This window comes from Neopsephotus bourkii, unplaced genomic scaffold (assembly GCF_033783945.1).
Source record: "Neopsephotus bourkii isolate Nb327-2 ecotype Australia unplaced genomic scaffold, CSIRO-AGI_Nbou_v1 NB_1187, whole genome shotgun sequence".
In the NCBI taxonomy this organism is placed as follows: Eukaryota; Metazoa; Chordata; class Aves; order Psittaciformes; family Psittacidae; genus Neopsephotus; species Neopsephotus bourkii.
Window position 1 is genome coordinate 87,390 of NW_026901672.1, and position 144,179 is coordinate 231,568.

At 40.0% G+C, this 144,179-nt stretch overlaps 1 protein-coding gene across 4 annotated transcripts; it reads left to right on the forward strand.

Annotated features, from left to right (window-relative positions):
• The first annotated feature begins 39,806 nt into the window (after positions 1-39,806).
• Positions 39,807-118,204, forward strand: PIK3C3 (phosphatidylinositol 3-kinase catalytic subunit type 3). 4 transcript variants are annotated; one of them, XM_061364079.1, is made up of 26 exons: positions 39,807-39,920; positions 41,975-42,163; positions 42,635-42,778; positions 46,817-46,946; positions 52,710-52,796; positions 54,112-54,207; positions 60,262-60,333; positions 60,736-60,825; positions 61,411-61,515; positions 61,988-62,080; positions 62,741-62,926; positions 64,062-64,216; positions 65,428-65,515; positions 66,556-66,623; positions 69,629-69,734; positions 70,580-70,696; positions 72,288-72,419; positions 73,631-73,759; positions 74,140-74,209; positions 74,413-74,477; positions 75,521-75,605; positions 76,524-76,598; positions 87,223-87,391; positions 92,914-93,004; positions 113,039-113,164; positions 113,560-114,417. In XM_061364079.1, exons 2-26 carry the CDS (start codon positions 42,033-42,035, stop codon positions 114,004-114,006), a joined length of 3,057 nt encoding a protein of 1,018 aa, XP_061220063.1. In that variant the 5' UTR covers positions 39,807-39,920; positions 41,975-42,032; the 3' UTR covers positions 114,007-114,417. The 4 variants fall into 4 exon arrangements, with proteins under 4 accessions (XP_061220063.1, XP_061220064.1, XP_061220061.1 ...); XM_061364080.1 differs by lacking the exons at positions 39,807-39,920; positions 113,560-114,417 and adding exons at positions 39,990-40,117; positions 117,452-118,204; XM_061364077.1 differs by lacking the exon at positions 39,807-39,920 and adding an exon at positions 39,990-40,117.
• Positions 118,205-144,179: the final 25,975 nt, after the last annotated feature.

The window sequence follows — 144,179 nt, forward strand, 5'->3', positions numbered from 1 at the left end:
CCATTAAACATGAGAGCCAGTATCCAAATTAGGTGCATCAGATCAGAAGACTAGCCTGGAAAGAATCCAGTCCAGTTCCCCATTTTCTCAGGAAAGCTTATGATTTAGTCCCACATAAAAATGTACTGAACATTGTTTAAAGCCTTGTTGAGTCTAGTTGACTCCAACAGGAGGCAAGTTCCAAAGCCATATTTCTCTAATAGGTACAATCCTTATCACTTTTTCAGGCTAAATACAGTAATTTCTAATTTACCCCCATAAAAAAAAAAAATATCCTGGTAATAGCAGTAATGCCAATGACATCTGAACCCACAGAGGTTTAGACATCCTCTAGAAGATGTTCCTGCTCACTGCAGCAGGCCTGGATGGACTCACTGCTAAGAAGCAGGTTTGTGGGAAGTTACAATTTCCCAAACAACTTCTTCCTTCTTGAAACTCCTAGGACTTGAATACACAAATCCTTTCTTTTTCTCAGGCTATTTATCATTTTTAGAGGCTATAAATTATACACACCAAGCACCAATTTTATACACCAACAACCACAACAATGCAGTTGCAGAACAGAACACTCTGAAGGGTATGTTCCCCTTTCTAAAAGGAAAAGAAAGAATACTAATGGAATGCCTAGGCCTGCAGTAAAATTTTCCATTCAAAGATCTCAAACTGGTTATAAAGGGCCCATTAACCTCATTAAACACCTGGGAGACAGGAATCTAGCCATTACTTTCATTGCTTTCCACGCAAAGGGGAGGGAGGAGAGTATTCTGAGTTTGTGTACCTAAGGGGAAATTTTGCAATTGTTTTCCACTCTTGCTATGACTGGTTCAGCTCCAACAGTTTTAAGCAAATTCAAGAGCAATGTATTGATTGTTCCAAGCCAATATAGATTACATGATATATAACATGCTGACAACAATACTGGATAGATCAGCTCCTAACACTGACCATCTGACTTGTTAGTATTGCCATTAAGTTAATTCATAGGTTGGAGAGGTTGCCCCACAGAAATTAGAAGTCTAGGTCACTAGCTTCCCTAAAGCCAAGGATTCACTTGTGGAGTTCAGGGCCTTCTACTGGCTGGAAAGAAGTACACTTGTCTCTTGGGAGAGCTTGACACCAATTGGAAGTGTGAAGTCACCCTCAGCTTCCTGCTAAGAAGGATATTCTGAGTAAAGAGGGGCAACCCACAAACCCAAGGCCAGCAGTATGAGACCTTATACTCTGCACCTCTGCCTTCCTTCTGGCTAGCTCCTGATGACTGCCACATAGCTGACTTCTGGATCACAGATGAGAGATTGGTCCCCCTAGTTATTGAGAAGTTACTATGACCTTGGTTACATGTCAGGCCAGATTTAGGCTTTCATGCTTGGAATCTATCTGGAAATGCCTACAGCTGAGCCTAGGAGCCCAAGTTTTCATTACATGCAGTAGTGATTCAGTCAGCAGCATATGGAGTGCTGTTGAACCCACCCTGAGGTCTATACTGGCATTTGCCTAGCAGTAGCTCATCACCAACAGTATCAGCTAGTTAAAATATCTCTTAAGACTATTGACTGTACTGTGCTGACTACAGCAGACCTACAGCTCATATGGAAACATTTACACCTAGGGGTCTGAATCTAGAGCTGAATTGGATTTCACTGCTGCTACCAGGCTTCTACTTTTCGAGACACTGTGATACTCAAGTTAGCTTAGTCTTTCTCTGTGTGTTTATAGGCTGCATGACATTTTGTCTACTGCTTTTCCATTATTAACTGTAGTCACTGCATCTTCTGTCCCCAGATCACTAGGGAATTACTGACCAGTCATTCTCACCTCTGTGTTTTGCAAGATCATGGAGCAGATCCTCCTGGAAACTACAGTAAGGCACATGGAAGATAAGGAGGTGACTGACGACACCCAACATGGCTTCACTAAGGGCAAATTGTGGTGACAGAATTACAGCACTGGTGGATAAAAAAAAAGAGCAACTGATGTCACCTACCTGGAACTGTGCAAGGCATTTGACATTCTCACACGACATCCTTGTCTCTAAACCAGAGAGGCACAGATTTGACATATGGACCACCAGTGGGTGGAGAACTGACTGGATGGTTGCATTCAAAGAGTTGTGATTAATGGCTTAATCTCTAAGCAGAGACCAGTGACAAGTAATGTTCCTCAGGGGTTGGAGTGGGTACCAACACTGTTCAATTACTTTGTCAAGACTAAGTGAGATCGAGTGTGCCCTCAGCAAGTTTGCAATAACACCAAGCTGTGTGGTGTGGTTGACGTACTGGAGGGAATGGCTGGGATCCAGAGGGATCCAGGCAGGCTCAAGAGGCTGGTACCATGTGAACCTCATGAATTTCAACCAAGCCAAGTGTAAGATGCTGCACCAAGATCGGGGCAATCCCAAGCACAAACACAGGCTGGGTGGAGCATGGATGAGGCAGCCCTGAGGAGAAGGACATGGGGGTGCTGGTCAGTGAGAAGCTCTCCAAGATCAGGCTTCAGTGTGCACTTGAGCTCAGACCCTCCCGCTGTGTGCTGGGCTGCACCCCCACAGCATGAGCAACAACTCAGGGAGGGGATTCTCTCTCTCTGCTTCACTCTGGGGAGGCCCCCCACAGTCCTGTGTCCAACTCAGGAAGACAAGAAATCTGGAAAGGGGTTTTTGACAAGGGCAGGTAGTGACAGGACAAGAGGGTGTGACAGGGTTTAGGGCTGGATGATCTTTAAGGTCCCTTCCATCCCAAAGCATTCTGTCATTCTATGATTCTATTATTAATTCATCTAGCTTTTCAATTTTAGTACCTATCACTAGATGAGTTTCTCCTGCCCTTTGTCCAGGATAATGATACAGTTTTGAAGTTCTTGAGGTTTCTTCTGGCCTTTCAGAAGTCAGAATGAAATGGAAAACAAAATGAACTAGGAGTAGGAAAATCCATTTGCTTTGCACTTACTGCAGAAGTGTTCACAGATGACGTATGTGTCATCTGCTGATTCTCCCCAGGGAAGGCTACATCTTATTTCTGCACTGTGCTCTTAGACAAAAAATGAACCTGCAGCCTACACTCTCTGCTTTTCTCCCTCCCTCCTCCCCAGTGAGTGTAAAACCATGAAGTGTGTGGTCTTTGCTTTCTGTACATACACTTAGCTGGGACATGATTTCCAGTCTGAGCTGTGCTTTGCTTGATCTGGAACTCACTTTGCCAAGAGGATGCAAACAAGAACATATAAGTGCTGACAGCTCTCCAATGCCGTTTCCACAAATCCTCCTCCAGGGACAGATAAATAATGAAACAACTCAATGGGAAATAGCACTAAGGCATCTCAGCTCACGGAACCACAGGATATGCACCAGACGCACATGGGTGAATACAGAAATGCTGAGAACATTTAATAACATGGGTAGGACTTTGGGAATCCTCATGCTTGCCTATGCTAACTGAAGCATAAACCTGGAATAAATGGAGCAACAATGATGTAAACTATCATAACAGATTCAGAACTCCTACCATCTACCTACATGATAGGAAAAATCTTCATCATCTCTATATCAAGGCAGATTTATCAACACTTCTCTTTTGAATGCCAACTCTCCTGTTTTTATGGTGCCAAAAGGCAAAATATGCATCTTACATATTCCACACCTGACCCCCATTCTGCTATTTTAGTTGTGTAAGACTTGACCCAAATGATTCCTGTCTCTTGACTGTTTTTTACTACCTTGCTGATATTCATAGGCAGTCTTTATGTCCAAGACTGTCAGCGAACTGAGTTTGATCAGGCAGATTTTTACTTCCGAAACTGTGCTGCTGAACTAGAATGGTAGAGTGAGCTCTCTGCTAAGTGCATTAAGTAAAACAGCATAACAGCATGTAGCATTTTAGACTCGTAGCCTACCGTTTTCCCTCCTGCCCAGAATTTATCAGGGAGATCTATTAACATCCTGCAAGCACAGGATTTTTCCATTCAGTTACCATTTCCTCTCCTGTTCATTACTAACACGCTATTAACTATTTCAACTACTGCTGAGTGCTGAGCCAATGTTTTCAGAGAAGTATCTACAGTGATTTGAAGGCTGCCTTTCTGATTGTGAAGAATTTCCTTAATGATCTTTACATCTACTATAAGAACACTGTTTTTTCCCTTATTTAGTACACAGCTTGGATCCCTCTAATTATAGGGGGACCATACATATCACCATAGACCCAGATTATGATCTGTGGGACTTCTCAGGCACATTCGAGTCTCCAAAATTGATGACTTAATGCTTGTTATTGACACGATTGACTTCAGTTTTCTTTAAGCAAAAGTCAAATGGAGGACCCCCAGTCTTGCACTGCAGTCATTAAGCTGTGTGTCACCCTCCTCTCCCCATTCAAGAACTATCTATCTCTTGACTCCTCTCTTCTCAGCCAGGGAGATGGCTCTGATTTGAGACAATGTCACAGGTGGCCCCATTTTCTACCACTGACTTTAGCTGTAACGCATTTCTTTTAGTTATCCAATTTGTGCTGTCAGAATGGCTATGCAGCAAGCTGTAGGTTCCTTTCTAATAGGATACCTGTTGTTCTTTGGGAGGTTTTCTGATTCTTATGCAAAGCTGCAGTGTCCCACTCAGATCTACCTTTAACAACAAGAGGCAGGAGAGGGTCTTAAACTTCTTAAAACCACTTCTTAAAACCAACTTAAAAGGGAAAAGCTTTTCATATAGCAGCTCTTCAGTTCTCATATGGCACTTGCTCATTGTACTTTGATCCTATTGACGCCGAATGCTCTCTTCCTATACCTCAGTGTGATATAATGGAAGGAACACCATGTGGTAGTCTGCAGAAAAGTCGATTAAACTAGCAGACATAAAACTGCAAACAGCTTTAACGCGTCACTAATGGACTGGGACCGCTTGGCTTTTATGATAGCTCAGAAAACCTTACACACCTGAGGTGCTGTAAAAATGAATAACAGTTAAAAACAGGAAGAAATGTAAAGGACAAGGTGCAAAGCTAGATGGCTTTTGGCATTAGTTGTTCAACAATGTCAGACCATGGTCTGTTTGCAGGTACAAACAAAATGAGCTCTCCTTCTCATGGGAGAGCTGCCTTTATCCCAGATGTACCCTGGAAACTTGGTGATCAAAATTTTTATTGTTAACAGAGTCCCTTTCCATCTGTTAAAAAGAAGGAATGGTCAACTGGGACATGTAAATTGTAGGTCCAGTGTCTGGTCAATGATGTGGGTCATCTGGTCTGATGTGATTTGGCACTTTCCTCCGAGTTAGCAGAAATACTGGTCATTAAATATCTCCCCACATTGTGTTTAGCTCTGGTTAGTGCTGCCTGCCCTTTGTTTTCACACCCTCAAGGCTCTTTTGCCTTATCACCATGTTGCCACACGAGAGTTCCGCATTGGTGCTGCTCTCCCTTTTGGAGTCCAGGACTCAGAAGGACAAAAGTTCTGCAAAATCTTTTTCTCCCGTCCTCATCTGGCAGACACCTGGACTAATTTCTCCAAGACAAGCTTAACAAAGCAGTATCAGAGAAATGACAAATTTCTGTAAATAATGCTGACTACTGCAAATGATATGCCTGAAAAATCACTTGATCATTAAACAATAGGAGATGCCTTCTGTAAAACAAATAAGCCGTGAAAGGAGAAGGCAAATCTGCAATTTAAGATTAATATGGTCTGAACAGTTTAGGAAGATGTTGGCCAAATGTGGAAATACTCTGTCACACACCTTTGAAAGATTCTGTCCCCAAAGCAAAGCTTAAGTGAAGTCTGACACCTGACTCATTCTAACCAGGGAGACAGAGAAACCTCCAGTGCTGGCTCAAGAAGACAGGAGACAGCAGGGTTTTTTATGGCAAAATCTTTTGACCATCATAAATTTTCATGCTCTGTAGCTGGATACCACAGTGAATGGCAATAGATTAGATCCATTTGTCATTATTAATATTCCTGCACATAGCTGTATGGAAAAACAGGTAACTTGCAGATAGTATAGCTCAATTAAGTGGAAAACACACAACCTAAAGAAAACCCAACCCTAAATGAGTAGCTTTGACCAAAAATGAATCAGGTCTGATATTAACCGGCTGTGCACAAGAATATATATACTATTATATTTTATGTTGCTGTGGCAATTAATATACCGAATGTTTCATGCCAGGTTAGTTTTGCCTGTAGTGTCCTCAGATTAAAGGAAAATGGAAATAGCATCTCTGTCAGAATGGTTGCACAGTGTTCTCATCCCCTGAAGGAAACCCAAGCTCTGCTGACTAAGAAGACTTCAGGTTTTGATCATGAGTTATTGGATATCGACCCGTCATTCAGTCAGGGTTGCAGACTAACTGTCCTGAACTGAAAGGGTTGGAATCAGATCACATCCAGGGGGAACAGCTCTCCCAGCAAAACTTCCTTCCCATCTAAATCAAGCCTACAAATAGCAACTCACGTTTGTCAGACATTTATCAAATGTGACACGCTTCATGGACCCAGGCCACAAAAACACAGGAACCTGTCATAATAACCTCATGCAAGACAGTAGACAATCCTGATGCTGTATGACATGCTGGGTAGCAGTTTCGTGCTTCCCAAACAGGTGAATGTAAAACTCGATCTCGTAGAAAGAGAAATTGTCACTCATAAATGGAAAAAAAAAAAGAAGACTATCTGATCCAATTAAAATGTACATTGATTACTGTCAGGCTGTGGAAACGCTGACATGCAGGGATTGATCCTGCTTGAGGTTGCTGCATAAAGCAGCAAGACCCAAAACTGGAGGTTATCGGTCTTACCAAACCCACAAGGAGCAGCTGCTAAACCCAGGCAAAAAAGTTCTCCAAAGCTAGATATCTCAGCCTATCACTCAAAAGCATGACTGTTTGGACAGTGATCACTATTTTCAGTTATTTTTCAGCACAGAATGCTGCGATTTAGACACTTTGGTACAGTATCAGCCATAGTCACTGAACTTCAAGTAGTAAAGAACAGTTTGCAAGACCTGGGGCTATGCAATGACCAACTCAATAAAAACACAGAAGACAAGATATCATCAGCAAGGGTGGTCAGTGTGCATCCAAGCCCAGCTTCCACAAATCAGCAGGTAACACAAGGGGAAGGTTTTTAGATGTAGCCAAAATCAACAGTGAAAGAAAAGTAAAATAAGACAGAAGTTTTCAAACAAAAGATGCTTTTAATAAAACTGTCTCCTTTTCAAAACTAGGAAAGGACTTTGGAGAAAACTATTTTGCCTCATAATAATTTGCCTCTCCTCAAATTTTTCCCTTTTTCAAGTGGACATTTCATCCCTCCACCCGTTTTTTTTTATATCCTTTTTTTCTACATTTTGTCTGCCCCATGCCCCAGTTTTCAATGGGGAAAAGGAGAAATAAAATGAGGAAAATGAAATTACAGCTGAACATTCTTAATAAACTTTTATGACAGAAATCTCAAGCAAACAAAAAATAATCTGATTTGGGGGGGTCAGAAATTTAAATGAAAATATATTTTTTCTTCAGCAGATTTATTAGAAAACTCCCGTGTCCAGTAACACATTCATTTATTTTCCTGTCCTAAAAGAAAAGAAAGATGAATAGTTGTTGGCTGGGTTTTAAAGCTTGTTTTCCTATATGCCCATGTGCCAACCTGGTTATGTGTTGGGAGGAAAAGACAAATAAGAATCTAAGTATAGATAAATCCATAGTACACGTACTGCTGAGGTGAAAATAGAAGAGGGGCGGGCTCCCAGTGAGTGATTCAGGTGCTGGTTATATGCGTATTTTTCAATTTCAAAGTATAAAAAATTATACCTACAGGTACCTGAGTGGCCTCACTGGGTACTGCTCAGACTGTATCCCCCTGGGTAAAATCATATTGATTTTCCTTGTATCAGTTCATTCACCTTCAAAAAACCAAAACTGATATGTCTTGTGCATCACTTGGAAAAATCCACTCAATCCACTGACAAAATTATAGACACTAAATATTAAAATACATTGACCTATTTATCTAATGTATTGATAGATTTTAGATCAGTAGACGAAGTGATGCTATATGCCGGGAAAAATATTCCAATTGACTGGCCAGAAAGATCATCAAAGTTTTCCCCTGGAAGAAGTCATGACTGCTCAACTTTGTCTTGTGTCCTTTAGCGAAACAGATAATTGCTATACTGGGTAATAGCTTATAGTTGGTTTTTCAGATAAAACTATAGATGCCAGTTGTTTGTTGATAGAAATTTTTGCCCTTTTGTTGGTCAAGTTCTAAATTACTGTGACAGACATTTCACTGACAGCCTGTGACAGGACTGCATGGTCAGAGATGTGTAACAGCACCCATCAAGTTCATGTACACCTAAACCATCTGTGAGCTACAACTTACAAACCTCACACAACAGCAAGTCACCTTGGAAAAAAGCTCTGCATATAACCTCACAGAAGGCACATCCTTCTTCTTAACACAAGACGTAAGAGATCTCTTATAGCATGACAAAAATGAGCAAAAAACCCCATGGATTATTCACAATTTGCAACTGGAATGAGGTGCCTTATGATTAATGCTCTGTGAGGAGGATGCTGTAAACAAAACATTATTTTGTATTGCAAATAAATGGGTCTGCTAAGTACTGTGTAAATCCCCCCAGGTACCAATGGTCCATAGCTCTGACAAAAATGCATTTGCAGAGCACTTAGTGTCAAGAAATCCCATCTCTTTGTGCCAAAGGGTTAAGAGCCTCTCCAAATCAGAGGATAAACTCACTAAAATGGGCCATTACTGGAGGAAGAAGAAGCCCCAAGACTCCTTCCCCATTTCTTTGCCAGGTTAGCAGGAGGAACCAAAGAGCATAATACAGGTTTGAGTGCACATAAAACAATAGTAAGCTCCACAAGGAGTGAGGAATCCAGAGTAAATAGAATACTGAAAGTCAGCAGAGGCAAAAGTTAACTTAATATAAAATACTTGACCCTCAGGTAAGGCATTAAGATGCTGTTTTGGCAGCTAGAACGGATAGCAGACTTGCTGAAAGGGTATTGGCTTCAGAAAGAAGACAAATACAATCCTAATCCCTTTTTCCTGCCACACGCTGGAGATGAGTGAAACCCAAGGGGGAAATTCTTATTACAGCAAATAGGTGCAAGTCCAGAGGAAAAATCAAGTCAACTTGACAATTTACGAATTTCCTTTCAACCATGAAAGGTGGATGGAAACAGAAGGTTATTTTTAATCTAAACCACAGTATTCTGTATCTGTTAATATCACTGCCAAAGAGTAAGGGACACAGGAAAAGAGTTCATAATGAACCCAAGCTTCACCTCACTGGAACGGAGCCAGGTCAAAATAACTTTTGTGAGACAAGCAATATTAGATAATCTAACATAAGGAAGAGACATTTTTCTTTCTTCCCATCGGGGCAGTGAGACTTGGCACTTTATCTACAGCTTTCTGGGTGAAGATGCAAACCAAGGTAATACCTGCTTATCCCTGACTTTGCTGGGGTAAGGAATATACAGCACAATGCTCCTCAGGAAAGGAAAAAAAAGTTATTCCTTTGCTGTTTGCTTCACGTTCCTCCTGAATTATTCCCCTGCAGACAAAAGAGGATTAGGTATAATCAAAGTTTGCCATCAGCATACCTGTACTGTTCCACAAATGAAAGACCTTGAGCTTTGCAGAAAATACCCATCCTGTTAGGGGGGCATCTGCTCAACTCTTATGGACCTTTAACACGTGTTTTGAAATGCTCACGCATACTGGGACCTAGCAGTATTAAATCTTGCTTTTGTAGGTGGAAAAATTGCAATCCATGCTATGTTACAGTGAATCGACCATACAGATCAAATTATATCCTACCCACTACATACAGCCAGATATCCTCTGATCCTGCATCCTGGGTTTAAGTGCTCCTACTTCCCCTCTGAAATCCAGCAAACTCCACTTCCACTGTTCATTGTGGGGGTGGAAAATACACCCTCCCCTGTAAATGTACTCTGGTTTTGGTTTATAGCAAAGCAATCATGACAGTGAAGATGTTGCTTGGGGTCAAAATAGCTAGTTACTGGATGAAACACAAACTGCTGATATCACATCTTTCCTTAATGTTCCCAAAAGGTGGTTTCTTGACTCCTCCCCCGGCTTGTAAAGCCAGGTGTCTTTTAACGTTGAGTGTGGAAATCAAAGCAGACTACTCAGTTCAAGGAGCCACATGAGCTGCACACATGGCTGCCATGAAAGCATGCTCTACAATAAGAAAAGATCTGATGCTGGGGAGCAGACAACTGCTGGAAAAAAAGAAACTGCATCTCAGGGACTGGGAGAAGGAGTTCTGCCTTTCCTTTGTAGATCATAGAGGAGATGAAGTGAGGTGGCATGTGAGAGGACAGAACTGGCTTGGAAATCTGCTGTGTTGCTTCTCGCAGAGGTTACCCAGGTGGAGAAACACATCAATTCCTAGGGGAAGTGTGTGAACTTAAGGCTGAAGATGTGGAGAGTTTTGCAGAGATAATTGCCTGGAGAAAAGAACATCAATTAAAATTCTGGAGTGGAAAACATCACAGAGGCTCATAAATAGCCAACATTTAAACGTCTCTGTCAGCAGATACACTGGATTATCATTTGCTGCCTCAGATAGCAAAAGGATGACCAGCCAATAAGTACAACAAAAATATCATGCCAACCACAACAAAATGCTACTGCAAATATCCACACCAAGAGAGGAGTCCATCTAGTGGTATCTGTTATGATTTTCCTCAATATGACTTTCAGTTGACTTATAGCTGAATATGATATAAAGGGACCTTAGTACCATGATGAGTCTAGTGCTATATAGATAATCACATAATTGCTGCCATGAGTTGTATTCTATTGCTATTAATACATAGATTTTTTTTTTTGCAGGATTGGGACCTAAAGTTCAACCTCATGCAAACTTTCCCAAATCTCAAACTATTCTTTTAGAAATACTTCTCTTCGACAGCATCTAATTAGAGAATGGCTTAGTGAAGAGATCTATATGGCTATCTATACAAGTATATAAATATACATATAAATAAACATATAAATATCTACAGATGAATATATAAATATCTTTACATAAGGAGATGTGAATAAGCATTAAAATATGTCTTGGTTCCAGCAGTATCAACAGAATTACAACTAGGATGCACAACAAATTTCAGTTGGTTTGGTTTTCAAGATTTGTCAGAACAGATTCATCCCCTCTAATCTTATATATTTAGTTAATGGCTGTACATTAGGACTTGGTCACCCTTGAATTTCTCTACAACTGAGAGAGAGAAAGAGAAGAAAATATATCCTGAGAAGGTTACTGATCTTTCTGGGGTTGAATCACACCTGGGTTCAACCTTGTTTTATCCCCTCCCTAAGCAACATATGCAGGATTCCTTCTTATCACAGAATCACAGACTGGTTTGTGTTGGAAGGGATGTTAAAGCTCGTCCAGTTTCAACCTCCTGCCACAGGCAGGGACACCTTCCACTAGAGCAGCTTGCTCCAAGCCCCTGTGCCCAACCTGGCCTTGAACACTGACAGGGTGGGGCAGCCACAGCTTCTAGCATGCAGGATAAAAAAGACAGAAGCCAAATTTGGTCCAGAGGTTCAAATTCCTTGATCAGCCAAAGAAAACCAATGCTTCTCCTTATCTGGTGCAGATCAGTAGAAGGGTGTTTGGAGACAGTGAATTTAGCCTCATTTGCACTGGTTGACCTCATCTTGGTAGAGGCATCTGAGACCGGTGACATCAATTCTAGAGGTGTCAGCCTGAAACGACTAGTCTCAGATGTTAATGTTATAACTTTCTAACACCTGAAGTTACATGAGATGCTTTTCTCCCTCTTCTTTTTATCATACGCATGTTTCCACTCATCTGGGTGAACCTCAGATTTCCTTTCAAAATCATCTCTTAAAATTCAAGCACAGACAGGATGAAACACAGCAGGTTTTTATCAATTATTAGCAACACTGTACCTACCATTCAGGACAGAAAACGATTTAAGTCTGAGCTAGACACCTAGGCTCCCTCACAGATAATAGAAGGAGGTAAACACCTTCAGAGGACAATTAATCTGCAGGTTCAGTCTTGCTTTTGGTAAAGCGAAAGTATTTTGTAGTGGATATGAAATGTAGGACTGTCTTGTAATAGTGACAAATATAAGGAAAGGTGTTATGAGACATGAGTGGAGATAACAGTGCAGCTACTAAACACCTGAGCTAAGACTGTACAAGCTGGAATTCACCTCATCCAACTTCATTCACTTAAAAGATCATCACCACGTCCAAGTTAGTTATCTAGGCTCCTTTATAGTTGATGGAGAGAGACAGCATGACCAGAGGGTCCATCTACCCGATATCCACTATTGTCAGGCTGAAACGACCATGGCACATGCCATCATTTGCCATAAGCTTTATCCAAAACCTTCATAACAAATTATTAGATGCCTTCTTTTTAGTCAACTTGAGTGAGGTGAGACTTACTCCATAACAGATATTTCCTATGGAAGGATATTTGCTTAATTTAACTGTTGAGTTGGGAACAGGCCACAGTCCTTCAAAAATTCTTCTATGATACAGGCTCAAGGAGTGTAAAGCCTGGAAAAAGAGTATTAGGTCACCTAGTCTAGCCACTTGGATTTCATCTGCTATTTACCACAACATAATTACATATGTATTAAACCCAAGCACTTGGCTTTTCTTAAACATAATCTGTATTTGGCTACATTTACTTTTCAGTCTTTAACTGAAGAAATCAAAAAAAGAAAGAGTGACCCTTATCTCAGTAGTTTGCTCTGAGAGTTAATTCCCTTCTCCACTCTAAACGTGAACTTTTCTCCCTATTTGAATTTGCGTGGCGCCTGACACTGGCTCTTGTTAAGACTTTATCTTCAGTATTCAAGATTCTTTTACAACCCAGCATATTTCCCTTAGGAGGCAACTTGCACATGGTCTCAAAGGAAATATATAACAGAGCAAGGAACCAAACCTTACGTTCTGAAGTCTCAGGATAATGCTCATATCATCAGCCCATCCACAATGTTGACAGCACTTTGGAGAATAGGGATGGATAACAGTTATTAATGCAGCATGCACAGAAGGTTTTACAGGTGAGAGTGTGAGAAAGGACAGTGCTATCTCTGCTTCTTTCAGTCATGCATAGACCACTATGTGGCAGCTGGGGCACAACAGAAGAGACCTGGTTATACGGGACACAAATTGATCAGGAACTAAGCAATGTATGGCTCTGGCCTCTTGCAAGGCAGACTCTCCCACAGATCTATTCCAACCTGTTGATAACGTAAAAGCAAATCTGTCTTGACTGTCTGTGACTTTCATGGACCAGATGATGCCATCTGAAACACTGCATCAACCCAGCATCCCTCCTTATCCTCCAGTTTCCGCCCTGGCACCCAGAGGTTATTGTGACAAAGACCCATGAAGGGGTATGTAACTTCCGTAAAAAGTGGCAGGTTTCTTGTATGAGAAACACCTTTCCCCTTCCTGGAACTTCACCTTGCTGCTGTGAACTGACGCTCTGCTTTCTGTCTGCTGCAGCCCCACATAAAAAGAAAATTGTTTCTCATAAATTACTTCGGAAATGCACATTGCATGTTAATTGTAAAATAAACAGTTTAAATTTATTTCACTGAGCACAACATCAGAAAGAAAATGAGTCAACTGCAGTAGATTATTTTTGTTGGATAGGTTTCAATCATCTTTACTGATGCCCTTCATTCTTCTCCTGATTACCATCACCAAAAACCCCCATAGCAAATTTCATCAGAGTATCTAAAAATAGAGATATTTATAACTTGGCTGTTTTTGTCTCACATCTCTCCTCCCCCTTTCCTCCTTGCATTTCTGATCAGACTTATTTCAGACCATGGTGAAATATGTAACACACCCATACAAGAACTATGTATGAAGGGAAATCTGGGGGCTTCACCTCCCTCTTTTCTACCTGCACCATAGTTGGCCAAAGGAGTAGCCCCAGTCCAGTCCCAGTTGCTCTGCCAGGGATTGTCACCCCATGAGATTTGCTCTCTCAGCTGCTTATGTGAACGCTGCATATTATCATTCAGATTCATAGAATCGTAGAATCACAGAATGGTTTGTGTTGGAAGGGACCTTAAACCTCATCCAGTTCCAAACCCCTGCCACAGGCAGGATCACCTTCCACTAGAGCAGCTTGCTCCAAGCCCTGTCCAATCTGGCCTTAAACACTGCCAGGGATGGGGCAGCCACAGCTTCTCTGGGCACCCTGTGCCAGTGCCTCAGTACCCTCACAGGGAAGATCTTCTGCCTTAGATCTAATCTAAATCCCCCCTGATTCAGCCAGGTTATCAGAGTTCCTAATTTAACTGTTAAGCTAACCAAGTCCATTTCCACTAAAAAGAGAGTGAAGCAGACAACAGTTCCTCTGGCAGGCAAGCAACAGCATAAGTGAATAGATGGGGTAGGACAGGGAGCAGCAACTTCTTCAGCTAGTCATACTGAAAGCACAGAGGTGCATGACCGTGGCCTTAGTGCAAGTCCTCATTTGGAATAAAAGCGGCATAGCTCTATTGACTTCACACTGATAAAGATGGATGCAAAACCAGCAAGTTTCACAAGTCACAGAGATGGGTGAATGTCACCCTTCTGCATTTCTCTTTGATCTTTTGGTTGACATCCCCAAAATTAAGCAAATCATCCTGAGGCCAGGAGTCTACATGCTGAGCCTACACAATTGCTTTCTATGTTGTACGTTGCACCTTAAGACACAAGGTAAGTTGAAACTTAGCCCAGGCTTGTTTAAAATTCAGCTCAGATTCATAAAACTACAAAGCCCAGTGAACTCTATGAACTTGGCTCAATTTTAGGGTTTGAACATTCCAGGCCTAAACGCATTTAAGATACTTCTTTTCAAAAGCAGCCTGGGCAACAACTGAAAGCCTTGGGAAAAGTTCCTCTGCATAGGAAAATAGCTAATGCATCAAGTTATGGTTTCTTAATGGCATTCAATTAACACATCACCGTTGTTAGTTGATTAAAAATTAACTGTGAATACACATTAAACATTTAGTACTTACAAATGTTCCTTGATTTATTAAAATTGTCAGGAGTTAAGGAGTCTTGGGATAAGCAAGGAATATTTTCTTTGCCTATTTTGGTAACTCTGTAATGAAGCAAGCAGTTTTTAATAGGGAACTCAGACTTGCTGAAAACTTTTCTGTAAAGCACACTATAAATCATGCTTCATATATTAAACACTCACTTTCTCAGTTCATGTTTTTTGTCAAAGTGAGTATCAGCTAGCAGCAGTTGCACTAGGAGAAACCCCCTTTCTCAGGAGTGAAAAGGAGGGAGCATTGTTCAGAAGTTCCTTCAGGGATGCAGCTGAGTTTTCACTCGTATCTGGTTTGCTAACAGTGAATCTTCTCCACACTGGCTTTTTAGGTTGAAATATGCCAAGAAATGACACCACGGGCCTTTTGCTGCAGGGTATCCTGGTGCCATGGGGACAAACAGGAGGAAAGCTATGCTCAGAAGCACATCCACATGGTGGAAAGGGCTGTGCATCCTCCACAATGACCATTTCCAAGAGACTGGCAATCCCAGCAAAACTCTGATGTTACTTATAGCAGCACCTTTGGCAGACCTGTTATTGCAGCCAGCCTGTATTCACTACCATTTGACACCAGCATAGTTCTTCCTCTTACATGTGATCTTCCTAAATTTGGACCTGTCAGTACTGATGCTGTACACAGGGCTGACTCTGGCTGCACATGCTGTTACTGCAATCACATGTTCAAACAGACATTTAAGCCTCTGAAGAAATATTTGTGCTCTCAGATGTGGCTAATGTGTTTATTGAACCAGGTCCAGGCAATGACAGGCATGAGGACACTGCGGAAATAGAAACAGCCCAACCAAGAAGTAGCAATAGCAGTGCAAAGCACTCAACATTTCAGGAGTGCTGTCCTCCTACCTGAGCACTGACATTTCGGATCTGCCTGCTTTAGCCCACGATCATGCCTCTCTGATCAAGTGTGTGACATATGGATGCAGACCACAAAAACAAAACCCCTACAACGTGAGCATTTGGTCACCCTGCTAGTGAGATGCTGACAAAAGTCTTTTAAACACAGAAGTTGGTTTCCAGCACTATAATTTTCTGCTTTTGCCCTCCCATATTGCTCTACCCTCAGTAGAAGACAAAGGCAAATGAGAAAAAAAAAAAAAAAAAGATATAAAAAAGAAAAGGGGAAAAAGAAAGCTTTTGGAGCACTTCATATCACATCCCCCTCTGATTTGCTCCTAGGGAATGCAGCAGTGTTTTTCCCTAGTTCTGCACCTAATGAAACTCTTGTCATGATGCAGGGATTAATCTGATTATTTATTATTTGTATTAGGATGATACCATCTGCCCTTCCCTCTCCTCTCCTCTCTTCTTCCCTGCATGATTTGGGATCTGTTGTGTTGAGGAAGACGGGTACCGTGTTAAGAAAAGGGTTGTTATCCCTGTATCAAGAAAGGGAAGTGAGGTGGGGAGAATTTCATGATTTAGATGGAGTTTGCTGAAGCGTAGACAAAAGCATGCTATTTCTGTGGTCTCCAGATCATGCTCTAAGCAGAAGTCTGCTCTGCATAAGACATTGCTAAGAGACAGAGATTTAAATTGGCTTCAAAATAGCTGAGTGTCTGCACTGCAGCATTGCCACCTGAAGAGATGGTACTTCTGTCTGCAGGAGCAGACTGGCCATCCCAGCTTGGTGCTGGTAAAGTGAGGTCCTGCAGCCTTCTCATTCAGAGCTGGCTCAATGTATACAGTTCCAGGGTGTATTGACCAAATATGACCACAAATACCCAAGATAACCTTCCCCAATTCACACAGGAAGCAGTAAAATGAGAAAATAACACTTCCATTCATAAATTCTACTTTAGCACTGTTCACTCTCAAAGTACATCTGCCACACTGATAAAACAGGGTTCAGGATGAATCTGAAACTAAGACAGAGCTTTCAGTTTTATCTCTTCTCAAGTCTTCTGCCATATTTAGTGTGTCCTTCATCATGTCTAAAAATCCAATTTATCAAGTGATTAAGTGAATAACCATTCCTCAGAAAAAGGAAAAGCACTGCTTTATCATGCCAGCAGTGTAGCTCCTAAATGCTCTGCCACAAATGCTTTTTAGTGCTTATTTTTAAAACTAGGAACTTTCTATGTAGTTCTCAGAAAAGTTTCTAAAGACATTCAGATACTGAAAGATGCTAAGTTAAGAAAAGATGCTTATCTTCCACTGAAGTTAATGGGAACTAAATGCATAAAAATCTTTGTAAATCTTCCATTGCATCAGCTATCTTTAAGCATCCTTGAGAATCTGAGTCTTGTGTGCACTTAAAAATGAGTTTCCCTTGTGCATGTCTGACACCGAACTGTCGAAGTATTTTGCTAGATCACTTACAGCCAGCAAAGCCCCAGGATGAAGCCAGCACTAATAACCTCTTCTGCTGAGGTGGGGATGCTGACTCTCACATGGCTAAAAGTCCATGAGCTGATGACCAAGTTCCCAGAGCCTCTCCAGATACACCTTACTCTGTTTTCTAGACCTTTTTCTAGACTCTGTTTTCAACACCTTCCCACATGAAACACATCTTTGCTGTTACCAGCATTTGCTGCTTAATTCTGAGCCTGACGCTCTTCAAAGAAAATGAAGGGAAAGGGTTTACTCACCCCAATGCTCTTCATGTAATGAGTATGGCAGAGCTTATACGCCTCAGATACAGAGAGAGAAACAAAAAAAGGTCACAGAAAGCAAGTATTTGTCAGGGTGTGAGATAAAAGCTCATCTCCACACACAGAGGGGAGCACAGAGCATAACAACAGGGAGGGGGGGACCCAAAAAACCTCAGGGATGAAGCGGGCTGCTCTGGGTGAGCATCACTCCACCATGGTGAGTCACAGGAGCACCTCAGGGACACAAAGGGGGTGTCGTGGTTTAACTGCCCAAGGACATATTAGGGAGTGCACAAGAAGAATGCTTCGGGATTGAACAGGAATTACTGCAGGATGTTTAGGGAAGGGAAGACAAAAGATGGGAAAAGGAGGGATCAAAGTGGTTTGGGAAAGGCTGACATGGGAAAACTGAGAGAAAATGGGATAAAACAGCCAGCTATGTGTAAATGAGCTGTCCATTTACAATGGTTCTATTCTGTGTGTGTGATGGAGACTGCAAGGTGTTTGTACCCCTGTACCCCCTTGAACTCAGGCCTCAACACTACCTATGCTGACGTGCCAGCAACAGGGTGGAGACTGGGATCCTCAGGCAGCTAACTGGGCAGACTGGGTGTCTAAGCCCAGCTCCCGAGGGATCCATATTTTATACCTATGTGTATATTTTACTCTGATAAACTTTCACCTCGATCAGCCACAGGGATACATGGAATCACAGAATAATAGACTGGCTTGTGTTGGAGGGGACCTTAAAGCTCATCCAGTTCCAACCCCTGCCACAGGCAGGGACATCTTCCATTAGTGCAGTTTGCTCCAAGCCCCTGTGTCCAACCTGACCTCGCACACTGCCAGGGATGGGGCAGCCACAGCTTCTCTGGGCACCCTGTGCCAGCGCCTCAGCACCCTCACAGGGAAGAGCTTCTGCCTAAGAGCTCATTTCAGTCTCCCCTTGGGCAGGTTCAAGCCATTCCCCTTGGCCTGTCCTTACAGGCACTTGCCCCAAGTCCCTCTCCAGGTTTCCTGCATCCCCTTTAGGCACTGGAGCTGCTCTAAGGTCTCCCCTTCAGGAGCCTTCTCTTCTCCAGGCTGACCCAGCCCAGCTCTCTCAGCAGAGCTGCTCCAGCCCTCACAGCATCTCCATGGCCTCCTCTGGACTCGCTCCAACAACTCCACGTCCTTCATGTGCTCAGGGCCCTGTGATGAGGCTGCTGGTGGTGGTGGTGTTTGTGTGAGTGCTCCGTGTATCTGTGATCTGTATGAACCTGAATACATCTATATATAAATATGTATGCTGTATATGTGTGTTTGTGTGTGTGCCTACTGGGAATACATACTCAGTCTCTCTACTGGTCGGAGCTGTGATGCTGATCTGCGGCAGCCTTGTCTATTGTCAGGCTGCTGAATTCGGTCTTTCCCTAATGATATTCTCAAGCCACTAAAAAATGCAGGAGTGTCATATGCTAGCCTGCAAAAGATTCAGCAATCTCAGCATCCAGAGTCAGATGCTGGAGGTTCAGAGAGGATACTACAGGATGGTAACACCCTGATAAGCTTCACTACCCAGATCAGAGGAAGGGAATGAGAAAAGCAAGTATCTTTGGACAGAGCTAGGCAGATGGACAGGGGAGCCTTTCTCTTCAGTTGAATGAAACCAAGCACAATTGCAGGGAACAGTTTATGGTGAAAAAGGAAAGATAGTGGGAATCCAATGTGGAGGAAATTTTCAGATAACAACTGTCTTCGCTCTCTTTCTGCAAGCTGATACTGCTTGGAGCTTTCATTTTCTTATGCTCTTTACATCCAATCTGACCTGTGATCTCTCCTGATGAAGGCACGGAGACAAAAAGCAGCTGGGTGCCTAAATATTCCTGAATATGTCTGTAGACATACCTCTAAAGACCCCGAGTTCTCAAAACTCAAAATGGGGTTAGATTCTCCAGCTGCAGAACAATATCTTTTCTAGCCCTTTTCCCCAGACAGTCTCAAAGTCTGGAGTTTGAGACTACAATGAGAAGTAGAGCAACTGAAGCCTCTTATTTGCCATTCATCTGAATGAGTACAGCCTGAAACCTCGGATATCTCACTTTTTGCTTAAATAGATAAACCTGGTTTATCTTTGAAAGGAGTCTTGACAGAAGTAAGGCCTCCTGCTGAATTTGAAGACATCAGGGATGGTTCAAGTTGTATCTATCAGATCTGGAGGCTTAACTTTGCCTAATTCCTGGGTCTCAACAGGATTTAGGCAGCAGTTAACCAACGCACTGTTCAAATTTAGAGGTGCCCAGGGTAACTTTTTAAGACAAAAAGCATGAGCACCCAGAGAGTTTGTAATTCCCATGGATTAAACAGTTGAAAGGAGGTGTGGTTTGGATGACAACTGGAGACCATGTTTGGCACCAAAGTCCTTCTTTGAGAGTGCTCCTGAGGTATATTTGTGAGCAACAGAGCAATGAGCTTTACAGGCAGTTGTTTTGCAGCTAGGAAAGGTTTCATGTCACCTAGCTTTTCCCATTTCATTGGGTAGCACTGAACCCAGCATTACCTGGGGTCACCCGGGCTCCCTTCAATGACTCCTTCTGAAAGCTATGCATCATTAATTACCTTCTTCATAGTTCTGCCTCTCTCTTTCCCCTGTAAGAAGGAACCTGGATGTTCAGCTTAGACCAAGAACAGGGAAGGCAGAAAAGCTGAATATTGCTTGATTCTTACCAAAGTCCTGTCCTAACTGGCACTGAGTTTAAACCAGAGAAAACTTTGGGAACTGACCACTCATTTCAAAATCTTACTGTATAATCAGAAGATGTTCACTAGCAGAATGCAGCTTGTTAATTATGAAGCATTAAACACAAGAGAACAAATTTTGACATCTTGACAACAACTGTGATTTTGTATACAAATAGTGTCCTGCAATAAATGGGGCCATTTGTGCAATGGGATCTACCCAAGGCTACGCATGGCTCAGTGTGAACCCAGATTTGACACCTAATATTTATAACAGGGGACCGGATGACTCAGGCCTTTGTAACAGAAACACAGAGTTTTCCTCCCAGCCCCTGGCTGCCTGCTTTAATCTCACCGCTGTCAACCGTGACAAGAAGTCAGCACCACATGACAGCTGTTCAGAGACATCCTAATGAGCGGGTGATGTTGGAGGTCCTGGTGGACATCACCTGGGGAAGCAGCGCGGTGCTGGGGTCCTCCGTGCTGGCAGCTGTCGGGTCAGTGTCGGAGCGTGTCTGGTGGCACAAAGGAACCAGCACTGCTGTGGCTCCGGCTTGAGGAGGGATGCATGTATCGGGGCACGGTGAGGACCGGGCTGCCCATCAGCATGCACAACCCAATAGCCCTCCTCACCACCACCCCCACCCCACCCCCCCCAGTAACTTTGGCTCACCAGTGAGGCCTAAACCGTGTATTCTTCAGGGAGAGCAGCAAACCCAGAGACCATAATTAAAATATGTTAATCTACACTGGGCACTTACCCATGGATAAACATTTCCATTTGGCACCGTTTCCTGAGACCTTCTTCTGAGATTTGTGCCTGATCTCAGGATCCCCACTCTTTTACCTTCTGACTTTTTTTTTTTTTTTTGGTGCTAGTTTAAAGTCAGGAAGAAATTTAAATAAATAAATAAATTAAAAAAAATAAGGAATTGGGGGAAGAGAAAGAAAAAAGCCCCAAATTCGATGCTTGTTTTCTCCATCAGCTTTTTAATTCAAGTTCGCTTTTACTGGGGGTGGGGGAATGCTGTAGCTAAACTATGTGTTCATTACAGCCAGGGGGAAAAAATGAGGTTGGCTCCCAGTTTTGCTTATGTTGTTAAAAGAGCCTCTGAAGCTGCAGTTCTGGAACAGGTCTCCTCTTTCTTTGAAAGCATGCTGTTTGATAGACTGTCATTTGTCCCCTCCTTTCAGAAGAGCCAGCTGGCAGCTAAGTGCTAAAGCCAGTGACTTGCATGTGTTTTTCTGACATTTAACAAATGGGAACAGCTTGCAAATCTGCATTAACTCACTCTGTCTCACAAATAATCATCGGCTACGCGGTGTAGACATTCGGAACATTAGCGCAAACACAAAAGGGAGTGGGAGTCTGTGGGAAAAACAAGTTGGCAAATAAAAGATGTTTCACTAAGGGACAGATACAGCTTTTTTGGTTCAGATGGAGGGTTTGGATACAGAGCCTGAAGATGGGGTTTGGCAGGTGGAGGTATGAGGAGGGGGTGGCAAAGGGAACTAATTCTCTCCCTCAAACTGCAGGGGAAGCTATCAGATTTGCACCTGAAATGAGAGCTCCTTTCACCTACCATTCACTGGTGTTTATCCGTGAAGCATTTTCATTCTGCAGACACCACCTGAGATGGTCTGAGGAAAACACAGAAAGCGCACCCAGAGCCAAGCTCTTTCCCCATCAGTGCTTCCGTGTGGGAGCTTATGGATGTCCCCCAATTTTTCTCATTGCAAATTAACATAAGAATCTGTTACCAGTATAATGGGATGGTTCAGGTAATGAAAGGAGCACGGATAAACCCAACACATGATCAGTTCTGAGGCTAAAATACAGCAAGTAAAACATTTACTTTCTAGGCTTAAGGTCAGAGATTTGGAATTTTCACTTGGAAAAGAAATGGATAATTAATTCCTGCAGCCTTTCTGAAAATTACAGCCACAGCTTTTAGGGATGGAAATAAAAATCCAGCTATTATTTCACATTAAACAGTCTTCCCCGGGGGGGGGCCTCTCCCCCCCCCCCTTCTGGGGACTGGAAAAGGCACATCCTCGTGTAACTGTCTGGGCTTTTTCCCCTGCTCTTAAAACTCCCCTTCCTTTGTAGGTTCATATTCATGTAGGGCATGACAGAATGTGAAGCATATGTAAATTATGGGAAAGCCTCATACAAGGCATTAACAGCTTGGGGTGGTCATCTTTTTAACAGCACCAGGACTCCAGCATTTGGATCAGGACATGTCTCTTGCTGAGGCCAAGGACTAAGTCCTGTGCTGGGGAATCATCACAGACTCATGGCACTTGCAGGTGCATCTCTTGAGGCTGTGAATAGGGAGATGCAGTAACACGCTTTGTCCCCCTCCTGGGACAGAAGAAAACCACCACAACACCGACACAATTGAGCTGATGCTGAGGCAGGACATGTGATGTCCAGACAGTACCTGATGGATTTCAGTGCCATTAAAAATCATTTTGCCAAGTGGACAGGTATGTTACTTTGCATTACTGTGAGCTGAGAAAGAAACACGCCTTAGCTGCCTTCACATAGCACACTAACATTTCAGGAAACATCACTCAGTGTGAATGCATTCATATTTCTGAGATAATCGAACCAAGAGGATATACACTATATGCTTTATCACTTTGCTCCTGAATTATCCTTCCCTACTAAGGTTGAGGTTTAAAATACTGACTCTATGCAAGGTTTTAACTCTTCTCACTGATGTCAGAAAAGCCCAGGATCTAACCTTGTGCCAGATTTTCTGCTTGGTAGGATTAAGCAGCCTCTAAAAGACCCCATGAGGCCACAGGCCTTCAGGAATGTGTCTGGTGTGTAGGCAAAGCCTTATTGTGCTCATGAAATCATAGACAGTGGGCTCTTCTTCCTTTAGGAGCAAAAGCAGTCCCAGACTTTCCTGTGTGTACCTGTGCAGTTAAGTAGTTCTTGACGTGTAAGACATGTCTCACAATGAACAGCAGAGCCAGAGCTGCTGTCTGGTTGTATTTCCTCTCACTTGAAGATCTGCAGGCATTCTTTTTACACTGGGGGGGGGGTGCGGGGTGGGGGTGGGGGTGGGGTGTTAAATTTTAGAATAATAGGCAAATAAGAGTTACTTTTTGTACTCAGCTCTGTTCTCCTTGCCCTTTCCCCCCCAGAATATGTAGCTTACTAGTAAAAATCATCTGGTCATTCAAATCAGCTACAGGAAGTTCAAAACCATGGATGATAAATTAAATGTACCATCTCTACTCTCATCTGTTTTCCTGCAAGGACTGGGTAATTTCAGTGAAGCCTTAAGTAGGGAACTCGAGTCACATTTCCTCATCACATGTATCATGTCTGCCTCTCTGAAATGCAAGAGCTGCCATTTTTCCTATAGCACTATATTCCTCTACCTCTTTCTCTCCCTCTTTCCCTCCCTCTCTCCCTCCCTCTCTCACACAGCACTTGGCAAGTTCCTCTGTGACAAAAATGTCCATCTGTAAAAAATAAACAGAACAATAACACCTTGTAGGCATGATGTAAGTGTTGCTTGGGTTTTATTTTTGTGTGGATATTTATATATTTAATTATATACAGTCCTGGCAGCTTCGTAATTGCTTAGAAGTATTCTAACAAAAGCCTAACTGCTGAAGTGGGCAGAATTGCATATTCCTTCATTTTTCTTGTTCTCTTTTAGCATATTCTGTGCAGTGCAAGCAATGAGTGTATGATTTACTATTTTCCTGGAACAATCTGCAAAACCTTACCTTTGATTCCCCTCCACACTTCTGACTGTTCATATGCATAATTACACATTTTGTATCTGGCGCGGTCCCAAGGGAAGTTCAGATTCATTACTTGTATAACTACCTTAAGTTTCACCATCCTGAAGGAGTCTGGCCCCTCCAAGCAAAGCTCTGCAGTGGTTACAAGATATATATGAAACAACCCAAAAGGCATTTCCTTCCAGACTGACCAGACAGACGGAGCAACAGACAGACAGGAACAGACATGATTTGCTCTGAGAAGAAATGAAGAATCTTTTCATGGCTGAGTGAGGAGCCATGAAGTTCTGGAAATAAAAAATGGAAACTCAGGGACTTGGAGGCAAGTTGAAACTAACTAAATAGCAGTTTTCGAAGAAAGCAAAGTTCTAAAGCATGCTTACATCATGTCCTAGGCCTTGGTGTTCTAGGACTCACCTGGCTGACAGAGAAAACTTCTGTGTGATTTCTGAAGATGCTGTAGTGCATCCTCATAAAACACCACAGAACAAAATAAAACCTGCCTTGGAATTTTACTTTTAAACAACCTTGATTCTAGAAAACAAGTAACTCTTGGGCAGCAGCTGGTCAAACTCATGAACTACAGCATAAAACTCACATCCAAAGGTTTTGCACATGGACTTGTTTCAAAAGCCAAGTCCTTTGGTGCAAAGCCATTATGCGAGAGCAAATCTCAGTGGTGAGATCAATGCTACAGCTGTTCCTGAAACCTAGAAGTTCCTGCTCACAGGAAAATGCCATGAAACTAATGAATGGACTTTGTCCTTAGGGAAAACTCGTTCTGTGCTCAAGGAGCTTTAGATCAGGCCTAAGCATGTTGGTTTTCTGTGGTGAGGCTGGCCAGGGGCAAGCAAAGATTATGAAGAAGCAGAGACTCACCTTTACTTAAGCCTTGGTAACAAAGTCATTCCCTACTAACCCTCTGGATGATCTAACACTTTATAATGTTTCCAGCTACATCTTTCGAACCTTAATGTCATCCACAGTTGTTTGTACAAAGATAAAGTAGGATTGTTTGGGGGTTTTCTTTTGTGTTGGTTTATTATTTTTTTTTTCCTTTTTCTGTTTGATAATCAGTGATACCAAGCAAATATTTGGAAGTTTGAGAGCTCAGTAGTGCAGAATACCTCACAGACAAATTTTCCGCGATACCTTAAGAAAAGACCTAGTGGCTGGGTGGTTTTCAAAGAATAAAAACCAGACTAACCTTTTCACGTACATTAAGCAACACTATTGATCTGCAGACCTCAGGGGACAGTTTATAGCAGAAGAGGTCAGGAAGAAATGCTCCCAGTTGTACAGCAGGGTGTTCAACAGGAGGGATTACAGGGTGATATTTGTTATTCACAGTTTCCTGGAAAATTTCACTGACCTCTCCAGTGCTCCTCCTTGCTGTAAACATTTGTGAGGGGAATGAACCCAAACCAACGCACCAGATTAAACCACTGAGCATGGGATGGAATGGGAGAGGTTACCCAACACAGAGTAAATAACATTTATGAGTCCTAATGCTATAAAGCTGGGCTGAAAGTCCTAAATCTGCAGCCAAGGTACATTTTCATGTTTCGGTGTATCCACTGCAGAGTTGGTCCTGCAGATGGAAATTTCTCCCCTAGTCACTTTTGGAAATAGATTGTCCTTTCTGGAAAATAGAGATGGAAAAAAAAAAGGAGCAGCTGCTACTGAGCTGTCTTTTCTCTAGATCCTGATCCCTATCTCTCTCAGCCTTTCCCCCAGAAAATGTAAAAATCACAGAAAGTCAGAAAGTAGCACACAGGCATTTATGGCTGTGCAGGCAGGCATGTGTTTGCATGGATGTGAAAGAGAGAGATGGGCAGAGGATTTCAGCCCCAGAAGTGTGATTAAATCCTAAGCAGGTTGATAAAGGATCTACTGTAGTAGGATGTATTAAAAAAGAGAGTTATTGTATCTTCCAAACTGATCAAGGTGATAAAGTAACTGATCACACAGAGGAGCTGCTAGAACTGCACCCAGTACTACTCTATGAGTAAACAGAGTCCTGTGGCTCATTTGAGAGGCTATAAATTTAAGGTTAGTATTTCAGGTCTATATCTAAAGAGTGACAGAACCTCGTATCTCCTGATTCATCCAGAAAGAATGCATCATCTTTTGGTACCAATCTAATCAGGAACACTTTTGCCATGTCCATTTTTCTTTTTAAGTCAAAAAAGGCACAGAAGAGATTTAGGTTTTTTTTTTTTTTTTTTTTTTTGCTCTCTCTCTTTTTTTTTTTTTTTAACCTCCTGGATATGGGGAAAATAAAACCAACCTCGACTTCTCCAAGCTTCTGACACAGGCACCCTGACTATACATCTCAGAGCAGAGAAGCTCGTTTCAACCCTGTGCTTTAAGTACCATCTAGTGGTTAGCAATATATTTGCATTTGTGTTGTTGGAGGATCTTCGGATTCAGATTTGTGTCTCCTAGAGATGAACTGGTCTCATCATTTTCTGAAATTAGATGAAAAGTAACAGTCGTTAATTATTGATCTTTTTTAAAGAAGAAAATAAAATCTTCATGTCTTTTTGCCTACCTTGTCCCGGTTACATTTGGGAGCACTGCAGTGTTTACCAAGTTCAGAGAAAAAAAGGGCTCAAGAAAAATGTAGCTATGCCTTTTTGTTCTTTTGCAGATAGAAAATAAATGACAATGCATGATCCTTCAGTTCTTTCTATTAGAAATAAAAAATATTCTTTCATTAAGAACTCTACCCATATGTCTCTGAATATGCATTTGAGAATTGGCCTTCAATTTGAGCCATTTATTACTTTTGAAAGCATTGCTCCATCTATCTGTCTGTCTTAAATTAATATCTCTCTTTGTGTGTTCCCCTTTCCATATTGTCTGCCATCTGTTATATGATCACTGAGAGATAATGCCTGGTTCGCTTGTTTGATTAGTTATCTTGCTTTCTGTTTCAGTGGACATTGGTTAAATGTACACACGGTGTTACTCTCCTGATAATAGCAAACTCACACCACAAATAGGTAGAGGTGATGTCATCCTTTTCACCAAATTTATGTGATTCTTCTCCAGTGTAAAGCTTCAAATGCTAGTTATTTAAGTCATAGCCACACACCTTTGTTTGGGGGAAATTAGGATGTTTATAATCCTAAAATAGGCATTTACAGTAGGTTAAAGATAAATACAGATAGAGGGGAGATTTAGTTAGATATTAGGAAAAATATCTTCCCTGTGAGGGTGCTGAAGCGCTGCGACAGGGTGCCCAGAGAAGCTGTGGCTGCCCCATCCCTGGCAGTGTTCAAGGCCAGGTTGGACACAGGGGCTTGGAGCAACCTGCTCTAGTGCAAGGTGTCCCTGTCCGCAGCAGGGGTATAGAACTGGATCAGTCTTAAGGTCCCTTCAACTCAAACTAATCTGGCATTCTATGTTTCTACGATCAGATGAAAATGTTGCTTAAAATACCTGTTCTCTGCCCTGACTGCAAAGGGAGCTCATTGACGCAGGTCAGACAAGGCTGGACCACAATATAGGTCCTTGCTGTCATACTCCAGTGCTAGTCAAGCTCCCCCAGGCATGAAAGGGCCTTCAGGAGACCTGCCCTCTCCCTGACCAGCAGCTCAGATCAGGAGGTTACTAACAGCAGTTTAAAGGGCCTGAAATCAGGTAGAGTGATTTGAGTCCTTGCATGCCTACACTCTCATGTGCAGAGGAGACCTGTCAGTGCAGCCTGTGGAGACAGGGGATGATGCTGTTCACCCAACAGCAGGTACCACCAGCAGGACAGGTCCAACAGCTCTCTAGGAGCCACTGGTAGGGCTGACAAGCTCCTTACTGTCTATAAGGACAGGTTGAACATCAACCTGGGCATAAACATCCCTAGGTGTCTAAATTCAAGTGTTTTCCTTATGGACACTATCCCACTCAGTACTTTGTCCAGCTAAAATTTGGCAAGAGAGATTCCACCACGGAAGGCTGCTAATTTTGCCTTGTACGTCTAACTGGCAAGTGATGTGAGGAAAATAAAGACAATAGAACATTCATCATTCTCACACTGCCTCAGCATGGGTTATTACCCTCTCAGAGTTTGTCCCCACAAACATTCAATTTGGTGTTTGTCACAAGTGATAGAGCAGGATCCTATAAAGACGGTCCTGCTGCTGCTGGGAAATATTTCTGTCCCTGGTTCCTGGTCCCAGATGTTCATTTCCTCTCCCCCATACTGGAGGTTTCCAGACAGATCTGCATGTAAACTAACTCAGGAGCTAGCAGGAACATGGGCATAGGAGGAATTCTTATATAACAGCTTAAAGAAGCCAGTTAAGTTCCTAACTGAGAAAAGCAAGAATCATTTAACTACTTCCCATTTGACAAACTTTAGGGATTACCTCTTTTCCTGTTAGAATACTGCTCATGCTGCTTATTTCATATATCATAAATTGCTGCCTAATGTTGAGCTGTGAAGTTTCATCGCAGAAATTCTTCTGGAGACATTTTGACTTGAGCACAAGATTTATTGCTGGGCAGCTAGTGGATCTGACGTCTGTGATGACAGATATTCTCTTGTCAAATTAATATAACAACACTAAAAAGAATAGGGTCAACCTTAATGTCCCTGCTGTCTTTTTCTGTGAGTCACAGATGTACCCACATGCAGATTCCTGAGGAATCCCCATCAGTAGAAGCAGTAGCATCACGTAAGGTTATCGAGCACTAAAAATGTATATGTTTGTTTTATTAGGCAAACGTATTTTGCCCACAGGGGTGCGGGTCAGGAGGGTATGATGGAGTCCTGGACTGAAGCTAAACCAATAGTGAGATCCTGCTCTTACTCTGCAAGATACTGCACATTCGCGCGCTAAAGCACATTTCTGTTACGTTACCCAGAGCGAATAGTTTATTACGTATCATTACCTCTGAACAACAGATAATCAATTTGGATGTGTCCTTATTTACCTGGACAAACACTGGAAGGCTTTGCAATTTAATGGCCTAACTGTTTGTTAGAACAAATAGACCTATTCAATTCTGAGATCACAGTCAATCTGAGGGTTTATAGCTGGTTGGTTTCTGCTCTCGAACTGTGAAACCTTGATTTGTTTTCAAGGTGTAAAATTAACAGTAACATTTTCACATGCTAACGGATAAGTCCCTTATTGAAACATAAGACTGCACTTGCTCATTGCAGAGTGAAAATAGCCTCGCTCAAAAACCCAGCACAAAGCCTGTGCCCTGGCTGAATTTCACACAAGCCCTGACATGATGCCAGATGTGAACTGGCCCAGACAAAGGCTTCTGCAAAAGAGTAAATTTCAACTATTAATTTACAGGTTGAAGCAGGAGTTTTCTGCTCATTATTAAATTACACCATTTGTACACAGCTCTGAGGTGCAGCAATGGAGTACGCAAACCTAACATGGGCACTTAAAAGAGTAATTCTTCAATTTATCTCTGAAATTATTATTACTAAATTGGTAAATCAAACACTGAAAAGGGGTTTTAAATCATGTCCCCTTGGTTTAGCAATATATCCCACATTGTAATCAAACCAGTGTAAATAAGCAAAAGGTTAAAAAGTGAAGGAATATCTGTCTTCAGATTTTGAAAACCAAAGGAGTCACAACAACAGATACAGAAAGAAAAAGCAGTAAGGGGAGAAAATGCATTTTACCATATTAATGTGTTGGATATTTTTTTCTATTTATTTGGGTAAGCCAAACTAAATCCTCAGAATCAGAGAGCCAAGGTAAATTCTGAAAATATCAAGCTAGACTTCAGTCAGAGAGATGAAGATGGAGAAAGGCAAAGTCTGGCAAATGAAACAGGCTACAGAAGTAGCAGTTTCAGTGAAAAGCATCAGTCCTGTAAATCTGCTTTTTAGCCAGTGTGGAATGAGTTTCTGTTTCCAGTACAAACATCACCTTATCCAGCAATATCCTTGCATTAATCTGCTTGAGAGACTTACTGGAGTTTGGACTTCTAAAGAAGACACTTATTAGGATGCACTGAAGTATATATGTGGAGTATATGTGATAAGGTGATACTCCAGAATATATAGTGATGTTCAAAGAGGATGCTTCAAAGTGGCATGCAGATACTTCCATTGCTCTCTGTCTGGAAAACAGCTGGAGACAGCTACAGAATTTATCTGCACTTACCTGCATTTTTAATTGTTTTTCTTTAACTTCAATACCTTTTCCTCCTTCTGGTGATTTGTCCCCATAAGGAAAGATAACTATACAGGAACAACATTACTTCCCTGCCTTGCCCCCATCCCTTTCAGTTTAAAAGCCCAGACTCTTAATCTCTTCATATAAAATAGATTCTATACTCCCCTATGCATTTTCATAGTCCTTTTCTGCACACACTGTTTGGATCTGTCTTCTTGTGACCATTAGTGCCTCCAAGTCCCTGTTAGTATTTTTTGTACCCGCCTTTCTTTCAGTTGCACCACTTTAACAGTTCACAGACATCACACAGCTTCTAGAAAGCCCAGGTCTTCCCCTTTCTCAGTAATAACTGAGTCTAAATAATATCTAAGTCAGAAATGGCTGGGTTAAAATTCCTCCAAATCTTATGAATGATATTACAGAACTGGTTCAAAAGGGAAACTATCAGCAACCTGAAGGAAAGATCCATATCCGACACAGTGCATTTACATTTTGGTTATCTTACTCTTGTCTGTGCTGAGACGAATTACTTTTTATTTAATAAATATATCCACATAAATCATAGAGATTGAATATAGCAATTTGCTGAATTGTGTGTGACTTAATCACCAATCTACAGTGAACAGATGCCTTATTAGGTAGGTCGCAAGCACCTCAAGGAGGCTGTATGTCGGGAGTGAAACTGCACAAGACACACAGAACACAACTGCCTCAGGAGCTCTTAGACAGGGGCACCCATGAACTTTGGATGCTTCACTGCCTTATTTAATTCCCAGTGATACTGTTAGCACCTCTATTGAAAGGCTCCATCATCTAATAATAAAGCTACTGCACAGTGCCACTTAGATCTCCCCATCACAGAGCTTCAAAGGACTCTGAATCAGTGGCATTTTGCTTACTCTTCTAAAGCCTTAGTTTTTTTTGTTTTCAGTTCTTGACATAAGAGATCATACCTGTCAATCCTTTCTTACAGTTTCAATTGAAGGTTTTCATCAAATGGAAGAAAAAAAAATCCACAGTGAATCCTTCTCCTTATTATTACAATTATCACTAATATTACCATTTCCATTACCCAGAACAGATGTAAGATCCTTAGCTCTTTCTACTAAAGCTTTTTGCCCCAGCATATCTTTGAGTGCCATAGGAAAGGGTTTTATTGGAGGTTCTGGATAAACTTCCAGAAACATTTTTTGACCAGGGTACTATGAGGATTTATATAGTTATTGCCAGGGATTCACCTTTAAATTAACTGTGCCTTTATAGTACTAAAATTCTGCCTTTTCATTAGTGACATAGCTTAATTGCTTCACAATCAAGGTGAAAAAAAAATTAGAAATAAGAAGAAGAAAGGGAAAAAGAAGAGTAGCAAATACCTGCCTGACTTAACCACATTAAGCAGCATGGTGCAGAATATAACCTAACAGTCCAGTGAACTGTCAGTGGCAGAAGTAATTGGAAATTGGTGGGATAGTTCTTCATGTGATGGGGATGGGAGTTTTTCATGCCTATTTTTAATGGGCAAACAGCTCTTAGGGCAGCTTCATATTCTGTCATTAACTTGTAAAGATCCTTTATAATGTAGAAAAGTTAAGATAGCAAAAAAAAAAAATAAAATCCAATTACATGTTTAATGACTTGGCATTTGTGGTAATGCTATCTAGCACTAATTCACCTGTTAGAAAACAGTCTATCTTTTAGTCCCTGAGGTTAATAGAGTGCAAAAGCCTAGCCTTATCAAAGGGTGGGAGAAAAGTGAGCAATTTTTTCCTACAAATAAGAAAGAAAAGCAAGAATGACAAAATTGATTATGAGTTTTCAACTTGCTTTTTGAACTTAAACTATTTATTAAGTACCTTTTTAAAGAAAATAAACTTGTAACTGCTGGTGCCTATCTGGCCCTGAGTATTTTGCAGGGAGGGATGGGAGACTCCAGTACCTTTGTACCCAACATGAGCACCCACAGGAGTGAGGCATACACACATATCATGTCATGGGGCTGCAGCAGTGATGCTGCATTGCCTGCTCTTGAGATCAAGGCCTGCTTCCTTTCTATATGGAAATGGGATCCATAATAAAAAATGTGGTTTGATCAGTCAATAGGTAGATGGATGGATTTATCCTGTCCTCAGCTGCATACTCATAACTACACTGAAATCAATAGCAGATGCTTAAATGGAACTAAGAGCAGAATTTGTTCCACAACAGCAAAGAAATCCAGTTTATGCAAACATCCATATTCATTTACATGTCTGCCTTTATCAGTTGCTTCTGTATTTGCATCTCACCCTGGATAAAAGGTTAGTGAAGGCATTTGTAATGAACCCTTCCATTTTAAAAGATTTAAATAGACTGTGGTATAAATTACATATTCTAACTGACTACTATGGCATGAATTTCTGAGTCCACTGAAAGGAAGAGAGGCAGCATTTACCACATTAATGCAGCATCTTCCTTTGCTTAATACCAGATTTGTCTGTGTCAAGGCTAAACCAGGATTAGCTACCGAAATACTAAATGATTTTAGAATTCATGCAGTCCTGTCTAGCCCATGTAGAACATGGAGATACTGGTAATATTAAAAACAAAACAAAACAAGCAATTGTCCTCAGTCCAGCTTCTAAAACTAGGAGTTTCACATTAAAGATAAGTGCTGTCTAATGGCTGGAAAACAAGCCCAGAAATCAAGGTTTATCTCCCCTGTTCCTAACTTAGCCCATGGTTCATCTGTCAGGAGCAAATGAAGGCTGAATACTGAGCATCCAGAATACTGAAACCCAGTGATTTCATCTGGAATTCTTCAGTAACCTTTGGTTTTCTCAACAGTCATCCCATACAACTTGTTCCAGGGCCCTTTAAGGTCAGCTAGGGCTTTGACATTAACTTCAAGGTGAAGAAGTAAACACCTAACTTTGTATTCCCTGTACCTGTGCACCTCCCATCTGCAGTGTGGAAGCAACAAAACCTAGCTTGCCCTGAACGATTTGGATGTGCCTGGTGCTTAGAGAACAAACACTTGCAGTGTGCCCTTCAGTGATCTGGTGGTTACAGAGAAAATACAAAAATCTCATCTTAAGGGTGGGATACACCTCATTTGATATTAGCTTACAAAAGCAGTGTTTAATACACGTAGGTCATCTAGGTTCCCTTTACTGTTCTTTGAGAAAAACAGGATTGCAAAGTGGTACACCCTGATCTCACAACATTCTTGAAGTGTGATTCTGTAACTCGTAAATGTTACTGTCTCCTCCTCTTGACTCTAAAGCAAGGTAAGGCTGGCTTAGAGAAGGCAGAATTATTATCTCAGCATAACAAAATAATTGTAAACAAACTAACAATCTTTTGTTTATGCCCTGAAGACTTACTTGGATGCAGATGCTATGAAAAAGGACTCTTCTATAAGTGGATGGATGGATGGATGGATGGATGGATGGATGGATGGATGGATGGATGGATAGACGAACAGATGGAATAAATTCTTTCTTTACATACATGGTCAAAACTCCCATTTGTGGGTCGTTCGTTTGATTTTTAAAGTTGCTACTATTATAGCTTCTCATTTGGAACAACCTAAAAGAGATGTTCAGCTACTTTGGGGAAATGCAGCATGCAGTATGACCCACTCTTACGAAAGAGTCAAACTTGTTTTCCTAAGTTAGTTGAAAGCAATGTGTCCTCATTCCCATGGCAAGGAACATTTCCTTTAGTGCAGCTGACAAGTTTTTCAAGGTGTTTCTGCACAACCTGTAAGGAAAGCAAATTGTCATCAAAATTGAAAATTCAGAATATGGGTTTGGTTTGGGTTTTCTTTCTTCCCCTGAAGGTCCTTAGGGCTCTTGAAATGCTAAGCAGAAAACGGAGCTCAATGCATATGGAGGAGATTTTCATATTTTAAAAGTCAGACAGAGTGTCAGCCGGCAGACACAGCAACTCCAAGAATCTTCAAAAAGGCAGAAGCAGGAAAAGTTTACTGCTTGCTTGGCGGACACGTTATTTTAGCTTGTGCTCTGCAGATTGAGAGGTAGATTGCCTAGGGTCAGAGGGTGACTCTGCCCTGCAGCATGTTATTCCTCCCCTTTTTTTTTTCCTTTTTTTTTTTTTTTTTTTTTGTATTTAAGTGCAAATTTACGTTTGGCTGCAACCTGCCTCCTTAATGATGGATCAGCCTTTTGTGCAGGTATAAGCTCTGATTGATGGGGCACGGGGATAGGAGAGGAGAATGGAGAAAACAAGTTTATAAATTTGACATAAGATCTCAATTGCAGCAGGAACTCTGCCAGTCTCCTTAGGCATAAAATTGGACTGGCTGGAGACACGTACTGCATGTGTGATGTTTCAGCAGTTATTGCTTTCATTATATCTTTACTTACTCAGTTAACAGACTACTGAACTTGCAAAATCTGGAAAGACTGGGTTTTTTTGTTTTAAAACTAATTTTATGATGGGGGGAGATGGAGGAAGAACTGGAAAAACCTGAAAATTACATACCAGATCTTCATCTGGTATTACCCAGTGTGATTTAATTGATTTCACTGGAGTCAAACTGATTTTGTTTAGCCGGTGACCTGACTCAGTATTTCTGTTTTGCTTTAGCTCTCTCCCCATCCCGCCCTGAACAGGCTGTGTTGACATTTCATGTTTCCTATTATTATTATTATTCCTTCCTTTGTTTTGGGAATTATATGGCTTATTGACTAAACAGCATTAGAAAACTGAAGTTAATAGGCCAAACGCTTCCCTAGCGCAACTTTATTGAGTTCAAGTTATATAGAGATGAATGAGTTCAGGGACTCCTCCAAAGGCGGTGATTGCAGAGGCTGATTCCATAATAAAATGGAAGTCCACAGCTTTGCTGTCATTTCAATGGAAAATTTGCGAGAAGCCCAGTGCTTTTATTTTCAGCTGATGTGATGAAACCTGAGGGTACTGAGCATAAAAAGGTAAAATCATACCTCTCTTTACTGGATTAGAACAAATACTTTAATATTTTCAAGAATGTATTTAATAATAAACATGTTCATGTCTGCCTATTCCATGGAGCATTCTGGGTTGCATGGCCAACCAGAATGGGCATCTTCTCCACCAAATCACTATAAATGGCAACTGAGAGATCTGTTTATTGGCCGGTACATCTGACTCCTGGACCAAGGTGGGACTGTGAGGATCTGGCTCTTTTAAAACAGCAGAAATGCAGCAACAACCTGTATCAGGGTCAGAGAAAACAGATTCTTAGGGATGGGACGAAAAAAAGAAAGGGTTTCCTAACCAGGAGTGTTTTAGGGACAACCTTTTTGTGGTCTTAATGGAGCCAAAACCCTTTTTGCTTGTGAAATGGAACTTCCTGGGACAGACTGGAACACTTGTTGCTGGTAATAGTAAAAGACAGGACTGAATTATAAAGTTATGCCTGCAAGTTCTGGGTTTGTTTGAGCACAAGGTATGATGTTATTTTTTGACAGAAGGACAAGGAAACAAGGACTTGGAAAGTCTGTTCAGCAGTAGTGTCACCTAGTAAGAAAAGGCTTGACACACACTAGACAGTATACTGTGTGTTAGGAGCTAGGTCCTATCAAAACAAAGTGGGAATGCAGAAGGCAGATGACTTTTTTCTCAAAGAACTCTGAATCTAACAGTAATTAGTTATGCAAAAATACAAAATCAGCTGGGAAGTGAACCTTGTCAGGCAGAGCATTCCGTAAACCCAAGTTATTGCTGCTCTGAGATTTCAAACTCAGCTTTATGCATGACTCTTGTGTTATCTGGGTTAGAATCCACAGGGCCACACTTTTAAGAGCTCAGCTCTCTGCAGTGGTATGTTCTGCTGGCTGGTTAGACTTTGGACGTTTGCTCTCTGCTCTATACAGTATACATTTAAATGTTTTCTGAACACATTACAGGGACGGCTTTTGTTCCAAGGATAGAATAGTGAGAGGTGAAGGGAAGGGAAGAGGAGAGAAGGGCAGTTCTTTTCTTCTTTTCTTAAACCCAATTCTTACCCATTTTTAAAGGAAATATGGTAAGTACTGTGTTAACGACTTCTTCATTGTGGTTCTGAAAACCTGCCCATCACTGTGGTATCCATCCGAACAGCAGATACTCTCCAAAAATTATTACCATCTGACAGATGTACTAAGGGTTATGTATAGTTCTTACCTGTCTCAGTCTGGTTTCTGGTGGACAGGTGTCCACATTTGGAAACAAAGCAAGTCTGACTATACAGATACTTTCAGCCACTTTCAGTGGTATTGTCCCTCAATGAGAAAAGGCCTGGTATACACTAGACAGAAAATAGTGGTGTGTTTAGGAGCTAAGTCCTGTAATAGCAAAGCACAGTAGAAATGCAGAAGGGCAGGTGACTGTCAGCAACTTCCCTTAACCTCTTTACCAAGAACGTGGGACCTGGCTGAACATGTGAACTGATCAGTCCTCTTGCTTATTGTGGTAGACTCACTAGCAGATAATACATGGTGTATGAGGCAGCAATGCTGGTCTGTGGAAGATGGTATATATTTCTCAGAAGGATTGAGAGGTTACATATTTCTCTGTGACTATTGAATCACTATCGAATATGAACTGCAAGTGAAACTTTTGCTTCAGAACAAGAAAAATAGTTCCATTCCCTCCAAAGAGAATCGTGTCAGCAGCAAAGCTCTCTATTGCTCCCGCTGCTTTCTCAATGCTTCACCTCATCAGGCTTCTGGGACCTGACAAACTATCAGACTGAAAAGCAGAAATAGGATGGGGGCAATTTTAATGCATGAGCAAAGCAGTGAAGAGTGTCAATCTCACAGCTGCTATAGGTTCTCAGTGACAAGAATGGCTTAATATCAGTAAGTAACTAAATCTAGCTGTAGCTAGCCAGTTACTTACAGTCTTCAAGAGGAAAAAACAAATTTCTCTTTGTGTTCTAGTCTTCAGAAAGTTTGTAAATGCCGACGTGTTGAGTTAAATTGGTGTTTGAAGATCGAGCACTCAGGAAAATGTTAGGGCACTACAGGAACATGTGGTTGGGCTGTGTTGTGGACAGAGAGCAGGGCAGACTGTGAGGCAGTCAGGACAGCTCCATGGGGATGGGACATTAGCCCAAGAGTGGGAATTGACTCAGGAGAGCTCGCGGCTGGGCTGGGCAGGGCAGGGCTGTGGTGGAGCAGAAGACTGATACCTGTGGTGTTGTTGGGATGCGGAACACTCTGAAATGGGCTCCTGGGCCATAAGCAGGTAAAAACCTGTGAGGATGAAGGCCTTTTAGTCCCTCAGGTCCTTCTCTCAGTTTCACCCCAAGTCTAGAAAGGACAGATGCCCTCTTCCTGTTGGCACAATAAAGGTCAGAGTTTGTTTCACAGGGTACTTTGAGCATCAGCAATCTTGACACTCTGGTTCAAGGCCATGTTGGAAGGGGCTTGGAGCAACCTGGTCTAGTGGAAGGGGTCCCTGCTCATGGCAGTGGTTGGAACTGGATGAGCTTTAAGGTCCCTTCCAACCCAAACCATTCTATGATTTATGATCTTGTTCTTGCTACCACATACATGCAGTTGCCTGTACAGTGTGTGCTACTTTAGTCCTGGAATTCCTTATGAAATATACTCATTAGTTTCCTTAAAGAAAAAACCCAAGTAGATTTGCCAGAAAAGTTTGCTTATGGGTGTGCTGCAGATTGGCAATAGATGTGTCTTATTTAGCACCTAGCACTTGGAATAATCCTTCCCTACTTCAGCGGGCCAGAAACAACCACCACAACATGCCTTCATGCCATGCCCTAGATGTCACACTACAAAAACCTTCCTGTAGGCTGCAAAACAACGCTTACATATGAGGCACTTTGAGCTGGAAAACACACACAGAAATAAGAGTGTCTTTTGGCCATAAGAGTGGAACTCAGATATGAGCCAAGTATTATTTGCAGCAGCAGAGAGTTAAATGGGATAATGCCCTCATTCAGCTCTGCATCTGCTCTGTACTGAGTGGCCCTGCTCAGCTTTCGATGTATGGCACATTGTACAGACACTGCACCCATTTGGACATCCAACACCTCCAGCAGAATCTGTGTCAGTGGGGCAGGCAGTGATTCCCAGACATCTGCAGTATGTCCATCATTGTGTTTTCAAAGTACTTTAGGATCCTTCAAGGAGAAAAGTACTCTGTTTGTCTCCAGGGCAGGATTTGAGAATTTACAAAAGGTTATTCATATGGGAAAGTATTATAAAGCACCATTTTTGATTGAAATTGCATCTTTCTACAATTTTATTGTTAAAAATGTCTTTCTTAAAAATTTTTCTCCTCTTTTGCTTCACTGAGACATAATGTACTTTTTAATCAGACACACTGAAATCTGAGAAAGTTAGGAAATATACCACCTCAAAACTGTTTTAATGCCAGCTTCAGAGGTTTTGTTATCTTTTTTCCCTGTAGCTTTTCTTTGATAAACGAAGCTTGAATAATGACTTAAAAATTAATAGTGAAATCAATGGTGAGGCACTACTAATTCCAGAATTAAAAAGTAATCCAATTTTTCCTGAGAAATAATAATACCAAAACAGGTACACACATATGAAAGTACTATTTGTGCACACACACAGATATACATTGCTTAGCTCTAAAAGGGTGAGATTTGTCTCTTAAATTTTTACACTCTTATGTCTTACCTTTTCTCCATAGCCAAGATCAGCAACACATTTGTTTATCTTTGCTATGGAAAGCAGAGATTTTATGTAAAAAAATGGATTGGAACTAAACTACCGAATAAACAGAAGCCATCAAAAATTACGAGGCAGGCAATAAATGAACGTCAGAGCTGTAGGAATCGTAAATGTGATCAGAAAGTGACAAATGAAGACACAAAAGCTAGATAAAAGATAACATTTAAAAAGAATAAACTTTGAACATCATCTATGCAAAGGATCTTGTTCATTTAATTACATTTAAATTATGTTTTGCACTCATGACACATGCCAGCTTGGCACAGCTGGAAAGCAAAGGCTTTATTTTAGTGGTAAATGGTTTTGGGTCATGGTTTTCTGCAATTCCCTAGTTGTTTTGAGAAAAATGAAGACAAGACCTCCTGGTCACCTGAGGAGGTGAAATACTGAGGAGTATTTCATATATACTGGAAATACTGGAGCACCTGAGGAGGGGAAATACAGTGTTGAGATGAAATAGTCCTTTTCTTACAAAGGTGTTCCTCCCCATAGACACAGAAAGAGTGGAATAGTAATGAAATGTGCATTTTTGTCACTTAAAAGTACCTGCAATCCTTATTAATGCTTGAAAAACTAAGATGCTTTAAAATCGTAAGTTAATTACATTTATGTTGCACATTGCCTGTTCCAGGTATCGAGGCATCCTGTTCATATATTTTACAGTTGTTTTCTGCTAGGTGCTGTCGCCGGGCACTCCGGCGCTCGCTGCCTCAGGTTGGGACCGCTCTCCATCTTGCCATGCCCCCCAAGGGAGCAGCCATCTTGCGTACCGTACAGCTGGAGGCAGCCATGGCTGTACGAAAGAGCGGCGTGGGCGCAGCCATCTTGAGACCTCACTCTCAGCTGACCTGCTCCGGCGGCCATTTTGGTAAAGGATAGTTGCAGCATCCCGGCTCCTTCCTCCCTTAAGCAAAATGGCGGCGGCGGCGCATGCTCAGAGGGAGGTGGTGTTCCCTCCGGCGGGTTGTTGTGGTGGGGGCGGGGAGCGGCGGCAGCCATGGGAGAAGCCGAGAAGTTTTACTATGTGTACAGCTGCGACCTGGATATCAACGTACAGCTCAAGATGTGAGTGAGGGCGGACGGGGCTTGCAGTCACCCCTTGCTGAGCCGCGGGCGGCAGCGGATGTGTGGGAAGCGGCCCGGGTGCTGCCGGGCTGCGGGAGGCTGGGCCCGTTCCTCTGAGCTCCGCTGGGTCCCGAAGCCTGGCCGCGCCGTCTCCTGTCACCGGCATCCAGAGCTCCGCTGCGTGGAGCGGTGCTGTGGAGACAGGAGGCGGGAGGGGTGTCCGAGGGGCCAGGGCTGTAAGCTCCGCTCTGGCCGCTTTGCATTGGTCTTTGCATTAGATCCGGTAGTGCTTTAAGGCAAGGGTTGCCTGTCAGCTCAGCGCTGTCTCTGGTACCCTCACCAGCTGGCGCGGCAGCTCACCGATCAGCTTTAGAGGGAAGGGGTGCATTGGAGACTCCCTTTCCTGCTTGTTTGCCTCACCCGTCAGCGTTAGGGCAGAAGGATGCGCTGGTGACAGTTTCCTGCTTGTTTGCATGCTGCTTTGAAAGCAGGTTGCTTTTGTTTTTTTCCTTTGTAGGCAGATCTAGTGTGTTTCTCACCCCGTATGTGCAAACACTGTTGAAGCTATGATCACATGCAGTGTTTCGTAGAATCACAGGCTGGTTTGAGTTCGAAGGGACCTTAAAGTTCATCCAGTTCCAACACCTTCCACTACACCGGGTTGCTCAATGCCCTCTCCTTTCAGTGGTTCATTTTTGAAGTTAGGGCTTTTTCTGCATCACAGCAATTGGGTGTTTACATTTGTGTGGGAGGGACATGGCTGGCTGTAAATGTACTATACCCAGTGTAGTTACATTAAGGCATATTGCACTTTTGAAAGCTAACTTGGGAAAACTTACTCGGGGCTTGTTTAACTTCTGAATGGAAGATGATACCTGAATTCAGATGCCTGTGTCCTCTTTACTTATTCATTCTGCCAAACAAAAGTGTAGCTAGGACTTTGTGCATCAGAGTGAATGTCATCTTGGAATATGCTCTGATAGATTCTTGCAAGAAACTTGTTCATCTACTCTGAATGTTTTTGTGATACTAATAGATTTTTGTTTGCTGCTGGGAGATTGATGTTATCTATTGATAATAACTGTTATATAATTGATGTTATTACATATTTTTCCATCGCCACTACATTTCTTTTTTGTTTTCACATGTGCATCCACAGTCAGATATTACATATACATGATTGTTCTCATCATGGTATAGCTGAAGCCTGATAAATACCATGAGTGTGCTTTAACACTAGCATTTTGCATTGTTGCAGTGCTTTAATCAGGTTTGATTTGGACTGTCTGCTGAGCTTTAATTTGTTATTAAATTAAGAGATGACTGGCATCCAAAGCTATGCATTCACATTTCATAATGCTTAAAAAAAAAAGTCTTTTCTTAATTATGAGGTTTTTAGGGGGGATATTTTTTGTGTTTATTTATTTGTTTTTCTCCCAGTGGTATTTGGAGCACATGTAATCTGATGCTTGTTTTGATCTTAATAATAGCATCACATGCCATCTTGTTACTGCCTTACTTAAGATCCTTCATTTGATGCTTTCTGAGCATCTACAGGTTGTACTAGATAAGTTTATGCTCATTGAAAAGACAAACAACTAATTCTTCCCTTTCCTGCTCTTCCCCTTCATCTTCCTGCTGCCCTGCTAAATCACTATAGCAATAAATTCTGTATTCATCATTTCACATCCTGAGGTCCTCTCTGACATTTGGATTTTACTATGGGCTAGTAATGAACAGCAAGGGTAGCCTCAGTGCTGAGTATTCTAAACTTAAGCAAAGGAAATGGAATAAGCTTTTTACTGTATATAAGATAAATTATTGTTTCTTTCTTTTTCCTTCCTACTCCCACCCCAGAGGAAGTTTGGAAGGGAAAAGAGAACAGAAGAGTTACAAAGCTCTCTTAGAAGATCCAATGCTGAAGTTCTCGGGACTGTATCAAGAAACTTGCTCTGACTTGTATGTAACTTGTCAGGTGTTTGCAGAAGGGAAGCCTCTTGCTCTTCCAGTTAGAACTTCTTACAAGGCTTTTAGCACTAGGTGGAAGTAAGTGGCTGCCTTTCATTTCATATTTCTCTCAGTTACTGTGGCATCAAGTTATATAAATAGATACGCATGTTTTTTGTTTCTGTCAGAAAGATTAGTTTTCTGTTGTGTTCTGCAGACAGCTTAAGTTTCTTCAAGTCTTTGTATGGTTATTAAGTGTTACCGTGACAGCACAAAATAACCTTTTTTCGGTAACGGGTAAGTGATAGAACTGTAACTTGTGTGTTTGGGCATGGCTTACTTCTTAAATAACTTCTGAGGCCTGGACTGGCATATTTTCATACTGTTTACTGGACAGACTGATCTTTGGTACTTAGTCATCAAGCCAGAGTACTTTTTCTTTGGGCTCTAGACTTTAAATATTCTCTACCCTTAGAAATTCATATTCTAAGGAGAATCTGGGTTGTATAAACTTATAGATTAACCTGAATTCTAAAGCTTTATGATTAATCACAGATTGTTTCCATGCAGCTGGAATGAATGGCTGAAACTGCCGGTGAAGTACCCGGACTTGCCTCGCAATGCACAGGTGGCTCTGACCATCTGGGACGTGTATGGACCTGGTAAAGCAGTTCCTGTGGGAGGAACAACGGTCTCGCTCTTTGGGAAATATGGGTATACTGCTTTTTCTTTGGTACAGAGTTGAAGCTCACATGTAGTGAGGTAGCAGCGGCTACAAGAGGTTTGGTTTTTTTAAGCCAGGTTAACAGTTTCTCATTTGAAAAATTAGATACATAATTACTGTATTTCTTCATGAGTGTAGCTTCGTACGTGCTATAGTGTTGTAAAAATATTCTTCTCTTGCATAACACCAAAATTTAGGGTTTTTTTTTAAAGATGTGTAAGCTTGAATTTTTAAGTAGCAAATGCTGAAGTCACTTCATATTTGCACTTTTGTAACATAAGGGTACCAGTACTGATTACTTAACATAGTTGGCTTGCAATTGGGCTGTTAATGCAGCCAGGAATCTAGTTAAAGATTTATTTTAAAATTTATTATTTATTTATAAATTTATTTATAATTTTTATTTATAAGGAATAAAGAGTAACTCAGTAAATACGGAATTTTCAAAATTAATAATCCATTATCCTTTAGAGAGTGTGGGTTTAGTAAATTTGTGGATGACAACAGTAGGATGGGAAGGATTACAGGTGTGCTGAAAGGTGAACAATACACCAGAAGAATCTTGACTAAGTGCAGAGGGGACTGAAAAAAACACAGGATGCAATTTAAGGAAAAGTATGAGGTGCTGGTACTTTTTCCATCAAACACAGAGTAGGGAGCAGCTGCCCAAATAGAATAAAAGATTTGTGGTTCAGGATTCATCATCAATATAGTCATGGAGGGCTATGTCCTTTTCAGGAAAGACAGGCCAGCCAGGTGGGGTGGTGGGGTTGCTCTTTATGTGCGAGAGCAGCTACAATGCGTTGAGTTCTGTCCGGGGACAGATGATGAGCGAGTCGAGAGTCTGTGGGTGAGAATTAAGGGGCAGGCTGGCAGGGGCGATACTGTTGTGGGGGTCTGTTACAGGCCACCGGATCAGGGTGAGGAAGTTGACGAGGCCTTCTACAGGCAGCTGACAGCGGCCTCACAGTCACAGGCCGTGGTCGTCGTGGGGGATTTTAACTTCCCTGATGTTTGCTGGAAGGACTACTCGGCAACCCAGCCGCAGTCCAGGAGGTTCCTCCAGCGTATGGATGATAACTTCCTCATGCAAATGGTGGATGAGCCAACCAGGAGAGGTGCGCTGCTGGATCTCATCCTCACTAACAAGGAGGGTCTGGTTGAAGGAGTGAAGGTTGAGGGCTGCCTTGGTTGCAGCGACCACGAGATGGTAGAATTCAGGATCTTGTGTGGTAGGGTCAGTAGAATAGCAAGTAGAATCGCAACCCTGGACTTTAGCAGGGCAAACTTTGGCCTCTTCAAGCGATTGCTAGGGGAAATCCAGTGGGCTAGACTTCTTGAAGGGAAAGGGGCCCAAGATAGTTGGTTGACGTTCAAGGACTGCTTTTTCCGAGCTCAAGATCGGAGCATCCCGACACGTAGGAAGTCGAGGAAGAGGGTCAGGAGACCTGCGTGGTTAAATAGGGAATTGCTCGGTATGCTCAAGTGGAAGAGGAGAGTTTACAGGTCATGGAAAGAAGGGCTGGCCACTTGGGAAGAATATAAGGCTGCTGCTAGAGGATGTAGGAAAGCTGCTAGGATGGCTAAGGCCTCCTTGGAATTAAAGCTGGCGAGAGGGGTCAAGGACAGCAGAAAGAGCTTTTTCAAATACATGGCAGGTAAAACTAACACCAGAGGCAATGTAGGCCCGCTGATGAACGGGACGGGTGCCCTGGTGACAGAAGATACAGAGATGGCAGAGTTACTGAATGACTTCACCCCAGGTTCCAGTATAGGCTGGGGAACAACCTGTTAGAGAGCAGTGTAGGGGAGAGGGACCTGGGGGTACTGGTGGACGACAGGGTGACCATGAGCCGACACTGTGCCCTTGTGGCCAAGAAGGCCAATGGCATCCTGGGTTGTATTAGAAGGGGGGTGGTTAGTAGGTCGAGAGAGGTCCTCCTTCCCCTCTACTCTGCCCTGGTGAGACCTCATCTGGAATATTGTGTCCAGTTCTGGGCCCCTCAGTTTAAAAAGGACAGGGACCTGCTGGAGAGAGTCCAGCGCAGGGCAGCTAAGATGATTAAGGGAGTGGAGCATCTCCCTTATGAGGAAAGACTGAGGGAGCTGGGTCTCTATAGTTTGGAGAAGAGGAGATTGAGGGGTGACCTTATTAGTGTATATAAATATATAAAGGGGGAGTGTCACGAGGATGGAGCCAGGCTCTTCTCAGTGGCAAACAATGAAAGGACAAGGGGTAATGGGTACAAATTGGAGCACAAGAGGTTTCACTTAAACCTGAGAAGAAACTTCTTCTCAGTGAGGGTGACGGAACACTGGAACAGGCTGCCCAGGGAGGTTGTGGAATCTCCTTCTTTGGAGACATTCAAAACCCGCCTGGACACGTTCCTGTGTAACCTTATCTAGGTGTTCCTGCTCCGGCAGGGGGATTGGACTAGATGATCTTTTGAGGTCCCTTCCAATCTCTAACCTACTGTGATACTGTGATACTGTGATACTGTGATAATGCTCTTGTGAAATGTGCAAACAATGTTAAATATATGAACACTTCACAAGTGTGCACATTCAGGGGCAGTGTTTCATACTCCTCCATACTCATCTGCTCGTCTGGCATACATTCAGTTCTGTATAATTGACTTTAAGCAAGTTGCTGACTGCTGAGAGTCATTAAATGTTTAGCAAATAGGTGTGATGGAGAAGTAAAGACTGGTGAGGATGAAGAAGAGACTGTAACAACACTTTTCTGGTGTGCAGGTAGTGTTGGAAAACGGAGAGAAATAATTTTTTTTGTGTTGTCAGTGGATAAGAAGCAGTAAGGGTAAACTGAAGTGCAGGAAAAGTTTAGATTAGCATTAGGAAAGCCGTTCTAGTGATATTCAAACGCAGAAAGTGACTCTAGAAAGAGGTTGTATCTCTGTGCTTTGACAAAAAGCTTAGCATTGTCTTTGGGCAGAAAATTAAACTTGATCGATTGTACTGTCACCCAAAGACTACTTATAGCTTCTTAAACATTAGAGCATATTTCCTGGAAAAAGATAAAAATTGTGAATGAAATTTACCTTTACTTCCAGCATGTGAGCCCTGGGGATAGTAGATGGACAAGAAGCACCGAATAATTCTGGAATTTTATATTTGCTTGTGAATGGAAATCTTTGTAGTAGTATTCCATAAAGCAATATGTAAAGTCAAGGTCAGATGGTCTTTCTGGTTGATATTTCTCTTTTTTAATGGTTGACTTTTTAAAGTTGTATTTACCTGAAGTTGTTAGGTAGACAACTTCCAGTTGTTCTTACCTGAAGTTGTTAGAGTGAAGTGATCCACTTGGTTTTGTGAAGCACCTTTTAAGGTGAATCAGCACAAATAAATAAGGAAAGGAGGGTTTTGCAGAGAGAAGACGTGGTCAGCTACTCTACAAAGTTCCGTTCACTGCACAGTTTCAATTACCAACTCAATTTCAAGCACAGGTGGAGAAAAATGGTGGTTTGAGTGTTGTGGGGGTTTTTTTGTGTGTTTTTTTTCTTTTTTAATTTTTGAATTTTGTTTTTATTTGGCAGCTCAGAAGTCTCTTTTATAGCAGTCAACCTTCAAGTGAAACTTAGGTAGCTTTTTTGTTGAAATTTTTTGCAGACTGGCAGACCTAAAGTCAGTATTATAATTTGCAAGTCAAGAGAAATACTTTCTGCTTCATTACAAATAATAAAACTATGAAGGTCAAGCTCTGTCTTCAGTTTGCATTTATACCACTCCACTGGCTTCTGGAATTACCCATTTTTCTTCCACTTGCCAAATAACTTGGTTCAGACTTACTAATTTTCTTTTAAACTTCGTGCCAATAAAACTGAAGGCCATAGAGGGCACAAGGAGCAAGGCACTTTAGCAGTTCATTTAAATTATGCATGGCAGTGCGTGTTTCTAGGCTTGGCAAATGAAGTTACTTCATTTTCTTGCAGCTGCTGCTGTACTTTTGATTCCTGACAGGTGTGTTATTTTGAATGTACTGAAGATATTCTGCTTTTTTGCCCCTGCAGTATGTTTCGTCAGGGAATGCATGATTTGAAAGTCTGGCCCAATGTAGAAGCTGATGGCTCAGAGCCCACCAAAACTCCTGGGAGAACCAGCAGCACAGTCTCTGAAGATCAGATGAGCCGCTTGGCTAAGGTAATGGTATAGCAAATAAACTTTATGTTGTATGTGAAAAGCTTGCACTTTCAATAGAGTGGAATGTATACAGGCCTCTCATGTTGTTTTCTCATGTGAAAGCTATCTTCCTTTGATTAGATACTTCACAGGATTTATAAAAGTGAGTAAGCTATATCATGCTCATTGACTTTTGCAGTATTTTTTTTAAAGGGAACATATAAATACCTTTTCATATAAGTAGCATTCTGTTGTAACAACTTAACATCCTAATTCTTTGTAAAATGAAACTCTGATAATGCGTTGAAGATGCTGGAAGCCAAAATTCCATCAGGTTCGGTAAGAGCAGCGCATACCAATAGCTTGTGAGGACTAGTTTCTTTCAATAGCCCTTATTTAGATTTAAGGCTCTCTAGTGTAGTGTTCAGATGTGTATGACATTAGAAAGATACCTCTGCATTAGAAAGAATTTGAGTAAAATTGCAGAAATTAACCAAAGCTTAATTTATTTAAGTTTATCAGTACATGTGTGTATTAGGATTTTCTTCTCCCAGCTTGATGGCAAGAGTGTATTTTTGCCATCAGAACTACTGCAGTTGATCAGTGGATGTGAGTTCTTGAACTGTTTTACTCACTGAATTCTCTCATTCTTCAAGTAAGCTTACTCTGAGCTTTCCAAATCACTCTATAATAATTGTTAACCCACTTAGTGTACTTTGTACTCGATCTTGGCCTCCTAGTTTCCATCTTTGTGCAACTCCTAGTGAAAAATAAGTCCAGGGACTTAAATATGTCCATTTTCTTATGTAGATGTTTATCACAGTAATAAACTAACTTTCATTTAAGTTCTAGTTCACCTTGAATTTATAATGGAAAGCTTATTTAAAGCTTTCTGCTAGTTGTGGTGCCTCATTTCTTGATAGAAACAGAATAAATCCCCTCTATCCTAAGGAAACACTGTAGACAGGCACTAAATACCAAGGCTTGTTTATAGGTCATCACACAGTTACATGATGTAGGCAGTAGGTTTCCAAGAAGGGATTTTAGAGTGTAGGCCTCCCATTTCGTGTTTGTGCTGTTACGCAAATGTGACCATACCGTACCAGTGTTGCTTTTCTCCTCTTCCCTTCATTCCCTTATGTTTCCTAGCTCAAGTAATACCAATAATGCAGAGTATTTCAGTCATAAAATACCTTGATCTGTTCTAGCCTCTTCTTTTGGCATATGGGAGGTGAAGGCTAAAACCCTCTGAGGAACAGGAGGGAATTCTTTCATATCCCAACTGAGAATTCTAGCTAATGGCTCATAACATCACTGCTCGCATTCGTCTCCTCTGAAAGCTGTTTTTGGGAGATTCTAATTTTTGAAAAATGAGGGTATTTTCAGTGGTATTTTGTTGTATTCTTATATAAAATCATTTTGCTGTCTATTGGTAGCAAAGTGAATAGGGTCTGTGGGCAGTGTGTCTGTGAGAGCTTTCATTTGCACAGCTGTTTACTCAACAGATGAAGTTCTTGTGATGTAGCATTCTTAAGTAGCCTTTATTTAAGCACAGTCAGCTTCAGTTTTTCTAAGGCTTAGCAATTACTGAATACCTTCTGATGTTACTGTGTGATAGTATATTTAAATATAGGTAAAAGGAGTAGGTCTAATTAAAACAAGATGAGTTTGAGTGGGCTTTGTTATTCTTGGGTGTTTTGGGGGTTGTTTTTTTCTTTCCTGTTTATTGGACAGGCATCATTTAGAAGTGTCGTGCATTTGATCGATGTCTAATACCAGAGGCCAAATTAGATTCTTGTGGATAATAAGTAACTTCTGACAAGAGCTTGATGAGGGACCTTTTCTCCATCTGAAAGTTCTTTTTATTCTCTTGGCATACTTCTGAATTTTTGTGTTTGTGATACTTCTTATTATAAATAATTTGCATAAAATCAGTGACTGGCTGTGGGAGGAGTTTCATACTTTTACCTGAATAATTGGTGCTGTGGCAAGTCATGTTGAGGTGCCATATGGTTCTGGTCTTCCAAAACGTGTGATAGTTGCTTGTAAAATTGCTGCTGAAAAAGCCATGGCTTTGTATACTGGAGGTCATTTTTCCTGTACTAAGGTATATTAATGGAAAGAGTGGGGAATACACAAGCACGCTCAAATATTAATAACATTAAGGTGTTTCTCCCATGAGTGATGTGGTAATCTACTTAAATAAAAAATACTCTTCTTTTTGTTCCATTCGCTTCTTCACACCTTCTGCTGGCTAGATAATATTAGGTAATAGCAATGGTGAGATAGTATCTAAAGGGATACCTTTTACTGAGTAGCAGATGATGAATTCTTCTTTCCCTGAAGGGAGTGCACTAGCATCTTTCTTATTTTGAGCTTAAATATTAATCAATCTTTTTTTATGGGTCTCGTATGGAGGCCTTATAAGTTGCAGTATTATGATACTTTTCCTCTCTGTAAGGGAGATTTGCAGGCTTAAGAGGTTAATATTTTCCTCTAAAGCATACAAAATTACTTTTATCTTTGTTCTTTAGTGCAGCAAACAGGAAAATGAACAGAGTTGTGACCATTTTTCCCAAGGCTTTGATAAGTGCTATCCTAAATTTCTGTGTCAATGCTGGATGTGAATATATAGTATTCTGTAGAATATAGAATTCTGCATTAGAATGTAGAAGTAGTATTCTGAAAACTTTGGTCCACAGGTTTAAAGTGCTGGAAATAAAGAGGGCTGTCTTCAGTAGGAAAAAGTATTTTCATTAACTAAAAAAAAGAGTAGGGAGTAATTTAGAAATGGCTGAAATGACATGTAAAGGTAAGTAATTCCTTCATTACTGAGAATAAGAAGATCTTTTCTGTGAAGTAGGTAGGATGTTTGTGAATGTGTTGCATACAACTGGTCTGCATGCTGCTGTTTCTCTACCATGGAAATGCATTTTAGTAACATATGAGGCAAAGGCCAAGTCTTGCCTTATGCTTTTAGTTCAGTCCTGGCACATTCTGTCTGAAATACTGCTGATAGAACTTGTTGAACTGGCTGCAGAATATAACATAAGAGAGCAAAAAAATTGGCATCGTATTATGTTCCTGTTTACAATGCTGCTGATAAGTTGAAACAAGCCAAAGATTGAGTTTGTGTGCTTTGGTTACATCCAGCATCCTGAATTGTTATTAAGGATTATGCTTTGTCACCTCTGCCCTCCCTTTCCCTTTTGTCCTGTTTAGTTTATGAAATTTATAGCAGCTCAGATTAGCTGTCCGAGCTTACTGGAGAGAAAAGAAATGAGAAAAGCTCCTGCTGTATACTGAACAGCGTTAATTCTTAGAAGCTTCAGTGGTCTTCCGAAGTTTGCATCAAAATCTTATTACTTCTGCCAAACTATACTATGGTCTACAGCTTAAAGAAATGCTATGTGAATCAGCTGCTTTAGGCAAACATCCTCATAATCCTCATGGGATTGCGTTTTGCGTTTCATGGAATGAGGTCAGAACAGAAGGTATCACATGCTCATGCCTAATTTACTGTTTAGTGCTTCTTGAAATGGCCAGTTTCTAGCAAATCTTTAGTTTAAAAACAACAAACCAGGATTTTCCTCTGAGCTGACTTTGGCTTGGTTTTCCTTCCCAGCAGCTTTGACTGCTTTATATATTGTGACTGCTTTTGATTAGTACTTTACTTTTACTTGAGGATTAATAGTGGAAAATTTTAAACCTCATCTCTGGTAGGAACCAACTTAGTAGGAACCAGGAATCAGAAAAGATTGATTAGGTAACATATTTGTGGAATGAGCAAGTACTGGTACTGGTTGTCTTGCTTGTTTTCATGAGTAATAAGCCTTAAAATTTAATTCAGATCTTGGGTGGGTACAGAGGCCATAGTGTGGGCTGTAGTTTATTCCACCTTCTTTTTATCTAAACTGGTTGCAAGGAAACTAATTGGGAGTTTTGTTTCCTGTGTGAAGGTAGGAACCAGTATCCAAAGCGCTGATAGATCATAAATCCAAATTAAACTCTGGGGAGGTGAATGAAAGTGGAAAAACCCACAAACATTACAGTGAACTTGTCTTAAACACCAAGAAGTACGGGAAGTGAACTAGCAAGATGGCCTTGATATGTTGAATATGAAGGGGCAAGTGATCAAGGATAAATGCTTACCATCAGTTCAACTGATACAAGAACACTTGCAGACAGACTGCAGAACACTGAAATTTCATTTCATTAGTGGTTCTAATTGCTATTTACAGTCTTTTAAAGACTAGACAATTTTTTGTCTGTTGTGTCATCATTTCTTCTAAGGGTTGTAAAAAACTGTCTGATTCTGGAATGTTTCTGAAGCTTGCCTTGTCAGTTTATCAGGATCTGTACCTGAACATGAAGCTGATGGTTTTTGCAGAGAACGTCGTGATGGGGCTAGTATTTGGCCTAGGTCATCCTTGGTGTTTGTTAATACTTGTGCCTGTACTGCTAAGACATCAGTTTACTGGGGATTTGATTGATAATAATTGGTGAAAACTCCTAACCTTTTTTCTTTATTCACAGTTATGTTTTTATCTGTATTGCTGAGCTGCTAAAAAGTGTAGTGCAGGTTTCTGACAAACAGCACAACCTAGACAACTCCCAGCATATGGCAACTCTTAAATCTTCTCTATTTTGGTAGTAGCCTCATCTGCAGGTCTGAATGGAAGAAGTAGGCTGCTGTTGTGCTCTCTTGCATACAATACCTTCTATTTATGTGCTCTCCTAGGTCTCTTTTTATATTGCCTGTCCCCTTGCTGGGCAGCTGGAACATGACAGTCAGTATGACCGTTCACATTTAAATGCTTATGGGTGGGCAAGTTGTTCACTGGTGAAACTTACTTGTAACCCTTCCCTTAACAGGAATAGTTTTGAGGGACTTCTCACTGGACATTTTCTAGACGGGTTTCGATTTCTTTGAAACATGTAAAAACTAGATGTTTTCTGATTCCTTTTGCATCTCGCATACTGCAGGAATTACTCATGCTTTGGGGAACCCCTGTGATTTCTTAGGAACTGAAAAGATGATTGTTGTTTGTATTTGTGTAGACTTCTACTGAGTTTATGGAAAACTATTGTGTGCAAATGCATCTGAAACAACAGGCAGTACGGCTGCTATCTTTACTTTTTTTCTGTTATCTCGTCCTCATAACTCTTCTACTGCTAGGTAGTCCTTTAAACAGTCCAACTTCTTTGCTATTTTTACATCAGTGTGTAGATGTAGGAATAAATCTTGAACTACTTTTCAGATGACTAAAATGAAATGGGGAACAGGTTCTCTATGACTTGCTTTAAGTCTTCAGCTGACCTTTTGTAATGTGTAACTCCCAATCTGAAAACTTGTTTAGAGGTAAGGCTAATGGGCAGAATGACACAATTTGCCTATTTTTTTAAATATTTTTTTTTTTAATTGTTTGGCTTTGTAAGTTTTACTGTGTCAAATATGGTAACAAAAAATTAAATATGTTACTTTGCTTAAAAAACAGGTTTCTGTTTTAGTGTGTTCAGAATGCAAAGGTGGTGTGTTTGGAGTGGGATTTGGTCATTGCCATGATTGGTGTTTTAGATAGTAGAATTATTTTCATGGCACAGCTTAGCCATTTATAGCGACCTGCTGTGTGTCCCCTGTACAAGCATTTTTTCCAATTCCTTTATTTTTTCCCCTTCGTTTATTTCCCCCCTTGGTTTCATGTTAGTGTCCCTGTTAAATTATAATTTTTATGCTCTGTTTTTTTCCTTGCTCTGAGCCATTTAATTGTGTTTTTCATGCAGCTCACCAAGTCCCATCGGCAAGGTCACATGGTGAAAGTAGACTGGTTGGACAGACTGACCTTTAGAGAAATAGAAATGATTAATGAGGTAGGTACATCAAATTCTTTGATCTTGCTGGTACGAAATCTTTGCTTAGGAGACTGAACCTGAAGTGCTTTTCCTGCTTTTCTTCAACTGTCTGTATACGATAAAGGAAAATAATTCTTTTAAACTTCTAAAGTTGATTTTACTTGGGCAGTAATGAGAACTGTAGAATCATAGAATGGTTTGTGTTGGAAGACACCTGCAAAGCTCAACTAGTTCAAACCCCCAGCACTAAGCAGGGACATCGTCAACTAGATCAGGTTGCTTAGAGCTACAGTTTGATTGTTCTTTGGTTGTTTTTTGGTTGTTTTTTTTTTTTTTTTTTTAATATTCATTCAAGACCTGAATGAGGTGTTAACCCTCATTAGGCAAAATCACCCCCTAAACATTTAACTAATTATACTCATCTTGCACAACAGAACTCTGTTTTCTGCTTTGCGCTCTTGAGATTCACTTGCCTCATTTATAATTAGACTTCTGGGAATCAGATTATTTTTTAACTTAAATTTTTATAAACCCTCAGAACTCAGCCTTTTTGTTTGTTTGTTTTTTTACCTCTTCCATTTTTATTTCCTTTTTTCTCCCCTTCTGTTCAGAAAACTAAAAATTACTGATTCCTAGTGCTGTATCTGAAATGCAGAACCACTTTGTGCTGGAAAGTCAGTCCATTGTTAATGCACAAAACAAACTTGATTTGCTAAATATTAAAGGAAATTTTGTTTTCATTGCTAATCATACATTCCTGGTGGTGGTTATGTATAACTTCTTTCTTGTTTTGCACCTAAAATTTAAAATTCTGAGCCCTTTTTCTAGGCAAAGGGTTTCAAAAACGCATACATTGTCAAATCTTCCTCTGAAAGTGAATGAGTTGCAAATCTAATCTTCTAACACAAGTTTAATTTGTCTCTTTCATGGTGGTGTTAGCTAAAAAAGTTCTGGTATTTTGTCTTCCGGTTTTTGACCCTTATACGCATAATTGTGTGTAATGATTTTTTTAAATCACACGCAAAACTCCCAGCTGTCATCTGGTTATTCTTCATTGCCTTTTTTCAAACCTTCTGTCTACAGCCACAAGTTGGTGATGAAAACAACATGGTTTTATCTGTTACATACGGATATTTATCATGAAGTAGAAATATAAGGAAGTAAGAATGTCAGGAAGAAGGTGAGGTGGTCTGAACAGTAGCAGTTATTCAACAACTGATAATCTAATTAATCAGTTATAGCACAAAGGACGCAGTTTAATTGCTGTGCTGAGGACACTGAAGATTGATGCACTTTAATACATGATACACACCTGTGTTGGTTCTCTTCTCAGAGGGAAAAGCGAAGTTCTAATTTTATGTACCTGATGATTGAATTCCGTTGCGTCAAGTGTGATGATAAAGAATATGGAATAGTTTACTACGAAAAGGTATGCGCCCTGCAGGCTTTATAGTCGTCTTTAAAAAGCAGCATATGCACCTAAAATGGATGGGTTTTTCTGCTGAGGTGAAATATTCCTGTGCAGGATAGTGGCAGACAGCTGTCACTGGCAACTGTTTGTGTGCATACAAATCAAATAGTATAGATGTAACAAGACTGCAGAAGTGAATCATTCATGTAATACAGTTCAAGATCACAGAATTTAATAAGTGTGAGTGATTAAAAACTTTTTGATTTATGGCTCTTTCGGTCACCCAGCAGTACTTTTGGAGTAGCTGTACGTAAAATTATGTCTTATATCAGGAAGAAATGCACATGTATTGATTGGTAACTTTATAAAAGATAAGTTATTAAAACTTTGCACAGGAGCTGTGCTTGTGAACATTTGCTCTAAAATGAACATATTTAAAAGTTTAGCCTTTCATGCTGAAAATGCTTTGGAAGTAAAGTAAAAGACTCTATTGTAATGTCTTGCATTTTCCTGTTAACAAAACAAATCTCCAAAGCAGTGCCTTCATTGGTTTTTATGAGTTCAGCTTTAATGGAATGAAGGATTAACACTGAGTTTAACAGACATCAGTGTGGCATTACTGGTACTTTTATGGACCTGTGTATTGTGGAAAGATCCACTGAAATAGAAGAAGCTGTAAATACGTAGTCTGGTTAAAAAAAAAAAAAAATGGCAGTGATTGTTTTTAAAAAATTCAGCATGTATTGATTCATAAGAATTCAGAAAGTGCAACTTTATGGGAAAGAGAACGTAGAAAAAGAGACTGGAGACCTGTTGAGGTCAGAGGCACTAACTTTTAAGAGGCATCCATTTTGAGACTGTTAAAAAATCTCAGTACCATTATATTAATGCAACAGAAGATGGATTACAGTTATTACTATGTATGTGACAACACTGACAGTTGATCTGGACAAAAGAACACTGATTTAACTGAAGCTTCTTTATGAATGTACTGAAAATATAAATGCAAATTTGTAATAAATGCAAAAAACAGGATTCTGCAGAAAGCAGAATTCCACAAAAAGTTCTGAGAAGGCAGAGAGCAGAATCTGCCTCAGCTGTTTGATCCGTTCTTGCATTTTAAAGCTTGTGAATGTTTGAAAAAAGAACTGTTTAAATGCTGTTAATCTAGCTTTTTGAATTAATGTGTCACTGAACAACAGTAATCTTAGAACTTATTTTAACAGAGATGCCACGATAAAAGAAACCGTTAAGGTTGTTTTTCAGATTGCCGTAACTCATAATGAAAATGAGTGGCTGTTTGAGATATTTTCCAGGCCCTTGTAAGAGCTGTGTCTTGCAGACATGATATAAAAATAATGCATGTGGACATCCACACTCCATCCATGTGGCCCTTATAGTGGTAGCTGCAATTCTAATGCTACTGGAGGAAGTAGTAGTTCCACGTGGCACTTGGTGTCTCCTCTCACAATGTGAGGCAAATGTACCCGGTGTGTTTTGGGGGGGGGGGAGGAGTATCATGTAAGTGTGCTTCTGTTTTGACTTGGGGTTTTTTCATTCACTGGAGTGGGGGGTGGGTCATTGATGTTTTGGTTTTTCTTTTGGGGGAGGGGTTGGTTTGGGTCTCTCTTTTTTTTTTTTTTAAGTTTGATGTGGGGTTGTTTTTTCCTGGATACTGGAAATTTGGGTGAAAATGTGCCTTAGGGGGATGTCTAGGTTAACTTGAGCCTTTTTTTATGTTGACTGTAGTTGACAATGAGACCTCTCCCCACCTTTCCAAGTCTTTGTTTTTAGGATAGTTTCTTAGTGCTTCCAGACACTTCCAGAACCAGCTATTGTGGAGGACATTGCTATTACAGAGCTTGTGTTACAAATCATAATGAAGCCTGCAATGTGTCAGGTTCCTCCATGAAACAAAATAAAGTTGTTTACTTCTGTGGAAATCAGGGAAATATGTGCCTGGAGAGTATAATAGAATATGGTCAAAATATCAAACCACTTTACTGACCCCTAGCTTTTTACATTAGAAGGTGCTGAGCTTCTGACAGGCGCAGACTCATAAGTGTGGCTAGTGAGGGGCTTTATGTTATATTGGCTCTTTTATAGTTGAATGGGACAATCCTGAAAATGATCTCTCTCCCTTGCCTTTAGAAACATACCATTATAGATGAATTATTCCTGATTTACACATGCAACTTCTTTTGTTATCATTATGATTTTGCAGACGTGGAAGGTGTAGGAAAGAAGATTCCGACTTCAGGCATGCATCTTTCTTTCAAGAGATGCTTCTGAAGCATATTAGAAGTGTGTGGAAGAAAATAACCGTGAATTGGCTGCTCTTGTGGAAATAAAGTCATTGAATGTGCAATAGCAGATGTTAAAGCTATAACTAACTGCAGTTTGAGGGATTTGTTGTTATGAAGTAGCTTTTCAGCAAGTTCTTGACCCTTTTCTGGCAGCAGTAGCAAATGGTACATAAATTAGTGCCTATCTTCTCAGTTTTGTCATGCTTCAATTACATATCTGGCATCACCAATCCAGTATATTGAGCCTAATGAAAGCAGGTTCTGTTGTCACCTGCCTGTGACCGATAGTCGAAGTGGAGATTACTTGTCACAGTTTTGTTGATAAATTTGTTTTCAAGTGTTTATGAAGAACGAGCCTGTTAAACAGTGGCTGATAGAATTTGAGATTCTTTGGCTCCACATTCAATTACAATGAAGTGAAGTGGCAATGGCTCTTTCCATGTTCTCTGTTAACTTAATTTTAATGCAGCATTCAAGACGTGAAGGATAGCACTCTGCTAGTGTTGAGAACATTGCTTCTAATGCTCCATTTAGACAAAAACCAGTGTGATTTTCCAAGTGCAAATAACACCCGCATTTATCAATAATGTGATTTTGTGCAGATTTCAAGGGAAACCTTTGTTTGAATAAATATATTGATTGCACTGCAAGTTTATTTAAAAAGTTGGTAGTCTAATTATTGGAGTCTTTTTTTTCATGGCTTAAAAGAAAATGTAATGTCTGCAGCATTGGGTGTTCATTTACTTTTTCTGGGGAAGGAGTTGGATACTGTTTGCATTACCTGAAACGGTATTTTGACTAAAGAATAAGATAAATAGAACCTCCTTGTTAACTGATATTCTGAAAATGATTTTCATCTTACTGGTTCAGGAATTTTTTCTGAATTTCTTAAATGGACTATATTATTGGTATAAGTCACACACACTGGTCGTAATGTGGTGAGATACCGCTACAGGTCTGTGACATAGTACTTTAAACCCAGTTAATGCTGGTTAGTATGGATGTTGTTTCCCAGTTTCCCAGTGACAAAACCACATCTGAAATTACTGCTGTGTTAGCAAGTAGTGCAGCCAAGAGGAGCAGATACACAGAAGGAAAAGGTTGCTGAAGGCCCTCTAGCTTGGGACCAGCTTTAGTCAGTTCACACCCAGCCACACTTACAGAGTGGGCAGAGAAGAGATTCAGAGCAGGCTTGAGGAGAAGGACTTGGGGGTGTTGGTTGATGAAAAAATGAACATGAGCCGGCTTCAGTGTGCGCTCGCAGCCCAGAAAGCCAACCGTATTCTGGGCTGCATCAAAAGGAGCGTGACCAGCAGGTCGAAGGAGGTGATCCTACCCCTCTACTCTGCTCTCGTGAGACCTCACTTGGAGTATTGTTTGCAGTCCTCAACATAAAAAGGGCATGGAACTGTTGGAACAAGTCCAGAGGAGGACCACAAAGATGATCAGGGGACTGGAGCACCTCCCATGTGAAGATAGGCTGAGAAAGTTGGGGCTGTTCAGCCTGGAGAAAAGAAGGCTGAGTGGAGACCTCATAGCAGCCTTCCAGTACCTGAAGGGGGCCTATAGGGATGTTGGAGAGGGACTATTCCCTAGGGACTGTAGTGATAGGACAAGGTGTAATGGGTTCAAACTTACTGAAGTTTGAATGGTGTTCAAGGCCAGGTTGGATGGAGCCTTGGGTGACATGGTTTAGTGGGAGGTGTCCCTGCGCATGGCAGGGGGGTTGGAACTAGATGGTCTTGAGGTCCTTTCCAACCCTAACTATTCTATGATTCTAAGTCCCATTTGCTGAATAACTGTTAGCAGTTGGAGGTTATTACATATTTCTAAAACTTCTGTGATGTGAACTAAAACTTACTGCATGGTGAGACACTTCAGGATCAGGAGAGACACTTCAACAGCACACAGTTGATCAAATTCAAATGCTAATTTAGAGTTGATGCTCAGGCATTGATATGAGTTAGTAAGTTTGTATGGTCATGGTCACAGTGGTCCATATCATGATCTCCCAAGTATGACAGAGAATTAGAGCTGCATATTAATCTAATTGGAAGGGAAGTTAAACAACTGACATCCTTCACAGGCAGACTAATGGCATTGTGTCTTCTTGAGGATTTCATTAAATAGTCCGTTCTAAAAATGTTAAGTCCTGCAGTGACTTGGCCCATGAGTGCTTGCTCCAGCCCCTGCAGCATCTCTGTGGCCTCCTCTGGACTTGCTCCAAGAGCTCCACCTCCCTCTTGTGCTGTTTCCCCAGGGCTGGGCCAGGACTGGGGGGGGGGGGGGGGTGTGGGGTGTGTGTGTCTCCCCAGAGCACAGCAGGGGGAGGAGAATCCCCTCCTCAACTGCAGCTCAGGCTGTGGGGATGCAGCCCAGCACACAAAGGGGTTCTGGGCTTCAGCGACTCACCACCCAACACCCCCAAGTCCTTCTCCTCAGGTCTGCTCTCAGTCGGTTCTCCCCCCCAGCCTGTATTTGTGCTTTGGATTGCCTCGACCAGATGCAGCGTCTTTCACTTGGCCTGGTTGAATGTCATGAGGTTTGCATATTCTATACAATTACATCAAAGCTAAGTTTGTTATTTAGGCAGTGTAGTTCTAAAATGGCGAAACGGTAAGCGAATGTCCTCTTTGCCCCCTTCAGTGTTTTTGTGTGGATACCTGAAAAGCAATCCTGCTCATGTTCTGGCAGCCACAGCAAGATTTTATGCATATTTCCCTTAAATAGGAGGGTTGTGAGTATAGTTACCGTCATTATTTGACTGTAAAATTTTTACTCCAGGAGGGCATAGTACACTAATAAATGTAGTGTCCTCCTGAATATGCATTTTAATAATAAGAGATCTTTTACTTCTGAGAAGTATAAAAGCAAAGTCATCCCAGGCGGCATATGGGATTTTAAAAGCAATAGGGAGAAAAAAGGAGTATGGGAGTAGAAGCAAACCTGAGTAAATTATCTCAAACTTACATTTTTGAAGGAGATGTTGGTATGTCACAAAAGCTTTATTCTGAAGTGGAATTTTCTCCAAAATAAGTGAGAACAGACTAAGTATAAATACAGCATAGCACATACTGCGCTGATGTTGTCTTCTTGTTTTTCTGTTCTGCTGTTTTTATACTGTTTTTAAATGAAATATTCTTCCGTAGATGGTGTCAGTTAATGCTGAATTAGGCTTCTAAGGTAAAAAAAAAAGAAACAAAACCAAACTGCTGCCTGTGACTGGAAGATGGAAACAGAGTTGCTCTTTTGTCATTTGTCAGGCTTTGTATTTTTTCCTTCTGCCTGGTTCAAACAGGAAACATACAGCTTCTCCCTTTCTCTATGCAGCAGCAGGTTAGACTCTCCTAAGGAAAACCTGTGGGCTTCTGTCGTAGTGCTGCAGAGCAGCCGAGCTTGACTTCCTAGAAGAGGCTATCATGCTCTATGTGGAACCCGTGTTGGAGAGACACACATTTGCATGATAATTGCATGATGATTACTCCACTCACCAATGTGTCAGCATGGTGGCAAGTTGCCAAACTGTGTCTCCTCGGGTGGACTTTCATCTGTCTTGCCACATTCTTTACCATTTGACAAAAACTAACAAGAAAAAGAATCAATTTCTTATTTTATGTTCTCCCCTCTATAACAGTAAAAACTCAGCAAGGTGCAGTTGCACCATTCTTTCACTGTCTTATATTTTACAGTGCAGTAGTATGTCACGTTCAGGGTTTTTTCCCAAAACTTGAGATGTTTAATATGTCTTTAACTGTTTGTTATTCAGGACGGTGATGAGTTGTCTCCGATTTTAACAAATTCTGAGATTGTTAAGATTCCAGATCCCCAGATGTCAATGGTAAGTATGCTCCATGTAATGCAATCTGTATTGTAATACTTTGCTAGTTTCAAAAACTTGCCTATATTGCTGTCTTCAAGTATTTTAAAACTCCAGTGGAAAGATGTATTTGGCAAGTTGAGAAATATCAGTGAGTTTGACTTTTTTCTATTTAATTTTTTTTTCTGCTGCTGCTACATTAAAATACAAGAATTGATTAAATGCTTGTGTTCATCTTCTCCTTCCAATACCTAATGTGCTTGCTTCTGAGGAAAGCAGAGAAGGAGGATTGTTGGCAAAAGAGGGTGGGAATATAGGGAGCTGAAAAAAAGGAACTTAGAGGATGGTGTAGTAAGTCATGGTCACTTTTGTCTGTTAAAATATTTTCTCCCTATACTCTCTTGTATGTTGTCTTTCGTGTAGACAGTGCCTAAGTACAGTTCTAGAAAAGATTTCCATTATTGTGGATGCCAATTCAGTGGGACTGGTATTGGCAGCTTTGGGAACCTTAATGTAAGTGGGCTTCTACTGGCAACACTGTTTGAGCACTGTGTAATCTAACACTGCAAGAGCAAGTCTGACAATGCTGAAAACTGCCTTGGCTGCTGAAGTCTCGTTGGCACTGTGGCTCCTCTTGTGGCTCCTACTGTTGCTAACATGGTATTAACAGTGGGAAAACTTTTTGAGCCGTTTTTCTTGCATACAAAGCTTTATATTGCAAACATCCTAAAAAATGTCAGTGGCTAGCAGGTTTGAGTGCTGTTGAAATCATAGATGTGTTGACTGAAATGCTTAAATTTTGCAGCAGTTCTCCAAAAGACAAGATAAGGTTTGTAAATTGTGTGAAGTAAAAAAAAAAACCAACCCAAACCAAAAACCTCAAAATCCCCAACAACCCTTCACATGTTATTGAAGCAGTTTCTTCTAAAACAGCAACAAAACAAAAAATCCAGAAGACTCTGTAGTTTTACGTGTGTATTTTAATTGCTGTGCATTATTCAAGATACGGGTGAATCTTTGCTAGCTGGTTTTATTTCAGTACTGATTTTCCTCTGGAGTTTAAGTTGTTATAAACACTGACTTACCTTCTGCATTTAGGAGAACTTAGTAGAAAGCAAACATCACAAGCTTGCTCGAAGTTTAAGAAGTGGACCTTCTGATCATGATCTGAAGCCTAATGCAGCTACACGAGATCAGCTCAATGTAAGTCATGTGATGGCTAAATTGAGTTTCATTAGGTAGATTGGTATTAATTTATGATGGGAATTTAAGAAAAATACAGTCTGTTTCTGTTGATGGAAAGTTATTAATGAAGAAATGTTAAGTGCATCTTAAAAGTAATTAGATGGATCCAGCTCAAAAAGGAGCAGAAAGTAATTGCTCATTTTTGTGGAAAACATTTTAGGGGGCATAAGAATGCTTATTGTGCACATATCATGTAAGTGTTAATGGTCTTAGAGTAACTGTATTTGCCTACACTGCCCGTTTAATCAGCTACACAACTGAGGAGCATCACCGTGGTAGCATGCAGACATTGTGTTGTTGGAAAGCTTTTTTTCTCCCCAATTATTTTTGTGTGATTTCAGTGCTGTGCTTTGTCACTGTGTAATCTTTTAGCTTGTTAATTGTATCTGTTCATGTTTTCACACTGACTTTCTGACTATGTGCCTAATAGATCATAGTGAGTTATCCACCAACAAAGCAGCTAACGTATGAGGAACAGGATCTAGTTTGGAAATTCAGATATTACCTTACTAATCAGGAAAAGGTAAGTTGAATGATTTAAGAGGACTTATTAATGCAAGAGGGGCTTCATCTGGCACTCACTACAATGATCTGTCCATGCAGATATACAGAGCTTCAGTGTCTTAGAAACTAATCAAGATTATTTTAACAACTTCTACCACGTTAACAATTTAAAAATTAGTGCATTTTCCCTCATAAATAATGTAAACTGGCTATTACTACGGGGGTCTTTATACAAAACACCATCAGCTCAAAATACCAGTGTTGCCAATTTTGTCTTCAGCAAAAAAAAACCAAACAACAAAACCTTAGAGGAGCTTCTTCATCCCTTTTGGACAAGGATTAGTGTGACCAGAATAAGTAGCAGCACACCAAAAGACCAAAGTAAACTGCATAACTGATGATCTCCCAGCAGTGGGCACTTTTGATGTAGTGGTAATTGTGGTAGGGTAGTATCCATTGTGTTTACATTTTAGTTAGGAGATAGCTCACCTGCAGTGTTTTGGGGCATATTACAACGATCCAATATTGTATTGTCACTTACATCAGTAAGGTTCCCTAGGGCTGTGCTTTTATGTAAGCATAATCTGAATCTAGTTCTTAATGTGAAACATTAATTTCTGAAATTGGCTCTTTACCCTGGCTTTTTCACTGATGAATTCTCCAATCTTTTCCTGCTTAGGCTTTGACAAAGTTCTTAAAATGTGTCAATTGGGACCTACCACAAGAAGCAAAGCAAGCACTGGAGCTGCTGGGCAAATGGAAGCCCATGGATGTGGAAGACTCTCTAGAACTTCTGTCATCTCACTTCTCCAATCCAACAGTTCGGCGCTATGCTGTCGCCAGGCTTCAGCAGGCTGATGATGAGGTACTCATTGGTCTGTTGGTACATGTGAAAGTCAGGTGGTCTCAGGATTTTTGGTCTCACTGAGTACTTGAAATATTTGCTACTTTTTTAAGGCCTTGAAGTGAATGATAATGATTTAAAAATGAAAAAAAAAAAAAAATCACTGTGATGCTATTTGCTGTAAGCTTTTTATGGAGCAAAGTCTTCACATTATTAAGTGGCACTCATTGATAATTGTCTTAGTGTGAACAGCAAGTGATATCTGGGTTAGTCAGACAAGGTGAAACAGCCATATGTTCTCCCCAGAAACAAGTGATAAATTTTGAATATTAACCTGCATAGAAGAGCTTTGAACTCAAATAGTCTACTAAAAGATTTCCAACAAATCCACCTGGTAAATTGAAGCAGTATATCATCATACTTTTCTAGCTGAAGGAAGTGAGTGGAAAAGCATCTGTAGAAATAAGGTGTTTCTAATTGTATACTGATTAGAATATGATGAGCTGTGATTTTTAAGTGAAGCCCACTTAATAGGTGCTAATCTATTGAATTTTAATTACCTATATAGTTCATTTTCTTTTGACAATAGGAAAAAAGTACTCTGAATATATTACTGTAACTGTTCAATCCTTGGCAATCAACAGAGTTTAAAATAGGGAGCATAAGAGTATAGAATTTTTGCAAGGCCACTTCAGTAGCCAAGATCATACTGCTTTGAGTTTAAAAATGTACCTTTTATGAAACTTTTGATGGCAACTTATCAGCAAGTTGAATAGTAGAAGGAGCAAATTTATTTCATTTATTTAAAGGTTTATTTTTGGCTGCTGGAAGCAAGTAGGGCACCTTAACTAAAGAGAACATTATAGGTCATAATTGCACCTAAATATTTACTTAATAGCATGTACTACATAACACAAAATATTTTTGAGTAACACAAAAATAGTAGTGTGATAGTTCAGTATCTTTTTGGGAGCCAAACACCATCCTATGCCAGTTTTTCTACTGTATATTTCTTGCTAGGAAGACCCTAATTTCTGTTTCTTTATAGGTCATTAAATCCTGACTTAAGTTTTTCTGTAAGTTTTGAAAACATACAGAGTCAAAGTCTGCTTTGACTGACCCCCTCAAATAATTCTCTTTTTTTTATCTCCATGAGGATTTGCTGATGTACCTGCTGCAGCTAGTACAGGCACTGAAATATGAGAACTTTGATGACATAAAGAATGGACTGGAACCTAGCAAAAGGGATAGTCAAGGTTCAGTGTCAGAAAGCATGACAACATCTGGAACTAATGGTGCAGAAATAGACAGGTAAGAAACTTAGATTTCCAATAGAATAGCAGAAACATGTTACATTGTAAGTACTCAAGATCTTTCTTCTTTTTAGAGATCATTGCATATTCAGCATCCTATTTTGTAATCTGAAGTGGTGACAAAAAATTAACCCTTCAGATTTCACAGAATGTATTTCCTGGCTACATATAGTTTACAGAGCAAACATTCTTAATCTTGAAGTTGTAGCACTTGACATTCCTGCACAAAGGAGACAATTTCTGGAGACCAGGAAAAACACTGGCATTGCTTCCTTCTGTCCTTGAAAAAGCTAGGATGTCTTGAATGAAATTGTATGAGGCTCCACTTCCTACTTTTATTAAAGAATATGGATCTAAAAATCTCATCAGTCTAATATGGAAAGACTTTCCTGCTCCTGCAAAAGGTGTAGGGAGTGTCCTGTGACCCTGAAGAAGCTTGGGAGCATAGTCTTTATTCTTGCAGGAACCCAAAAGAAAGGCTGAAATATCTAATTAATATAGTATTAAGGTGCAGACTTGGTTAACCAAAGTCTCCTGTGAATATTTAATAAAAGTTTCCAGGATTTGTGTTTTTAAGCCTTAGTGTACAATCATTTGTATCACTAGGGTATACTTTTTTTTACTACAAGTATACTGCTTTTCATTGATCTTGCTGCTAAGTTGTAGAGTGGGTGTCCTGGGATATATGGTGTATCTTGAGGCTGCAATCACACTTAGACATTAGTAGAGCTGTTTGATTACTTCCTTTCAGGTAAATTTACTGTCTGATAACTTTGCCTTGCAAGCACTGGGTTTGTCTACTCTATTATCTGTAATTGCATTCCAGAGACGAGTGCTTGCAGGTGTAGTGTATTAGCAATTTCATCTGAAGAACATTTAAGAAAAGCTTATCCTGAAAATGCCGATTTACTGAATTCCAATCTATGTCTGCTTATCTTTTATGGAAGATGAAACAAAATGCAAAGTTTGATGTAAGGTGAACATCCTTCACAACCATAAGCTTTGTAGCTATCCAGGCACAGATCTTTTTTTTGCTGTTTTCAGGAATTGCAGCTGTCAAAGTTGCTATTCATGCAGTTTGTTCTGAAAGAGGGTTGAGATAATACTTTCAAGTATACTTCCAGTTTCCTGAATTTAGTATGCTGTGGAAGTGAAATGCATTCCAAGCAAAAACTTTGAGTCATGCCAATTACGTTTTGCTTTGTGTAGTTCCCAGATAATGAGTCCTGTTCCACCTGTGTCCTCACCACCTCTAACTTCTAAGACAAAGGAGCTTGCAGACAATGAAAACCTTGATGTAAGTCAAGTGCTTTACCTTGTATTTTTGATACTTACTTAGTGACCTGGTACTAGATTTTGTTTGTGAATATTTAGATCTTTCTACTGCTGAGTACTTAAAAGTGCTCATAGAACACAAATGTAAACTAAATGCTAAGAAAATGCTACAAGCCATCTATTTACGTACATGATCACACTATCCAAAACTGAGGGACTGGTCACTGAATTCTTCACAAAATTACTCAGTACTCTCCTTTAAAGGATAAAATTACTGGAAAGTCTGTCACATGCTGATTAGACACTAACAATTGCATGTGTTTGAGGTGTTTTAAAGCAGCTTTTTTAATAGAAAACAGGTATCCAGAAGTTTTCATTTCTGCAGTTTGTTCTTTCTGTAGGCATATTCTTTCACATGGGTATCATCTTTATTGAACTTCAGTGAGGCACTGTGTTGATTTACATCTGCCAAGGATTATACTAAATTTATACCACAAGTAGAAAAGTAATAAGAATGCAACTGGAGGGTCTCAGTACTGCATAGAAGATAAACCTCAAATTGAGCATATCAGTAATGACACACTGATTTCTTGTTAGTTGGGATATTAAACATTGAAAAACAGCTAAATGCTATATATCCTCTACACAGCTTTTTCTTCACATTAAAATGCAGAATATCTTGAAGAGTTTTCTGGATGCAAAATGGGGTAGTAAATCCGTTCCAGGATTGAATCTTACAGCAAGGGATAATTGCACAGGAGGAAAGTGTAATATATTATAAAGAGAAACGTAACATTAAAAGTTTATTGTATACCTTTAACATGTTAATACCTATATTACTGCAATAGCAGACCTTTCTTATAGTGGTGTTGCTGGATTTGGAGTAATACTAAAACTAATAATGATTTAGATACTAGGTTGGATTGGATTCAGATTTTAGAAGGGAATGGATCTCTCAGAACTCACTGCATTTATTTTGGGTTTTATTCCTTAACTCTGTCACTCTCTGAAGTACTTAGATTTCTTTGTAACTAAATTTTACTTCTCTTAAATCTCTTCCAGCAAGACCTTTGCACTTTCTTGATATCACGGGCATGCAAAAATTCCACGTTGGCAAACTACTTGTACTGGTATGTTAGAAACTAGCCATACTATATGAATGTCTAACTGAAATCAAAGGTGTGATGCACAGCAAAACATGACCTGTCTTGAGAATCTGAGAATCTCAATTTCTCTCAGGATGAAGTAGTAGATTTAAAATAATATGCATTTGAAGAGAATAGTTAGTAAAAGGAGGGTTCTGTTTTTTTAAAATGCACAAGTAATCTGTACTCTTAGGCAGAGGAAGGGGATTTATAGTGCATTAAGTGCAGCGTCATATAAAAAAAACAGTTGTAGTTTGTAAGGTGTCATTGAAATTGCTTATGATGGCGGGGAAGAGATAAATTTCATCATCTGCTCTGCTTTTCTGTTTGGTTTGTGTTTATAGTTTTTGACAGTGTTGGCTAGAATATTGAAGTTATGCATTTTAGAGTATACGCAGTCAAGAGTGTATTTTATGGAGATTCATAAAGCACTAATTTTTTTCTGCTAATTATTTTTTTAGATTCCATTTCTGGTTATATTATGAGCACAAACAATATGTCATTGCAGATGTGTGCTTTCTTAAGGGAAACTTTAGATGCGCATAGTTCATCTAGATAGTGGACAGGTAAGATTACATAGCTAAGGATCTTGACTCACTTCGGTGGTTTCAGAGTTGAAGCAAGTGCCTAAATTAGTCATCAGCTTGCTTCCTGAGTAAGCATTTGCACATAGGGATTCTCTTTTGAAGGAAGCTGAGATGAAGAGAGTTGTACTCTGAAAGTGTGTTTTTATGTGTATATATTAATGTACAGACACGTATATACGCAACACATACTGCTATTTACTTGTATATACACATGTATTTTAGCATAGAGAGCTTAAGTTCAGCCATGTAAAAGGCACCAAAGTCAAAACGATTCTTACTTGTATCCTTTGTAGATGTATCTAATAATTAAAAATATTAATACATGTGACCATATCTTAGTCTGCTGTATTGGCTACATATAAGTTATGAATTGGGAATGGAGTATGGTATGCGATGTAAACCTACCAAACTATTTTTATAAAATTCTGAGAAGAATCCTAGCCTATCCTGAGAGTGATTATTTTTATAAATGTCTTAAGTTTTATTATTTTATTGCTTTTTTAGTAGCTTACATTTAAGATACTTAAGTGCACAACATTACTACAGTTCCTGAGTGTACTGCAGTGGCCAAATACAGTATTTGGCTTCAGAAAAAAGTCCTATTAAGTTGAAATGGTTAAAATAATTGCAGGATCAATTGATGTGGGTAGCCACCAAATGCTTGATCTAATCAAATATTCATCATTAAGATATTAAAATAAGTGTTAGCTTTTTTCTACCTCATTGATAGAAACTGTGCACTTACATTTCAGCAATGTCTTAGACATTCAGTCTACAGAAAGTTCAGACATCCAGAATTCTGAAGTTTCTGTCTTACGATTTAAAAAATAAGCAAACAAAAAAAAATACACAAAAAAACCAAACAAAGCCCAAACCAAACACCCCCCCCCCCCCCCAATCGAAAACGGAAGTCAATTTATTCTTTGTTTTCTTTCCAGACGTCTCAATTTCTCAGTGACAAAATACAAATGTCACAGCCACTGTTTGAGCTGTCGGAGCCATAAATCCTCTTGGCTGCTGATCAATTGCATGTTTCAACTTACCCAGACATGACACGCACCTAAAATAATTAGTGGAAAAAGTACAATAACCCTTGTAAATCAAACTTCCTGCTCAGTCCTTTGTCACTGCAAAGTTGTCCTATCCTTATACTTTAACAGTGGCTACAGAAGTCAGTGCTACTGCATTTTTCTGTCTCCTCTTCAGATATATGAGGCACCTGTCCAAGTTTGAAGCATTATTTTTACTCCTTGTTCCAAAATAGCTTTGAGAAACTGCCTAGGGCTTTTTAACAAATGAAGACGAAAGTGGCATGTTTCAGGGAAAACAGGAAGTAATGAATTACATTTTGATGCACAGACTTTGTAAATATGGGCTTACATACACATTACTGGAATCTAGTTCTCTCATTTTAGTGGGGGAATGGTGTATACCAGTATATTAGCAAAGAAGTAAACTTTAGTTACAGATTTTGTTGAGATAAAACTAATGGAATTACATATTCCTTGTTTTAATTTATGTAATGTATTTTGTAGTTATAAGTAAGATTAGTCAAATCTGATCAGGTGTGAATGGCAGATCTCTAGTCTAGTCCAGTAATTACTCAGTTGCAAAGAAATTCTGCACAGGTGCAGTAAAGAAAGGGTAATTCTGGCTGTCAGCATAAAGTCCAAGTGTGTTTGAATATGTAGAATTACTTTTAAATCCAAATGCAGTGTTTGAAAATTGACTGACTTGCTAATTTCTTCTTTTTTTTTAATAATGAAATCGTATGTTTTTACTGGGTAGTACTAGGAGGTGGGCTTAACAACAGAAAGACCTTCCATGCATAGCTGCTTTTAGCTTTTCAGTGCTGCAAGGAGAAATAACAAAAGGATTCAAAAAAACTGCTTGACATGTCATATTTGCAGTGTAACTGTCCCAAATTGTACCATTTAAATTTTGTACCTGGATCATTATTTTAGAAATCTTATTTTGCGATGTAGACTCTCAGAGCTGCTTCAGGACCAATACTGTCACTTCCACCATTGCTAATGGTAAAATAGGGAGCAGATAGAGTGAGATTCTTCTTGATTTTGCAGCCACATTATGTAGAGGGTAGTAGCACAATGCAGTGCCTGTTCTTCCAACCAGCTGCTTGGTTAGAATGTTCATATGATTTGGACTTCTGACATGTTGTGTTTGAGTGATGCTACCTTACTGTAGGTGAAAAATCTCAGAAACCTTGATAAGCTCTCCTGAGCCAAGTGGGAGTTTGTGACTATGCAATTAGCAAGTTCATCTGCCGGTTGAGGTATCATTCAAAGATCAACTTTTTAGTTCCAGGCCTATAAAACAGGACTGCTGTATTTTACTCAAATTGCACCAGAATACAGCATAACTTGGGTTGTTTTTATGCTGCAGGTATGTAATAGTGGAGTGTGAAGACCAAGATACTCAGCAGAGGGACCCAAAGACACATGAAATGTACTTAAATGTGATGAGAAGATTTAGTCAGGCTTTGCTGAAGGTAATGGCTTTGTGTAAGGAAATACACAGCAGTTTGGGATAATCATTCTTTAAAAAAGCATAGGTGTCTAGGAGCATGGCTGGATTTTAAATCATAGGTATTGAAATTTTGAAACGGCTTCCACTTCTGTTTGAATTTTGAGTTTGTGGGTTTTTTTGTAAATCGAACTACTGAAAAAAGAAACTTAGCACGCATTGAGAACTTTCATCTGTTTTATTACCTGATTCTGTTAGTAAATCCTCTGCATTGTGTAATTAGCCTATTTATTTGCTATTTCTTTATTGGAAGCACTTGGCCTTGCAGTGAAAATTGAGACAAATTGAGACCTTACTTTGTAACTCACAGTGTTGTTCTGTGTATTGGCAGCAGAGGGTGCCGGAGCAGCAGGGAATATAAAACGAAACAAAACCAAGAACCTTTGGTGAATTGCAAGCTGTAATTTATAGCAGATGTGCAGTCTTTCCTGATTTTTGTGTATCTCACACTTCATGTGAATTCTGATTTTAGGAACATTACTCAAATCTTTCTCTTATACCACAGTAAGAATATTCCATGTGCTTATCCTTCCCAACTTTATTTTGGCTATGTGAATAAGGTTTGTAATGCATGACTGTTCACCACTGAAATTGTTGATGCAAATTGAAGTGTCCTTGTAGGTCAGATAACTGATTGCTAGCTACAGTGATTCTGATTGTGCTTTACAGAAAATCCCTTTTGAATTGACAGGAAATTGATCATTATTCATTTACCTCTTAAAAGCCCAAAGGTCTAAGGATAAAGGAATAATTTCTAGATAAAATAATGACAGAACAAAGAACTAATTTTGTTTCTTTTAATTCACTTAGGGTGATAAGTCTGTCAGAGTTATGCGTTCGCTATTGGCAGCCCAGCAGACATTTGTGGATCGGCTAGTTCATGTAATGAAAGCAGTGCAGCGTGAAAGTGGAAATCGTAAGAAAAAGGTAACTATAGGAGTTCAAAACTTATCTCTGTCTAGAATTTGACAATAGGAATGTTAGCTTTTCACTAAAAATTCTTAGCACCAAGATTTGTAAGAGATGTCTATCTTGTAATAATTTCAGCTAACTTTAAACAGACTTTGTAGAGATTTAAATAGGTTAAAGTTCTAAAGTGTTCTGAAAGTTTGTACATGTGAAACAGAAGAACCCTTGGGAAAGTCTGAGATAATCTGGCAAAAGGAAGATAAGATAAAAAGTTAAATTGTTGATGATGTAACAGTGAACAAGTTATAGGAGACACGGGAAGGTAGCAGAGGTTAATGTGATGTGAGTATTATGCCAGGACAGATAATGAAATTTGTCGAGCAGCAAGATTTCATTTGTTCCAGGAGCAACAAAACTACTTTTGCTATTAGGAATATGATTAGCAGAATTTTGCCTTCTGTTGGATCTTGATGAAAAGGATTTCTAGTGCATTTTAAATGAATTTGACAGATGAATATAGGGAAGAAGCAGGAACACCAGCGGGATTTCTATTAACATATTTTCTTCTGACACACATCAATACTTTTAAACACAGATTTTTTTTCAATGTAATTAATTTTGTGACCTTCTTTCTTTAAACCTGTGGGGTATATTTGTGCAGGAAAATGAAGCACCTAAGCATTGCATCTTTTTGATGAAATTTTGTGAATGCTGTATGTGTAAGTAATAAAGTTCTAATGACTAAAAGAGGAGGAGGAATTTTCAGTTTGTAAGAAAATTCCCTGCTTTTGCAACATTGGTAGCATTCTGTCATCTATTCTTTTGTAATTGTTAGGATATTTCTGTAAAACCAAGAAACACATGGTAAGCTTTTTTGGGGTTTGGGGTTTTTTGTTTGTTTGTTTGTTTGGGTTTTTTTTGTAAATCTAGCTAGCAGTAATTGATCACTAGAACTGTTCTTAACAGTAGAAGACTACCTTGCTGCCCAGTTAGGCCTGTTATATTCAGTAGGGGAAAAGACTAGAGACTTAAATGAATTTGGCCTTTATTGTGTGGGACACCAAGGGTAAAGTACTTGAAAATTGTATTTCTGGTAACTACAGGTACAGGAATATAAGGCAAGCCCTGAAATCAGATCTGTGCAAGCTGTTAGCTGTTTGGTTTATTGGTGGTAAGGGATCACCAACAAACATGAGTTCAGGGATTTAAAGGATCAGACCTGAATCAGATTTTTGAAGAAGAGCTCATGTTTGATGCTGGTATGGAAACCAAATCATCCTACTACTTATGCAGGCAGTTTAGAAACAAGTTTTTGTAAGACTGTTATATCTGGCACTTGTAAAATTGTTTGACTGTACTCAGAATAGCTGGGTTATCTGTTTCCTTATTCAGATTACTGCACACAGAGAATTTTTATTTCACTGGATTTTAAGAATGAAACTTTGATTCTTCAGAAGATTAAAGAATGAGATAAATTGAATAATCATAAGGCATCTTTTGTTAAAATAATTTTAAACTATTCATATATACCTGGTAGGTGATTTTGCTTTGGTTTGGATTTTGTTTGTTTGTTAAAAAACACCAAGTTTTCATTCTTTTATTCTCTTAGAATGAGAGGCTTCAGGCATTGTTAGCAGATAATGAAAAGATGAATTTAGCAGATATGGAACTTATTCCACTCCCTCTGGAACCTCAGGTGAAAATTAAAGGAATAATCCCTGAAAAAGCTACACTCTTCAAGGTAAATGAGAACTGAATATCTGAAATGTAAACAAATCTTAAGAGTGCTAAATTTAGAAACATCAGTTGAAAGATTTAAAGGGGCTCACATAGGGCAGAATGTAACTGTAATGTGTTCTTGAAGTGGCTAAACAGCTTTTTATTTTCTCTGTGAAACTCTTTTTTTCTAGTTAATGTGCAGACTTTAGAGGCACTTTTATAGGACTGATACCATTTATGAAGTCCCTCAGCTTAAGTCATGCTTCCTGGTTCAGAGCTTTATATGGGAACAGAAACGGGAATACCACTTATGATCAAAATCCTGTTCAACCTGGCCTTGAATATGTCTTCTGCCACAATGTAGAAAATTATAGGATTATTTAAACAATAGTTTTTCCTTTTTTTTATGCAACTTAATTTTGAAGCAGTTGTTTCATGTAAAAATCTAATGTAACTGCTCGAATATTGAGCCTTGTATCCTGGATTATTTTTTTTGCTTTGGTTTTGTGGGAAGTGACTTGGTCAGTTTGAATAGATGAAATCATTCATGTAGGTAATTGATCCCTTTGAACCCATTTTATGCAAAGAAATTGCAAACAAATCAGCTTTCTCAAACAACAATATAAAAAGGCATTTTTGCTTTTACTAAATAGATTAAGGAAGAAATTAATTGTTTAAGATGTCTTGCTCCTAGCATTTCATTGGTTTAGTTTATCCCATAATTGTGTCTCTTTTCGATCTGGTCAGTTTAAATTTGTTTTGTGGTGACCTTTTGCATAGTGTTTTGACTGGAATTACATGCGTACGAATAAAAGTTGAATACTTGTGTCCATTTTTGCTACGCAGGGGGGATGTGTCCTACACACTCCTTGCTGAAAAAGACAGCCTTAAAGTGTTTTTTAAAAAAACATGACTAGATCCCACTTGCTCTGACTGGAAATGGTTTGTTCTAATTGTTGCTTCCTAGACAGTGACTAACTGATTTTAGAAGCTTTGGAACTGCTTCTTTTGTACCAAACTGAAGAACTTGGAGAGTTCTCTTGCTTGCTACCACACTGTTGCTGTTCAAATTAGACTATTATAAACCTCTTGGTAACTGAATTTGATACTTGCTTAATTCACTTCAGATCTAATGCAGTAAACAAAGATTTGTATTTCAGAACTCCATTGTAGCAACACGTTAGTAGGAACATTGCTGTGATCCAGCTTAGTAGCATAAGTTTCCTTTTCCAGAGTGCCTTAATGCCTGCTCAGTTGTTCTTCAAGACAGAAGATGGAGGCAAATATCCTGTAATTTTTAAGCATGGTGATGATTTACGTCAAGATCAACTTATTCTTCAAATTATTTCACTCATGGATAAGGTGAGAATTACTAACCCATATCCTTGTGCTGCTTTGTTCTTGATTTCATTTGTCAAGAGCAAAACTGTTAAAAACTGCTACTGCAGCTTATATTGCTAATACATTCCAGAATTCTTAGATCTCGGGTGGCTTTTTATTTTCTTTATACATGCAATCCTGTGTAGCTAAAAAACAAAACAAAACAAAAAAAAAAAAAAAAAAACCCAAAACAAACAAAAAACCAAATCACAAATAAAACCCCCAAACATGTCAAGCAGTCTTTTTACTAATTTCAGTGGAGAACAGTGGAGATCAATACTGACTGCATTCTTTTAGAAATAGAAGTTGCCTTTCTGTTGCATTCATCATTTGCTTATGTGTGTTGGGGCTTTTTTTTCTAGCTGTTAAGAAAAGAGAATCTGGATTTGAAGCTGACACCCTATAAAGTGCTGGCAACTAGTACAAAACACGGTATGGATACTTCTGTTTCCTGTTTCCTAGTATGGGGAGGAATCTTATCCTTTTATTCATAGGCTGTATTGTGACACATGGTTTTCATAAGGTAGGTTGAATGGAAGTTTGTATTAGTGTTGTGTTTTAATAAACATGTTACAGAGTAGCCTGAAAGTTCTGTGGTTTGGAAAGCTTATTTTCCTGGTTGCTTTCTGTCACAGGCTTCATGCAGTTTATTCAGTCAGTACCAGTTGCAGAAGTTCTTGCTACTGAGGAAAGTATACAGGTATGTGATGGGGGATTTTTTTAAGTCATCTTCTGATCAAACAGTATAAATTGCAGGCGTAGGTTGTTGTGGTGTCAGTACTGTGCCAGGATAGATACTGAAATTTGACTGGCAGCAAGATTTCATTTGTTTCAAGAACAAAACTACTTTTGCTATAAGGGTTATGATTAGCAGACAGCAATTATTGTTGGAGAATCATTAATCTAAATAGACAAGACGGCAAACAAATGTGGTCTAAGATTACTTCACAGATCAATGTCAAAATACATTATACAGCCCAGATTTCCTATGCCAACACACGATAAAATAACTGGGCACTGGAGGCCAAGGAAATAAAATCTAAATGGACATGTTTAGGTGTTACGAAAGTTTGGTGTGTTTATTTATATTTTTTTTGAATGTTCATTTTGGCTGTCACCTATTTTATTAAAGATGAGCACTGTATATAAATATGAAAACATGGTTCAGTTCTGAGAAGTTTTAAAGCAAGTAATCCAGTACTGGTGGGTTTCTTCTGAGTATTGAAGAAGGACTGTTTTGGCAGTGCCTGTGTTTCATAGGAAATGAGATGTTTCCATTTGATGATTTAGATTTGCCTTTTAATCTCAGTAAAAGTTGATTGTCTTGAGGAACACGAAGACATACGGTGATGATAAACTTTGTGAGAGTGTATGTCCCACATGTAGTTACTAATCTGGACTGTTGGTCTTGGCCTAAATATTTCCCGTGGAAGTAACTCGTAGTTAGTAATTAGTAACTTTTCAGTGCATTGTTAATTTTCTGAAGCTGTTACTAAATAAAACTGCATTTTCTTTTAAACTTCAGTTTTGTTTCTGTTGAGTATAAGAATGTGATGATTAAGAAAATAAATAAAGCAGTATAAAATTAAATTTGTTTACTAGTTTTTGGGGTACTGGTTGTAATTTAAGTGATCTTAATAAGGGACGCTTGTGGTCTTGTTTTAGCGCTGGTTTTTCCCCTACCTAACAATCCTGTTTCAAATCATGTAGAATAACTAAATTTGTTGATAATTTCCTCTCCAGAACTTCTTCAGAAAGCATGCACCCAGTGATACTGGTCCTCATGGAATAAGTGCAGAAGTGATGGACACATATGTGAAGAGCTGTGGTAAGTTACAGTCTTCGAGTTGGTAACTTCTTATCTGAAGTATAAAGGACAGGTAGTAGGACATTCTAGTTTAGCTCACTCAGGTAAGGGACTGTACATGTACTTGCGCTCAGAATCCCTGTGAAGGGAATAGTTTTGAGGCCAGCATGTCATGTACAGTTCCTCTCCTTAGCCCTCTTTGTTCTCCTTAAAGGAAACGAGAAGTTAAATATTCTTTGCTTTCTTGCAATAATCTTACTTCTGCCACCTCTGCATCATGAGTTGGGGCCTTTACAATTCAGCTAGATAAAAAACATTTATATAACAATCAATCATCTGTATTTGGGGCAGAAAAATTTAATCTGTTTTTAAAACGACAGGGATTTGTGAGTGATCAGGATACATTCAAATTCCTGTTCTGTTTGGATTACAAGAAGTGGTAGTGTAGTCCTTGTTTAGTAAACTGATGGCAGTGTTAAAATACCACTAGGTTACTGCTTAGCTTGTAAATAATATTGATACGTATGCATTCAGATTCATATCAATGTCAAATGCTTATTTACAGCTGCTTTAAAATACCTTCAATTCAAAAGGTGTATATTCATTTTGCTCAAAATACTTGATCTTCATTTGAAGTGTCTTAATTCCAATATTGAATGAATTCAGGATTTTAGTGTTAGGCAAATAATTGTGCAGCAAGAAATCAGAATTTAGGCAGTACTGAATAAACTTAAAGTTTTAATTTATTACTTTAAATGTGTTCATCGTGCTGATAATCGTAATCATTCTTCACCAGCACCACCCCTGCGCTCACTCTCTGTGTTATATTTATTACTAGTGAACAAGAACTAAGATAATGTCATATGTTGTTAATTGTGTGGAACTTGTTGCTCTCCTTGAAAGGTACTTATATTGCTGTTTACAATTTACTTGTTACAGCTGGTTATTGTGTGATTACTTACATCCTTGGAGTTGGAGATAGACATCTGGATAATCTTTTGCTAACAAAAACAGGTAATTCTTTTAGCAGTATAATGTTATAACAGCAGTTGTTTAATTTCTAGTTTTGTTACTGTTTCGCTCCATTTTTCTTGGGTATAACCCACTGAGCATTGTAGATTGGAATTTATTTTAAATGTAAAGTGATCATGTCTCATCTAAAATGAATCAAGTGAATCAAAGTTTAGGTTTAAACTACTAGTAGTGTGAAGTGGCAGTTGAAGAACAATAAAGCAAGCAATTAGTTGCTCTCCAAACACATTAGTAGGCAAGATATGATACAATGTGTATCTGATATATAGTTTTGGTGTCAGTTTAAGAGACATTTATACAGCTGTAGGTAATGGAAACCTAACTTCACCTCAACACAGACATGTTTATAAGCACCGGGGGTTTTGTACCCTTTACACTTGATTTATTTTACAGTCCTGTGTTCTACTATCACATTTTTTACACTGAAAGCTGGACCTGTAAGATGTTTTTTGTTAAACTCAAGAGTGAGTGGTGCTACCTTTTTTTGGAAAGTGGTATGGCTGTAGAACAAGGAAAAATTGGACTGCCTTTGCCTGAGACCAAGAAACATTTCGCTGTTACCTTAAAGATGGCCAAAAGCTCATGTACTTCCAACCCCTGCCACAGACAGGGGCACCTTCCACTAGACCAGGTTGCTTCAAGCCTCATCCAGCCTTGCCTTGAACACTGCCAGGGATGGGGCAACCGCATTGTAGTTATCAGGTATTAAGAATATAGGTATGGGGAATTAGGAATCAGGTGTAATATTGATGAATTAACTGTGATGTCCATGTGAACTCTTGGCTCAGATTTGACTTTCTTTTAAAGAGATTGGTTATGTGAGCTTTCCAGGTCTGTATGTCAGAATGCCACATGAGACCTGTCAGAGTAGGATTCACTGCAGCATTTTCTTTGCCCTATGAATCTTGATTCTTGATGAAACCAAACCAGTGTTCAACAAAAAAACCCATGTGTTTCATCATCAGCCTAACTGAGCTAATTGGACAATTCAGCTTAATTGAGATTATATATTTTTGGAAGCCTTCTCTAAAAACAAAGAAGGAGAAAGATTCTTTAGTGTCCTGCTCATTGCAAATTCACAGCTGGAGGAGAAGAATTTGTAGAAGTTACTGTTTAATCAATTACATCCTTTAATTTGCAGCAAAACCTGTATCTTGAAAATTCAAAATAGCAGATAGGCATTTTGATTCTTCCTAAATTGTTTTAGCTTTTTAAATGTTATCTTTCATTGGCATCTGTATGAATTAATAACATGCTAGGTAGAGTGAATAATTCTAGTGATTCCAAATAAATAGAAGATTTCTTTACTAGAGGAAATGAAGGACTTGAAAAGCTACTTCAATTGTTACAATCAGTGCCTTGGGGTGGAGGGAAATTCAAGTGCTTTTGTGAAGAAACTCATGCAGCTACATGCAAACTAATTTTCAATGGAGTTTTAACATCAACAACAAAAACCCACACAAAAAAAAAAAAAAAAAACAACACAATTTCTTGTAGGGGAAAAGTTTTTGGAGTTTGTTTTGGTTGGTTGGTTTGGGTTTTTGTTTTGCTTGCTTGCTTGCTTTTGAACTGCAGCTTCCCATAGGAGTTCTAATGCCTTGAATGCCTTCATTACATAGTGACAAAGAGTTATGAGTTGTGGTTAAGGGTTTATAATAAAGTGAAATGTTTGTTGAATGAAAAACATGTAAATAAAAAATGTTATTTGGGGAAAAGCAACGCATCCAAGTGGGAAAGCTTGTTAGTTTACAGATTAGTCTGAAGCATATGTTACTTTGCATCAGCATACAGAGTATGATAGAGTAGAAAATTAACCTTTTTTAAACTCAAAGGTTTTGTTCTAAGCACCAGAGAACAACTGAAGCCAAGTGGGTTTTTTCCTTATCTGCTTGGAAGTGCACAAATGGGCATTTTAAAATCTATGTTGAGAGATCTCTGTCATATGTCTAAGGTGATGGGCATAAATCTTCCCATAGCAGGCACTGCTTGCATGCTCAGTAGTAGTATTTTAGGGTTTTGATTGGGGAAAAAGTGCATCTCACGTATATTAAAAAGTATCAACACAATGGCTGTTTGGCTTAGCAGAAGAATTTAATCAGTACAGCAGAGGGCAGTGCACACTCACGGTACATCCTGAGTCTGAAGTTGTTTTTCTGTTTCCTGTGCTCTTGTCACATGCTGTGGGAGGTTTTCTGAGCTATCTAGAAAAAGTGTTTTGTTCCAAATACAGCAGAGGCTTGCTACAAAGCCTCTTGCTTGTTTCTTGTTATTGACAGTCCCTTAGACTTAAGTTGGAAAAAGCTGACTTCATTCTTCTCTTAAAGAATGGAAGCTTTAAGTGTCTTCAAAAACATATGATCACATATGCATCCTGTCTGATGGTATTTAACAAATTGAAGCTTTCTGACAAGCTAAAGAATGCTGAATACCAGCTGCGCTTTCACATTATTGAATGTCAATAGCAATGTACTTTTTGGCTCTACCTTTTAGTTTGATGGATGTAAGCTGCACCTGTGTTAGACTCCTTCCAATGAAATGGATGCATCATCTTGTACAGATGTATGTGTTTTTGTAATTGATATGGTATATTTAAATGTTAAGTAATTGATACTGCATTTCATAAAAACAAATCATTTCCTACTCAGTGTTGGAAATGTATCTTTTGGATTATGGAATTAGTATGTCTGTTATTTGGGTGAAATAATTTGTTGTCTTTGTGACTGTTTTATGCCTATAGTTCTAAAAACAGGTGACTTAAAGTAGTCTTAAACTAGATATCTAGATTTTCAGATTTCTAAATGCTGTTCTGTTATTCTTCAAGGGCAGCTGTAGAAGTTTATTTAGAAGGAGGTATAGGGAAGCTTCAGTCAGCACATCCTCATCTATCAGTAATGTTAAAAATTACAAGAATACTTACCTCAGTTTCACAAATGTGCCTTGGTTGTAACCTGAAAGTCACATTAGGTAGTCAGTATAGCATTAAAGGAATATTTATTCAACTGTCTGCTTCTCCTGGAGATGAAATGTGTTACCAATTGCTGTGTGTTTTAATTTCTTGTTTCCAAATCTGTAACGGCAGGTATTACTGTGACTTGTAAATAACAAGACATTGTTTTGCAGCTGAATACCCAGCTTTAAGTAACATCAGTGCCTCCTTGTAGGATTACAGACTGATTAATATATTAATGCCAGCATCTGAGTTGCCAGGTAATTTGCCCTTTCTTGCCTTGGAAGGAAGAGCTGGATGGTTGTGAAGCTGGATTGTGAGATGTAGCATGTTCAGATAACTTTCATGTAACATTTGTTATGCTAGTATGTTTCAATTCTGTCATGCCTTCCCTTGAAAACAATTTCTTCTGCATTTGCTTCACTCTCTTTTTGATTGTAGAGTTGGGATCTAGCTACTAATGTAATACCCAGAAATGGGTGTCTTCATGTTTGCTAAGCTTTTTAAAGTCTTAATGACAGTGAGCGCAGTTATCATTAAAGCTTTGTCTTTCAGCTATGACAGACAAGTCTCCTGTCCCATCTGAGATCTCTTAATAACTTCAACTTTCTTTGTAGGTTTCACAAAGGTCTTGTCATATTTGCAGGCTATACGTAGATACTGTAGACTACCCTAACATTCAAATGGTCTTACGGAGTAGCGCTGCATGTGTGTGTTTGACCAACTAACTCTCACCCTAGTGACTGGACAGCTCAATCTTTCAATACTCTGTAGGATCAACATGTAAATTCAAGTTCCTGTTATAGGTTCTCTAAATACAGGCACTTTGATTAGTGTACAAAACTGAACTGTACAATTGAAATTGCTGTGTAGCAGTAAAACAAATTGCTACGTGGATAAAGTAGATTATTAGTATCTGAGGGCAGGTCAAAGACTGAGGGCTCAGAACTTTGAAAAACACGTTTTCTTTTAGCAGTATGTGTAGATGGGTTAAAGAACTGGACTGTCTTCTTATTTAGTGTTTAGAGGTAGAGCTGTGATCTTTCTTCAGTATGAAGTGCAGCAATTGATGACTGATTTATTCGTCAGTCTCAGTTAGAAAGGGTTGCCTGTTAAGACAACAAAGGCCTGAACAGTTTCATATGCAAGATGACACCATGTGTTTTTAGTTTCAGTGCGTATCAGTTAAAATCACCTATGCCAAATCAGGTTTGGATATGACAAAAATGGAAAAACTAGGATTCAAACCTTCCTCTCTTTTAGTGCTTAGACAATAAAAGTATATATTGGTGTACTTAATGTTGCAAACTACTGTAGTATGGGAAATGCAGTGGCGTTTTAGAATTTCTTCTTACACATTACTGGTCTTGATAGAAGAAGATCTTTTTTTATAAAAAATAATGAAACTAACACATAATGTTATCCTTAAAATTTTTCTCTGTGACTCCAATTCCTCCAGTGCTTCCCAGAAAGGAACATAAACTTTCAGCTGTTAATCTGCTAAAGCATTTTCTTTTGTAGGTGTTTTGAACAGTATTTGTGATTTAACAATACATATCTGACATCTTTTTTTCTTACAATATGCCTGCATGGAGTATATTTCGATAATGGACAGCTTGAGGTGTGAGTCAGGGAGCAGATATTACAGCACTTACCACAGTCTTGGCCCTTATCCATTATATGGAGGACCATGAGGAACGTGGTTGCTGTGCACTGAGTTCAAACCAGTATCCTGAATAAACCCTTAACAAGTCATGCTGCTTTCTTCCATTTTTGTGTAGTCTTGGAAAAGCTATAATGTATACATGATGAAGATGATTACAGTAAATGCCTTGATAGCAAAGAAGAAATTCTGGCAGCAACATGAGGATTTTATAGAAAAGCCAGGAGAAACATACCCACCCACCCATCCATCCATCCATCCATCCATCCATCCATCCATCCATCCATATGCATCAGAGGAATTTTTATCCTATTGCTTCAAATTTAAAATAGGAATTCAGTTAATATAGTCATTAAATTGTACTTTTTATATATAAGCCAAGTTAGAACAACAGTGAGAGTTGCAGTTTACAGAAATTATATTGAATTAAGAGTTTGGGGGATTTTGTATTTTCATTGTTTGAGGTTTTTTCTTCCTAAAAGTAGGAACAGATAAGTTAGAAATAATGTACAAGGCTTTCCTACCTGTTAAAAGCTAAATGCCACCAAACTTATTTTATTTTTGTAATTACGCCTAGTTCACTTTGCCTCCTGCATTTTATTTAAGCATTTCAGAATTCTGTGCAGTTTTTCAGGAGTTTTCCTGACTCCTCTGGTGAAACAGAATAATTTCTGTGCTGCTATGTGGGAACTTTCTCATGTGCATCTAGACATTAGCAGTAAAAGTGATGTACAAATCAGCCTCTCCAACTGCAGTCAGATGTTATTGGCTATTGCAAGCACCAGATACCAATTTCTAGTCTCCACAAGTCCATACTTCACTTAATCAAAGATCGCTTCACTCTGAAGGCTGAAAGGAACTCAGATGGACTTTCAAATCCCCCATGCCCTGACTGCTGGTGAGGGAAACTTTCCATGTTTGATACCATTTCCTTGAACTCTCCAAGGGCCTGTTCTCTTTATTCCACACATTAGAAAACCAGGTAGGTGTTCAGTGGAAAAATGGAGCCAGCCTCATAAAACTAAATAAAATAAAAAAAGCTTATCAGTATACAACAGTGGCAGGGTTTAGGTTTTGTATGAAATAATTCTGTAAAGAGGCTACATTATTGCGTATTCCTGGAAACATCTCATCCTCTTCCTGTCAGTAAGTGCTTTGTGCCTTGCCTTTTCTTCAGTAAAACAGCTTAAATGGGGATTGGTGAGTGATCATTAGGGCCCTAGTTTTTAAGGTGAGACACACTATTTGAAGTCTTTCCAGCAGAGATTTTTCCTCCTTTCTGAAAAGAGTGCTAATGTAATGTTTCAGGCTTTAGGAGTTAGCCGCTTTCAGCATCAAACCTGTGTGTCTTGAACTGTATGTAGTTGCAGACAAATAGCTCTTCTAGCCTTACCAACAGGGCAGGAATTTCATGCATGCTTCTCTGTCATCTTGATGTTTCCTGAATTGTTAGGTGTTGTTTTCTCAGATGCCTAAAGTCTGCTATTGTTATAAAGAACTCAGATTTTTAAATAGGTGTCCAAAGGTTTCAGTGGCTAAATGTTAGAAATCCAAGTCTTTTCCAGGACTTAGCCCTACAAGAATGTAGGATGTTCAGAGGAGGAAATATGTTTCACCTGGTATCTTAACTAGCTTTCAGATAAAAACATGACCCAAATTAAAAAAAACCACATTGCCCGTATGATTTAGCAGTCACTCAGGAACAGTAATAAACCAAAATTAAATGTCCAGTTTTGCCTTTAATTTATAAGCATGTCTAATAATTAAAAGCCCTTTAAATGAAGTTATAATAAATCTGAAGAAGATAGATTAGAAGCTGAGGTGAAAACATGATGGTCTAAGAGATTGAAGTGTATGTATTGCGGCACTGATGCTGTATATTAAAGAAAGGAAATGTAATTGTTTTATAAAACATGGAAGTTCAAAGCCATTAGAAAAAGTAGTGTTACACAGTTCACTCAAAAGCTGCCCAAATAAGATGTTGATTCTTGAGTAGACTGTTTTTCAGCTGTGTTTACTAGAAAAGGTTATTTAAGTATTATGATACCTGAGGCTGATAAATTCCAGATGAGTAGTGTTTTTTGGAGCTGTGCTCTTGAAGAAAAAAAGCATGTGTAAGTTGATGAAAAGATAGTAAGTTGTTATTGGTAGTTTTGCCTCTGTCTTTATAGATGCCTATTGGGAGTGGAGGCTGTGTTAGGAGACAGTATGCTAGTCACAGTGAGAGTTAATTCATACAGAATAAAAGTTCTTATTAAATATATTTTCTGTGCTCTTAAAATTGCATCTTCAGTACAGTAATTTCTAGCTCAAAGTGGTATTTTTTGTTTGACGTTCATATAACCTACAGTAGTTGCTTTATATAGAGCTGGAGTGTTCAGGTTCCTATTTTTAATGTTGCTCTTTCTGGTTCCTATTTTTAATTGTGCTATTTCTGCTACTGCTAAGTATTTTCTTGCACTATACCTTGTCAAATAGGTGCCAGAAACTATCTACAGCCTTGTTCTTGTAATCACTGAGTGATAGTTTAATCATTGCATTCATTAATACTGTGGAAGTGGGATGTCCAGTGTTAAACCCTGATACAGATTTTACTTGTGGTGATCACTTGAGGTACTTGCAACCTTTTAATCTTAGTATTAAAAGATTTCAAATAATCAAGTTTGTTAGCTTGAGAACTTTATTATTTGTTGACATAAATCATAGAATCACAGAGTAGTTAGGCTTAAAAGGGACCGTAAAGTTCGTATAGTCCATCCCCCTGCCATGGGCAAGAACACCTTCCACTAGAGCAGGTTAACTTGTATTAAATATACAGCCAATTGAATTTGTCCGAAGCAGGCTCACTCTTTGCTTGTTTCAACTGTAACCCCTCAAAGAGAAAATAAGTCCGGTGTCTCTGTAGAAAGCTCTGAAACTTACATACTCCTCAAGTTGGCTGGTCGGTCTTTACTAGTGTCCCAGCTTCAGGCAAGCACCAAAGGGAGCCTTCTGTCTGTGTTCTGTAAAACTATATACTGGTTTAATAGCTCATGGAGAAGCTGCACAACTGAAAATCAGTTCAGTCTGTGCTTAGTACATGAATTTGAAAAGTATTAAAGTATTTAAATGAAAGCTTTTGACATAGCTTTTGAGCCAGCCTACAGGTTTGCTGAATTTTGAAGCACATCTAGGGAAACAATAATATAAATGCTGGATGGCCTCATCTTACATTGTCTTTTGTACTTCATTCCTAAAAACGTGTAAGTATTTAATTAATTTATAGGAACATAGCTATTAGAATATTTTTGAGTGTTTTAGATGCATCTTTGTTAGCAATTTAAATTACTAATTATCGCCTCTTATTCCCTATCTCTAGATCAAACTAAAAAAAAAAAAAGATTTAATTGCTGCCACACGAATTACTGTTTTATTCAGAATGTTGTCTCTTGACTCTTCAAGGTGACAGGTTTGAATAAATGAAGAGAAAACAGACCCTCAAACTTTTTAATTAAACATTTTCTGTAACTTAATGGTGGGAGGGGGTGTATATATCAAAGTGCCTACTTCAAAAAGTTAGTGTACAGAACTGAGCTCTAAAAGTAACTCCTGTAACAGCTTGAAAATACTATTAAGGGAGTGGGGGTTTTGTAGCACAATTAGGTATGCAAAATATAATGCTTGTAGCATTTATCGAGTAGCAGATACTTTGCCTGCTTGTTAAGTGTCCTTGTGATCTCCCTTAGAAAATTGACTGTGATGGAAATTGTTTCTTGGATTAAAAAGTGCTAATGACTTATCCCAAGCACACTTCTCTAATAGAAACTTAGATATAAAATTACTATTCAGTAAAGTGGTTGAAGCTACTGACCCTTTTTTTCAGCGTGCTGTGCACCTAGGCTTATGAAAAGATTCAAATTAATACAGATTCTGCAGGTTAAAATTCCCCTTGGCAAGCAGATCTCTGTCCAGGATGCTGTTCAGTTCCATAATTCTGAAACAAGACTCTGTGTGTGTTCTGTGCTATGTGCGACTGTCTAGATAACAATCATGCTAATCATTTTCTACCTTCTTGTTTAAAAGGTCTTCCATCTTATAGCTGCACTTCACTTTTCTCTATAAATTAGTCATGTAAAACTTAAATTAATGTCACTGAGTAGCTTTGCTAACTTAACTTGCCTAACAGTTCAAACACACATCATCTTTTTTTGTACTTCTTAGTTTAATTCTTGGTTACTGATTACTGCAGAGTTCAGGAAGATGGTTTCTCACTGTTCTAAGGAAATCACATAATAGATTTCATCTATATGTAGCATTGTTTTGTTTTTTTATATAAATGTTTCTTGGCATATCTGCATTCTTACCATGTTTTTTGTAATGCAGCTCTGGTATGGGCCAAGTCATTGTTGAAATTATGTACTTAAAATTGGAAATTTGTTTGCAGAACACTTTCAATTTTTTTTTTTTTATATGGTCAATATTTTCCACTTATGAAATGAGTCAAGAATGTTCCTAGAAACTGACTTCCTAAGAATTATGTGTTCTACTATTTTTGATTTCTCTTGACAAAATTTTTATTTGCATGTTTATATAATATTTAATCTTCAGTTTATTTTATCTATTTTATTTTATTTTAGTAGGTGTTTTGAAGTTTCAGGTGTTTCAATTGTTTGATACCTATTGTGTCCCACGTATGGTTCAGAGCTATTAAAAGGGAATACAGTGAATACTCCCCAATAAAGGTCTGAGCGATACTATAAACAGCACGGCTGCATGCAAGCTCTTGATAGGAAAAGAAGTTGCATTGTGCATTTGAAGCAAGAGGTATATGTATATAAGGTTTTGTCAAGTTACTGCTGCAAAAACGCTTTGAATGTAGTCAGTTGATCTGAGAATACAGAATCAGAATGGTTTGTGTTGGAAAGGACCTTAAATCTCATCCAGTTCTAACCCCCTGCTATGGGCTGGGAAACTTTCCACTAGACAAGGTTGCTCCGAGCCCCATCCAACCTGGCCTTGAGTACTGCCAGGGATGGGGCAGCCACAGCTTCTCTAAGCAACCTGTGCCAGTGCCTCACTGCCTTCATAAGTAAAGAATTCCTTCATAATGTCTAACCTAAATCTTTCCTCTGTGAGTTTAACGCCATTCCGCCTTGTCCTATCACTACATGCCCATGTAACAAGTGCCTCTGCAGCTTTCTTGTAGGCCGCTTTTAAGGCTCCTCTAAACTAAGGTCTTCCTGGTTGTTATATGGTGAGCAGATCTGGCTGCCTTACTTAGTTACAGCATCTCTCTACGGGGGAAAAAGGTAGTGATCAAGTGATGGAACTTCTGCATTTTAGTACTGCAAAAGTATAATGCAGACTTCACCACATTTAAAATACAATTTCGTATTTGGAATTGTAGTGATGTTTCTTAAATGTATTTGAAAAGTGTTGATAAATTTTAACCTTAAACGAATCAAAGAATTTCAGAGCAGCTTTGAAATCTTTGGTCTTTTAGTGCCTCAAGAAGTCATTCTTACGATCATGAGTCTTATTTTCCCTTTGGAAGATTTAACATATAACTAAAATAACATATCTTATGCCACAGCAACCAAATTGGATACTAAAAGTAATGCAGTGTGTGTATTAATATTTTAATTTGCTAACAAATTCTAAGGAAGACACAAAGAATTGGTATCTAACTGTGCATTTAATATCTAATGTCCAGTTCCAACATTGATTCAGTCTTTGTGAATATTCGTCATATGTTTAAAAAAAAAGGCAGAAAAAACTCATCTTGTTTATGAATACTCTTAATGAATTAGAAATCAGCTTTACTTTTCTAAACCCATAATGTCAGACTGGCAGCTGAAGATACAAAAAGTACGAGCCTTACAGAAAACTGTGAATTGTATTTTTTTTCGAGAGCTGCTTAGTATCTTCTAGAGATTACACTTAAAGATTTTCTTTTTTCCAAGTTTTGCGTTAAGGTTTGATACTGTGTAAACTGCTTGTCTTTTGTTCTTCTACAGGTAAACTGTTTCACATTGACTTTGGTTATATTTTGGGACGGGACCCCAAGCCTCTACCTCCCCCAATGAAGCTGAACAAGGAGATGGTGGAAGGTATGGGAGGCACACAGAGTGAACAGTACCAGGAATTCCGTAAGCAGTGCTACACAGCCTTTCTCCATCTCCGCAGGTAACAGTACTGTTTTATGCTAAAACTGATTAGAGCCTGTAAAGCAGGAGAGAAGTAAATGAATCAGGGAAAATATTCCAGTTGACAATCCACAACTTGTTTGAAGTCTGAATGTAGTCACAAGAGTTCATACGAAACATAGGAATAAAAACATTACACCATTGGTGTAACGTGGAGCTTGAATGTAGTTGGCATTCAAGTTAGGGCCCCCAGTTTTGGTTGTTTAATAACCTGAATAGCATTTTTCGTAGTTCCTGTGGGATGTTGAATTGTATCTTGTGTTTTGGATAAGTTTTTGCCCTTAAGCAACTTTTTCTGTGAATATTGATGATCAATTAACTGTCCTTTAAGTCGTTACTTGTTTGATGCTTTATCCTTCTCCAGTTTAGATTAGTGATGATCAAATTCTTTGGCTGGAAGATGGCAAACACATAAGCTTAGTTGAGTTCAGGTCCTACAGGGCAAAATTTAGCTATCAGCAGTGGCAATGGTCTATGCTAGCAGTTTCTGTATATACCCAGAACTGTGACAGCGAAAACTTTTTTAGACCCTATTTATTTACAGATCAACAGATCTCTGCTTTAAATTTGGAATCGGCTTCATTCTTTTGCAGTAACTGTAATTCTTATGATCCACTTTCTGAACCAAGGAGCTCAGCTTTGTTCTGTTTGAACAGAGCACAGGTGAGCACTCTTGGACTGCCTGTTGAGTTCATTTAGTGCATCTTGAATGGAGAATAAAGAATTTCGCATTAATACCAAGATCACATAATGTAAACCTCCAAATGCGTGGAAAAAATTAGTACTGTGAAAAGTATATAAACTACATGTGCTATGAAAAGTAGTAGGCAATCAATAATAGGAAATAAAAATGCCTCATGTAGTTACTAACTTGCTAAAAGGAGAAAGTAAAGAGTTGATTTATAAACTGGTTATTAATGGGTTAAAAGCAAATCAGCAACATCAAAACAGCAGCATATTATCAGCAAACAATATTCATGACTTCAGAGAACAGTCAGAAATGCTAATGTATATTTCATATTCTAAATTTTGCTTAAAACTGTTTCGTAATACTGTATTTCTTATTTGTGAAATACTTGAGTTGTTTTTCATTGTTTAAACTGTGCTGTTTCAATGGAATGATTTGTTGTGTCAGTGAAGGATTATCCATTGCATGAATTTATGTCATGATTTGCTACAAAGATGATTGTTAAGTATGGAGTATAGCAGTAATTTGGATATAAAACTAAACAGTAAATCAAGATTGTTTCATTCTTAATGTCTGGGATTGAAGTTGTAATCATAGTCTTTCCAATATTTGTTCAATAGGACAATATATTTGAATGGTTCTGGATAAATATCTTTAAGGCTTTCAACAAAGATAGCATAGGGTAATATTAGTAATATGGTAACTATTACTTCAAGCAGTTTGAACTTAAAATGATTAAGATTACTTGCTTATTTAAAAAAGAATAATTGGAGGTGGAATGGCTTAGTTCTGTATGTTGACACAAACCCGTTCACAGATACGGCTTAGCCAGAAGAAGTGTGAAATCATAACCTTTGATTGCGAAGACAAAATGCAAACTCTGTTTGTCATCTCTGTCAATTTGTGTTCTGTTCTTTCATCTTTATTTCCCTGGGGTATAGACACTTCCCTGCATCTTTGAAGTGCTGTACTTCAGTGTTTCAGGATTCCTGGTGGAATGGATTTTGCACAGTGAAAACAAATAAAAAACAATATAAAACTTATAAGTGGAAAACTAGTTTTGTTCATTGTTTTAGGTTGGAAGCAGTTTGGCATACGAACATTGGTGTGAAGTTTTTGTTAGTTTTGTTTCAGGATTTTTTTGGGAGGTGGCAGAGATGCTTTCCATTTTTTCTGAACGATAGTCGTGTGTTTCTCAGCAGTGTTGTAATGAACAGTCTCTGCATTCTGAATGTGTTGCGGGGCAAATTGTGGCTGGCAGCAGATCTTGCATTCTCACTTAGGCTGTAACAGCCTTTTACACTTTCATTGTACACATTGAACCTATTTAAAGATGTTCGAATCCTGTTATGTGTCAGTATTCCCTTCCTCCCAGAATTCCCATTTTACACATCCTCAGCAGGATCCAGCAAAGAATAATCCAGCCATAACATCTGAGAGTTTTTTGCAGGGTGAGGTTCTAGGTTGTATTGATCCTTCCTAAATAAGCATTTCCCCTATGTTGGTCATGTGAGAAGTTTGATGTTTAGTTTGAGTTAGTGGGCTTAGGTGAGGACAAAGGAGTAGGAAGTAACTAGGGACACAAGGTGTAGTTTGGGATGACATTCGCACTGTGGATGGGGATATCCAGCTGGCTGGACCCGAGTGCTTTTCCCTAGTCTGTTTGTCACTGGTATAGTGTACAGAGGAAACCATGTAGATCTGAATGAAGAACACTACATGCAGGAAGCAGAAAGCTGTGATAACTCTTGAGGAATGCTGATTCTAATGGAAAGGTTGTAGCTAGGCAGTGCAGTGTCCATGTAGCCTCCTAAAAGCAAGGGTAGGTGGTGAAGAGGGAAAAACAAAGGTGAAGCTTGGTGGGATCAGGTCAGTTTTGCTTGAGCCTGGATTGCTAGGAAGGAATTTTGGAAGAATAAATGCCATAGGTTATTATAGCTAACTGGGACATGTTAGTGACTTGGAAGCATAATGGAGTCCTGAGAAGAAATGAGCTGGGGGGGAGGGGGTGCCAGTTATACTGCAGAAAAGGTAATTGCATTTTAAATATAGGAATGTGAGTTACACCAGGTAAACATGGCTTTGGTTGGGGGCTGCAGATAACTATACTTTCCTGTCCTGTCTCTGTAGGGGAAGTTTGAGACTGTGAATTTGGTAGAGAATTGAAATGTCAACAGTTGGTCTAGGACATCTATATGGAAAGGGGCTGGTAAATGTGAAAAAAAAAAAAATTATTAAAGGAGAGCTTAGGATCAGGCATATATTTGATGAGATATTAAGCACTTAAAAATTGCTGTTCCCAGGAAATATGACAATAAGAATTTTAACTTTTGTCTATTGTGGGTTTCTTTCTTGGTATATATATATTCTACTGAAAAGTATTGAAGTTATTTTGTTGGATTTCCTAGTTTTTACAGAACTTCCTTGGTTTTAGCATTTCCTGTTCTGTTTCATCAGCCTCCAGTGTATCTGAGTGCTCATTTATTTTTGTAAATTTACTTGTACTAAACTTTGAGGAGAATGAATGCATTTATGTGAGTAGGATTTAGGGTCAGGTTTAGGTGCTTAATTGAAGCTCCTTAAGCCTAGAGAGACTGAGCTCCTAGTTCAGCCTGGCTGTGAATGGAGTTCAGCCATTCCAGAGACCTTTGTAATGTAGATGTCAAAGATGACTTGCCTGATAAAGTTGTTTGCCTTTTACAGATCAGATTCCTAACTCTGTTAGGAATTTCTGTTAGGTGTTTCAGCAAGCTATCTACTAGACCTAGGATGCATTTGGGTTGCCAGTTGTGACCATCTTGGCATATTTGCGGAGAGTGTTGCCTTACGCGTAAGGATGACAGCCAACTATCTAAAGCAGGAAGCTTTTACCTTCTAAAATCCCTTTTTTTTTTTTTTAATGGATTTTCTAGAAATCTGTGAAACATGCAAGGATCCCAGAGGAAGCTAACAAACTTACTGAATAAACCCTTTTCTATCCTTAGACTTCCATCTAGCTCATAACTGAGTTACATATTGAGGTGAGGGGCATAGGAGAGACTTGCGGATAGTATACTGAGCAGCTCTTCCCTAATTTTTGTCTCTTCCCACTCTCCCCCACAATGCCTTTTCTTAAATTCTGTTTTTTAATGACATAGTCTTATGCTTCCAATGTTTTTACTTTAAACACCAAGAACCAAAAGTCTTCGCTGTGTGGAACAGAGCCAGCTTTTAAGTGTCATCTAGCAATGATGCCTAGACCTTTGAAGTTTCTTTGACGAACTTCCACTGCTTAAATAACGCCAGTAAACTGTAAGCTCCTATCCTCTGTATGGTTCGGGAGCCAAAGGGACTCTGGACTCCTGGATCAGTTCAGAGGGAGAACTACAATGGAAGCTACCCATGATCTAGAAAGATATTTAAGAGATTTAAGCATTTTTATAGTGAGATTTGTTTCTTTCGAGTAGAAAAAAAAACTGCATTGAAACCAGTGGGGTCTGTTCCTGGCACCAAAGCAACTTCACGGGCAGATTTCTTAGCCAGATGTGAAGCAGAATGGTAGTGTAACTTTTCTTTCTTTCTTTTAACTTGTGGTAAAAGTAGTTTTCATCATTCCAGCTCTTTGCCCCTGGGAAAGTCAAGCAGAACAGCTGAAACAAATGTGAAATAGAAGGGCACTACATGCCCTTCTGTTGGGCAGAAGATTTCTGCACAAACAGTTTATTTTAAAGGGTTGTGTTATAAAGAGTTAGTGTTAGGTAGTGCTAGTTCCAGATAATAATGAGGTGTCAAAAATTTTTAATGTAATTGCACTTTCCTACAGAGATTTTTCTTTGTTGAGCAGTATTTACTTTGTAAAATACAGCTATGAAGTAGTCCTTTCGTGTAGTTAAAATACTTCATTCTCCTTATATATATTCAGCAGCTTGCTAATAAACCAATTTTGTTGCTAAGAATGCATTTCCTGTCATCTATGAAGCTCCTAGTGCTCTTAGCAAAGCAGTATATGAGATTTTGAAGTCAGTTACATACTTTGCCTCTAAAAGGAGACCAGATCTCTTTACGGAGGAAGGGAAGGTTCAGTTTATGTTGAACAGCTTGAAATTATCCTTTCAAAAAGCAACTTACAGCTAATTTCCTACAAGGGCAGAATGGTGTTCTTTAAGGGATTCACACTTACTTACAACACCATGTTAAAACTGAAGACTACTCTGACTTGTCTTTTTTAATGGTTATAAATGATGGAAGTGCAGCATGCCTACCAGTGTTATTACAGCCTCACTGAGCAACTGCAGACCTGCATCTGGTTAAATCACTTGTGTTCAACTTCTTATGGCAATACCCTCTCATAGCAACGTGGAAAATAATTTCTCATAATTGTAAGGACTTCAGCTGTTGAATGCTTTTGTATTTATATAGTTTCTATAATACTGCTGTACCACTGATACCGTTTTTAATAAAAAATAATTTTTTGAATCGACATTCTAGCATCGTTAGTATACTAGCGGTAGAAAATGGCATTAAATCTTACAATATATGAAAACACGGTTTTCATATTTGGTATGTCTCCGAATAAATGTTTTGACAATTTTTAGAAAAATGTAACAAAACCAAGCAGTCTGCTCAGTTTTGGCAGCTTGAGACAGTTTGAGGGTTAAGCTTTCACTGCTAATATCAGTTATCTGATGTTTTTAATATAAATATGTTCAACTGAAGTGTTATGAATGCATCTCTGAAGCATTACTGATTCACGAAGATGATGATGTGTTCTTAAATTATGAAATGTCTTTTGTACCATTCAGAAAGTGTTTTACCTACTTTGCTCTTCTGTTTAGGTATTCCAACTTGATATTGAACTTATTTTCCCTCATGGTGGATGCCAACATTCCAGATATTGCTCTTGAACCTGACAAGACTGTGAAAAAGGTAACAGGAAAGCTTTGCTTGTCCTTCAGTAATGCAAGTCATCATGTCATTAAATTTTTCAGTTGCTTGTAGTTATTTGTGACTGACCTGAAAGTACTTACTCCTGGTAAGTTTTGAGCAATTTCTCATCATCATGGTCATGGCTTGACTTCGCGAACGAAGATTTGGGAAGGGCATTTACCCATGCTTACTACAAGCGCGCTGATGACTAAGAAGGCCAATGTGGGATAGGCAAATCCGGCTACAAAAAGCACAGCAGAAGGTCTCCTTGGGTGGAACAGGTGGGACACGATTCTTCCTGCGTTGTCTTTTCTCCTCGAGACTAGTTCTTCGTGAACTCTCAAAGGAGTCAGCGGCATTATGTATGGTGTGCCTCCAAGTCTCCCGATTGGAGGCCAAGGTGGACCACTGATGGTAGTCAATATGGCCAAGGCTAAGGTATTGTTTCAGGGAGTCCTTGTATCTCTTCTTTGGGGCACCTCTCTTGCGGCTACCAGTGGCAAGTTCACCATAAAACACGATCTTGGGGAGGCGGTGATCCTTCATTCTAGAGACGTGCCCTGCCCAGCGCAGCTGCAGTTTCAGCAATGTGGCCTCGATGCTGGTGACCCCTGCCTGTTCGAGGACAGTGACATTAGACACATAGTCAGTCCAATGGATGTTTAGGATTGTATGGAGGCAGCGCTGATGAAAGCGTTCCAGGAGTCGCAGGTGATGACGGTAGATGACCCATGATTCAGACCCATATAAAAGAGTAGACAATACAATGGCTCTGTAGACACTGATCTTTGTACTTTTCTTCAGGTGTTTATTACACCAGACTCTTTTATGGAGTTTTCCAAAGGCTCTATATGCCTTTGCTATTCTGTTGTCTATCTCTTTGTCGATCGTGGCATCCGAGGAAATGATGCTTCCCAGATAGCTGAACTGCTGAACTGTCTTAAGCTCTGACTCGCCGATGGTAATATGGGGATGGCGATAATCTTCTTGTGGTGCAGGTTGGTAGAGGACTACTGTCTTCTTCAAACTGACTTCCAGCCCAAAAACCTCAGCCGCCTCCGCAAAGCAAGATGTTAAACGCTGCAGAGCTGCTTCTGTGTGGGCAACAAGGGCGGCATCATCAGCAAAGAGCAGTTCACGGACAAGATGGTTTAGGGTCTCAGTGTGGGCCTTCAGTCGCCTTAGATTGAATAGGCTACCATCGGTACGATATCGAATATAAATGCCATCTTGTTCGTCGAGGTCTGCTGTAGCCCTTTGGAGCATCATGCTGAAGAAGATTGTGAATAAGGTCGGTGCGAGAACGCAACCTTGTTTCACACCATTGGTTATTGGGAAAGGCTCAGAGAGTGCATCACCATACCTGACTTGGCCTTGCTGATCCTCATGTAACAGAATAATCATTTTCAGGAACTTGGGGGGACAACCTAATCGTTCTAAGATCAGCCACAAGCCTTTCCTGCTCACAGTGTCAAAAGCTTTGGTGAGGTCAACGAAAGTTACATATAACCCCTTATTCTGTTCTCTACACTTTTCTTGCAATTGTCTGAGAACAAATACCATGTCTGTGGTACTTCTATTAGCCCTGAAACCACACTGACTTTCAGGTAGAAGTTCTTCTGCGATGGCAGGTACTAGTCTGTTCAATAGTATTCTTGCAAGAATTTTAACAACAATGGAGAGCAGAGTTATACCACGGTAGTTTGAGCAGTCTGACTTGACACCTTTTTTCTTATACAGAGTGACGATGATTGCGTCACGAAAGTCTGACGGTATTTTGCCTTGTTCCCAACAGCACACAACTAGCTCATGAAATTTAGCGTGGAGTGCTTGGCCTCCATGCTTCCATATTTCAGGTGGGACTCCGTCAACCCCAGCTGCCTTGCCAGTTTTCACCTGCTGTATGGCCTTAAGAGTCTCTCCCATGGTAGGGGCTAAATCCAATTCGTTTTTCACCGGATGTTGCAGAATGTGCTGGATTCCTTCGCCTTGGACTACACGATTAGCACTAAAGAGGGTTTGAAAATGTTCAGACCAACGATTCAGGATGGAGATTTTATCTGTAAGAAGCGTTTGGCCATCTGCACCAAGTAAGGGGCTTTGAACCTGGAATGTGGGTCCATACACTGCCTTCAGAGCCTCATAGAATCCTCTGTGGTCACCCAAATCTGCACATAGTTGAGTCTTTTCTGCTAGGTTGAGCCACCACTTGTTCTGGATGTCTCTAAGTTTCTGTTGGAGTTTGCTACATGCAAGACGAAAGGCTGCTTTTCTTACATGGCAGAGTGGCTGAGCGAGGTCTGCTTGATAAGCAGATCTCTTTTTTGTCAGCAATTCCTGGACCTCCTGGTTGCTATTGTCAAACCAGTCTTTGTTTTTCTTTGAGGAGAACCCAGTGGATTCTACGGAGGACTGGAGGATGCTGTTTTTGATATGTTGCCAAAGCGCTTCAGGAGAAGAATCTATAAGTTGGTCTTCAAGCCTAGTTTGAAGGTTAGCCTGAAAGCTGTCCCTCACTGCAGCTATTTGAAGATTATCAACATTGAGCCTCCTCCTTGGAATGCCGCCCCTCTTAGGTTTGGGCTTGAAGTGGAAATTAAGTTTGCAACGCACAAGGCGGTGGTCTGTTTGGCATTCTGCACTAGGCATCACTCTGGTCTGGCAGACATCACGAATATTTCTCTGGCGCACTAAAACATGATCAATAAGGTGCCAATGTTTAGATCGTGGATGCATCCAGGTTGTCTTCCAGCTGTCTTTCTGCTGGAAGATAGTGTTGGTGATGGTAAGCTGTTGCTCTGCACAGAACTCTAGTAAGAGACGACCGTTTTCATTGCAGTTGCCAACACCGTGCTTGCCTAGTACTCCTTTCCAGGCTTCAAAGTTCTTTCCTACTCGGGCGTTGAAGTCACGAAGGATTATGATCTTATCTTCTATAGGAACTTTCTGAGTGAGGTGACGCAGGTCGGAGTAGAATTTTTCTTTTTCTGCAGGGTCAGCTTGCAGAGTTGGAGCATATATGCTGAAAAGAACAACGTGTTGCTTATTGTGTAGTGGAAGACGTAAGGAGATAATACGGTCGGAATGACCTATCGGCAGATTTTCAAGTTTGGAGGCTATGGAGTTTTTAATCATGAAGCCGACTCCAGAAAGATGACTTTCAGTTTTGGGTTTGCCTGACCAGTAGAGTGTATAGCCAGCACCATGTTCTTTGAGGCTACCTTCCTCATGAAGGCGAACTTCACTGAGTGCAGCGATATCGATGTTAAGACGTGACAATTCATGGGCAATTAGCGCAGAATGGCGCTCAGGACGCCCACTGTTCACTGTATCAAGCATGGTTCTGATGTTCCAACATGCGAGTGTCAATCTGGACACACCTTTGGAGGCAGGTGTATGCCTTTGTCTCTTTGTTTTTAATTGACCGCAATAGAAGATGCCCGTTGGCCGCGGCTAGCCAACCAGGTGGAGGGGGAGATGAGCTTTGGTTAGGCCACCTTTTCTAGGCCTCTCTCCATATGGAGCAAGCAGTGCTGTCCTTGAAAAAGGCTGCTTGGTCATTCAGGATGCTGCCGAACAAGACTGTCATCTCCTGGGTCAGACTTGAGCGACCAATGTCCTGAACCGCCTGCATGCAGGGTTGGGTCTGCGACTTCCAGTGCACCTTATCACCTGCCGTTTCGTCCCTCGCCTGTCGCTGCAGGGCTTTGCAAGTGTGGGTAAACCCTTTGGGCCTGCGCAGTGGATTTATTTTAGGTGAGGCACAGCGTGCGCAGAACTGGCCTCACCCTTTACACCTGAGGTTTATCTGCCAGGGCCTAGCGAGCTTGGACGGTGACAGCAAAGTCCTCAGGTCGTAGGTTTAATTAGAGTATCCTTCTCTTAGATGGATGGCCTTACAGGACTACACGAGCTCCATCTGCCCGGGTTTGAAGTTGGAGTTGTCCTTCTCCTAGGATGGTTGCCTGAAGGCTAGTGAGCCCGTCCTGCCCATGGACACACTTTGTCTGACCCTTCATTTGAGAGCTGACTGGCATGGGAAACCCTACCGGAAGCATAAGCTACCACCAGCATAACTCCCAACTTCACAAGGGCACGCAAGCTCTTTCCCCACGACAAGGGGGTGTCCGTGAAAGAGAGCAATTTCTAGAGTCATTGAAATTAGAGATGGAAGAAGATATTTTTTGAGATAATTTAGCACATGTACCCATAAATACAGATTTGCTCTTTATTGTCCATGCAGTAATGCACAGTCTGCTCTAGCACTCATTTCCAAGGTACTACGTTCTGCTAACAATAGTGATCCCACCTTATCCCACTTGTGATAAGTGAAACTATGGATTGACTATATCATGAAAGCTTGTTCCAGCTAGTCTAGATGAGTCCTAGCTGATGGTGAAGATTTGAATTGGTAAACTGATGTGTCTTCATCACCAGGAGGCTTTTGTTTGTAAAACAAATACATGCCCCTTAATTCTGACTTTGTCCCTTCGCATCAGCCTGAATCATTCTTTTTCATCTGATGTTTCAACAAAAGTTGACATTAAAATTACTGGATAAATGTCCATCTAGATTTCATTACATTTATATTTGAGGCAAACATTGGCTTTCTTATAACCTGATTTTTAGTGAAGGCCTTTCTGTTTTATCTCCACAAAAGACATTGTGGAGCCTGTGTATCCAATGAAATCAGTTCAGTGTGCTTTTTATTTGAACAGTGAATTTTCTCTAAAATAGGCTGTTCTTCAGTGTTTTAAATAAGCCATGAGAGCAGAGATTCAGAATTTTTAATATTTCATGTTCTAATAGACTTCCCTTACAGAAAAAATTAATTGCTACACGTTTTGCCTGCAAGAATTCGAGCATTTCTGTTCAGTTTCTTGGTTTCAAATTGCTGCAAAGAGTTCACATAGCTATTCAGTTTAATTTCCAGAAAGGCTGAGATAGCCAGATGTGTTTTCTGGTAAAGATAACTGCTCTCCCTCCACTTGACTGTTTTCCTGAGAAACTGACAATTTTAGCTTACTCATAGAATCATAGAATCATAAAATACTTAGGGTTGGAAAGGACCTTAAGATCATCAAGTTCCAAACCCCCTGCCATGGGCAGGGGCACCTCAAACTAAACCATGTCACCCAAGGCCTCATCCAACCTGGCCTTGAACATCGCCAGGGATGGAGCATTCACAACCTCCCTGGGCAACCTATTCCAGTGCCTCACTACCCTAACAGGAAAAAATTTCCTCCTTATATCCAATCTAAACTTCCCCTGGTTAAGTTTTAACCCATTACCCCTTGTCCTATCACTACAGTTCCTAATGAAGAGTCCCTCCCCAGCATCCCTATAGGCCCCCTTCGGGTACTGGAAGGCTGCTCTGAGGTCTCCACACAGCCTTCTCCAGGCTGAACAGCCCCAACTTTCTCAGCCTGTCTTCATACGGGACGTTCTCCAGTCCCCTGATCATCCTTGTGGCCCTCCTCTGGACTTGTTCCATGTCCTTTTTATGTTGAGGATACCAGAATTGCACACAATACTCCAAGTGAGGTCTCACAAGAGCAGAGTAGAGGGGCAGGATCACCTCCTTCGACCTGCTGGTCACGCTCCTTTTGATGAAGCCCAGGATAGAAGATGGGAGGTAGAGGCTTAAAGTTAGAAAACTGAAATGGTTCAGTACTTACCAATTGGGGTTTAACTACATTTTTGTGGCAACACGTTCCTTTGAAGGAAGAGATACTATGTTTGCAACACGTGTCTGTGAATTTCATCTTTATAAAAATACACATTTGGTTCTGGCTACCTATTGGAAAATGGAGAGAAGTAATTGTTTTTAGTTCCATGATATAGTAGGGAGGGGAAAACATTTTAGATTACGAAGTCTGCAGATAGATGTGGTATAAATCCTGGGAGAACTTGAAAAACGTATCTACAGGTAATGCAGGGGCTAATTTTGGAGTGTGTGTCATGGAGTGAAATAACCATCAGTTTGATCTCTTTATGGTATTTATTGACTTCCAGGACTGCTGGTTCTTTGATATTTGCAGCAGTAAGTTTGAGACTTGCTACGTGTTTTAAATCTTACTCATCTCTGTCTAGAGTTCACTGTTGCTTGACATGATAGTTCTCATTCCTGCCTTGTGAGCTCTGACATTTTTTTTATCAAAGGGAGTCTCCTATTTTTCACTGCCAATCGGGGAATCATAGGAAGGTTTGAGGTGGAAGGGACCTTAAAGCTTATCTAGTTCCAAACCCCTGCCATGTGGGGTTTGCCTGCATTAATGTGCAATATGCTTGTTTCTTATATTGGCATTGTATTTTATCGTGGTAAACTCAGTAGAAGTGCAGTCTAATTTTATATTTCCTTTTGTAATTAATGATAATAGGATTTCAGATTCTGTAAAATTTTTGTGGAAGATTGCTTTAATATAGCAACATTTGAGTATTTCAGGAATTTGTAAAACACTTTTCCTCTATAAATTTCCCATATAAATTTCTTGAAATAACAAATAGAGATACAGAATTGCAAGTCAACAGGTCATTTCTACAACTCGTATGTTACAGCTCATTGATGCACAGTATAAAACATCAAGATATGTAAAGCATGATTGTATTATATCTGGTTGCAGATCATGGAAGGAAGCAAAATCTAAAGGGAAGTTCTAAGAGCTGTGAATTAGATAAGTGTTGTTGCTTCTAAATTCCCTTACAAAATATAAATAATACTGCCTTTTTTGCATTAAAAGAACATGAGCTTAGTTATGACAGATCACTATTAGATCAAATGCAGCAGTTAGTTACTGGGATGCTGAGCTCTGACAACAGTGCAGCTTGGTGAACTGTGACTTCTAACCTCATGCTAGGTTCAAGTCTGTCTATTCACAGAGGCTTCAAAATGTGAAAAGAGCTAGTACTGAACTAATAAGGCAGGTATTTTTGATAAGGAATGAAAATAACTTTCTCATTTTCAAATTTAAGAGGGTAAGATTTGCTTTTCTGAAAAGTCTATTTACTGAGTCTTGTACCTTTAAAGAACAAAACTCACACAGTAAAGTATTATCAGGAAAGCCAAATTGTTTATCTTATTCACAAACATTTTCTTTGTAATTCATAGACTTTTCAGCCTTCCCCAAGTATTGTTATTTTATATATACTCCCATGTTTTCTGACCACTCAGCCGTTTTTCACTCATTTTAACTGTCGAGGTTTGACCATTTGGGTCAAAAATGATGCTTTGAATATATACTCCTGGAATTTTGTGCAAAAATAATACACCTTAATGAGATCCCTAAAGTGTAGGTGAACAGATGACCCTTCCATAAAGCAGTTGTTGACATTATGATGCTGAATGTATGCACGTATGTTCAAAGCTTCTATGATAGCAATTGTTTTCTTTACTTCTCAATTTTTTATTTTTTTGCTTTAAAAGAGGTTAGCAAATTATAGAATCAGAGAAACCCAAACTGCTTTCCTGTGGAGGGAACCTTAAAGTGCATCCAGTTCCAACCCCCTGCCATGGGCAGGGATGCCTTTCACCAGAGCAGGTTGCTCCAAGCCCCATCCAACCCGGCCTTGAACGCTGCCAGGGATGGGGCAGCCACAGCTTCTCTGGGCAACCTGTGCCAGTGCCTCAGCACCCTCACAGGGAAGATTACTTTCCTAATGTCTAATTTAAATCTCCCTTCTATTAGTTTAAAGCCATTCCCCCTTGTCCTGTCACTACATGCCCTTGTGAAAAAATCTCTCTCCAGATTTCTTGTCAGCCCCTTTACATACTGTTCTCCATTCAGGACCTTACACTTGGCATTATTGAACTTCATGAGGTTCACACTGGCCCACCTCTCAATCATGTCAAGGTCCCTTTGGATGGCATCAATCCCTCCAGCATATCCACCAAACCACACAGCTTGGCAAACGTGCTGATGGTGCACTGGATCCTGCTGTCCATGTCACCAACAAAAATGTTGGTCATTGTTTGGGTTTTTTTAAATAATGTGTTAGAAAATATATTCTAGTTATTAAATACCTTCTTGTCTGTTTCAGTTTAGTTACAATCTTTGCTTGTACTAATTCAGAAAGGAAACAAGATCTTGTATCTCTTCAGCTGAATGGCAAGTTTGTTCAGTCATTTAACAAGATAATGCTGTACCTTCTTGTAGGAAAATTGAATAAATGCTTTCAGCATCTCAATTGATTTTTATTTTTTATTTTTTTTTCCTTAAAGCGTTAAACAAAAAATCCATATATATTTCGACAGACTCAAATTAGCTAAAGATCCATTTTGGACTGACCTGCAAAATTAAATTACCTTTGATGTGTGAGTCAAGTCAATAGCCATTTCAACCATGATATCACTTTCATGGAAGACAAAGGTGGGGATTTACAAATGTTTCTGTATTGAAGAAGGTATCCTACTTAATAGAGTAGGTGGAAGTTCATAGCCAGCATCTTCCTTATTGGTGCCATAGTAAATCTCATTCTCTGCCTTGTAGAGCCCTCCTTGTTGCTTTAGGCAGCTCCTGAGGCAATGAGGTGTCTCAGGCAGCTGAAGTCAAGTCACTGAGGTAACTGGATAATTACTTTTACCTAAATCTAATGATAAATTATAGTACTAGTTCATCATTAAGCCACAAGGAAAATTTGCTGATGACACCAAGCTTTTTGCTGATGACACCAAGCTGTGTGGTTCGGTTGATACGCTGGAGGGAACGAATGCCATCCAGAGGGACCTCAACACGCTTGTGAGGTGGGCTGATGCCAACCTCATGAAGTTTAACCATATCAAGTCCAAGGTCCTACACCTGGGTCGAAGCAATCCCAGGCACAGCTACAGGCTGGGCAGAGAAGAGATTCAGAGCAGCCCTTGCGGAGAAGGACTTGGGAGTGTTGGTCAATGAGAAAATGAACATGAGCCGGCTTCAGTGTGCGCTTGCAGCCCAGAGGGTCAACCGTATCCTGGTGCTGCATCAAAAGGAGTGTGACCAGCAGGTCGAAGGAGGTGATCCTGCCCCTTTGCTCTCTCATGAGACCTCACTTGGAGTATTGTGTGCAGTTCTGGTATCCTCAATGTAAAAAGGGCATGGATCTGTTGGAACAAGTGCAGAGGAGGCCACAAGGATGATCAGGGGACTGGAGCACCTCCTGTATGAAGATAGGCTGAGAAAGTTGGGGCTGTTCAGCCTGGAGAAGAGAAGGCTGCTTGGAGACCTCATAGCAGCCTTCCAGTATCTGAAGGGGGCCTATAGGGATCCTGGGGAGGGACTCTTCATTAGGGACTGTAGTGATAGGATAAGGGTTAATGGTTTAAAACTTAACCAGGGGAAGTTTAGATTGGATATAAGGAGGAAATTTTTTCCTGTTAGGGTGGCGAGGCACTGCAATAGGTTGCCCAGGGAGGTTGTGAATGCTCCATCCCTGGCAATGTTCAAGGCCAGGTTGGATGAGACTTTGGGTGATATAGTTTAGTTTGAGTTGCCCCTGCCCATGGCAGGGGGTTTGGAACTTGATGATCTTAAGGTCCTTTCCAACCCTAACTATTCTATGATTCTATGATTTTATATTGTAGGGGAAAAAAAAGGAAAGAATTTTCTTGTTTTTAAACAAAAGAATGCTTACTGATGGGAGTATTATGCTTCAATTATTTTGGCAATTTCTCATCGAGACCTTTTGATACTGGAATTTTTGGTAGGTGTAGCCTTACTGCTGTTCCTAAGTAGGCATGATCTGTTTTAGAGATTGTTTCTAAAGAAAGGTTTTTCTTTAATGGTCACAACTTGATTCCTCAAAGCGAAAGCATTGTGATGGTAGGTGGTAGATGAAGTTCCAGACTAAGCTTTAGCTTCAGGAAGTGGCATAATGTGTCATCCCCACCTTGATAGGCAGGGCGGTGCTTTATGTTGCAGGAAATATCTGCCCACTGGTGAAAGATACATTAAGATGTAAAAAAAAAAAGACTAGCAAGTAAAATCATCTTTAGAAATATTTTTGGTGTTCCCCTTTTCTAGACTTTGGAAAAATAATATATTGAGTTTTTAGAGCCAGAATAAAGGTCTATTTATTGTAATCATATACATACTCTAAATAAAACCCCAAATGTGTACTATATGACAATGATGTCTAGAATTGAAACAGACTATATGAAACAGATTAAAGAATACTACTGTCATTTTTTATGGCTTGATTTCTTATGCTGTCTTCTGTCCCTTTGATACATCAGGATGCTTGCTAGTTAGACTAGTTAGAAAAGATAGTTCAAAGTTAGCAATCCCTGAAGTTTCTTATCTTCAGACAAATAAGGAAACAAACTAAGACCGTGAAAGAAACTATTACGTGGAACATGTCCTCTTTGGTGAGGCACTGGATGATTTGAGTTGTGGTTGGGGGTTTGGTTTGGTTTGGTTTGGTTTTCCCTAGAATTTCAGACTGATAGATAGTATGAGACTTTTTAGAAAAATGTTGATTGCAGAAAGCACTATTAAGGAAGTTTATGCCTAACCTGAGGGACAAAAGGGGAGGCAGGATCTTTATAGTTGAAGACTGTTTTGCCAAAGTGTCATCTTCCAGTAAGAATGTGACATCCCATGGACCTGTCAGAATGTAATTATACAATGAAACTTAAAATCTAACTGAAAGAATATTGTCCAGTTGTCATTTCTGTCCGATAGCTGTGAAATATCTTGGGAGAAATACATACTGAGTGAAGGCAAAATTGGAACAGCATCTTGTACATGTGCAACTTCCACATAAAATAAGTAAAGGTTAAACCTGTTTGACATGAGGTGTGTCACAGAGGGGTATAAGCAGAGCTGGATGCTCTGTTCCTGTCATCTGTGAACATACTTTCACATTCTTGTTCAAAAGAGAGCAAGCTCTGCATAAACGGATTTTACGTCTCAGAGGAAGATGACAATGTGCGTATTTTCTCCCTGTTAGCATGAAAAGAACCAGAAACTCCCAGTGAGTTCAACAGGATATGTGGATTTTAGAGCATACCAGAATTGGACACTACCTTCTTACTCACTTTGCTTTCAGAAATTAATCACTGCTGACCTTAACAATGCATTCTCACACCTAAAATTGGACTGAGATTTGAGTGAGTCAGCATTGGCATGAAAGCAGAAAGTTTAAAGTTTCGTAAGTATGAGAGTGTATGGAAAAATGTTTTCAGCCAGCTGTCCACTTTCACTGTGTATATCCAATATCAATAGATGAATTGGCTCATACCTTTCATGCATGAAAAACTTGTTTTAGTGACTCACTTCCTCACGTGTTTCCATCACTGTTTTTCTCATAGGGAAAAACAAGCAAAAATAAACCAACCAACCAAACCATAAAACAGTAATTACCAACTACTAAGTGTGCCCATCCTCAAAACCGTAGGAACCCTCTTAAATTTCTTCATGTTTTATTTCATAATAAAATGTTTGTCATTTTTTTTGATGAAGAAAAAGGTAGCTGCAGAATTTAAAATTAGTTGTCTTTTTGATCTTTTCATCTCCTTTGTCCTCTCCATACTATTTATAAAGAAAAACTGTCAGTCTAGTGTGCTCCACCTCATGGTTGGTGGCACGATCTCCTACTGCCACAGTCTGATTTAGGCTTTTCTGAAAGCCCACTTTGGCTCAAAAATGTCACAAAATGAAATTAAATTGAAAAGTAGGAGAAGAGTCTCCCCAGTTTGCCTCTCCCTTTCTGTGGCCTCTGAGGTAATTGCCTTTAAATTTTCCACTTTTTGCTTATGCTTTTCCACTTCTCAGTTTTCAGGAAAAAAGCTGGTCAGAAATCTCTTTATGTTGACTTGTCAGTGCGTAACTGATACTACAATAAAGATTTATTCCCCCGCAGCAATGCCTTTTTTTCTGCCAGTGCTACTTGCTTTTTCATTTCCAGTACAGCTGCAGCACTAGTTGCTGATTGTTGGGCTTTTTTTTTTTCTTTTAAATTAGCCAGTCTTATAAATTTAAGTGTAATGACTAAAATCTGGAGTCAATTATATATGCAGTTTTGCGTAAGGAAAAGGCAGACCATCACTTTTCATATGTAGCTAATGCATTCAGCACTGTCACCTCCTAACAAAAAAAGCTTTTGATTTTTCCACAAGAAAGCCAGATGGTTTCTATCTGTCCTTCATAACAAATTTGACCTTTAAATGAGAAAACATTAGAGACCAGTGATTCATTGACGCACAAAAGACTCAGCAGGCATTAAAGGACAGTGTCCTAATTGACTGAGCTGTTTCAGATCCCATTGACTAAAGAAGGTGCTGTGCAAAGGTGCTGTAATTGTTTCAGTCATAGGCAAGGTTATTGTGAACATAGCGCAAATACCTGGCTTCCACCAAGCTGCTGTTTGTGAAAGTTATCCCGTTAAGCTTTGACATTCAGTGCCTTTGGGTGGACACAGAAAAGGCTAACATCAAACTAGTGAGGAGAGTGGGGAACTTTCTTCTTATGGAGTGTAACATTGAGAGCAGTCTCTGTTTCTCCGTCTGTGCAAATATTGATAAGAAAATGAGTAGTATAGTTGGAAATCAGCAAGAAGAGAGGGCAGACATGTTTTGTTCCTTTTACATTAAATGTATTAAAGTAAAATCAGTTTTGTTCTACAGGTATAAAAACTGAAGCAGAGATACAGTTTGAGGTACATAAAACTGAGCGAGGCTGTGTTTAAGGCTTGCTAGTTTTGCCAGTTTCTTTGCCTGGGTTGTAGTAAAACTCTCAGTGTTCTTTCCCCTCCTCTGGCCTGCCCAGGAATTAGTCAATGGATGATTGAGAGTTAAATTCACAAGTTAGTGAAATGGAAAGGACTTCTAATCTGGTGCTTGACATGCCCTTTTAGGCATTCTGTATCTGTCCCTCTTTGCCTGACTAAAAATATAAGTATTTGTTAAAAGGTGGAGCTAGAAAATATTTCTGAGATTAATGCCAAGAGGAAATTTACTTTTATAGGTGAAATAAACTCAGTTTTGATCAGTTTGAGCGTGTGTGTTTCAGTATTTGTATTTGCTTGCTCCTCTGGGAAGTGTTACTCTTTGTAAAAGTGTCCCATTGACATGGAGCTTATTTTGCACAGGCAGACGTTCATCTTTCTGTCCATTTGGGTAATGTGCTGCAGCTGCACACTCAGCTTTTCTCTATCTAGACTGCTGATTCTGAATGTATGTTAATTCATCATTTCAAACTAAAAAGATGGAATAAACATAGCAACATGAACCAAGTGTGAGAACATGCCTGTACTCCTGTTGCTTTATGTCATGCTGTCTGTTCATAAGCTTTTGACCAGTATGGTGAAATTCTGAGCTAGAACAGTATCATCTTTCTGTAGTACAGCAGCTGAAACCCTGATTTTCATGGAAGCTCAGTTTAGAGATACACACTAACATCTTTATTGGCTTCTATTTAAAAAAAAATAAATAAAAATTAGAGAAGCCTACACAGGCCTGTCTGGAAACTGCTTTTTGTTCAAATCAAAGCCTTGAAAATAAAAGCTATTGTTGGAATAGGCTTGCAAATTAAATTGTTCATGCAAATAGAACATCTGAAGAGTTTATACTGCACGTTGCTTTCCCTGTTGCTTGCAGTCCAAAGAAGAAAGTGTTTTGCTGAAAAAGATAAAATGTGGTAAGGGTTAAGCCAAGCGTTTAGTGCCAGTTTCTGGTACACAGATGTTGGTTGCTGACTCTGTGTAACAATTATAAGGCAAAACAGTAAAAGTAATAGTGAACCCCCCCCCCCTAAATTTTGTCATTTTCTTTTTTTCTTTTTCATCAATTGATTTTTATCTGAGGTTTTAGCAGTAGTCAGGGTGCTTGCATCCCATGCGTATTATGACCCAGTGAAAAAGGACACTGAAGTTTCTCTTAAATTTAAGCAGCTGACTTTGCAATAAGCAATCCCATGTAAGAGTGATAGAATTATGTGGCTAGGAGTCATAGAAAACACGGGCAGTGCTGCTTAATGTTGCTGGAAAAATAAATACTAAAGCAGCCACCAATATTCAGAATGGCTGACTTGCAGCATGTCTGAAAATGAAACAGGATTGAGAAAAGGTTCTCCTATGTACATGTTATAAGTTACCTCAAAATGCATTACTGCCTTCTTCAGTACTATGAAAAGCATAGCTACAAATGTTAATGAATTAGAGAATTGGTTACTGTCCTGAAATTTATAAAAGCCTTCTAAGAATTTCTGAAATGTTTGTCTTAACCTTGAGTCTTAACTACCTAATCCATTGTAGGCAACGTTTCAACAGCGAGAAGATGCTTGCCAGTACAAAAGAAAAGTTCCTTCATTTAATAGAGCTCTGGTCTGTACTGTACAGTAAGTCAAACTTGACAAAAAAGAAAACAAAACCATACAAATCTGCTCATTGGTGAGAGGGAGAGGGCAGTCTTGTCGTTAAGAATCAAAAAGCATAAATGAAAATCTCGGAACTTTGCAGTGAAGTGCACTTACCTGCACCAGTACTATTACCAGCTGGGTTTGTTTATGATCTCTCAGTCCTAAGCCTTACATGCTACCAAAAATACAAAATACCAAAAAAGAGAAAGGTAAAGTTGGAATTTCATTCAACTGAATAAAGACACAGGCCTGCCAGTATCTCAGACCTTTAACTGCAATATTTAATATGATTAGGGTTTTAGTTCTCCTTGAAAACATTTTAAACAAAAGTTTAGTGTAAGTTACCAGCAGTTAACACTGTCTGTTATTCTGGTAGATATTATACTCTTTCTCTCTTAGTTAACACCTTCCCTTTTCTTAGTGAAATGTCACATCAAATGTAAATATGCATAAAGTTTACAGGTTTGAAATTTCATATCTTTAAAATGGGGTTTGGTTTATTGGGGTTTTCGGGGATTTTTTTTTTAATGGAAATATGTTTCCCATGAAACAGTTTAGTTTCTACTGCAGTCTTATCTCATGATGTTCTACATACCCATAACTTTCTTCATCTACCCCAGAATTCAAGATGTGGCATTCCTACTTAGTGTTTGCTCTGATGATGCTGTGTCATCACAGGATCCTGTGTTTCTTTGCAACAGATGGATGAAGTGACCCTTGGCTTTGAGTTGAGGTATTTTGTTTCACTCTGGCAGGTAGAGGAGGAGAGGACATTAATTCTGATTTTGATTAGGATCTCACGTGGTGTTTGTGGTTTGGGTTTGGGATTTTAGGGCAAGTGTTCAGCTGAAGTATAGTCAAAACTGAAATCTGTTTTTGTTATTTCACCCCCCTGCCCCTGTATCTTAGCCCCTTAATCTTTATGTTTATTCCAGAAAGCATAACAATGTATCTTCAAACTGTGACCTGATTATAAACAGCATGTGTAAATGTAATTGTAGTCCCTATTAAGGATAAGTGCTGTATAAGTTTATCTTTGCATTTAAGAAGGGAGAATCTTTTAATTAATGCTTTGACCAGCATTCTCTGCAGATACTGAGAAACTCATTGCAAGGAGCAGCAATAATGGAATGTAACTGACTGCATAATAAAATTTCTAGTCATATAACTGCACAATCCTGTTCTTTTATTCTTTATTACTAAACTACCGGCTGTGCAGGGAAATAGGAAGTGGACAATTTGAAACCTTAAACTTGAATCTCAGTATCTCTGTGGACTTTCTAGTTCTTTATCTATCCTTTTCATCCTTAAACATTCAAATTCTGCTCTTGAGACATGGTGTTTAAAATCAGTGTGTGTATGTTGTATGGGGTTTAATCTTCCCTTTAAGGAAACAAAGCAAAGCTTTAACCAGATTCATCAAGTATGTTTATTTTCTCTTTGACAAATACTAATGAGTAAACTAAAACAATTCACTTAATTTAAATGCCAAAGTGAGAACTGTGGTGGGACATTTTTGTTGCCTTCATAGTAGCCATTAAGTGTGTAGCATGAGATAATTCTGTAACTCACTGAAGTTTTATCCCCCAGAAAATAACCTGTTTATAATAATAATTACTGCTGGTATTGTTAGAAGAACTGTAAGTCAGTGTATATGAATGTTGCTGCTGCTGTTGCAGCTTGGGCGGTAATTTGTCATCTTGCCATGTTTCTTCTGTGCTAGACTGCAGCAGTCAGTATTAATTGCAGTGCTGAAAAACTTCCATGCAGAGATCTAGTACTTGACATCATTTTATCCTGCTTTAATTGCGAACTGATTTTAAGACCTAACTGTGGTTAAATTTCTTTCACATGTATCACTGTGGCAGTGTGTTCCTGGGGAAGGTAGGAAATGGGTTTAAGTTGTCATTAATTTCATAGAATGAAGCTGCATCTTAGTATGACTGCAAAACTTTCTATGAAGTTCTTCTACGAACCTATTATAAAATCACTGAAGTTCTTGATTGCTAGAGTTGTGTAGAAGACCTTTGCAGTGTTTTGCGTTCAAAAGTGCAGTTAAGAATTTTGCTGAATTCTTACTACAATACTTTTTCTATGAGCGTGAAAATAGATCTGATAGAAGTCTGTGCTATAATTTGGGGAGGTATTTAAGCTTGTGCATAATTGCAAGCCAGTGGATAGTCAGTTGTATTCTACTGTTTGCTTCTGTGGCTGTCAAGCTTCTAATATGTCTGTGGGAGATGATAAACTTCCTTCTCATCATGTTACTCATGAAGATTAAAGTTCTGTAATATTAGCCTGAAATATGTTCTAAATCTTTTGCTGGTACTTGCTTCCTTGAGAATTTGAACTTTTATTTGCTAAATCTATCCTTTCATATCTATAAAACTTCTTTTTGAGGGGAAGGTGAGGAAAAACTCTATTTATGCTTGTTTTAAAAATACCAGCAACAGTTATAACTTGAGTGAAGCAGCATTACTTTTACATACTTGGCAGGCAAACTTGTCTTTTTTTAGTGTATTACTAAAGGGCACTATTCTGGAGTACATTGCATTTGAAAAGAATTGAGAGTAATACTAAACTGAAATATCAAGAGTATTTTGCTGTGATAAAGAGGGTGATTGCATGTGTGGTATCCTTGGTGCAAAGAAAGAATACAAAACAGGAGGAGGAGGTAGTATCTCATAGATAGGACCTTCTTAAGAACATTGTTGAAATAATTTGGCTTACATTTTTGTCAGTGCTTAAAAAAGTGAATATATAGAAAATATTCAGGAAAAACTCGATTCAGTCTCCTTAGTCACATCGAGGAGAAAGTTAAGGTTCAGCTCTAATCGTTCGATATTTGCCTGTATGAGAGAGATTGCCGATGGACAGTTCTTTAATGTAAAAAGCTTTAATGAGCTCAATGGTTTGAGATGGAAATTGGACAAATTCAGGTAGGAAATAAGTCACAATTGCTAAATAGGGCAATTAATCATTGAAACAGTTTACCTCACATATGCAACATTGTCTCAGTATAAAGACTGCATAAAAGAGATTTTCTGAGATAAACGACAAGTTACATACTTGATGTTTGATACCATTTTACCTGGCTCATTATGCAGGAGACTGAAGCAGATGAATAAAATGGTCTCCACAAGAGCTCTCATCATTTGAAATTTATGAGAATGAAGCATGTGATTAGATGGCAGCAATTAATTTTGTGCAAGTAATGTGAATTTGCCGGGCAATTTTCATGTTGCAATGAGCACTACTTTGTAAGGTGAATAGTAGTTTTGAATTGCAGGATAGATATTATTAGAGAATGCTAGGATCTAGGCTTATTGAAAGAGCTTTAAACAAGATTTGAAGGGGGAAAGTGATAAAGCCAGTCTCACTAAAGATAAGCCTGGGACTAGCATGCCAGCATTTGAGGTACGGTGTGCTAGTGAGGTCCTTCGGTCTGCTATCTCAGTGGAGATAGTAGACGGAAATGATGCAGCGCAAAGACGTGAGGGTTATTTGGTGTGGTAGAAGTACCTGAGAATGGTCGTGCAGGAATTAGGACTTCAATCCCTCAAAAAAGTGGCAGGATCAATAGCCCAGCTGAAGTGCATCTACACCAGTGCACACAGCATGGGCAACAAACAGGAGGAGATGGAAGCCACTGTGCATCAGGATAACTGTGACATAGTTGCTCTTCTGGAAACATGGTGCAATGACTTACACAACTGGAGTGCTGCAAGGGTAACTGTAAACTCTTCAGAAGAGATAGGAAAGGAAGAAAAGGCAATGGGGTAGCCCTGTGTGGTAGGGGGCGTTTTGATTGTGTAGAGCTTAATGGTGGTGACAGTTGGGTTGAACGTTTCTAGGTGCAAATCAGGGAGAAAACAAGCAGGGCAAATACCATGGTTGGAGTTGGTTGTACAACACCCATCCAGGGTGAAGAGGTAGACAGAATATTCTTTAATGTTCAGCTGGGGCAAGTCTCACTATCTCTAGTCTTTGCTCTCATGGGGGATTTCAATTTACCAGATGTCTGCTGAAAATACAACACAGCAGAGTGGAAACAGTCTGGGAGATTCCTGGAGTGTGTGGAAGAGAATTTCCTGACACAGAGAATGAGCCAGCTAGGGAAAGCACCTGCTGGACCTGTTGCTAGTGATCAGAGAAGGACTTGTGGATGATGTGGTGGTTGGAGGCTGTCTTGGTCACTTCTCAGAGAAGTAAGGTTGAGGGGTCAGCAGAACTGCCACCTTGGATTCTGGAGGGCAGGTTTTGGCTTATTTAGGAGCCTGGTTGGCAGAGTCCCTTGGGAGGCAGTCCTGAAGGGCAAAGGAGTCCAGGAAGGCCAGGCATTCTTAAAGAAGGAATTCTTCAAGGCCCAGAAGCAGCTGTCCCATCTGCCAGAAGATGAGCTGGTGAGGAACAGACTAGCCTGGCTGAACAGAAAGCTTTGGATGGAACTCAGGAAAAAATGAGAGTTTATGGCATGTGGAATAAGGCAACTCAGGAGGACTGCAAAGCTGTCTTGAGGTTATCAGGGACAAATCATAAGGGCAAGGCCCAACTAGAACTTAATCTGGGTACTGCTGTGAAGGTCAGTAAGTTTCTCTAAATACATTAACAACTAAAGGAGGGCTAAGGAGAATCTCTGCCCTTCATTGGATGAGGGGGGAGACATAGCGATAAAGGATGAGGAAAAGGCTGAGGTCCTTAGTGCCTTCTTTGATTCAGTCTTTAATAGCAGGACCCAGCCCCCTGAGCTGGAAGACAGGGACCGGGAACAAGATGAAGCCCCCATAATCCAGGGGAAAATGGTCAGCAACCTGCTGCAACACATAGACACACAGGTCTCTGGGCAGGATAGGATCCAGCCAAGGGTACTGATGGAGCTGGCAGAAGCACTTACCAAGCCACTTTCAGTCATGAGCCGTGAACAATCCTGTCTCACTGGTGAAGTCCCAGTTGACTGGGGGATAGCAAACATGATGCTAAGGGGAGGGGGAGTGTTTAGCTTTGAGAAAAGGAGACTGAGGGGCAGACCCTATCGCAGTCCACAGCTGCCTGAAAGGAGTTGAAGCTGGGGGTTGATCCCTTCTCCAAGAGAGCAGAAAGCAATAGAACGAGAGGAAATGGCCTCAGGAGCAGTCCTGAACAACTGATATGAAATTACTTGGTTGGAACTCCTAGAAAGTCATTCACTGCACCATGGTAAATACTCATGGGTCAAGACCTTGCCAAGGCTGAAATGGGAAAGTAGCTGTTGCTGCTTTCTTAATTACAGTGCATTTCAGCTTTCAATTCACACAAGAAATGCAGGCAGTAAGGAAAATGTGTTAGTGATACAATAGTTAAAATACGTTGCTGTTAGAAGGAGAAACAACAGTGTCTCCAACTGTTAATAGATGATGGATATGATAAAAGTTAATGAAATCCTCACCCGCCACATAAAGGTCAGTTTTGGCAGGGTCGATTTGCTCACCCCATCCTCTGATTCTGTATTCTTACTGCCTTACAGTCTATGAAAGGCAGCAATATTATCTGAAAGTACGTTTAGAATGAGGAAATGTTACAAACTTTAAAAAATGGTTAGGATCGTCCAGACTCTTCCAACTCTGAATTTAACATGCGAAGTTGTATGCTTTTTCTGAGGTGGCATTTTATTTTTTTTTAATGAATGTTGAATTAATATTCATCATCTCCATCCCCATTCCAGGTGCAGGACAAGTTTCGTTTGGACCTGTCTGATGAAGAAGCTGTCCATTATATGCAGAGTCTAATTGATGAAAGTGTCCATGCCCTCTTTGCAGCAGTGGTGGAGCAGATACATAAGTTTGCGCAGGTGAGATAATTTCTCAGTGGTCTCTGTGACAGATGAGTGAGATGAGAGGTTGTGAGTGGTTAGTTCAAGACTTAACTTCATTGTTTATTATTTGTTTTAGTTAGTTTTTCAGAAAGTTAGAAGTGTGTTTTTGCTGGCAGGACTGGAGAGCAGGCTCTTAGTAGTCCTAGAAACATTTTTAATGCATCTTAGCAAACATGCTGAGTGGGATGTAACTGATTATATTACCAAAGTAAGAACCACAAATTGGAAACACGGAGTTCTGGGAGAACAATCCAGAACATCTTTAGTTTTCATTCCCAAAGTAAATGATTGAAGATAAACTTCCTTTCTTTCCTACCTCTGCTAGACTTCCATAACTCTGCATTCCAGCTAGTTTTTTTGATCATTAACAGGCACAGCAGATTGCACAGAAGGAGCCAGGAACTCTTCACATAACAGCATCTGTATCTCCTCCAACATTGCACTGTACCACAGAACATGATCCCCACCGGCTATGTGAACATTTATCCCTTGTTTCAGAGGCCTCAACACAGATGGAGATCCTGAGGGATAATGCAGTTTTTCAGATCTGGGGCTGTAGGAGGTGGCTGAGACCTCTCACTGGGACAGTGAGAATTGCGCTCCTTGCTTGTAGGAAGTGTGCTGTGCTGGAGCATGACCAGCAGGTTGAGGGAGGGGATTCTCCTCCTCTTCTCAGTTCTGGTGAGGCCCCATCTGCAGTTCTGCGTCCATCTCTGGGGCCCCATCATAAGAAGGACGTGTACCTATTGGAGCAAGTCCAGAGGAGGCCACAAAGATTCTGTGAGGGCTGGAGCACCTCTGCTACGGAGACAGGCTGAGAGAGCTGGGCTGGTTCAGCCTGGAGAAGAGAAGGCACTGGAGAGACCTTAGAGCAGCTTCCAGTACCTAAAGGGGTGTTGGAACCAGATGATCTTTAAGGTCCCTTCCAACCCAAAGCATTCTGTGATTATATGGTGAAAACCAGGAAACTTATCTAAACATAAAGAAATCGTTATTTTTAACGTGGGGGTAATCAGATGCTGGGAGAGGTTTCCCAGAGTCTCCTTCTGTGGTAGAGTCTCCTTCTGTGAAGGTACTTGAAACCCAATAGCACAATATCTTGAGCAACTATTTGTGTTTGATCCTGTTTGAGCAGGGAGGCTGGACTAATGGTCTTCAGAGTTCCCATCTCATGCATTATCTGATTCTTGCTAATGGTCTGGGGTGGTAATAACTTACTGTCTCTGCTACTTTTATTATTTCAGTTTGTTCTTGCTCTAGTATGGAGGTTGAAATGTTTAACCACATGTATATGTGCTGTGTTACTACAAGCCACAGTAAGACAATGAGATGTTTACTTCTCATTTTGAATACAGCTCTGTTTACAAAAGCATTTCTTCTTTTAATTGGCTGTGTTTTTTACCTAAAGCCATCTGACATACTTAGTTTGTGTTTATCATGGATTTAAGATATGACACTGTTTGCCTAAAGTATTAGACTCATGACAAGAAATGGAATTGAGAGGAAAAATGAAACCAGTCTGAAAAGCCAGTCATTATGCCAGGTTTTTTTCATTGATTTTTTCTTCAAAAAACTGATCAAATTCTGATATAAACTGAGAAGAACTATTTTTATGGTTATCCATTTTGCTAAAGGTCTTCCAACTAATCTGTTGTTTCCTGCAAACTTAATTTTTATTTTGAAGAATTACACAGTCATGCAGGGTAAGAAGCAAAAATGTAATTTCCATCTGCATATATATTTAATAAAGGTGATCTTTCACATGAAGGGAAAAAAAATGAGTGTAATTATATGAAAATGTTGCAAAATTTGTTGTCATTCATTATGGATTACTTTGAATGTAGGGTGGAGGACAGTAATAAGATAAAGTGAAAAATTCCTAGCATATACCTTGGGGTTCAAGGAAAAAGTAGCTACAAAGATTCAAGATTAAAATTTTAAATGCTTCAGATATGTGTGTAGACCTTTATTTAAATCACATACTGACAGTCACTTTTTATAAAGGCATCTTTTAGGTGATTGCCAGCCTCTCCCTGTTAATTATTACTGTTACTTGTGAAACTGTATTACAAAGTCAGAGTTCACAGGTTTGGTTTAGGTGACCTTTTTCCATTCAGCCTTGTTCTTGCTTGACCTTTCTTCAGCACTTACAACTGCTTTTAGAATCATAGGATATATTCTTTCAGAATACTTAAAAGTACACAAGAATTTGAACCCCAGGCTTGTAGGTCCCAGCACTGGTGTTGTAAGCAACAGTTGTATGCAGCAGACACCAATTGCATCTTCCATCCAAATTTTGGGGAGTTAAAAATCAAGCCCACAGTGTGTATGGCACTTTGGGTACCAAATAAGCTGATGTGACAGCCACTGGTGCAGGCCTGATCCAGTTGTCTCATTATGGGGTTTTTACCTCCCCAGCTGGCTGATGCTGGGTTCCATCTTGAATACCTTAGGGGTGTTTCTCCTGAGGCGTTCTTGCACTCCTTGAGTTTGCTGCCTCATGCTTTTAGCTTTCCTTTCTACTTCTGGGGTGAGGTACCTAAAATACAAACCATAGTTGCTTTTTAAGTGCATAGGGCATCTCTTGGCTCCATGTGATGTTAGATTGGAGTTCAGATTATTGCCTTCATTCATGTTCAAATAATTACACTTGCACAGTTCCCTCTGTATCTGTGAGGACCATACAAAAAGAAGAGTCACAAATTAATCAGCAGTTCAGGAGTCTTAAGAATCTGAGCTCTATTTATGTATTTTTAAAAAACTTACAACTAATCCATCACAATTAAATGTAATTAATGCCTGTTCTCTTTATATTGCAAGTGAGATAGGATGCTTTATAGTAATACTTAGTGCTTCATTAGTCAAAATCATTATCTTTTTGTCCGAGGCAGTAAGAATATGCTGGAGTCTTCACAGTCTGTAGATTGTTGAACAATTGAACAATTAATGCATCATTGAGTTTCTTGTAAAGGGGTCATCCTGCACAATGGCCAACTGAAGAGGCCAGTGGCCTTGCTCTTAATAGTAATGTAAGGTGCCTTAAAAAAACCCAGCCAAGCTATACATAAGTATTACAACACATGCTTAAACAGCAGATTTCAAACTCATGCCATGCAATTTTTTATTTGAAATGCCCTGCAACTATTGTTTTTTGTTTGTTTGTTTTTCAGTAGGTATTCATCGTCTTACTGCCTCTCAAAATAGGTCAACAAGGAATCTGTCTACTGAAGTATTTAAGAGCTTTTAATAAGGCTGATTATTATATTAACTGTGTGTATCAGTATTCTATGTGTTACTCTGTAGTAAGTAAAGCTCTTAGATAAGGCAATTTAGATATTTTGGTATCAGCTTGATACTGTTCTTTTGTAACACTATAGTAAACTGCGTTCAGTTCAAAACTGTGTCATGAAGCCTTTAGTATAGTTTCTGATGTATCTCTAACCCATTATACTGTCAGAAATTTTACAGAGCTTTTTATGTTTTACTTGTCTCCTTAATGGTTATAAAAAAAAGACTCAAAAGTAAATAAATTTAACATTTAGAATAAGCTAATAGTGTTGTACAATAGTGCTCAAGAGGAGAAAAATGCGTAGTAATTCTAGTTGGTGCTAATGAAGACTGGATAGCCATTTCTCCCTGGAGAGTCATTTTCATCTTAGCAGCATTATATATTTCTGCAGATGAAGGAAACAATCTTCAGTTAAAGTGAATAACTTTGCATTTTATATTACTTGTGAATTTAGAAGTCAATGCAGTTGCATTCAGGGCTCATGTTAAGCAACGTTTAAAAAACGAAGACTGGGGGCTAAGGGGTGTCCCACCTAAAATGTAGCAGTGCAGTCTGGGCTTTTGCTAATGCTTGGCTGCTCTCTGCTTAGGAGCAAACTCAATTTAAGCTGTAAATGTACCATGGTTTTATAATATCTCCAAGCTGAGGTCCCAGTCCTGCTGCATCCCAGAATGCAGCTGTGGTTTATTTCCCTCAGGACCAGGGCTTCTGTTTCCTCCTAATGGATGCCAAAATAAAAATGGGAACATCTACCAGCAGGATTGTGTAGATTGAATGAAAACATTTGTCAACGGGCAGATAGAGCTGGTTCCCATGCTGTTTATTCACCTAAAGGATTGTGAAAATTGCCTGCCTTTAGGTGTTTCACCATGTTTTTAAACATGTTCAATTTACGTGTAACTTAAGAGTACACCACTTTGAGAGCAAACCAAGTTAAATAAATGCTGTGCTGTGTGTTTTTTGTCTTCTTTTAGTATTGGAGAAAATAAGCCTTTTGCCTACCTGTGGTGGAAAAAAGCAAATGCTCAAGAAAGAGACTTTCTCAAGCCCTTGTGGACTTCACCAGTTTTGGAAGGCAAAAGCTGCAGGTTTGGTAGCACGAGAATAGAGAGTTCAGGAGGTAGAGAAGCTTTCTGAGTCTCTGTTCATTGAAGGTTCAACACCAGCCGTTATTACAAGGAAAATGGTTGTTTATACTGTCCTTGGGGCTCAGATGCTGTGGCATTTTTTTCCACTGAAAACGTTTGAGCCTCAAAGGCTCAAGCCAAAGGTAACTGGAATAGGCTGTGGTAAATTGTTGCACCTGCTAATATACTTCTTATTTAAAAATAAAATCACTGCTGTAGGGGATATAAGTATGTACAAAGTTACAACAGTGAGGCTACAGTTCCTCCATGCAGAAAAGCCACAAAGTTAGGGCAGTCCCCTTTCTTCCCTTCCCACCAACTTTGTTCCTTGTGTAAGTTCTAAATGTAATTCATATGCTCCTTTATTTCCCACCCTGGGCAATTTTACCTTTTAGAAAGGACAAGCGTTTCTTCCCTGCTTACAAAAATGTTTTTAAGTGCTGATAAGTTAGCCAGCTGTAGGCAGCCAATTAAATCATCACTAACAGGCGCAGCAACCAGAATGCACAGTGAGCGGTTCATTATTTCACACTTTAACTCTGAATATTTTCTGTACAGTGATTATATATTCTTGACTCTAATAAACTCTTTGTTGTTGCAGTCTTGATGTGTTCTGGTTTGTCTTTTTAATCTTATGTGCTGAGACACGGTGTACTGAAGGATTATGTTTATGACTCTTGCCTTTTTGCAAGGATTTTCACTTCTCAGTTCGCTTGATGCAGGAATAAGGCCCCTGATAAAATGACTTCTATGCCACATGTTGAGTTCATAATGAATCTGGTTTGAATGCTCAGCAATATAATTAGCTCTTCGTGAATGTGTGCATGTCTTCAAATGGTACTATTATACTCCTGTATTTTTTTTGTAATAATGACTTAAGTCAGGAAGAAATTCACAGTATCACAGTATGTTAGAGATTGGAAGGGACCTCAAAAGATCATCTAGTCCGATCCCCCTGCCGGAGCAGGAACACCTAGATAAGGTTACACAGGAACGTGTCCAGGCGGGTTTTGAATGTCTCCAGAGAAGGAGACTCCACAACCTCCCTGGGCAGCCTGTTCCAGTGTTCCATCACCCTCACTGAGAAGAAGTTTCTTCTCAAGTTTAAGTGGAACCTCTTGTGTTCCAGTTTGTACCCATTGCCCCTTGTCCTATCATTGTTTGCCACTGAGAAGAGCCTGGCTCCATCCTCGTGACACTCCCCCTTTATATATTTATATACACTAATAAGGTCACCCCTCAATCTCCTCTTCTCCAAACTATAGAGACCCAGCTCCCTCAGTCTTTCCTCATAAGAGAGATGCTCCACTCCCTTAATCATCTTAGTTGCCCTGCGCTGGACTCTCTCCAGCAGGTCCCTGTCCTTCTTAAACTGAGGGGCCCAGAACTGGACACAATATTCCAGATGAGGTCTCACCAGGGCAGAGTAGAGGGGAAGGAGGACCTCTCTCGACCTACTAACCACCCCCCTTCTAATACACCCCAGGATGCCATTGGCCTTCTTGGCCACAAGGGCACAGTGTCGGCTCATGGTCATCCTGTCGTCCACTAGGACCCCCAGGTCCCTCTCCCCTACACTGCTCTCTAACAGGTCGTTCCCCAACCTATACTGGAACCTGGGGTTGTTCCTGCCCAGATGCAGGACTCTACACTTTCCCTTGTTATATTTCATGAAGTTATTCCCTGCCCAACTCTCCAGCCTGTCCAGGTCTCGCTGGATGGCAGCACAGCCTTCTGGCGTGTCGGCCACTCCTCCCAGCTTAGTGTCATCAGCAAACTTGCTGATAGTACACTCAATTCCCTCATCTAAATCATTGATGAATATATTAAATAATACTGGTCCCAGTACTGACCCTTGAGGCACTCCACTAGATACAGGCCTCCAACTAGACTCCGCCCCATAGACTACAACTCTCTGGCTTCTCTCCTTCAGCCAGTTCACAGTCCACCTCACTACCCGATCATCCAGACCACACTTCCTCAATTTAGCTGTGAGGATGCTGTGGGAGACTGTGTCAAATGCTTTGCTGGAGTCAAGGTAGACCACATCCTCTGCTCTGCCATCATCCATCCACCGTGTTATTTCCTCATAAAAGGCTACGAGATTGGTCAAGCACGACTTCCCCTTGGTGAAGCCATGTTGACTGCCCCTCATAACCCTCTTATCCTTGATATGCCTTAAGATGGCACCAAGGATAAGGTGTTCCATCACTTTCCCAGGGATGGAGGTGAGGCTGACTGGTCTATAGTTACCCGGGTCCTCCTTCTTGCCCTTTTTGAAGACAGGAGTGACATTTGCTTTCCTCCAGTCCTCAGGCACCTCTCCCATTTCCCAAGACTTGGTAAAGATGATGGAGAGTGGTCTAGCAATGACCTCCGCCAGTTCCCTCAGCACCCGCGGGTGCATCCCATCTGGACCCATGGATTTATGGATGTCCAGATTGCTCAACTGGTCTCTAACCCATTCCTCATCGACTAAGGCAAACTGCTCCGTTGACCTGACTTCATCTGAGGTCTCAGAGGTACAGGGCTCTTCAGGACTGCCTCCGGCAGAGTAGACAGAGACAAAGAAGGCATTCAGTAACTCTGCCATCTCTGTATCTTCTGTCACCAGGGCACCCGTCCCGTTCATCAGTGGGCCTACATTGCCTCTGGTGTTAGTTTTACCTGCCATGTATTTGAAAAAGCTCTTTCTGCTGTCCTTGACCCCTCTCGCCAGCTTTAATTCCAAGGAGGCCTTAGTCATCCTAGCTGCCTTCCTACATCCTCTAGCAGCAGCCTTATATTCTTCAATATTTAACCACGCAGGTCTCCTGACCCTCTTCCTCGACTTCCTACGTGTCGGGATGCTCCGATCTTGAGCTCGGAAAAAGCAGTCCTTGAACGTCAACCAACTATCTTGGGCCCCTTTCCCTTCAAGCAGTCTAGCCCACTGGATTTCCCCTAGCAATCGCTTGAAGAGGCCAAAGTTTGCCCTGCTAAAGTCCAGGGTTGCGATTCTACTTGCTATTCTACTGACCCTACCAGACAAGATCCTGAATTCTACCATCTCGTGGTCGCTGCAACCAAGGCAGCCCTCAACCTTTACTGCTTCAACCAGACCCTCCTTGTTAGTGAGGATGAGATCCAGCAGCGCACCTCTCCTGGTTGGCTCATCCACCATTTGCATGAGGAAGTTATCATCCATACACTGGAGGAACCTCCTGGACTGCGGCTGGGTTGCCGAGTAGTCCTTCCAGCAAACATCAGGGAAGGTAAAATCCCCCACAATGACCACAGCCTGTGACTGTGAGGCCGCTCTCAGCTGCCTGTAGAAGGCCTCATCAACTTCCTCACCCTGATCCGGTGGCCTGTAACAGACCCCCACAACAGTATCGCCCCTGCCAGCCTGCCCCCTCCCAATTGAAGGAAAAGGAGGACAGATTCGAATCTGAATCTGACTAGTATTAGTGACTCAGTCTTGCTTTCTGCTTTTCTTTACTAGCAAACACCAGAAGAGCTTTGATGGAGAAAACCCAACCGGGGCCGTGAAGGGCCTCTGGTTAGTTATTACCCAGATTTGCTACTTAAGAACAACATTGGTTCAGCCCCTCTTTTCCCTTGTGTGTGCAACTTAAAGGAGCTGTTACTACCCCAGTTACTTTGTGCTTGTGTTAGCTGGCAAAACACAATGCCACAGCGGAGCCACAGTAGAACCTCTTATCTTTAGCTAACTCTTCTTTGGAAAGTGGTAATTATTATTTTCTTGTGATTTTTTTTAGTCTTGTTCCATCTGGCAGAAATACATATTTCTCTACTGCCTTCATTTCCCAAGAACTCATTCTGCATGCTGTATTTTGTAATATCTTCCAAACGCATTTCTGAGAGCACTGAGTTTTCAGGCATTAAGAGAAAACTCTGCATAGAAATACGTAGTTTTGTTTTGAAGGGGCATCCTACATGCTTGCACAACTTTGATTTGTACGATGTGGCCACATTTTATCTGAGTTCTTGACTACGGACTCCCAGCCCTTTCAACTATATTGTAGGATTTTTCTTCTGTTTATTTTGAAGAAAACTCCCTCTTCCCCCGATTAGCCCAGCACTAATTATGAAGGATACAGGCATGAGCCACTCTGTACCAGCTGACCAGACCATGTCTCCTCCTTAAAACCCAAAAGACATCATCAACTTCATCCTATAGCACATTCCACTTTGGAGAAAGGTTTATAAAGTGTTCAATAACTGTTATAAACACATAACAAATTAATACATGGTTGTTCACTATGTCTTGTGGTTTAAAATTAGTAACCTGGACTATGCAACAGCCTATTGAAACTATAAGTCAGTTACAAATGTTAGCATGTGAACCCAAATGGTATCTGAATATGATAGGTAAGGCTTAGGAAGACCCTGACTTCACTGTAAATCGCAGTGGCACAGTGGTGGAAAAGCTTGCTTGGATCAGTGGAACTTAATCCAAACAGTGTGTTCGTATGTGTTTCTGCTTATTGAGTGTATCCTGTGTCTTATTTTCAGTGTATTTCCCAAAGTAGAACATGTACCAGGTGAGCACTGACAAACTAAATGGGTATGTCCCTGATCCAACCAGTGATGTTTCTGGGGCTGCTCTGCATATTCTGTTCCCAGCTTTTATGAACCCTTACAGCTGAAGAACAGGACAGCACTGGGACTGTACAACATACTAGATGTAAGTAAACGTATTTGTTTAAGTCTTCTCATCTAAGTACCAAATGTTGAAAATTGTCCCTTAAAGTCCACACTTCAATAGATGTTTTTAATCCTTATATACAAAGTAAGTTGCAACTTTGTTTTGTAAAAGATGATGGCTCTTAGAACTTCGTGCAGCATCATGTATTCAAAGTAAAACAAAACAACTGGGGGCGGGGGGGGGGGGGAATAAGCCATTTTGTTGTAAATTAAAGGTTTGGTTTTTTTTTTTTTTTGATATATTAGTCTAAAGCTATGACCTACTGAAGTAAGACTGTTTAATAGACTATCTACTGTGGCTTGATATCTCTGTGTAATCCAGTACTGTGAGTATATTATGTGTTGGTCTCTGATCTGAATCCCTTGAATAACTCCTACCAGTTTTGCCATGAGGAGTACAAGGCTTAAAGGTGAAATCCTATTATGTTTTACAAAGGTAGGTCCCCAGTCAGACCAGGGACTACATGAGTGATGCTTTGAGCTCCATCATGTGTATCACCAGAGCATGATGCAGTTGTTGGTAGGAAAGCAGGCTGTACCAGTTGTGTCACAGTAATTTGTCAGAGGCCGTCCTGTTAAGTCTTTCCAGGGAACATTACAGAAGAGAAAAAAAATCAACAGAACAGTCAAAAAATAATTTTGCCATGGGATTATTTTACCCAGCAGTTGTATAACTGCAGTTGAAAAGTGCTGTGAAGCAGTTTGTGTTTTATTTGCTTTTCAACATCCATCTTGTTTTCGCGCCGATTTTATTGTCTCCTGAACTCTCTGGTGGTCTTTCTGTCAGGATTGAGAGTGAGGGAATCAAAAGAAATTGTTCCGTGTGCCTATTTTTTCTTCCCCTACCTATATAGTGTCATTGGTTATTTTCAACTGCCAGTGCATCAGGAGCAGAAAGTGGTACAGACTTTCTTTTGGGGGGATGATTCAGTAACTGCCAAAGTAGGACTGGGGGGGGAGAGGGGGCAGGGGTGTTAGGGCATGAGAAAGAGAGGCATGGCCTCTTTAATATGAAAGGTGTATGTCCTCTTAACAAGAAATGTCCTGTTCTTAGAGACAGTTTTGTTCTTCTTGTGTGCAATCTAAAGTAAAAAGCACTTCTGCACGGCTTTGGAAGAATAATGGCTTTGGAAAATGGAAGGAGGAACAGAGAATGGGAATCTTAACAACTCTTTGCAGAGGAGGTAGCAGCAAAGAGGCAGTATCGCTAAGTGGCCTTTTGTAGTCGGCAGAGGTGTTAGTCACAAGACCTGGTATCATCACTGGATGGTAAAATACAGCGGTTATTATGAGGTATCTGAAGCGTGTACATTTAAGAAGTCTTAAGGGAGTCATTGAAAACAGATTGCAGGTGGTTAAAGTAGGTTTTTGTAACCTTTTCTGCTGATGGAATGATTCCTTGTCACAGTGAAGGTACTTTAAGTGCAATATTGGTGTCGTCCTGTCCTTCCAAGCATCTGTGATTTAGGTCAGACTCTGCCAGGGAGAAAGAAGTTTCACTTTGGAGAGTAAAATACCAAACTCTGGTTCCTTCTGGAGTATTGAGCAGTGAAGTGGTTCATCTGCATGGGTTCAAACATGAAACAGCAAGAACACTGCTTGGAGAGGAATTCATAGCTCATCTACACACAGGCATTAGTTGGGATGGTCCTTTCCAAAGTGGGTTAAGCTATACTGCTGGGGGGTACTTAAAATTCAAAATAAAGCCTTTGTAAAATTTGACAGAGCTCTTTGAGTTCCTTCCCCTGATAAAAATGTGTTTATCCTAAATATTTCCCTAGCCCTTTCACCATGGGTGAGGGGTCAGATGGTGGCAGATTTACAGAAGGGAAGATGTTCAGTTCTTAAACTACAGTGCACAGAAAGAGATGTGAGGGGAGGACTGAACCTCTGTGGGGACTCTGGGGAGCTCTGGTATCAGTTGTTCCATGGTAGAGCCATTCAGTTTGCTCCAGCCTGTAGTGCTCACAGTGACAGTAAGATACCGGCTCTTTCCTCATCCCGCTAGTTGCTAAGGCATTAATTGGAACATGCGATGGGTACATCGTACAAATACACATTCCACAGTGTCACACTGCTTCATCTCTCCTTGATCTATAAAATAAGATGTTTTGCACAGTTCTTTTTTCAGTCTTCTTTTTCACTGGGAAACATATTGTGAAGTTAATCATAATGAAAGGCTTTTCTCTCCCATGTCTGTTTAATATAACATCTCTTGCTGATTAGAGACTGAAGAACCCATATTGTGAAAGAATAATTGATTTATGATTTTTTTAAATAAGTTTATTTTCTAGCACAGTCATGTATAAAGAGTTTTCTAGTTAAGAAGATGGGAAGTAATTAGGCAAAATTCTTTTCTTTTAACAAACCATTCACAAACTACTTCCCTTTGAACTTTAGACAGAATAACAAGCTCTCTGCCTGCATGCAAGTACAGAACAGTGCATATTCATCTTGCCTGTGTGCCACTGTGGTGCCCTGCGACAGGGGCACTGTGTTCCCAGGACAGGAACAGAGCTTTTTTTAGTCATGTAGTAAATACTGAATTGGTTTTCCCCCCCCTGTATCTGTGATGTCACCCGTACTCAGGGTGTCTGTCACCTTTCTAATGCTGTATCATCGTCACCTGATGGACGAGGGAGAGATTTCTGATGACAGCACATCTGGTCTGCATAGATGCGTCCTCTTAATCCTTCTATTTCATCTTAAATTTGGGATTTTGTTCCCTGTTGCTGCCCCTGCTGGGAGCCATTCTTGTGTAGATAACTGTTTCAGTCCTGATGCTGAGGTCTGATCATGCAGTGACTGATCTGGCTGATAAATTTTGTGACCCAGCAGAGGTGAAGGGGACATGGCTGATGCTGTAATGATTGTCTGATTCATTCACCAACCTCAGGGGTGAGGACAGGAGCATGCTTGGCCATGAAGCTCTTACTTTAAGGGAGTGATTCAGCTGAGATCTCTGACCACCATCTACCAGAGCAGCACTACACTGGCAGCTATTTCTTTTCCAAGGGAAAAGCACAGCAACAGACCTTGGGATAATGGATGAAGTATTCTTAAAAGTGGAGTGCATGGCAGAGAGCTGTCTACTGTAAGAGCTGTACTTGGTGACATCCTGAACAGGGTTAAAAATAAGTGTTGTATAGTTCAGGGTGGTTTATGTGTTTAGTCCACACAGTTTACCAAAGCCTCTAGGTGGTATCTTCCCCATACTGGCCCATATTGCATTTATCTTTTCCACATTGCAAACCACATCCCAGTAACAAGGTAGTGAGTAGCATCTACTCTGCAAATGAGATGACAGGTCTTAGCTCCCATGCTGATGAACACTGTATTTGAAATGGGGGCTGAGAGGCTCTGTGTCACACTCCTGGCTGTGGTTTTCATTGTCCATTGGCCTGGAAGATTTTTGACTCTTTGAACTTCCATTTCCCTCCCAGCTCTGTAAGCTCAATGGTGCAGGACTCATTTTTAACTTGTCTCACACAAGTTGTACCATTGCTTGGGGCTTTAATTTCAGATGGATCTTGGAAATGCCATTATAATCTGCCAAATGGCAATGCATTTTGATTGCATTTTGCATTCAGCCTAGGTTTGTTGGCTTGTATTTGTTCTGTACCTTAGAGTTGAAAGCTGCCTGAAGAAATGTACTTGCTGGAGCTCCTGTTCCTGTCAAACACAGTTCTGGCGGTTCTCTCCTGCTGTCTTAGAAAGCTGTAAGAAAAACAGCAGGAATGAAAATGTTTCCTTGCTCTCGGTATCTAATGCTAAGATTTGCTACATACAAAAAATAAAGTTTAACTGAAATATAGCAAAATAAGATAATCAGTTTTCCATCTTAAGCAAACAATATCCACAAGATGCATTCTCTGGCCTTTTTATCAGGGTCCATGTTTTCTGCATTTGCGTCATCCGGTTTAATGGATACCTGATCCTGATTTAATGTGCTGCAACAGACAAATTGTTTTATTCAATTAAGAGAGAGAGCCAGAGGATCTCTAAAATCTGTTTTTTCTGCTTTAACACCACATGGATTGTAAATGGGTGTGTTCAAGAACAACTGAGAATAATGAGTCCCAAGGATTATTTTTTCATTTACAGTTTGAGCTATGTGAGAAGCAAGAAGACCAGCTCATTTAAATCAGAGTAAATCAGGACACGCACAATTCAGTCTTACATCTCCATTATGTATGTATACAAAAGGCTTACTTAGTGTATGTTTTTCCACTATTTCATTATTCTGCTGCCCATGTTAATATCCCTGGTCATGTACTTACTAATGATCCTCAATAGCAGCCTTAGTGTTGAGCCTTTTGTTCAGTCATAAAGGTTGTTCTTCTCATTACTCAATTTTTTGCATTTTGAGTTCTACCGCATTACCACTGTGGTTTGCCATTTTCCAGCTGTGGTGGTGTTCAAAGACAAGCACAGGTCTGATAGCAGGGTTATCCTCTGTCCTAATTTTTGTGACTGCAGAGTGTTGACATTGGACTAAAATATCTCTGAAGATGTGCTCACTGCTCAAAAACTTGACTAATGGACTGTACTGTAATACGTAAACATGAAAAAGGAATCTGGGACCATTGCAGTTAGAGCCATACAGACACAGATTGGTGCAATTAATCCTACTAGATTAAAGCTGTACGTGTTTAAATCCTGTAGGTTAAAAATCTACAGGATCCTGGTCAATTGCTACCTTTGGATAGCTATTGAATAATCTCTTCCTTCCCGTTTGCCAGGCAAGCAGGTAAGGATCATCAGCCTGATCTTTATATTATGATATTTGGATCACAAATTAGGGTTTCAAAAGGAAGTTTGTATAAGGTAGTTGCTAGATCCAGCCAGTATCCCTCCTGGACTCTAGCTGTTGCTCTAGAAAAGCATTAGTTACCCATATTCTCCATGGTTTATTTGCCAGCCTGCCATGGAGGTTGGCTACCCCAGGCCATTTCAGATAGCATTATGTGCTTAGTTGTAGCCAAAGTGAGCAACTTGTTGTAGTGGAATGTGTCCCTGCCTTTGGCAGGGTGTTGGAACTAGATGATTTTCAAGGTTCCTTACCACCCAAAACATTCTGTGATTCTATGACATTGAAGCAAGGTTTATGTCCATAATTTAGGATGGTCTCACTCTGAAATTAGTAGATTTCACTGACTGTACTGAGTAGATTTTCATGGACCATGCTGGGAACTTAAATACAGGTTGAAATGCACTCGTGGCAGTTCTGTTTTCCAGTACAGGCAGTTCCTTTCAAGGACCAAGTAGAGGGCATCCCTAACTGAATCTCCCAGTTCAGATCATATTAAAGAAGTCTGAAGTCCTACTAGTTGTCAGAGGGGAGGTTCGAGGTACTGGGCAACCTCCTTAAGAGGAGGTCAGAGTCATTGGTATGCAGACATTGCTGCTCTCAGAGCAGTGGAATTCACTGTGAGATGCAGATTAAATATACATCCAAATGACACTTCGGCTTTAATTTGTCGGACACTGTGGTCACACACTTGTTTTCTGATGTGAGTCATAGGTATAGGAGTGCTCACAGAGTGGGTTAATCCCATCACATTTTCACCCAATTGGTTACCTTGAAAATATCACTGTTTCCATTGAGCCTACTTCTGCTGGAGTTCTAAAGCTTCACATACAGTAAAGTATTGGGAGTACAGCCCTGTCAATGAACACTGAGGTGCCTCTCCCACATTCAAATGCCAGTGAACTAGAATGAGTGGTCTCCTCCCAGAACCATAGGGGGTGGTGGTGTCCCAAGAAGATGGACTGCTTTTACCTAGATTTATTAGTGGATGATGTTGTAGCAGGCAGTACCATCTTTTAGAAATACCATCTTCTCAGAAGCTGGAACAGAGTCAAATGTATTTCACATCAACCAAGCTTAAATCATGGAGTAGATAATTACATGCCGTAGGAAATCAACTGGCTGTTCTGTTATGCCCAGCTTTGGGCTGTAAATCTTCACGTAGCATCCGATTGCCATGGTAGCTAGGCTTCAGATGTGCTTGCTCTGATTTCTATTCTTTACCTGATTTCACGTATTTTGTGAAGCTTAAAATGGCAAACATGTTCTGGTTGAGGTGAAGCATAAATTATTAACTTATGTAAGGCAGAGATTTGCATGAAATACCTGAAGTTAAACATGTATTTATACTGATACTGCAGTTTTCAAATGCTTGGTGAGGATTTTATTCCCCTCTTACTTTGTGTAATTCCATAAAATTCAGCATGTTTGTCTCTAATCTGAATGGGAAGGAGGCTACATTTATTTTCTTCTACTTAATTTTGATAACATTAGAGTGAATTTCTGCTGGCACAATAGAAGACAGACTTCATCCCAGTGCGCCATAAATATCATGCCAGCTCTTTGCCATTTCATATCTATGAACAGTTTATCCAGTCTCTTATAAATCCTGTCTATCTGGCAGCAGGGATCCAAGTGGTTTATTTCATCTGTTGCATCCATCTGTGTTGTTTTCTTTTGACCTTTTACAATTTTACGCTCTTTTGAGCAAGGACCATGTCTTTATGTTTGTATAGTGATTCTCACCATAGGTCTAGATTCTCTGAGCATTTCTTTAATATTAGTAAGTATGGAAGAAACCAGCAGTCTGAGCCCAAACAAAATGCCACATAGAATCACAGAATGGTTTGGGTTGAAGGGACCTTAAAGCTCATCCAGTTCCAAACCCTGCCATGGGCAGGGACACCTTCCACTAAAGCAGGTTGCTCCAAGCTCCATCCAGCTTGACCTTGAACACTGCCAGGGATGGAGCATTCACGACTTCTCTGAGCACCCTCTGCCAGCACCTCACCACTCTCACAGTAAAGAACTGCCTTATATCTAACCTGCAGTTCCCCTGTAAATAGCATAACTGGGTCTTAATAGTTAACTGTAAAATGAGAATGGACACTACATAGCTACATAGAAGACAGGAAAGGTCCTCTGAAGAAAATGTATGCCTTCTGCTAAAAATAATTCAACTTGCACACTTTCACTTCGATCAACCTGGAATTATCAGAGAAAGATGAGGGGTTCTTTTTCTGAATCAAAGTGAAAAGAACTGTTAAACTGTATAAATACGCAAGGACATCTTACTAGATCATGTTCCTCAAAGTCCTGCCCATCCTGACCTTGAATGTTGCCAGTGATAGCAACCAATAGTACCACCTCCCCAGGCAACCTGCATCAGTGTTTCACCTTCCTGACATAAAGAATCCTTATATCCAGACTGAATCTACCCTCTTTCAGTTTAGAACCATCATCTCTTGTGCTATCACAGCAGGTGCTGTTAAAAAGTTAGCATCTTTTTCATAAGCTCCCTTCAGGTACTAAAAGACCAGGTCTCCCCAGAGCCTTCTGTCCTCACGGCTGAACAACCCCAGGTCTCTTAAGTTGTGCCTTTGGTCCTCAGTGTATTTTGAGTGCTCCTCATCCTTTTAAAATGAACACTTCACATCCTTCTTCATTCGTAGTGTGGCACACATCTTCTGCCTTTCAGCAGCCACTCATTTCTGATCACATCCTGTGGGGTTTCGTATCCATTAACCTGCATGTCAGAAGTTAAACAAGACTGTCTTGGAAATGTGAAAAGAAAGAAAAGTGCAAAGATTTACAACAAAACAGTCCTCCCCTCCAAGCATCTGGCCATAGGAGCCAATCCAGCTTCAAAAAGCAAGTTACATAGCAGTAGGTAGAGTAGGTAGCAAAGACATGTTTGGCTTTCACAAGCCAGAAGTCTTCAGCCCTTGAGGTGCTTACTTTGTATGTCTGAAATAGTACCGACGGTCTTGATAGCGTTGTCTGAATTCTTCTGTTAGTGCATAGACTTATCATGTAGAAGAGGTTCCCACATGCTATGCTGTAACCACCTCAGAAAGAAAATCACTTGTAGGATCAGTTATTGCTTCAATATTCCATCTTTAGCCATACATTTCTACCATTTTTATCTCTCTTTTCCTCTCCTTTCAGTTTTTCTGTTTTGCCACAGGAAAATAATTGAAATGAGCAAAAATGCTAATGCTAAATAAATTCCTTTTTCAGTTTTTGTTGAAGAAAGTAAAGCAAAACCTGAAGGAAGAATAGGGGGAAGCATTTGAAAGTGATTCTAATAGTAATAATAATAATAGTACCATAAGGAGAAACTGGCATTATACAACCCCATCTGTTAAAAGGCTTATTCAGGGAAGAGATCTCAGAGTTCTAATAAATCGTTTTAGGAAAATATCTTTTCATGCTCAGTAGCAGTCAAAGAGCAATTGGACATCAGGATTTGTTAGAAAAGGAATAGAGAATGTGCAGAAAACATCCTCATGCCACTGCGTGCGTGCATGCGCATCTATACTCTGAATGCAAGCAAAGCTATGGTTGTCCCATCCCTAAATGTATGCATTGGATCTAGAATATAGGGCAATGAGTGAAAGGGTAAGCAAGGGAAGGAAATGACTTGCAGCACAGGTTCAAGAGCTGGACATGGAAGCTTCAGTCTAGAAGAGAGATGGCTGAAGAAGCAAGTCCAGTAGAGGACCACAAAGATGATTAAAGGTCTGGTCCATCTTTCCTATGAGGAGAGGCTGGGAGAGCTAGGACTGTTCATCCTGGAGAAGAGAAGGCTCCAGGGGATCCTATCAATGTGTGTAAGTACCTGGGAGTGAAGGGCATGGTGTCAGACTCTTCTGGGTAGTGTCCAGTGAGAGGACAAGAGGCAATGGACACAAGTTACAACATAGGGAATCCAATATGAAGACAAGAAAGCTCTATTTTTATTGTGAGGTTAGTCAGATTTGGGGACAGGTTTGTCAGAGAAGCTCTGACATCTCCATCAATGGAGATGCACAAAACCCAACTGCTCCAGGTGTCCCTGCTTGATAAGGGCTAAGCGATCTCAAGAGGCCCCTTCTATCCTAAGCCATTCTGCAAAAATCCAGAGTAATACGGAAAAAAGTAAACAAGAAATGGTTGTTTTTTTCTCTTTCTTAATGAGCAGACGGTATCGAAAGAAAGTCAGCAAGGCTGATAACAAATAAAAGGAAATGTTTTTACACAATTCATAATTGAACTATGAAGCTCTTTATCGTAGTGTTTTGCGGATGCTAAATAGCAATTATATAAATGGATGGAAGAAACATTCATCAAGGTCACTTAAACACACAGTATTACCCACAGTTCTTGAATTTCCAGAACCTACAAGTCACTGGAACTGAGAGAATACAACAGAGAAATATAAATATATTTTTGTCCTTCTTATCACTCTTCTTTGGACTTTTGTAACTGGTCACAGTTGAAAACATGACACAATACAGCTGACCTTGCATACGGTCATATGTTTAGAAGTATAAAGCATGTTCACTTTGTGACCTATCTTCATTGCAAACAGCCTGTAAAAAGCGTAAGAGAGAAATGGGTGCCTGTCGCAGAAGAAAACACGCCTTGAGCAGAGAAATTATAAAGAGCAGAGTTGTTGAGCAAGAAAGTTCCATTCTCATCTCTGCTTCTGATGAATGCTCTATCGTAATGCTTTATTTAAAGAAATGTTATTTAAAATATATTACAGGAAATAGCATATTGAAAACTATTCAAGCACAATTGAAAATTCCTTATGCTTTTTAGTGGCTTGGTGTATTCTGAAGCATACAAGTATAAATAAAATTACTTTAACAACTTAAGAGTCAAATGGGAGTTAGGAGATCATTTCCTATTGCAAAGCACAAGAGTATAGCTGTGTAGTAGGAGACTGAAAAGTTTCCTGATTTAAAAGCAAATCGATCAGTTTCAGGGAAACATGGAACATGTGCTGAAAGAATGTTTCATCTTAATTCTTGGGCAAAATAGTGAAGAACTTGATTTGCACAAGCCAGAAAACTGACAGTCTCTGTAATGGATTAAAATTGAGGAGGCTGAGCCCTGGGGGTACTGATTTTTGTTTTGATTATGACAAAGAAAGCAAATCAGAAAGCTACAGTCTTGTCTTGCAGTGCAGGGAAGGAACACTCTGGGTAAGGGATTTTTCTTATTTATGTTTTGGCTGAAGACCTGTATATTCAAACTGACAAGAAAGAACAAGTGGAAGTGACAGGATTTTGTGCAAAGAATATGTACGAGGTTGAAAATGTTGAGCAATTAGCATGATTAATTGAAGGCTGGGCAAGAAAGTTCTCTCTTGAAGGTGAGAGCAGCTGAAGCTTCCATTGAACTAATGTCAGTGGGACCCTGTGATTAAATACATTTTGTTTTAAAGTGCTGCTTTACCTTGGGGAACAGTGATTAGGAACCTAGTTCAATTATATGTTGGTATTGGTTTAAACCTTTTTCCTGCTATTGCCTGTACTGCAAGCCTTTGGAATGAGATGGTGGAAAGAAGAAACTCCAGGTTGCTAACCTGGAAAGGTTGTTTTGTTTGGATAGGAAGAGCCCCACGGAATATCACATCTGTTTCTTCATCTAAGTTCATTTAGGATAGCCCAGCACTTATTTTTTTTTAGCTAACTTAATTCCCCTCACCCCCCCCCTTCCTTGCCTTGGGGCTTTGGGTGAATAGTGACCATACTGAGCCTGATGTGTGCTGTGCCTTCAAGCTGTCCTGAGCTTCATCTGGAGAGCTGAACACAGCTGTAGATGTTCTGAGACCCATTGTCTAGTTTGATTGCTTTTATTAAATTCTCCTGTTATGTGTGATGACAATTAAAGAATATTTAAAGCATCACACAGAAGGGAAACATGATGGAGTGCTGAAAGCAGGTTAAAAACTGGTTTTATTTAAGTATTGAGATCTCAGGGGGAGAAAGAGGAGGAACCTGAGTGCTTAAAATGGATCCTAAGAAGAATTTGAGTGTCTGTGGTGCTGAAACCACCCACTGACTCAGGCAGGACTTTGACAAACATCTTGGTTTCTCTCTTTGACCTTAAAGTGCGTGCTTCAGGATGAGCACAATATCATGCCTGGTTTAAACAACACCAAAATGTAAGATAGGTCTCGGAGCAGGCAGCCCACTCAGTTTACAACAGGATCAATCTGATGGGTTTGTTCCAAGGAAGTACAAAGAGGTTCCCTTCAGGAAGCTCAGACATCACACAGAGTCACAGCCGCCACATCACAACCATTGTCTGCTACTGATGGGGCTTTTCTGGAAGGGGGGCCAAATTCTGTGCCCTTGCTGGACTCCAAGCTGCAAACCAGGGGTTGATGTCCTTTCCCTCATGCCCATAGGCTGTTCTGTTGTTTCCCTTAGAGAACTCTGTATTGTGTGACTAAGTGAAAGCCCACCATTGCTCCACGGATGAGAGCAAGGAAGTGGCCAGAACCCCTCTGTGTGGTGTGATTGACCAAACTGTTGGACTCCTCCGTAATTAGAGCTCACAAAACCAGCTAGTACTGATGACTGATTGATATTAATTACCTTTGGGATACAATCCCTTCTGTCTCTGACTAGTCAAATACTCTCCTGAAAAGTCTAACGACAGAAAGGAAAAATCCCCTTGGAAAGTGCTTCCATATCCATTATTCTTAGCCCATTGGCTGCTAATTATTCACTGTGTGAGTTCACATTATCTTACGTTGCAGAAAAGACACTACGAGAGATGTTATAGATAGCATTTATGAAGACAAAGAGCTTCAAAATAGCACTTTCAGTCCATAGCAGTCAGGTCAAGCCTACACTCCAGTGAGTCAATCACCTCTCATTCTGTTTGGACAGACTTTTCTAAACCTCAGCATGTAGTGATTTTGTTCTCTTTAACCTTTCTTCCATGGAAAGTTTTGCTATGAAAGTAAACCCTGGCCATGATGACAAATGGAACTGAGGGTGTTGGGATTTTCTCCTTTTCCCAAAAGAAGCCAAAACTATAGATATACTTGTACATGTCTGTTTAATTCATGTTTGTTTTCAAAGCAACGTTTTCAACTGATGGAGCTCTTCTGTTCAGTAGATTAATATATGAAAGTAATACTTGCTACAGGAAACAAATCCAGAGTGATGCAATGGTACATGGGAGGCTGCTCTGAGAAGAGGAATTTTTCCCTGAGTGTAGTAGAACTCATTGTGGGATTCTACTATAACCAATGCGGGGTGGTCTCAGTATGTTAAAGAGACCCCTATCAAAAGGAAATTATTCTCTGCTGATCACACAGACATAAAAAATGACGCACCACTTCCAGGGGAAATGATTTACTGTCTCAGCCCACGAGCCAAAGAAAAAGGGCTTATTTAATATTGTTTCTTACTAAAGGATGAGGGGAGGACACATCCGCTGTGGCTCAAAATACTTATCTCAGATCTTACTCATACTGACCTTCCATGTGAGATGCTCTGTAGCAGCAAAACCGGTTTCAGATAACCTTTTCTTTCCATTGAGCTGCGGCTCATTCTTGCCTCTCTGTAATACTGTAATTAGATTTTTGTATATGAATTTGAGGCAATAAGCCAATCACAATAGAAGAAAATGGCAACAAAAAGAACTAATCAACAGCAATTAACCTGAAGTCTTATTTTAGCATCATAGTCATCATCATATTTTTCTCCAAAAAATAAGAGAAAATATGCACAGGACACTTCACATGACCAAGTTTGGCTACAGCTAAAAGGGGTCACTATTTGGAAATGAGGTTACCATCTGCATAATTATGATATATATCTTGGTCCATGAATAGACTGGGGCAAACATGTTTAATGTAACACAGGGATCACCCATCACTCCTTTGGTTTCTTTAAGTGTTATATTTGCTTTCTTCTAAAGTGCAAACCCAAAGGGGGCATCTGTTGGACACCCCAAATAATGCACTGGAAGAGCTTGTTCGTTGACCAGTGGTAGTATTGAACAACTGTCTGGTCTGTTACGGAGGAGTTGCTCAGCTGAATTTTCTTGGGGTCGCTAAAGTGACGGTGTTTGTTGGTTTGTGTTTCTTGCTTTTTCTAAAGCTTGACAGTTCATAAACATTTCTAGTTCGGCTTCTCTGTGTAATGATTCTTGGTCTCACACAGAGAGACTGTTCTAATCAGCAGAGAAATTAATAAGGTTTCCCTTCTTGACTGAAGATTAATTTCCGTGGGAACATGCATTCATGTAGTGTTATTGAGACCTCTCTGGTCCACCAGATATAGTTGAAACTTCTGACTACTGAAGCTATTGGTCAGTGTTCTGGTATCAACAGTTAAAAGACAAATGGATGAGAAATAATAATATAAAACTTTCAGCTTCAGCAAACAATCACTAAAATTGTTGTTCTTAGCTTTGGTGTTTATGAAATAGAATTATACTTGTTAATTTGGTCACTAAAAATCCCAAAATAGGGCCCATTAGGTGCTTGAATTTTGTAAACATTTAATTTATGAACTCAGCATGGTGACTTTGTCATTTTGGATCCAGGGGAAAGCCTTCATCTTTCCTAGGGAACATTAGCCCTCACTTCTGCTCACCTGTGCTGTGCAGACTATTTTATTACAGCTTTTATTATGGTTAATGTTAAATTTAAAGTAACCACACTGTCTGCAGATGCCCTTTCCACTGTCCTTCAGTGTCCTTTGGAGGAGCACGGGGCACATTTGGCCAGCAGTTCCACTGATGCAAATGTGAAATACCTGTGATAAAGTCTGGACCCATCTCCTGAACATTCTTGTCTGCAATTTACTGCAAGCAACTTGAGCAGTCAAGTGTAATGAAAGATTTACAGTCCTGCTACAGTCCTGCTACACAGCTAGAGGAGCCCCTCACTTTATAGCCAGCCCAAACAGGATAGAAAGTCACTTTGCTGGGATTATACAGAGTTCGATCAAGGTGCAAGAGCTGTAACAGCTCTATCCACCTTTGCAGTTCCAGGCCCAAGCATTCCAATAAAATGCTATTTCCAAAGCCTTGATGGTTTGCGATTTTAAGTCTCTTCCAGAGGACCCTTTTTTTCTGAGCTTCAATATCTGGAGAGAGGCCGAGTGTCTGCAGTTGAGACGAGGAGGCAGAGAATGATCCCTCCGGCTAAGGCAGGGATACAGTTAAGGGCACAATAATCTCCGAGAGGTGATGGAAAAGCTCCATAATGGATCAGACGTTCCCTGAACTGTACAGATGTCACATTAATGCCGCACCCAGGTGTACAGCGGAAGCTAATTGAGGCAATTGAGCAGGAGATGGTTGCATCACAAAAGATGTCAGTCCAGCATGCAGAACCCAGGTGTTCTCTGGGAGCTAATTACATCAGGGAGCGAAGGCGAGAGGAGGCTTTGACAGGGGAGGCAGGAGGCTGGGGAGGGGGGAAAGGCAAAAGAAAGGGATAATCAAATAAAGGAGTTTGGTACAATAGGAGGGGGGATATTGCTGAATAAAGCACACAGCATGTCTCTCAGTGCAGGCTGTGGGGCAGCCGGTAGGGTTTGATGAAAACCACGCTGCGATGTGCAGGGAAGGCTGTTCCTTCCTAAGGCTTCCCGGTGCTGTCAGTGCTGCTACAGAAGGTGCTCAGCTTGCAACAAGCTTCCTTCAGGGCTGGGGCATGCACTGGTGATTGAGAGGAAGGAACATGGAGACCCAAGGATGTGTGCTCTACAGTCCCACCACCCCCAGCTGTAATCTGTCTTGATGTAATGGTTTAAAATCAGCTGTCAGCTAAGTACCACACAAGATAATAACAGTTTAATAACTCAGTACAATACCGATACTACTACAATAATGATAAGGGAAACAGCAAGCGGAAAAAAATTAAAACTAAAAGTGGAAAGGAAAACAATAAACACAAGTGATGCACAACACAATTTTTCACCACCCCCTGATAGATGCCCACCCTGACCCGAGCAGTGATTTGGCCTTCTGGGTAACTCCGCCCAGTTTCTATATTGGGCATGACGTGCTGTGTTATGGAATACCCTTTTGGCTAGTTTGGGTCAGGTGTTCTGTCTCTGCTTCCTCACAGCTTCTTGTGTCCCTCCTCACTGGCAGAGCATGAGACTGAACAGTCCTTGATCAGGGTAAGTGCTACTGAGCAACAACTAAAACATCAGTGTGTGACCAGCATTGTTCTCAGACTGAAGCCAAAGCACAGCACTGCACCAGCTGCTAGAGAGAAAATTAACTCTATCCCAACTGAAGCCAGGACACTTGAGAAGAGCAGCAGCAGCAAAGTCCTGCTTTTCTGACAGAGGCAGGTATCTGAAGCATTCCTCACACCCCTGTCTTGAGGTTACTTTCCTACCTGTACCAGCCAGTCTGAAGGCTGCTCGGAGGTGTTGCTGGAGTACAGACCTGTTGTCCATGGAGGACGCAGAGAGCTGGGCACACCAAGGCCTGGGTTTTTCCCACCTCCAGGACCAGCTTTAAAGCAGTGGTCTGCCACTCTTTCTCCCTTGATTACAAAGTGGGGAACAAAACCCCTAATATAGGTAAGGTATCTCAATTTTAGACTTGCCAACTTAAGGCAAGGTACATCCTGTTTCCAACCAAGTAAGTTGAGCAACATGCAAGCTTTGCTGCACCAGGCTACCATTACTGTAAGACATTGTAGCATCTGCCTGGAGGATTTTTTTGCAGTCAGTCCATGGGGCTACCCATTATAATTTTTATCTCTTTTCAGGCTGTTTGCTTTGTGCATAGTAAAGCTGTTCTACTGCTTGTTCTTACTGACATAATGTAACAATGATGTGAAAATGGTGTCAGTTCTGGGTTGCCCATGGAATTTGCCTTGTTTTGCCACCATCTGCCTGTATTACTGGCTTTCAAAACCATAGACTGTGAGATAAAGACTGATAGTTTAACCAGCCACCTCTCTGGTGTTCAGCTTTCTGCAGGCAAACTGAAACACATTCAACACAACACGTGTTGAACCCTAGTCATACCTTAGAGTCTGAGAGTAAGCCCAAAAGTAATCAAGTCATAACTATTCTGTGGTGTCCTAGAAAAAGCTAATGAAGTGGTTTAGATCTCTGTGTGACAGCTCTTGGAAGGCTCCCTATCTTCTTCAAAGAGGGTTCCAAAAAAATACATCCAAAAGGACTGGAGTGGTTTATATATGTGAACAATGGTTTGTTGAAAAAAAAAGGGTATGATGGCACCTTCTGCTTGAATTAGAACTTTAAATGACCTCTGAGCCCTACATATCAATAAATACATTTGGAGTCTCATTCACTGTATGCATGTTAAGGTGCAGTAATGATTGCAGACCTGTGAAGTGCTCTCGGCTCCATATTTTTACCTGGGAAAGGTGAGGTTTGTGCTGGTTTATACATGGGTGGTCTTTAGAGGGCAGGATTTCTAACCTGCTTACTACTGTGTTGTCTGGGGAGTCACATAATTGTTTATGCTGTTTCCACTGTGTAATAGACTGATCATTTATCTAATTCACAGTAATTTTCATGACAGTGTCCTGAGTCTTTAGGTGACTCCTTGGACTTCCATTTCTCCTGCATAATTTCCTCTTACCCTCATTTAGATTCTGTAAAATCAAAATTAGATGAGAAACTCTGGTTCTAAAAGATCATTTATGTACATTAACTCGGGGATAAAAAAAACCACCACACAACACTTTGGCATTGAACAAGGTCCAAACTGCCGTGCAATCACACTGAACTGAATCGGTCCTAAAGTTTGTTCTCCCATGCAGATTGGGCACAGCAAACCATCTGACTGAATGCTCTGCTGGGAGTAGTTACATGCCGCATCTTTTCTGGAGCACATGAAGCTCCCAGCCGCCCCTTCAGCTGTGTTGATATGGCTGTGAGTGGGGCTGCAGTTTAAACCAGGGATTTGAAATTATCTGGGTTAAAAAACCCAGCACAGCCTTGTTCTCTGATTTATTTTATCGTTTTTGTACATTTTTGCTTTGCCTAGCATCACCATAGAACTTGTGTACTGGTACAAAGTGGAAGGGAAAGGAGGGATGCAGAGAAGGGGAAGAGGAAATGAAAAGGAGGGAAATGGAAAGGGTAAGGAAAAAGGAAAGGTAAAGGAAGAAGGGAAAGGAAAACGAAAAGGAAATGAAAAGGGAAATGGAGAAGGGAGACAGAAAGAGAGAAAGGGAAAGAGAAAGGGAGAAGAGAAATTGAAAAGGAAATGGAAAGCGAAAGGAAGAAGAGAAATTGAAAAGGAAAGGGAAAGGAAAAGGAAAAGGGAGAAGAGAAATTGAAAAGGAAAGGGAAAGGGAGAAGAGAAATTGAAAAGGAAAGGGAAAGGGAGAAGAGAAAGGGAAAAGTCAAAAAGGATGGGAAAGGGGAAAGGAAGAGGAGGGAAGGGAAAGGGGAAAGGAAGGGGAGGGAAGGTAAGTCAAGGCAAGGCAAGGCAAGTGAAGGCAAGGTAAAAGGAAACAGAAAGGGAAAAGGGAAAAGAAAATGAAAAAGAAAAGGGATGCTGCAACAGGAAAATCTTTCAAGAAAGAAACTAAAGTAGTGTTTGTAATTTCATCCTTGCCTGCTGTGCTCTTTGCTTTCTTGATAGATAAGGGTTTGAGCTGGGCACATCAGTAATATACGCTTCCATTTGAAAGGGAAAAAAGATGGGACTGTGACCCCATGTTAGGAGGGGTGGACAATCACAGGAATGTTGTATAGTGCATGCATTTTCCTGGCACATATGATGGATTCCTTTTTAATACCCCCAGTACTTTGTAAGTTGAACTACTGCCTGCTATTTATTTTACTTTAATCTATGTCATTTCTGCATTTTTTTTAATGTTCCTTTCTACTGTTCCTCAAATTATGTATTTCTAGCCAGGCTCCTATAAAATTAGGGTTTTTTCTCAAGAAGGGATGGCTGGGTTTGTGGGTATGGGTATGTTCAGTAAATTATCCATGCAGTTTGTAACTGTCAGAGTACAAAATACAAAGTGCTTAAAAAAATAAAACAAATGTTTGCATTTACAGTCCATACTGGGAACTCACATTTTAAACTAAAACTGAACCCTTTATCTGAACTGTCAATGTTATAGATGGTGCCTTTATATATATAAAGATTTGCATAGTTTTCATCAAAGTGATGCACTTAGCTGATTTAACATTCCAGCCTTTTATTTAGGAAGGAGGAAAATATAGTATTTTAAAAGAATATGAAAAATGAATTGCCTTTATTCTGGCCAGTTCATCAATCTGTCTGGCACTAGTTCACTTCAGACACAGGAGCCCTTTTTGCTGGTTGTTCAGGATATACTTTCTGTGGGAGGAATTCTGAGTCTGGTTTTGAAACTCCATCTATAAAGTGGAGTTTCCCACTTTATAGATGGAGTTTCCATCTGGAGTTTCCCACTGGTACCCACACTCTTTTTGTACCAGAAGTCCTTCACATGGCTTTGAATTAAGATCAGTTCAAGATTTACCAGTTGGAGCAATGTGGTTAGGATTGGTTCGGTTTGGCTTTTTTCAAGTTTAGGATTACATCTTCAGATCTCGAGATCAGCTATAGCCTACCAGTCACTCTGTGTTTTGTGACCAGTCTTCAGAGATGGTGCAAATCTAGTGTGGTTCTCCCAGAATGTGAATTCATTATATCCCAACCCAGTCTGTCAGAGCTGCCTTTCCTAGCTGCAGCCCTAAGTAAGTTGTGTGTCTACCCAGTTCAGGGAGCAAGCCAACAAAACCCTGATCCATTGTTTTTATAGTATTGGATTCCTAATGGCTGAATGCACTGAACTGATTTACTCAGCAAGCTTGGGAACACAAGGGCTGGTACAAATGGGACACAGGGTGTCTGCTTGTGGCAATCCCAATTTAGCTTATCCTGCTATGGAGCAGCACCTTTAAACTAACTTGCTGTTGACACAGAAGGTGTTAGCACTGAAAGTGCCCATTTCAGCCCCTGGTGTCTTGCTTGTGGTGGTCTGTGTAACAGTCTTAACCAGGGAAATGATATTAAGGGGTATTCAATCCAGTGCACTAAAGCATAATAGGACTGGATAGCAGGAAGTTTAGGTCAAATAAATTCAAATGGAAAAGAATTAATTCTGTCGAGGTGCTTAAGCACTTTGTAAGCCTACTAAAGGTGGTGATAAATTCACAGTGGAACTTTTACAACGGGACTGGATGTCTTACTTAACGATAAGCTGCAGTTCAGCCACCAACAAGTTATTGGGCTTGATAGTGTTCAGTTAGGAAGAAAGAAAGAATAATTCCCTCTGCCACAGTGGGTGAAATCCTGTGGCCTGTGTTAAACAGAAGGTCATGCTTGCAGAGGGCTGTGATCAATTCTCTTTTTGAGATCTACGCATCTGTGCTGGTAGGTGATTTAAGGTTGCCATTTTCTATGGGTTCCACTTAATATATGAAGGGAAGTCTCATACCTTATGTGAAACTGGTTGTATTAATTTCTCAAAAATTATCTGGCTTTTGAAGTCATATGCCTCAGTACAAGCATCAACAAACTGCAGTGCCATCTAAGCATTGCCAGGTTGCTAGATCTATAGAATTTATGTTACAATACCAAGGGGTTAAATCCAGTTTCTGGGAACGAAGTGGAATTTGGACACTGGCTCTTTCAAACCTCGGCTTTTGACTCCCATCACCAAAATGAGCTCTACAGCCTCAGCATTCCCATCTGGGAGCACCCGATAGCTGACAAAAGATGAGTCCGGCTCCTTTAAGTGGAGCAGACAAGAACCCATAGTGGGTAAGATGTGTCTGAAAGCAGTGAGCATGTATGCTCATGGAAAATCCAACTCTGGAATCCTCTCTAGACATCAGACATTGATTTCCCCCACCCCACCCCCCCCAAAAAAGTGACAGTTTTTACCCATTTGTCTGATGCTCTGCATTACATTACTCAGTTAGGAATGGGAGTTCAAATTCCACCTAGCTGCTTAGTGGCATTTATCCAAAGCACCAGGCTCTCCACAAGCATCTCGTTAACATCCATCATTTCTGGTGATGGCCCAACTTTTTCCTACAGGGAAGAAACAAACCTATCAATCAATCAATCAAACAAACAAACCCCACAAACCACCCATGATCTCAATTATATAATTAACCTCTCCACTATCTTCAGTCTCCATTAAAGTCTATGCTTTTCCTGAAGCCTCCCCAGAAGTTCAATATGATGTTAGAATCAGGGTTCAGAAATCTGTCTGCTACGACTGTCCCCTGGTTTCACTGGTCCACTGAAAGAAATACTGATTTAGTGAGTACCTTCCTTTTTCTCTCTCAAGACCATAGTGACAACTTCCTGTGTGCATTAGTAATACTGGAAAGTCTTCTAGACAGTGTATTGACCACAGAAATGGGGACAATAAAAATGGACTCCCATGATCTTACATGATATGTAAGTCCTGACAGCTGGATTCAGCTTGTTCATGTAAGTACCTTTGATTCATTTTTTAAAGATGAAAACATCTCTCTCGGTTGCACAGAAGAGTCCACACTCTCCATGTGAGAGAAACAGAAGGCTGCAAATTGCAACACAAGGATTTTGTTTTCCTTTTGAATATTGTGATGCTTAAATTAGATCTCACAATTCCTGTGGTGTGGAAGGGCAGACCTGTATTGTTATCCTGCTTCTCTCAAATGCCTACACCTCCTGCTATTTACTGCTGCTCTGGATAAAAGTGAGTTTTACTGCTTGTCATGATTTTGTGAATCCAATGCAATGGCAATTATGACATGCGATGGCAGCTCTTGGCACAGGGCTGCAGTTCTAATGTGGGAAAAATCCCACACTGTTGTCTCTTCCTAAGCAGTAAGCATCTCATCCATTTTTCTTGTTTCATCTCTTCTATATTCTTACTGAAATTAATCATTCGACAACAGCAAACACTTGCTACTGGCCTCCTGCGACTTAGCTATTTATCACGGATTCTATTTAATACAATAGAACAAAATCTTCTTGCATTCAAATCTGATGTTTTTTAAGAAGTTCATGAGTTGTTGTCTCCCTCCCTGCACCCACTCAAGCCACACAGAGCTTAAGAATTGCTGGTTGTCTTTTCACAGCCAGGGTGGCCATGGCATTAGACAAAGATTGTCCTTCTCCTTAAACCCAGATTGCTGCCTTCTTTTTATCTCCTGGTAAAGGAGAATCCTTGACAGCTTTGCATCAAGCCTGCGATACTTACCAAGGCCATAGCAATTCTGTCATGCAATGCACATTTTGGTCTGGGAATAGTTCTCTCTTCTGTGTTTTTTTTTAGGCCGTGATCTCTCTGAATCAAAAACCCTGACACAGACCTAAAGCAAGTCTGGACTGTAAATCTCCACTGAATGACAGGGCTCGTTTTCAGGGAAGTGGGCAGGGAATGGAAGTGTGTGTTAACAGCCTTAAAAGTTAGGAATTTAGTCAAAGTTGGTCATTCACTGGAGAAACTTTCATGTAGTCTTGAAGCAGATGTAAGGAGCATAAGGAGCCCATGTATCTGGCTTGGACTAGATACATACCAATGCTAGGTGAGATGAAGTACAACCTACCCAAGGTCATACAAAAAATGCATGTTTTGGTGAAACTTGAAGGTTCTTGCCAGTGCCTGACCAGGAAGGTCATTGTCTTCTTCCCCATCCCACTGACATCACGGGTACCTTAACCTGCTCTGGTAACTGAACTACCAAACAGTAAATGGAGACTGACTGGGGATTATGTCTCAAAGTCATGCTGCAGCTCCAAAACAAATCACTGCAGCCACCATCAAATAAAACTTGGCAGTCTTGTTTTCTTTTCTGATAGGAATATAGAAAAAAGGCCCATGTTGCTACCAGGGACAAGCCCAGAACAAAATATCAAATGAGTGCTCTATAATAGGGGATTGTTAGTGCTCCCGTTTCAAGACCATAATTTATCTGCTCAGCCCAGTAACAACATGATGCAAAGAAGTTCATATGTTTCTTCTCTTTAACAATTGGCTTCTTAATCCTGTTGCTTAGCAATTGAAACAGTATCTAAGCATTAATCCTATGGTGTTCCGACACAGATTAT

What these genes read in the sequence shown, in the direction of transcription:
- PIK3C3 (XM_061364077.1), top strand. Translation starts at nt 40,050, where the DNA reads ATGGGAGAAGCCGAGAAGTTTTACTATGTGTACAGCTGCGACCTGGAT. An exon ending in GAATAGTTTACTACGAAAAG is followed by an intron (nt 54,208 to 60,261) that starts GTATGCGCCCTG and finishes TTTGTTATTCAG; the next exon opens with GACGGTGATGAGTTGTCTCC. An exon ending in CTACTGAGGAAAGTATACAG is followed by an intron (nt 74,478 to 75,520) that starts GTATGTGATGGG and finishes TTTCCTCTCCAG; the next exon opens with AACTTCTTCAGAAAGCATGC.